This window comes from Oreochromis niloticus, linkage group LG15 (assembly GCF_001858045.2).
Source record: "Oreochromis niloticus isolate F11D_XX linkage group LG15, O_niloticus_UMD_NMBU, whole genome shotgun sequence".
Lineage (NCBI taxonomy): Eukaryota > Metazoa > Chordata > Actinopteri > Cichliformes > Cichlidae > Oreochromis > Oreochromis niloticus.
In genome coordinates this window covers 25723102-25866474 of record NC_031980.2, presented here as the reverse complement: position 1 = coordinate 25866474, position 143373 = coordinate 25723102, and the positions used below count along the sequence as shown (strand labels likewise).

Here is a 143373-nt window from a genome sequence, read left to right as displayed (position 1 = left end):
TCAATCACCCCAGAGATATTGGTTTGTGAATTTTGGAGAAAGAGTAACACATCATCTGCATAAAGGCTGATTTTATGTTCCACGTTCTTGCATTTTATGCCCTTAATTACTGAATTCTGTCTAATTGCTGCTGCTAGTGGTTCGATAAAAATTGCAAACAGTGAAGGGGAGAGTGGGCATCCCTGCCTGGTGCCCCTCAGGAGACAGAAGCTGGAGGATGTCTGGTCATTGGTTCTGACACAAGCTGTTGGGGAATTATATAATATTTTTAACCAGTTGATGAAAGAAGATCCAAAACCAAATTTGTGTAAAGTTGCAAATAGAAATTTCCAGTTAACTCTGTCAAACGCTTTTTCTGCATCTAAAGAAAATATAGTAGTTTCAAGGTTTTTACTGTATGAGTAGTCTATCAAATTAAGTAATCTACGTGTATTTGTTGATGAGTGCCTACCTTTTATGAAACTAGTTTGGTCAGGATGAATTAAGAGGGGGGTTATTTTCTCTAATCTTTTTGAGAGGGCTTTGCAGATTATTTTGAGGTCTACATTTATAAGGGATATTGGACGATAGCTTGAGGGATATACAGGGTCTTTGCCTGGTTTTAGCAGGAGATTAATGTTTGCAGAATTCATATTTGATGGAAGTCTGCCATTTTCTTTGATTTCCAACAACGTTCTGTAAAAAACTGGTGCTAGAATCGTCCAGAATTCTTTGTAGAATTCTGCAGGAAAGCCGTCTGGACCTGGAGCCTTATTATTGGGCATACTTATCAGGGCTTCCTGGAGTTCACCTGATGTCAGTGGCGAATCCAGTGCCATTGCTTGAGAGTCTAATAATTTTGGGAGAGTTATGTTGTCTAAAAACTGATCAATTTCCTTTTTAGATGGGTTTATTTGTGGTGAATACAACTTTTTATAGAAATCCCTGAAAATGTTGTTTATTTGTTTCGGGTCATATATTGTGTTCCCAGATGAATCTTGAACAGCACATATAGTTGTTTTTTCTTTCTTTATTTTTAGCTGGTTTGCTAGAAATTGTCCGGATTTATTACTATGTTCATAATTTTGTAAACGTAGTCTTTGTACTAAGAATTTTGTTTTTTTATCAATTATCTCATTTAATTCTAGTTTTGTTTTGCGTATTTTGTTCAGTGTTTCCTGATCTTGGTGGGACGCGTAGGCTTCTTCTAGTGATTTGATGGTTTTTTCTAATTCCTGAATATTTTTGTTTTCTTTTTTCTTTTTATGTGATGAGAAAGAAATTATTTTACCTCTCATCACAGCTTTCCCTGCTTCCCATAAAACAGAAGCCGATGTTCCGGGAGTGTCATTAAAGTCTAAATATGAAGTCCACTCTTTTTTAAAGTATTTAATAAAGTCTTCATCTTTAAGCAGTGATGTATTAAATCTCCAGTTTTTACTTGGCGTAGTATTATTCTTGTGCATTAGTGTTAAAGATACAGGAGCATGATCGCTGACAGCTATAGGGTGAATCTCAGTGTCTGAAATGTCACTCAGCAGTGAGCTGCTGACCAAAAAATAATCCAGACGAGAGTAGGAGTGATGAACATGTGAGAAAAAAGTATATTCCTTACTGTTGGGGTGAAGGGAGCGCCATGCATCGCAAAGACCAAAGTCACTCATATACTGTTTGATTATATTTGTGGACTGCCAATTACGCTGAGTTCCTGCTGTATTGAGCCTATCCATTTCTTCATTTAGTCCAAGGTTGAGGTCGCCTCCAAGAACAAGTGTGCCATCTAAGTGTTCAGAGAGTGCACTGAAAAAACTGTGAAAGAATGAGGGATCATCAACATTTGGACCATATACACTTACAATACATAGCTTTTTATCAAGTATAGATAGTTTAATGATTAAGAATCTGCCCTCTGGATCTATAACTGTATCGAGTACTGTGAAATTAATTTTTTTATGGATTAAAATTGCTACTCCCCTTTGTCTAGAATTATAACAAGCTGAGAACACATTAGGAAACTCAGGTATTTTAAGTTCATTCGAACCTCTAAGAGGTCTGTGGGTCTCTTGTAAAAGGACAACATCTGCCTGTAGTTTTTTGAGTTGGTTAAATATTTTTAACCTCTTTTCTCTGGAGCCAGCTCAATTTACATTCCATGTAACGAATCTTAGTGCACCCATAGATGTCTGTGTATAACTAGGGGTGTGCGCTGTGTGTGTCGCTTAGACAGGTGGAGAGAGTACATCACTTGTTCATAAATAAAGAGAAGGAGAGAGAGAAAAAATGTGTGATGAGATGCTCCTTGAATCTGACTATGTGTTTGCATATTTACTAATATGAGTATGCTTGGCTTAATTGTGTGTATCCTGTAGGTCTGTGTGCGCTGTCTGACTGATGTAAATGTGCTGCCGTTGAGCGCATGACTGTGCGTGATCGTGCTGTGCGTATGTATCGAAATAAAGGATGTTGTTTGTGGATGAGTGTGGAAGCAGGTGATCGAAGCAGTGAAAGGAAGAAAAAAGAAAGAAAGAAACCAAGGACAAGGGTGAGCAGCATAAAAACAAGAGGGGGAAAAGGAGAGAAGAAAAAACGAGAAGAAAAAAACCCCCCAAAAAACCTGGAAACATTCCAATCAAACCATTGACGGAGAGTGACGGTGTTACTTCTGCTATGATATCACACCTAAGATGCGATTTGATACTGGTAAGTTAAACAGATGTTAATGCAAGTTAGTGTGAGTGGATGGGGAAAGGGTGTAGCGGATTCTTATCTGGTGTGAAGTTAATACAGCCACGGAGTGATGTCGGGGTCGCGGTGGAGCTGTCCGTCCACGTACAGCCGGTCCACAGCGATGACAGCGCAGGAGCCCTTCTGGATGAAGCCGCGTCGGATTGGGAAGAGGACCCTGCGTCGTTCCAGGATCTCTTTGGGGAACTGGTCGTTCACGCTGAAGTCCGTTCCTTTTAATTCCCTGCCGTGGCTTTTCACATGTTCCTTTTGTTTGAAGTGGCCGAATTTGGCCACGATAGGACGTGGTCTGCCGGCCGCAGCCCGAATGGGGCCGAGGCGATGCACCCTATCGAAGACGATGTTCTTCACCGTGTCCTCCGGCAGCTTCAGGTGGGTTTTGATGAAGCTTTTTACCGTGGTCTCCACGTCCTCTCCAGCGGCTTCTGGAATACCAGAAAATACCAGATTATCACGCATGCTACGAGCTTGTAGATCAATAACTGTTTCTTTTATTTTTTTATTTTCTCTATTTAGCTGAGTAACATTGTCTGTGAGACATTTCACCGACTCTCTTAGCGTGGCATTTTCAGCAGCGAGCGTTTCCACCTGCTGCTGGCTGAACTCCCGGGATTCTCGCAAGCATTTAAATTCCCGGTGAAGAATCTCCACCAAGGACAGCCTTGCGTCGAAGCTGGACAATCGCTTGTCGATTGACTCCAGTATGTCGGCAATATCTTTGCCGGCTGGCGATGTTGTGCCGGGGGAATCTGCCGGGCGAAGTCTTTTCGACGATGGCGTCTCAGATTTGGCCGGGGAAGCTGCACTCTGGGCCTTCTTCATCACGAGACCCTGAAAGCACTGATCAATGTAATCTTGGAGAGCCTCTAAACTCTCCCCGTTGTTCTCCAGGGTGTTGGAGATTATTTAGACAAATATTGTTAGTTATAAGACAATTGATAAGTGTATTTGGTAATACTGAAGCTTAAAGGAATTTGTTCAAATCTAAACTACCATTTGCTTTAATTTTCCGCCAAAATCTCCGGCGTCTGACGTCAGTTACAACATGAGTCGCTTACCTTGTCCGTCACTTCCGTCACTTACCTCTCTGTGACGGAAGAGAGTGTTTTAACGATAGAAATGGTAATTATTTAGATTAGTTACTGTTATTCCCATCACTGATAATGACACAATTATTTCTACCACTAATCATTTCTACCAGTCGTAAATGGTAAATGGACTGATTCTTACATAGCGCTATAGCGCTCCCGGAGTACTCACAGCGCTGTATACAACGCTGTATACAAACTAGTGACAGTATTTAATAATCTATATCCACAAATGAAAATTGTAAATAAATGAAACTAGATGAGCACAAATGTGACTGAGAACTTAAACTACACCTTAATTTTTCCATATGTCCTGCTCACATCTCCAATGGTTGTACATGTTGTCATTAGCGTGTCTTCACTCCACATCAGCCACACCGCTTTGCTAGCTAAAACACCGGTGTCGGCACATAAGGACGCTGTCACAGCCTGTCAACGACGTTGATTAGCTGCATATATACGAATCACATCACTGGCAGGGGCAGCCAGTCACCGGTCACTTACTGACTCACACTGCAAAAAAGCACAGAATGAATTGTTATGTATTTATTTTAATTTCAATTCAGGTTGGATTTCTGTTTTTTTGGTTTTGTGCGCAGTGCAGATTTTCTGTGTGCAGAGACCGTGTCAGCAGTGCGCGATTGCGCATGCGCGCAGCTTAGAGGGAATATTGGTCCAGATAAACAGAATCAACTTTTCCCCCTGGATGGTCAAGCACGCATCAAGATCTGAGAACAGCATCTGAGAATAAATTAATTTACATATTAAAGACTCAGCAGAATTTGGTTGTAAATATTTTTGTACTGCCTCTGCTATGGTTGGGCAGTCAGCTAAACTCCTTCCCCACATCAAGACTCTGACGACATGATTCCCGGTTCACAGGTTTATTGACACAGGGAAAGGTGAAACTGTAACAAACAGTACAAGACATAATCACTGTACTTATTCACCATGTACATATATAACGAAGAAAATATATTAACCCACTTTTTTAATATGTCAACATGCAATGTTCATATGAATTACTTCCCTTTTTAACTCAAATACAAACATCAAATTATGATTTTAACAAGTCTTGCTACAATGAATGCCTCCATTTCGTTTGTCGTTCCCCTTTAACTAGCGCCATAAGCAATTGCTAGCGTAAACTGCATAAGATTGTATTATCATTAAACTTACAGAAAAATGCACTTACTTGAAAGAAAGTGGTCTATACATGCACATAAAATATAAAACAAGTTTGTACATACCCACAATGCTACCAAAGGCAAAGGATGTATGTGGATGCCACTGGATTTGTCTGGCTAAGGCCACCATGCTGCACATGCCTTCTCCTTAATTCACAGACTTACTTCCTGTTTACTGACGACATCATGTCCTACTACCGACTACAGGTTTTAAGGTGGCACCAGAGAGTTACAATTGCATATTTAAACATTTACCAAATCCAAGAAAACAGTCTAACTTAAAATAACTTTCGATATCAGAACACTCCCCACCTGGCGTGATTAACGCCACCACACTTTGTCAGTGACAGTTCAACACCTAGACAGAAGAAGTACTATTTCTGTAATGGGTCTCACAAACAATGTTTCAGCTCCTGGCTTGATGACCTTGACCTTGACCTGGCGAACTTTACCATCTTTGCTTTGGAAGGTCTGTGTTACCAGACCAAGTGGACACTTATTTCTTTGTACTTGGCTGTCCTTGAGGAGAACAACATCCCCTGGTTTAATGTTTGGGTTAGATGACTGCCACTTCCTACGTGATTGCAATGTTGGAAGGAACTGCTTGCGCCACCTGTCCCAGAAGGTGTTGGACAGGTGCTGGACTTGTCTCCACTGATGCTTGTAGAGGTCAGAGGGTCCAAACTCTCCTGGAGGAGCAGGAACACAGTTTACCTTCTGTGTTAGAAGAGCAGCTGGTGTAAGAATGAATGAGTTGTCGGGGTCAGTTGTTACAGGAACAAGAGGCCGGGCATTAATGATGCCTGCTATTTCTGCCATGAAAGTTACCAACACTTCATGGGTAAGCTTCCCCTTGAGCTGGAGGAACATGGAGTCAAGAATCCTCCTAGCCAGACCAATCATCCTTTCCCACGTTCCACCAAAGTGGGAGGCATGTGGAGGGTTGAATGTCCAAGAGCATCCTTGGGCTGACAGGTAAGACTTGACACCATTGTGGTCGATGTTAGAAGGTATCTTCAAGGCCTGACAAGCACCCACAAAATTAGTGCCTCTGTCTGATCGAATACTTTTGACCGGCCCTGGATGTGTCGAGGGATTCTATGACTTCAATATGTACGGCTCTTACGCTCATACATGTAAAAATCACGGCCCACCTTTTGCTGTGTGAGAGGCCTCCTCTAGTCCGGCGTGCAGAAACACTCCAAGGACCAAACATTTGTGAAGGGAGGGTCTGTTGAGAGACGATCTGCTGGAAGGCTGGCCATTTTTTGGCAGCTTACTGGAGCTCTGAGTCTTCTGCATGTCACACATCGGTAGATGATGCTGCTCACTTTTCTCTTGCCACCAACTATCCAAAACCCAGCTGCACGGACAGCCCCTTCCGTAAAGAGACGCCCTTGATGGTGAACTTGTTCGTGGTACTGTCTAATGAGCAGGGTTGCAATATGATGATTGCCTGGAATAATCACAGGAGTCTTCTCACTCTGAGCAAGACTCGAATAGTGAAGACGACCTCCGACTCTTAGTAGGCCATGTGCATCAATAAAGGGATCGAGACTTTTCAGAGGACTACTTCTGGGAACCTCTTTGTGTATTATGATACATTTGATCTCCTCGCCATAAACCTCTTCTTGGACTGTTCAAATGATGATGTCTGAGGCTTGGGTGGATTCCTCAACACTAAATCCTGTCTTGCAAAGATGCCAGCCCTTACAAGGTTTGTTCGTTGTGATCATGTTGTAACAACTGGCAATATGTTTCAGATGGGCGATTGCACGAGTCAGTGACCACCACGAAGAAAACTTGGTGAATCATTGGGACCCAAGTTGCTTGGATGCTGTGGCAGTGCTTAATGTGGACACAAGCGGTCGGATGTCTGGATCCGAACCTGGGTCCACAAGATCAAAGTCAGGGACGTCAGGGACGTCTTGCTCTGGTTTGGACATAAACCTGGGTCCACTAAGCCAGTTGGTTTCTTTTAAAGTGCCCGCAGCAACCGAACGTGTTGCATGGTCTGCAGGGTTCTGGTTTGTGGCCACGTAGCGCCACTGGCGTGGACTGGAGGATCTTCGAATGCGCAGGACCCGATTACTTGCGTACACATAAAAACGCCTGGTCTCATTGCAAATGTAGCCCAGAACCACCTTACTATCTGTGTAATAAGTCACAGCATTAAGCTGAAGATCAAGTTCTGCTGAGATCAGGTCTGACAACTCAACAGCCAGTACTGCTGCACAGAGCTCTAATCTCGGGATTGTGTGCTCTGGACGAGGAGCCAGCTTGGCCTTTCCCATGACGAACCCCACATGATGGTTTCCAGCAGTGTCTGTGACTCTAAGATATGCTACTGCAGCAATAGCTTTTGTTGAAGCGTCAGAGAAAACACACAATTCTCTGTTGACAGCTGTCGATGGTGAAGTTTCAGTGTAGGGTCTGGGTATCATCAGACTTGACAACTGTGTCAGCGAAGCTCGCCACGAGGTCCAAGCTTCCTCCTTGTCTCGAGGTAATGGCGCATCCTAGTCACCATTCTCAGCAGTGAGCTCTCGCAGAATGGCCTTGCCTTGTATTACAACTGGTGCTACAAACCCAAGAGGGTCGTAGAGACTGTTAATGATAGATACGACTCCTCGGCAAGTATAAGGTTTTGTCTCCTGGGAGACACTGAAGACAAAGCAATCTGTTTGAAGGTTCCAGTTGAGCCCGAGACTGCGCTGCATCGGTACTGTGTCTGCATCGAGGTCAAGATCTTTAAGGTCACTTGCATAGTCTCTTGAAGGAAAGGCTCTCATGACCTCCTTCTTGTTTGCTGCGATCTTATGCAGCCTCAGGTTAGACCTGGAGAGGACATCCTGTGTCTTCTTTAACAAGTTGATAGCTGCTTCGACTGTAGGCAGAGACTTCAATCCATCATCTACATAAGTAAGTAAGTAAGTAAGTAAGTAAAATTTATTTATATAGCACATTTCACAGATAAAAATCACAAAGTGCTTCACAATAAGATCAGACATACAAGTTAAAATTAATTAAAAGCCCGTTTGTATAAAAATGTCTTCAGCTGCTTTTTAAAGGAGTCAGTAGAGTCTAGACAGCGTAAAGACAACGGCAGGGAGTTCCACAGCCTAGGTGCCAGTGCCTGAAAAGCCCGATCCCCACGTGTTTTAAACCTAGTACGTGGGACCACCAGTAGCCTCTGACCTGAAGACCTAAGTGCTCGGGATGAAGCATGAGGTTTCAACAGGTCAGAGATATACTGGGGAGCTTCACCGTGCAGAGCTCTAAAAGTTACAACTAAAATTTTAAAATGAACCCTAAAATTTACTGGCAACCAATGAAGAGAAGCCAGAACTGGAGTAATGTGAGACCTCTTGTTTGTACCAGTTAAAAGTCTTGCCGCTGCATTCTGTACAGACTGAAGGCGATCCAGAGCTGATTTGTTGAGACACGTAAAAAGACCGTTACAATAATCCAAACGAGAAGAGATAAAAGCATGAATAATCATCTCAAGTTCTGCCTTTGACACCAGTAGTCTGAGTTTAGAAATGTTTCTTAAATGATAAAAACAGTTCCGGACAAGTTGTTTAGAGTGTTTCTCAAGAGACATTGAACTGTCAAATATAACACCTAAGTTTCTGAGACTCGACTGAAATGAAGGGTCTAAAAAACTGATATGCTGCTGAATTTCTGAGAGCATGTGATCAGGTGCAATAATCAAGGTTTCTGTTTTATCTGCATTTAACTGGAGGAAATTGTCATTTAACCATTGTTTGATTTCTGACAGACAATTATTTAAACAAGACAATTTATAAAACTCAGAAGCTTTGAAAGAACAGTATAACTGAATGTCATCAGCATAGAGATGATAAGAAATATTACTGTAACGTTTGATAATTTGGCCTAGAGGGAGTATATACAGCAAAAAGAGAATAGGACCTAAAACAGATCCTTGAGGTACCCCAGAAGGCAGAACTGACGTTTCAGACAACACATGATTGATACAGACAGTAAAGGATCTCTCAGACAGATACGACATAAACCATTTCAAAACAACACCAGTAATCCCGAACAAATCCTTCAGCCTATTTATCATGATGCTGTGATCAACAGTATCAAAAGCAGAGCTGAGATCCAACAGAACCAGAACGGTTCTGTTTAGCTGTTGATACATAAAAGTCTCGCATCACAAAATGCTTTACATCAGGGTCAACATGGAACTCACTGACCTGAATGGATTGATGCAGGCCGTAAATAGCCACTGCAGGCGAGGGGCTATTCCCGAACAGGTGGACTGTCATGCGGTAGTCCACGATATCTTTGGAGAGGTCGTTATCACGGAACCATAGAAACCTCAGGAAGTTTCTGTCCTCTTCTCTGACCAAGAAAGAGTAGAACATTTGTTCTATGTCTGCTGAGAATGCAACAGCTTCCTTTCTAAAGCGAATCAATACACCCAGCAGTGTGTTGTTCAGGTCAGGCCCTGTCAACAGCACATCGTTGAGTGACACACCATTGAATCGAGCACTGGGGTCAAAAACTATTCTGATCTTCTTTGGTTTCTTGGGATGGTACACACCGAATGTTGGTAAATACCAACGCTCTTCCTCCTCACCCAACGGAGGAACCAACTCTGCATGACCATTTTTGAACATCTGTTCCATCAAGCTAAGGAAGTGTTCCCTCATTTCAGGCTTCCTCTCAAAGTTGTGAATGAGAGACTTGAGACGCTTCAGTGCCTGAGGCCTGTTGTTAGGAAGCTGCAGACGTGGACTCTTGAAGGGTAAAGGGGCTACCCAGCTGTTATTTGTGTCTTTCTGTAGTCCATCGTTCATTATTTTCATGAATGAAGCGTCCTGAATCGAAGGAGCAACTTGGTTATCCTCTTTGGTCCTCTTGAACACATTGGATCCAAGATGGTCAACATCGCAGGTGGACTCTTGTTCAGAACATGTTGGAAGATGGTCTGCAACCTGGATGGCGCTGTACCTTTCTTTAACACAAAACACATTAGGGCATGGGTTAAAGATAGATGGCCTTCGCAGCTCTGTGGTATTTGTATAGAAGGAGCTGATTGCTGATGGCCTATGGACACTGCCGAGACACACATTGCCCACAACAACCCACCCCAGATCTAACTTCTGAGCATAGGGCTGGTTGTGTGAACCATTCGCCTGTTTGTGGACTTTATGTACTCTGATAACGTCCCGCCCTAAGAGAAGCATGATCTGGGCATTTGGGTCCAGATCTGGGATGAGGTGTGCCAGTGACTTTAAATGTGCATGATGAAGAGCGACATCAGGGGTTGGAATGTCATCCCTGTTTTTGGGAATTTCATTGCATTCTGTGAGACTGGATAATGGAATGTGGACAGTCCCATCAAGAGATTCCACCTCATAGCCACTTGCCCTCCTACCTGATGATTCTTTTACTCCTGCACATGTTCTCAGTATGTATGGCGCACTTGGGCTTTTGTCACCAAACACTTCAAAAAACTGTGAGCGAACTAACGACCTGTTACTTTGCTCATCCAAAATTGCATACCGCTTCACTGCTTTTTCTCTGTTCCCAGCTGGATATACCTTCACGAGGCATATTTTGGAACAGGATCGGTCCATCAGATCTCCCCCGACAACCTTTGTGCATTTGGCTGTGATGTCCGATTGAGGCAAAGTTTCAACTTCCTCCCCGCCATGGTCTGGAGCAGGGTCTTTCACTTCTATCCAAGGTGCAGGCCCTGGATGTAGAGCTGTGTTGTGCCTTTCACTTTTGCACTCAGAACACTGCACTTTGACCTTGCAATCCCTAGCAAGGTGCGATGATGCTGAACAGCATTTGAAACACAAATTGTGCTCCTTCAAGAACATCTTGCGCTTTTCAATCGGTTTTTCTCTGAATGTAATGGGTGTGGTTTCCCATGAATGGGGCATACTTTATCACAATCATCAAGCTTTGATGAGAACTTACTAGAATCAGAACTAGCTCTGGAGGATACGTCCGTTTTACAGACTGAGATTCCTCTATGCTTGTTTGGCTGCCACGCTAACTTTTCAGTCCTGGGGCTGATGTCTGTCTTGAGTGATGAAGTTGAAGCTTGTGTGGCAGCACGAGGTGGAAATAAAGTAAATACTCTTCACAGTTTTAAAAAGACAACGCCACCCTGGGAATTTCACCCAGAGAATACTGGAAGTAACACTGAATCACCAAAAAGGCACTTAGGTTTGCTATACTCAGTACAGAGACGAGGTTCAATGATAAACAAATTAACAATTTATTAATAATTATTTAAAACACCATATAAAAGCACAATCATAAATATTCATGTACAAATATGCTTAAAAAGGTATTCAGAGCTGAGGCTTACCAGTGGAGGGGCAGGGATGCCACACACAAACTAAAAAAAGAAAACACACCAAGACACAAGTGCAGCACACTATCACACACTCACACTAATAAACTAAACAAGGCAGGTGTGTACACGCAAAGGATCCCACCACCAAGGCACCCTAGTCTCCTCCACGTCGGCGCTCCGCGTCTGAATAAAAGAAACAAAGAAAATTTTAATATATCACAACAAACTGTGTAGCGCTGGGGGATAACCCAACTGCAGGACCACACTGGTGATCTACAGCTAGAAAAAGGGCCTCCCACCAGTGGCGTAACAAAAATCCAAATTACAAATCAAACAACAGGAAAACATACAATCTGGATAAAACTCTAAAATCTGGAGCAAACGGAATCGCCGTATTGCTCCAACTTGCCGTCTGCACGACTACAAGTTAACGGTCAATCAATATGCACGCCAGCTGACTCCCATAACCGGCATGCATATGGCCGCTGTCCACGCCGACATCCACTGTAAAAGCTGGCAGCAGCAGGAAAAGAAATCTCGCAACGGGAACAGACGGTAAAAGCACAGCAAAGCAAAGCAGCAGTACTTCAGTTCGCGTAGCTTGGCGTAAAACTAAGGCCCACACTTCCAAGTAAGCCGTGTCATAAAACGTGAGCAGAATGGCTCGGAGGAGGCTTCTACAGCTACGACCAGCCGCGATGGAGGCTTCAGAAGAGTAACCCGCAAATAATCTCGGCAACACCAAAGGGAAGTCAGGTGACCAAAAAGGAGATCACAGGTAAGCGATCCAGGGACACTCAAATGGCCACTATTTATACTAGCGCCCCCTAATGCGCCAGGCTGAAAGTGGGTTGGACCGAGGGATAACATTCATCCTGCCACACTTGGATCGTTGGCAATGCTAGCCTCCTGGGTAACAAACTCTACAAAAAAGGTAAAGGGCTGATACGGCACATGCTCTCGCCGTTTGTACGATGCGCCAGCTGAAGCCCACTTTTCTTGCAGATGAAAGGGGAGCTTCTGCACGATTGGGTTGACACCTCTTGCTGTGTCAAGGAATGAAAATCCAGGTTGGTCTCCTTCATCCTTAGCCGAAAGAAGTTCCATCAGAAGATCACTCAACTTTGTTAACTTAGCATAGTCTCGATTTCCTACCTTTGGAAATGTGTCAATGCGCTTGAAGAGAGAATCCTCTATTGCCTCTGTTGAGCCGTAGGTTCTACCGAGTCTTTCCCATATCATATCCATCCCAGCTCCTGGATGATTGACATGAATTGCTCTGATCTGCTCTGCGTGTTCTTTTGACTCCTTGCCAAGCCACTTTAAAAGAAGATCCATCTCTTCACTCGCAGTCAAATCTAAGCCACTGGTTGCAGATAGAAATGAGCGTTTCCAGGCTCTGTAATTCTGTGGCTTGTCATTAAATTGAAGTAAGCCTGTAGACGCAAGTTCACGGTGTGCAAGATATCTCACAAAATCATTTGGGTTGGGGCTGCTATAGTTGGCGTTAGGAGAAATGGGATAGGCTGAGGAAAATGCACCACTATAGTCATTTTGAGATCCGAGATTCCGGGTTGGAGTAGCAGAACTGTGTTCAAATCTTACTTGTCCTGGCTCGTGAACATCTTCTTCCTTACAGATCTGAACTCCATGTGAGCTGGGGAATGGCTCTGATTTTATTGGCCTAACGGTGTGTTCACACCGAACGCAATAGAGGCGGCCAGAGCGTCAGGTTTACATGTAAAGTCAATGGAAAGAGCGCGATGACACGCGATTGCGCGTCCAGCGAAAATTCGGAGGCAGATTTGTGTCGCGAAAACGCCTGAAACGCGCGTCAGTGTAGCGCGTGGGGCGCGTTTGACTCGCGAAAAAAACCATGCGCGTGAATTTTTGTGTTGCATTTTGTGCATACGCGTGTTTCGCCTCTACCGCTCGAGTTGGAAAATCTGAACTCCAGCGTCAAATCGCGCCGCGACAACCAATCAGGAGCCTGGTGACGTGGCTGTGACCTAGGTCAAAGGGGCAGATCCAGCCAAAGCCCTTCATTCTTTAATGGAGGGAAGGCTAATCAACGCCGTAGCAAACAACCCGGAGCTGTACGACACCAGCTGCTTTGTGTACCGAGACAGGAATATAAAGGACCGAGCTTGGAGGAAGAAATGTGAAGAGATCGGGCAACCTGGTAAGTTCATTAATTTCTCTTTTTACATTTTTCACTGACCCGGGGAAGCCGCACAAAAGCTAGCAAGCCACCGCTATTTTCCCACTGATGTACAAATACCGTTCTGCTTTTATGCATGTTGTCATATAGGAATATATTTTGTTTATTAATAAACGGCACACAGTGGTCCCGCTCATCCGTCACTGCCTTGCTTTTTCGCTGATTTCTTTTTTTTTTTTTTGCACAGTACAGCATTGCATTCTGCAGCCTGATTGACAAATCTCCTCCGTGCTGTCTCCTGCACTTGTCAAATTTATGTTTTGTTTTTATAACCATCACGTCCAATAGATAAAACAGCACAAAAACACCCATAACTATGACCCTCATTCGGAAATAGACACCTGCACCGCGAGGGGAAAAGGCGCACGAAAGTGGCAGGCAGATGAAGACAAAACACGGCATAATACTTTTACGTTTTGCAATCTACAAAGGTTTGCACTTTGAGAAACAACTTGTGAGAACTGTGACTAATGTTCATGTGTGGGGGGGAAAAAGTGTATAAAGTGCATGGCGAGGGGCTCGTTATTCTGACAACCCCTGCTGCAATAAATGAGGGACCACTGTATATACTTTCTCTATGATTATTGTATTCAACCTGTTAACATTTAATATTGTCTTGATAGAACCAACTGATTCTGCAGCAGAGCATCCCCTGTTGCTTCTCCTTGCTCCCCAGTCCCTGAGCTCCTGCTGCTGCACCCACAGGTATGCAATTGTAGCATCAGATGTACAGCAAGCACTGATAGCTTTTTACTCGGTGGGATTCCCTTGTGATCACCTTTACTAAATATCTACAACCAATCTGATTATATCCTGTTTTTTTTGTTTGTTTGTTTTTTCAATGTTGAAATGAAAATCTAGTAGCAGCCTTCTCATTTCTTTGTGTATTGTGCTGTTTTACAGGCCCAGAGAGGAGGACAGCTCCGAGGCAGATGAGGGACGGGTCCCAGGACGGTCCATCGGTGGTGGAGCTGGCCATCCTGGTGTCCCTGAAGAGGCCACGCCAGTCTCCAATGGCGCATTTCCTCCTCAGCCTTGTTCCTGCTCTGGAGAGCAGCTGGGTCCTTTTTATTCCTGTCTCTCTGTAAATACTTATAATTTATATATTTATGTTTAATGTTTTTCTGTTTGAGAATTTTAATATTATTTCAAATAAATTTTTATAATGACTAATGTCTCAGTTCTACTACACAGCAAATGTTGGCACACGACTTGACACATGTAGAATTTATTTCATATTATACTAATGACAGAATATACTAATACAGTGGGATGCAAAAGTTTGGGCAACCTTGTTAATAGCCATTATTTTCCTGTATAAATCGTTGGTTGTTACAATAAAAAATGTCAGTTAAATATATCATACAGGAGACACACACAGTGATATTTGTGTTAAATGTGATAAATCAAGCAGGTGCATAAATTTGGGCACCACAAAAAAAGAAATGGAATAAATATTTAGTGTATATCAATGTGTGTGTCTCCTATGTGATATATGGGGTGCCTTTGTCTGGACGTGCTTCCCATCCAGAGCTCCACAGCAGAGAGGGAAGTTCCAGCGCTCCTGGAATCCCTCTGTGATGGACCGCCAGTCTCCAGGTGAAGGCACAGCCATGAAGTCGCCCACTAGACAGTCCCAGATGGCCGTCGCTACCTGGGGGGTGATCTGGCACACCGTGGACACACCGACTCTGAAACTGAACGCGATGGTCCTGAAGGAGTCCCCGGTGGCAAGGAACCTGGACAAAATTGTTCAAAATTAGTATTATGTGTACTGCAGTTACAAAATACATTATTCAAATTCCAAAATACTTTTGTGATGTCAGATTTAAATTACAAAACATAAATCTTACATAAAACATTTTGTAATTATAAGGATAATTACATAACATATATTAGATATAATATAAAACAGTCAGTTGTGTTTTGTTTTAACTTTACCATATCATAATTTGATTGGTAGCAACTTTTACCACTACAGTGTGCCAATCACTCATAATTCCTAGACATGTCAATCAGGTAGGAATGAAGTAAGACATTAATAGAAATAAAGAGTTGTATGTTGACATGTAGCCCTTTCCTTGATTAAATCATTGTTAATATTTTTGAAAAATTAACCTGTAATAAGACATAGCTTATCAAGATAGAATATGCTAGATAGAACCATATAACTAAAGATGAACCAAACTGTTCACAATTTTATCTAGCTCTCAGTTTAAAGAAAGGGTGGTGACCCCTGTTATAGAGTCTGACAGCTGCGGGGATTATATACAAATATTCAACTATACCAGAATTAAACCAAGTCTAAAGAAAAAAGAAAAAAGGAGTGAGTATCACTACAAAGATTAACCCACGGTGGTCCTCATACCACAGTTTGATATCAGCAAACACCGAGAGCATACATTGATAGACACCACAGCCATGCTATCGTTGCTAACACTGATAACAGCATAAATTGAATTAAATCGGGACTTGATGAGAACTGTCGACTATCACTAGAAATATTATAAACAGTCGTCTCCATACCACAGTTTGCTATCAGGAAACACCGACGGCATTCACTGTTAGCATACCACAGCCATGTTAGCAGTGTATAAACGATAGTTTAGCATATATTAGCACAGGTATCAATAAAGGACTACCGTATTAAACACTTTTACTAACCTCAGGCAGATGGACAGGCGCTCTGCAGGTGGGATTGAGCGCCTGTAGTTGGTGTCTAGGCAGGCGATTCTGGGACCGACACGGGACAGCAGGTCCTCAAACTGGGCGAGTGAAAGACGGTGATATTGCTGAAATTGGCCGTCATCCAGGCGCTGCTCCTCGAGCAAGTGGTGAAACTCACCAAACTGCTCACGCCTCTGGAGGACCTGATGGACCCAGGTACGGCGAGGACGTCCTTAACGCCGCTGCTCTGCTCTCCACAGTAAATAGAGGAGGGAGACTCTCTCTTCAAACGCTAGCTCGACAGCTGCCATCTAGCAAAGATACCGTCTGGCACAACTTCCTCCCACATCCCTCCCACATTTCCGGTTCACGCGCGTCAAAATATGCAATTTTGACGCGCGATGGATTTTTCTTGGACACGCGTTGAGGTGCGAATGTGCACGCGTCAAATTAGGGGCGTTTGGGGCGTTTTCGCTCGCGTCTATCGCGTTCGGTGTGAACACACCGTTACACTTTCATGCCGCTGATGCTCTGTCTCTGATACTTTGCCTTGGTCCGCAACATACTGTTGTGTCTGTTGAGTAGTTTCTAGAGGATCGGAATCTAGTACAAGGTCACAACTACGTCTATTATTGTGCTATCTACTGTACAATATAAAGCGCCTTGAGGCGACTTTTGTTGTGATTTGGCGCTATATAAATAAAATTGAATTGAATTGAACTGAGTCTTTCACTATTGATATCAGCTGCAGCTTCTAGCACTTCTGCCTCCGCAATGGCTGCAGCAGTTTCTTTCTTATATTCTAGCATTTGCATTGAGGCTTCCAATTTAGCCTTTTCTAGTTTTAGGTTTGTTTCCTCCTCAGCATAAGAAAGACGAGCCTTTGCTGCTTCTGCATGTGCTCGTGCCTTGGCTGCAGCAGACCCAGTTGATGATGCACAGGAGTGCACAGAAGGAGTGTGCGAGTGCGTTTTTGACATGGTTGTTTCTTCTGACTTGGACTGAACAATTTCTTAGTGAATCTCTGCTTAGATGTGCTAATTGTCCATTAGTTGATTGTGATGATGGTCTCCCTACCATCTGTCGGCGTTTCCACGTTATCTTGCCCGCTAGGAAGTGTGGTTTCACTGTACTGCCTCTGCTATGGTTGGGCAGTCAGCTAAACTCCTTCCCCACATCAAGACTCTGACGACATGATTCCCGGTTCACAGGTTTATTGACACAGGGAAAGGTGAAACTGTAACAAACAGTACAAGACATAATCACTGTACTTATTCACCATGTACATATATAACGAAGAAAATATATTAACCCACTTTTTTAATATGTCAACATGCAATGTTCATATGAATTACTTCCCTTTTTAACTCAAATACAAACATCAAATTATGATTTTAACAAGTCTTGCTACAATGAATGCCTCCATTTCGTTTGTCGTTCCCTTTTAACTAGCGCCATAAGCGATTGCTAGCGTAAACTGCATAAGATTGTATTATCATTAAACTTACAGAAAAATGCACTTACTTGAAAGAAAGTGGTCTATACATGCACATAAAATATAAAACAAGTTTGTACATACCCACAATGCTACCAAAGGCAAAGGATGTATGTGGATGCCACTGGATTTGTCTGGCTAAGGCCACCATGCTGCACATGCCTTCTCCTTAATTCACAGACTTACTTCCTGTTTACTGACGACATCATGTCCTACTACCGACTACAGGTTTTAAGGTGGCACCAGAGAGTTACAATTGCATATTTAAACATTTACCAAATCCAAGAAAACAGTCTAACTTAAAATAACTTCCGATATCAGAACAATTTTGATTTACTAAACAGAAAATTGATGTCACTGCGAGGGGCTGATGGATTTCACAGACAGCAAAGCAACAGCAAAAAAAAAGTGAATAATTACAGAAATGTTCATTTGTTCTGAATTACATTTGGAAGAAGGTGCCATCCAGCAGCACAGCATATTTACAGTACACACCTGGTTGTGGTCATGGATTGGTTTACAGGTTTCCCCTTTCTGCTGAGTGTCTTACTCAGCAGATAATGAGTGACACTTGAGGAAAAGCTTTCCAAACTTCCTGTGGATGATTTCTGTGCTCGTATGAGTGAGGAAACAGCTGGAAGAACAGATTAAAGCCTACAGCTCTCTGTGAATCAGATTAACAGCTGGTGGATTACAGACTGATCACAGCGCAGCTTTCTCAGAGCTTACTGTCAGGACATCAAATCCTCTGATGTAATGCTTTGACTCAGAGAAAAGCTGTATTAAGGGTTTAAGGGTCCCAAGGCTAGGCCCCTCACGCCCCCCTACATATATAACCAGCGTATCCGGCTTACTTAAAAAAAACCCGAGATACCTGCAGCTGCTGTAGAGATGGCGAGGATGGCGTCGCTGAAACTGAGAGAACAGTAAAATATTAACGTTTGATTAAAAAGCAGAAAGCAGGAAACTGCAGGTTAAAAATAAAACAGTGGCCTTCAGTTTTAATGCATTACTGCAAGGTCGACCTTACAGTATGAAGCACCTTGAGGCGACTTTATAAATAATAACTTAAAGTTTTTGCTAGGAAAGAAGTATTAAACACTGAGTCAGTTATCCGTCACATTTCTTTAATGAACATTTTCCATGCTGAGGAAACTTCTTTGATAATTGCTCAAAATGAGAACGTACATGTAAGGAGAACCTTTTATTCCTTCCTGTCACGCACTGCCTATTCCATGGTGGGCGTTCCTGTTAAACAAGTTTCTAATACTCAGCTCAGTGTGTGCACAAACAGTTGATTACAGGTTTTTCGACTGTTGGATCAGGATGATTTAATGGAGAGTAGAACTCATTTCACCTATACCCAATGTCCACTCCACTGCTGAGCAAGCAGAGGCGCTGCCAATCAAAGGAAAACGGCCTTAAAAGAAGAGATTAAGTCGTTCATTCCTTCCTTCAGTCCACTTAATGGCAAAAAGCAGAGAAGTACAGCTAAACATCTGTTTTTTCCATTACAAAATCTTTTTTCTGTTTTTTTCTGTTCACACACTGGCAATAAAAAGTGTTTAACATATGAAACATTGCCTAATGCATGTTTACAGTGGGACATCTTTACACATTAAAAACACAACAACTGTGCTCTGACAAATGAAAGATGCCACATCGTTTGATGGAAATGAAGGATCCACCTACAGGTGAGTCCACTTTGCCCAAACATAACGTCCCAGAGGTGTTCTAATGGATTTTGGTCAGGCAAGCATGAGGCCCACTCAGTGGCATCACTCGAGTCATCCTCCAGAGCTGCCTGCATATTCTCAGCATCCCCAAACCAGTCATACTGAACGAGGACATTACGCCCTCATGTCGCCCTCATGAAGTCTGTTTGGTAAGGCGTTCAAAACAGCGTAGCTATTTTGGCGCTCATCCTCTTCCTCTGTGCACAGAAGAGCAGATGCTGGTCCTGCTGATGAGTCAAGGCCTTCTACGGCTCTGCGCAGCTCTCTTGGAGTCTCCTTCATGCTCCTGAGACTGTGCTGGGAGGCACACAAACCTGCCATTAGCATGTAATCATGTGCCATCCTGGAGGAGTTGGACTACCTGTGCAGCCTCTTAAAGGTCCAGGTATGGTCACATGATACTGACCCCAGCATATGCAACACTAGTGAAAAACAGAACAGGGAAAATGTGAGACCCCTCCACCAATCAGGAGTTCTCCGATTGTTGCCCGTCTAGTGCACCAGGTGAACCTGATGATCAACCCCTCTGCTGCTTACCTGTCCAGATCAATATCCCAGAATGCCTTGATGCTGTACTCTGACTAAAAGTGCAGCATCAACAGTGAGCTGCGTGTTTGATGTGCATATGTTAACAAGCCTTTGAGTCCACAGACACTTGCTCCTCACAAGTACTTAATGCTGAACATCTGAGGAGAAGAACGCTCAGTGATGTCACACAGTCAGGATGATACTCGGTTTGAATGTGAGGAAATTTATAAAACACTCCAAGCAGGTTGTTTTGGGAACACCTGTGACCTCCAGCAGCTCTTCACAGGAATCAAAGAAAGATCATCCTTGGCCTTAGAAACAAACTAATAATCCCCACGGGGAGCTGTGGGAACCGATAGTTCGATCAAAAATACATAGTTACTGACAAATGCTCATGTTGTTAAAGCAGCCTGATCCAGCATGGGAGTCAAAGGTCATATAAGAACTTAAGTGGTTGAAAGAACCAGCATTGAATCATGGGTAATCGTGTTTGTGAAGATCAGAGTCCAGCAGCCTTCATGCTGTTCAAACAGAAGCTTCTGTGTGCACAGGTCAGGAACACCAAGCTGCAGTGGTCTGGTTCTCTGTGAGGCTGAGATGGACTCTGGCTGGTTCCTGCTGCTGGAGCTTAGTGCTGTGGTTCTCCTTCAGGCCGAACTAACGGGAGGGCAGGACGACCTGAGAGTCCTCCTGCAGCAGCTGATGGTCAGAGTGGACAGACTGGAGCGTGACAGAGGTCAGAGTTCTCATGACTCCTACGAGCTTCAGAGTTCAACTTCTGTGTTTCAGCTCTCATCTACACATGTCTGCTTACCTGAATTTGTACTTCTAGAACAAATTTAAGGAACGTCCGTCTTCATCATGTGGTCACATACACTCAGTAATGACTCAGGGGTTAGGATTAGGTCTCTTCACCCACTGCTCACTGGGTTTCTGACACCTTCCTTCTAACACGTCTACACATAATCCATCCAGTGACCTCAGACCGTTCAACATGTGAATCAGCTCATTTGTTGATGTGCACGATAACGCTAAAATCTAAATTAAAACCTTTTTTGTGCATTTCCAATGGGAGGAAGTTGGTCTTCAGAGTCCAGCTGAGTCTGCAGGTCTTCTGTGTTCTCTCTCTGACGGCCTGACAGTGCTGAGAGGGTGGAGGTCACTCTCTGACACCTTTAGTTGTATGACATCTCACCGTGTCACCTTAAAAAAATCTGATCAGAACAAAAAAACATCTCAGTGTGAGTGAACTAAATCAGCCATTCGTACCATTTGCAGGGTAGCTACATCCCAGGCAATCATGATGTTTTGATCCATTTGGCACTTATAATCCACCTGAGTCTTCTCTCAGCTTCTCATCTAACAGGTCTGGAATGCTCAGCAAGGCACTAGCATTATTTTCAGTTCAGTTCAGTTTTATTTATACAGCGCCAAATCACAACAACAGTCGCCTCAAAGCACTTTATAATGTAAAGTGGACCCTACAATAATACATACAGAGAAAAACCCAACAATCATATGACCCCCTATGAGCAAGCGCTTTGGCGACAGTGGGAAGGAAAAAATTCCTTTTAACAGGAAGAAACCTCCAGCAGAACCAGGCTCAGGGAGGGGCTGCCATCTGTCATGACCAGTTGGGGTGAGAGACGGAAGACAGGATAAAAGACATGCTGTGATGATAACTGAAGTGCTTCTTTCTCAGCTCAGAATTATTTGGTTGTTTTTTCCCATTAGGTATTTTAGGCAGGAAGAATCAGGAAGTCTGATGTCTTCTCTGAACTAGTTTCCTGCCTTTTTTAGCACACCGTTTGTCCCTTTGGGTCATCTGCAGGTGTCTTCACTGCGCCTGTTGGGTTTATATTTTATTATTGTCATTTGTATTGAGAAACATATAATAATTTGTGTTTAGAAGTATATAGTTGATTGCATATTGAAAGAATGGCGAGAAACGGCGAGAACATGTTCGCCATCTACAACATGGTGGGCCACATCAGTTCAGACTCCAACAGCATGACGTTGATGCTGGAGGAGGGCGACAGAGTCTGGGTCATTCTCTGGAAAAACAAAAGCATCGGTGACCAGAGTCGGCTCAGCACCTTCAGTGGATTCCTTGTCTTCCCCATGTAGGTGGAGCCAAGAAGAACCTGGAACTCTGCATGTTCTCCCAAAGATTCAAGGGTTTTATCCTAATAATTAGAAACTGATTAAGGTTAAAACTGATTGGTCCACGTGTTCAGCATCTGTCCACCTTCAGTAACTGGCCTTTTTCTGATGTTCAGTTTTCTCTACCTGAGGTTCCTACACTGGATCTTCAGGTGTATACAGTCATGCTGCAGAATTCTGCATAATGCTGCATAATTCTGTGTTCACTAGTCCAAAGGTGTGAGCAGAAAAATGCTAGCAAATAAAACTGATGACTCTGCAAGTTTGTGTTTGTAGTAACTGTGTGGGCGTATGCTTCCCAGAATCCCTCTCAGCCCTGCTTTGGTCCAATGACGTCCGATGTTTGGTTCAGTATCTCTCAGTTTTCACGACCTGCTGGCTGTTTGAGTTGTTCAAACATGAACTTTCTCCAGTCCAGATATGAGGACACAGTCCATGTCCTCACGATGTCTGCCAGGTTTCTGGTTCTGTTGGGAGTCTGTGCTCTGGTTGGGGTCCAGGCTCAGGACGATCGGATTCTGAATTGTGATAGAACCACAGAAGATGACCTGCGAGTGCTGGTGCAGCAGCTGACAGACAGAGTGCAGAAACTGGAGAAAGAGAACAATGCCAGAGGTCAGTCTGCTGTAAAACTCCTCCATCGTCGGTGTTCTTATGTGAAAAGCCAGACTTCAAACTGGTTCTAACATTTATTGCAAAATTAACTCTTTTAGTACCCTGATGATTAAAACCCTCTGGGCTCTATCCTGGCCATTTGTGGCCACTTCACTTTTCTTTTTTCAACCATTTTCGTTCTGATAATGCAAATGGAATGAAACTTCCCAAAGGTGTGTATTTTTTTCAGATTTTTTAATTTTCAACATCAGCTCCTTAATAATGTCAATAATATTCACTATGCACCAAATTGTTCCTCTTGGCTCTATCGTGGCCATTTTTGGCCAATTGAAACCCATTATAACCACCTTTTTTGATTCCTTGTTATTGACAGTAATATATCATGCGATTTAGGTAAAATTGCTTTCATTCTAAACTCAACACATGAAAATTGTAGTTTTTAATGTTTTTTACCAAATTACATCATTTACCCATTTTTGGCCAAGCAAGCAATTTCATGTAATATTCCGAGTTTCTAGTAGCGGCCTTTGATGGCTTACCACACTCCAATGGACCAAAATAATGAAACAATTTTGACATAGGTTTGATCTTAAGGATCTAATAGTTTGTGTTTGTGCATGACATTGCAGCACAAACATGTATTTGCAAGATAGACTGGAATAAATAATGACGCATCAAACATTACATAGGCTGGAGTGAATTTCTGTGGATGCAGGCTATTGAGCTTCGAGGTTCCCAGTCAAACTTCGCTTTGAAGCACATGTTAAAAGCACTTTTACACTTGTATTTTTCATAAAAAGATACCATACCCAAAATATTAACTCTAGAAACAAAAACAAAAACAAAAACAAAAAAAACCCAATCACAGGACATTTTGCAGAGTTCAAAACTGCAACTGCAGCTGCAGCTGCAGCGCAAACAACAACAAACACTGTTTGCAAACGTGTCCTGGAGTTTATGCAGGTGCAGACAGTGCTACTGCTGTAAGTAAGCCTAACAGCTTCCAGATCATTTATTCTGGCAATATGGCAAGAAGGTCATCACTTCTTCAAGCACTGCCTATATGATCTGGTCAGAGAGCAAGGACAGCAAGCAGTCCTCTGCCCTTGAAGAAAAGACATCTGCCCAAGATGAAGAAACTTCCTCTCCAGAAGATGAGGGGACAATCTCCAAAGAGGCTGACTGCATCACCACTGATGATGAGTACTAGCCAGTGCCTGAATCCTCTTCTTTGGGGGAGGATTGGGGTTGGGGGGCATGGAGGTGGAGGCCGAGCAGCTGATGGAAAAGAACATAGGAGCATTTTCTGAGACCGAGGAGCCGGTGACTGAGTGGATCCCTCATGAAAGGAAAACCATGTGGGTCTCACTGCTGAGGAGAGACTGCTCTACAATCCAGTACCCACTGGTATCAAACCAGGGGTCACCCTGTATGCAGTTCCCTGCATTAGCAGCCTGAGATCTACTTTTGACTTTTTTATAACAAAGGAGATCTTTTAGCTGCTGTGCACCCTTATAGACCTGCACAGGAGGCAAAGGTGTGAGGATAGGAGGATTATAGATGAAGTGGAGATGTGAGCCTAAACCAGAATAAAGCAATACATAGCATGTTGGATGACAACACTGGAAGTTCTCAGGAAGTAAAAAAGGGAAAGGGGTTCAGACTCCAACTGACGGAGGAGCTTAGAGGACAACGTCTTATACGATGCCTTTGTCCCGCCGGAAACAACTTCACTGAAGTGGGGGAGTCCTCTACAACCTACAAATGAAGAGTGATCCTGATCCTGGGAGAGCTGGGGCACATGCTGGTGACCTCAACAACTGCAAGACACCCTTCTCCTTAATTCTCAGCCACTTCTGCCATTGATCTCAAGATACAGTAGTCTGAACCAGAGTGTGACCCACACCCCACCAACAAAATGAGAAGAAGGTGCAAAAGGCGCATCTCCAGGATTGGAACAGCAACCCCTTGCACCAGGTGTAGAAAGTGTGCCTACAAAAACCACTCTAATGTGGTTAGTACATCTTGCTGCTAATGAGGATGCACACAGAAGCACACACACTGGAATATAAATTTTGATCATTTTACTTGTCATTTCAGTGGTCATTAAATTGCCTTTCTGGCCACTAACACACCATTTGTGATTTTCTTTTTGGCCATTCATTCACCCCCCCCCCAAAGAAAAAGTAAAAATAAATCATTGTTAGTGTTACTGTTACTGACCTGCAATGATGATAAAAAGAAATATTAGGTTTCATCATTCATATGCTAAAAAAAGTGAACTTTATTACTATTTTCCCCCAAAAGCGTAGTAATAATACATAATCTGACTGGTATTCAAAGGGTATAATATCTGAATTTGAATTATATTTTGGTTTTCATGACTAGGACCGGTGCTAATCTAAAAAATCAAGTCAATGAAAGTAGAAAAATGTTTTAATATATATTAATTTTATAGCATTTTGTAAACGTAAACAGGGGGTGGCCTTTTTTTTTTTTTCTGTCACTGCACAAAAAAAAACAAAGATGCATAAAACTCATTGATACTTTTAATTATTGCTATGCATCTAACCTCCATCATGGTTAGAAAATAAATCAGATGGCTTGTTTTATTTGGAAAAAAATCGGGGTTTTATGATTTTTTCCATTTATGAGTTCCTAGGATTATGTGATCTAACTGGTATTTAAAGGGTTAAAATTCTGAATTTGAATTAAATTTTGATTTTCATGAACAGCACTGATGCTAATCTAAAAAATCAAGTCAAAAAAGTGGAAATTTTTCTTAATATATATGAATTTTATAGCATTTTGTAAACGTAAACAAGGGGTGGCCATTTTTGGCCACGAACAAGCTGAGAGGGAGTTTTTATGCTTTTGCGCTCCCTGCACAAAAATAACAATGCATTATAATCAGTGTTGATGTGAATCAATTACATGCCCCAGACTCTACTATTAATAATACAAGAAATTTCAGTAGCAAGGCAATTATATAAAATTGCGAGATTTGAGGTTGTCTTCCAGCTAGTGCAGTGGACAAACAAACTGGTGTTTAAAGGGTTAAAAATTTAAAAAGTAATAATTATTTTATATTTATGAAAAGAACTGAAGTTAGTTAAAAGCTTTATGCAGAAAAAATGGCAAAAAAACATAAAAATAATAAAAATTACAGACCTAATCTGTTGGTGGCCACTTTTGGCCACGAACAAGCTGAAAGGGTAGTGATTTTGAACAAGCCCAGAAAACGACACAAAATGGGCCTTTTGCTCATTTTTTGATTTTTGATTCTCAATATATCAGTCATTTTAAAGACTAGTTGCATGAAACTTGGCCAGGATGTTTTTTAGGATTATTTTTAAAATTCAGTAGTAAGAACTAAAAACTATATCATTTCTTTTTCTTTTGCAGGTTTGTGGCACCTACTCCACACATAGCTGGCCCATGTCTGCTATATCACATGATTGACATAAGTTGCTACAATGCTTTTGTCCTCTTCACTGCTGTGGAGCCAGACTGGAACAGAGCAAAGCACAACAGTCTGTTCATAGAGCAGGTTAGCAGAGCCCTCACCACCCAGACCATGGTGAAGAGAAGCCACCTGCCTAGAACACCGTTTGTAGCCAGCCAGGTCTTACAAGCCCAGGGCCAAGTGCAGGAGGAGGAGGAGCCTTCCAAAAAGCGGAATCAGTGCGCATCGTGCAAACATTGCAAAAGGATCCTATTCAACTGCTGCAAATGCAATGCCCCGTCTGCACAATCCATCTGAAAACGATTTATGAATCATGTTATAAAATGTAAATTACATCTTTGTTCAGTTTGTTGTTGAGTTTGTTCAGCTCAGTTCATTTTGTTTTTGCAATAAATTTTCATTGTTCCAAAAATAATAATGCATCCAAATCAATGCTGTTATCAGTTATTGACCTATTCAAGGCTGAATTCATGAGTCCTTTTTATTTGTAAAAACGTCTCTGAAAGGACACAAAACCCAAAGGATAAAACTGTCAGAGGGACCTGAAACATCTGAGGGGGCGAAGATCACGTCCGCGCCCCCTCCCAGTGAATACAAAACTGAAGACTGAGGTGAACAGAGAGAGCTAACCTGCATCAAACCTGACTTCCCACAGGTACAGCTCAGGTGGCGTTCTCGGCCTCGCTTGTAAACACCAGCTTGGAGTCGAGATTTCAGGGGCCGCATGACACCGACACCAGGCTCGTGTTTGAGAAGGTGACAACAAACATCGGCAATGGCTACAACGCCAACACAGGTGCGATACACCTGGTCAGCTTAGGGTAAAAGCAGCGATCGGATCATAGCAGGGAGTGTGTGGTTTGTTTCATTTGAAGTATCTCATGCCCACGCCATCAAGAAGTATTTTAAGGCATTTATCCCTTCTCTATGACTGCAGGCATCTTCTCTGCCCCCATCGATGGACTCTACTACATCCACTTCACCAGGATGACTGGAAACTCCAAGTCCATGCATACAGCACTGATGAAGAACAGTGAGAACATGTTTGCGGTCCAGGACACGGTGGGACCACACAGCAGCACCTCGAATGGCATGACACTGGTCCTGGAACAGGATGACCGCCTCTGGATCACCCTCTTGAAAAACAGCAGCATCTTTGACCAAGGTCGGCTCAGCACCTTCAATGGCTGTGCTGAGATCAGTGGTTGATTCCCCCACTCCCAAACATTTTGGATCAATCATGCATTGCTTGACCTTACAGAACCGGACTTGCATCGTTCATAATAACGCCAGACCACTGAGTAACCTTGAAAAAGCTGAACCTGCTGCATATATTGACAACTTTCTGCCAGGTGACATTCTGTTGAGTTTCTCTGTAAGATACAGAGAAAGCGTTTCGTGGCAAACACACTAAGCCTCAGTTACTTTGACACAAAGGCATCTGCTGTGATGCTTCCACCTCTGATGATGTCTCACAAGTATCAGCTATGTTTGTATACATAGATATAAAATTATGGATATGTACTGATAAATGATGACAATAATAATATTTCTGACTAAGTGCACATTGAATCGAATAAGTGAGGCCACCCGGCTGTAGTAAGAACTAAAAACTATTTAATAAAATTATTGGAATCACATCATTTCACATCGAGGTTTTGAGGAGCACGTGTGTGTTTTTCAATGTCTCTTTAAGCAGGTCAAGTTTTTCCTGTCTAATAATTTTATTAAATATTTTTTAATTCTTTCCAGCATCTGGCTTCAAAGTGCAGCAGCTGGTCTCCTAAGCTCAGAGACTGAAGGGCCAAATTAGAGGGAAACAGTGCTGAAAGACAAACCCTTCATTAGTTACAAATGCTGTCTCTGTTTATTTCCTGTCAATAGGTTTTAAATTATTTCTAATCAATTGCATTAATCGATCTGTGATTAGCCATCCATGCTGAGCTCTGACAGCTGTGGAAACAGCGTCGTTCCTGAAGTCACACGGTGGTATTCTGATAAATGCAGATTTATTTATCTCAGTCCTGCAAACAGGAAGCAGTAAACAGGATTTTCAGGTCATTAACTGAGGCATGGAAATGTGCGGCCTCTCCTACTTCCTGTCAAACAGCAAGTCTGTCTCCACATCAGATTCCAGGAATCTGATGGGATCTCTCTGCTTTGAATCCTCGACTTCGTGACGACAATCACAAACCTTCAGATTCTGTTTGCTGTCTTGACCCAAACAAAGATGGCTGCCACACAGAGGTTTCTCGGTTTTGATGGGGCAAATGATCAGATTTCACAAACAATTAGAAAATCATTTATGAAGCTGGTCTTTACACCCATCAAGGATGATATATAAAAAAATCCCAAACCAAAAAATTTCACTTTCATGAATGTAAAAAACCCCAACAAAATACAACGATTTGTACAAATATACACATTTTATTCACATTGTGTCTGTGTGTGAGTGTGTATGTGTGCATGTGTATGTGTGTGTGTGTGTGACAGTGTGAGCTCATGTTTTTCATTTACTCACTTTAAATATTTGATGTTTTTATTAATAAGTAAAAATAAAAATATGAGATTCTGTTTTTGTTTACATTTTAAAAGCATCCCAACTTTTCTGGAACTCATTTTAATTTTGTAGTTTTCATTATTGATAAATCATAAAATAATTTTTTTCCTGTTAATGTAAGAAAAAATTCTCGTGTTTGTTAAATACAAATCCATCTGGAACTCCAGATGGATTATTCAGGGAAGGAAACAGGGAGGATTAGGGAACAACTAAAAACTCAGAGGGATTAAAGGTTTAACCTGGGTTTAACTAGTGAAAAGATGAACAAAGCAAAAACTACAAAAAGACAGCACAGACAATAAATAAGTGTGGATTAAATGTTCTCATTAAAGCTCTCTGGTGACGAGTCTTTGTGTGGAGTGGAAACCTGAGCTCACCTGTGTGAGACGAGCTCGTCTTTCAGTTTTAAAATGTTTGATATTTGCTCAGCGTACGTCATCGTTCTCATTTATAGTAACACATTTATCCAACACAGCTTCAGCTTGAACCCTCTGTAGTCTGAACTTTGACCCCACTCACAAGAACAGCAAATAAGCAACATGAGCTCAATCAGCTCCTCAGGAGCACCTGTCTCAGGTGTGATCATGTGACAGAAAAGGAGCACCTGAGGTATACAGAAACTCGTTTATTGTAGAAATGCTCCTTTAATGAGAAGCTCAGAGAAACAAAAACTGAACAATAATCAATAAAAATAAGTCATAAATCATCAATAACTGGACCGATGGAAGACTTCTCTCAGCATCCACAGGAGCTTTTATTGTGAAAGGGTTCACTGGTATCCAGTAAAGTCCTCGGACCCGGACCCGGCGGAGTCCGCCTCCGGCCAGCTGGCGGAGGGCGCTGGCTCCCGGTGTCGGGCGGCGCGGTGGGTCGGCAGGTTGGACGGATCCTCCGCGGTGACGGCTGCCGGAGAGGTGGAGCCCTGCCCGGCCTCAGGAGGTCCGGTGGGTCCGGGGGCGAGGACCGGAGACACCTCCGCGCTCAGCGCGGTGACGGGTACGTGACCGTCAGCAGGCAGGTCAGCCATCGATCTGTTATCAGTGGCGTCACCGCCCGTATCGACGTCACACTCGGAGGGCTTTCCCCGGCTGTGCTCGGCCCCGGGGCTCCCGGTCCGGTCCCGGCTCTGACCGGGTCCGGGTCTCCAGATGAGGCTGTAGTACACCGCGAGCACCACGGCGGCCACGGACACGCTCAGCACGTACGCCGCCACTGTGGCCAGCCTCACCCACTTCCGGTTGGCGCTGGCCGCCAGCTGCGCCTTCTTCTCCCCAGTGTAGGTGACCGGTCTGCCGCGGACCGCAGGCCCGAACCTCCGGGTCCAGCTGCGGGGTTCCCGCATGATGGCAGCCGGAGGAGCAGGAGGAGGTGTGTGTGTGTGTGTGTGTGTGTGTGTGCTCGTGTGGGTGCGTGAGGCCAGGTAGAGTCTGCAGAGTGCACAGGTCCCTCCGTCATCCACAGCTGGACCCACAGCTGGATCCGCAGCTTAAATACGCTCTGTCAAGCTGAACCGGGTCAGCACGGACCGGAAACTATGGTTACACCTCCAAAATAAAAGCACGATGATTCAAAGCGAGTTTGAAAAGAAAGTTTGAGTTTTGCTCCTGATTGTTTGCTGTGACCAAAAACTAAAATAAATTTTAAAAAGGACAAGAAAATAAAAAATATTTTACTACAGAAAAAAATAATAAATGCACAGCAACAGAAAATCAAATTCCTCCAATCAGATACACCCACACTACACATGCTCAGTTTGAGCCTCTCAGCAGGTACCAGCTGCAGGAGCAAGCCCTCAGAAGGACAGATTGAACCAATCACAGCACGGCATCGTTTAGTCCTCATTTCCACAAACTGTCAGGCACAGATGAACTCACACTGCAAACTAAACACACAGGTTACATTCTTACAGAGACTGGAACATCTGGGACAAGGCTGGTGTCCATGAACAGCAGAGGTCAGTCCTCCTCCTGTAAGTGATAAATACTACCGTCTCACTGCACACACACACATTTCCATAACAACAGGTTCAGTGAGACAAAAACTAAAGATAATCCATAACTCCAAAAAATCTGAATTCTGTGCTGTGACAGATGTGTGAACATTTACAGATGTTTGCACATCTGTCACAGCTGGAAGCTTCATGTGTGAAAACACTGAATAAACTCTGAGAATAATTACGAAGTAAAATTCACACTTAAATTTAAAAAAAGAAATAAAAATAACAACCACTGGAATAAAATATATATATATTTAAATTGTTTTTCACACACATACAAACACACACACTTGTTTGCATATCCTGTGAGAACATCTAATTGACATAACCCTTTCCCTAAGCACGTACCCTAACCATCTAAGGCTACGTCCACACTACTGTGTTTTCGTTTGAAAACATATCGTTTTCTCTCCTATTTGGCCTCCCGTCCACACTGAGACAGCGTTTTCTGCAACGTCAGCATTTTCGGCCGTTATAGTGTGGACGCACAACTCTTTGAAAACGAGTGAAAACGCTTGGGTGGACGCGGACCATTTTCAGACGAAAACGCCGTTTTCAGACGAAAACGCCGTTTTCAAATCCATCCAGGCTAGTGTGGACGTAGCCTAAAATGAATGCCTAACTATAACCTAACTGTAACCCTGACACTAAAACCACATTTTGAGCCTCAAACATGCCTTCAAATTTGTGGGGACAGGCATTTGGTCCCCATAAGATATCTAAACATGGTACCAAAACACTCTCTCTCTCTCTCACACACACACACACACACACACACACACACACACACACACACACACAAGCTTTGAGATTGATTCACATTTCAAACATCATCAGTTAAAAGTTCAGTTTTATTGATGTCACGTGATTTGAAATCAGAAATCAGTTTTCAGGAATCAGATGGGACTTTATTGATGTTCACATTAATAACATCAACACTTCAGAAATGCAAAAAGAAATGCAGTAAAGCAAACAAACAAAGTTCAGCAGAGAAAGAATCAAAGCGAAGAGATCGCTAGATTTGACTGAAAACTGCTGAAACAGGAAAATCTGAGATTCTGAAAATCATTTCAAAACTGTGAATCAGAGAAGAATACGAACCTGAAACAGTCAATTAACCCAAAGTATCGGTTTAAAATCCTCAGCTGCAGGTATACCAAATTTAAAACAACAGTATGGAAGCAGAACTTCATTTATTTCAGTCTCTGTGATGCTAGATGTGTTTTACTGGAGTGAGCATAAACATACTAAACATCCTAAACATTAAGTGAATGAAAAGCTTCAGAGAACTCATGATCAGTAGAATAATCAATACATCAAATACTAATTACTGATCAGAGAGGTGATGGTATCAGCTTCAACTTCAGGAACATCTGTGGGAGGAAACAGATTCAAACATTAATGACATAAACATGACAAAAATACAGAAATAACAAATCTGTGCTGTTAAGGCCACAGATGAGGATTTATACACACTCATGAGTAAAACAGCATTAATGTCATGTGTTTTAATGCTGTGTATATATATTTAATAGATCAGTTGTTTTAAAATAATAAACACAATCCATAACACGTTAGTGTGAAGAACTTTTCATCAGCAGAAACTATTCAACTCAAACTGATGGAAAATTTGAAAATTGCTAAAGTGTTGTGGTTTATCTTTACAATAGCTGTGGTAATGAATTTAAAACTGATTAGGTTCTTAGGTCTGTAGTGTTATTAAACATTATTTATGATCTTATTATTTGTTCTTTCTGTTTGTAAATGTTTAATTAAAATGCATAAACGTTATTTGGACATTATTTATTAGGGTTCCATTAAACCTGATAGACCGTATTGTTTACAGAGCTCTGACTATGTCACTGACTCTTCTCACCTGCGATGTGCACTTCCTGTTCCTGTTCCTCACTCATCCAGGCCCTTTTTAGACGATCCATCCCTAGTCTTTGCCCTCAGCTTGTTCACCTGCGACTCGGCGATGTCTGCCCGCTCCTCCGCCTCCTCCAGCTCGTGCTGCAGCTTGCGTAGTTTTGCCATGTTGATGTTGGCCGCCTCCTCGGCCTCCTCGGCCGCTCTCTTGTAGGACTTGGCCTTCAGCTGCAGCTTGTCGACCAGGTCCTGGAGGCGGGCCATGTTCTTGCGGTCCTCCTCGGTCTGGTAGGTGAGCTCTTTGATGCGGCGCTCGTACTTGCGAACCCCTTTGATGGACTCGGCTCCCCTCTTCTGCTCTGCCTCCAGCTCATTCTCCAGCTCTTTGATGCGAGTCTCCAGTTTCTGGAGCTGCTTCTTGCCACCCTTCATGGCGATCTGCTCGGCCTCATCCAGACGGTGCTGCAGGTCTTTGATGGTCTGCTCCATGTTCTTCTTCATGCGCTCCAGATGGGCGCTGGTGTCCTGCTCCTTCTTCAGCTCCTCAGCCATCATGGCTGCATCTGTGATCGCCTTCTTTGCCTTCTCCTCAGCATTGCGGTTCTCCTGTATGGCTTCCTCCACCTCACACTGCAGGTGTAGGAGGTCTGCTTCGTGCTTCTTCTTCTGGTTGATCAGGCTGGTGTTTTGGGAGTGCAGGAGTTGCATTCGCTCCGTTGCCTCGGTCAGCTCCTGTTCGGCCAGTTTCCGACTTCTCTCAGTCTGCTCGAGTGCGGCTCTCACTTCCTCCAGTTCAGCCTGGATGAGGTTGTTTCGGCGTTCAAGCAGAGCAATGTTTTCTTTCAGGTCATCGTTGCCATGCTGCGTGTCATCTAGTTGCAGCTGAGTGTCCTTCAGGAACGCCTGGAGGGTCTTCACCTGTTTCTGGGCTTCAGCTGCCTGCCTGTTAGCTTGGCTCAGCTGAATCTCCATCTCATTGAGGTCACCTTCCATCTTCTTCTTTACTCTCATGGCTTCATTTCGGCTCCTGGTTTCGGACTCCAGAGAGGACTGTAGTGATTCCACCATACGCTGGTAGTTCCTCTTGGCCTGGTCCATTTCCTCGTCTTTCTCGGCCAGCTTGCGCTCCATGTCAGCCTTCACTTGGTTGAACTCCAGTTGAGCTCTGAGGATCTTGCTCTCTTCATGCTCCAGGGAACCTTCAGCTTCCTCCAGCGCCGACTGTAGCTCAACCTTTTCTTGTTCAAGTTCCTTTCTGATCTTCTCTAGTTCGTGGGCGCTGCGGCCACCTTCTCCCAGCTGGTCAGTGAGGTCTGAGATTTCTTCTTGGAGATTTTTATTCTCTCTCTTCATTGTCTCGAGTTGATCCAGACATTCTTCATAGGCATTCCTGAGTTTGAAGAGCTCAGTGCTCAGAGATCGAGCCTCTTTCTGAGATGCCTCTAACTCACACTGCGACTCCTCAAATTTTTGCTTCCACTCTGCCAAGACTTTGTCAAAGGTTCTTTGTTTTTTGTCCAGTGCTGCGGATGCCGCATTAGATCTCTCCAGGTCCAGCATGAGGTCTTCAATCTCATTTTGGAGCCGGTGTTTGGTTTTCTCAAGGGACGAACACTTTGCGTTCACAGCCTCAATGGCCTCCTCGGCCTCCTGCAGTCTCTGAACAAGCTTCTTTTTTGCTTCTTCCAGCTCCTCAGTTCTCTGGATGCCGTCCGTTTCATATTTGGTCCTCCATGCAGAGATTTCAGTGTTGGATTTAGACAGAGCTCTCTGCAGTTCAGCCTTGGCTTCCTGCTCTTCCTCAAATTGTTCTCGGAGCAGATCACAGTCATGACGAGCAGACTGAACAGCATGGGCAAGAGCGTTCTTTGCCTTTAGTTCCTCCTCCAGCTGTCTGCGCAGATCTTCCATCTGCTGGTTGTACGAGTTCTTCCCTCGAGTAAGCTGTGATATCAGACAATCCTTCTCCTCCAGCTGCCGGCCAAGCTCACCATTTTCAGTGAGGAGCTTGGCCCTCTGGGTTGTCAGCTCATTGATGGTCCTTTGAGCCTCCTCACATTTGCTCTTGTACTCATTCATGTTGTCTTCCATCGTTCGGCACATTTTCTCAAAGTTTGCCTTTGTCTTCACTACATTTTCCATGTTTGAGCACAAGTCATCGAGCTCTAGCTTCAGCTCACTCTTTTCCTTCTCCAGTTTTTGTTTGACACGCTGAAGGTTATCAATCTGTTCTCCCAGTTCAGCGACGGTGTCGGCATGTTTCTTCCTCAGGGTGGCAGCGGTGGCCTCATGTTGCAGGGTTGATTCCTCCAGCTCTCTACGCAGCTTCTGAAACTCAGCTTCTCTCTTTTTATTCAGCTCCACCTGAGCTGATGTGGCTCCTCCAGCTTCCTCTAGACGTTCACTGATGTCCTCAAGCTCGCGGGAAAGATCAGAACGCTGTTTCTCCACCTTGGCCCGGGCTGCTCGCTCAGCATCCAGCTCCTCCTCCACCTCCTCAATTCTTGCCTGGCTTTCTTTGAGCTTCTTCTGGAGCTGAACTGATGCAATCTGCTCATCTTCTAGTCTTGAAGTTATTTGGGTGACCTCAAAGTCTTTCTTCTTGATTTTTTCCTCCAGCTGCTGCTTGTCATTCTCCAAGTCCATCAAGTTCTCCTGGATCAGTTTCAGGTCTCCCTCGAGCTTCCTCTTTGAGCGCTCCAGGTCCATCCTGACTTTCTTCTCTTGCTCCAGCGATCCCTCCAGATCATCCACTTGTTGCTCCAGCTTAGCTTTAGCTTTGGTCAAAGTGTTAGCTTTGTCTTCTTCACTCTGCAGGTCATCCAGAGTTTGCTGGTGAGCCTCCTGCAGCGCCCTCTTCTCTTTGGTTAGCTTTGCGATGTTCTCATCCTGTGAAGCCATCTCCTCCATCAGGTTTTTCACCTTATTCTCTGTAGCATGTTTCTCTTTTTCCACCTTGGCTAACGTTAGCTCCAGGTCATCTATGTCCTTCTTCAGCTCTGAACATTCATCTTCAAGCTTGCGTTTCTTTGCTGTCAGATCAGCGTTCAGCTCCTCTTCATCCTCCAGTCTTTCTGTCATTTCTTTTAGCTTTGCCTCCAGTTGAATCTTACTCTTGATCAGCTGTTCACAGCGTTCCTCAGCATCAGTTAGGGTGTCCTGTTCAGACTGAATCTGAAGGGTCAGATCATTCTTCTCTTGGAGGAGAGTCACTATTTTCTCCTCCAGTTCTTTTCGTCTTGCCTCTGATTTCTCCAGAGTTTCCTTTAGCTTGTTGAATTCATCCTTCATGTTGGCCATCTCCTTCTCAGACTCTGCACTCTTCAGCAGGGGTTTGATCTTGAAGAAGAGTTTCATCCAGGGCCAGTTTTTCACCCCAAGGAAAGACCGAAGGTTCCACTGAATGACCATCAGGGCATCTCTACGTTCCACAAGCTTAATAAACTCCTTCCTCATGAGGAGCCCTCGGGCATTGGCCTGGATCCTGGTGATGATTCGAGAGAGTTGCTCATCTCGCATCTCCTCCAGTGTACCCAGCAGGCCGGCTTTAAAAAAGACTTTTGTGTGACCAAACTTATACTGAGTGTGGTCAATGTCCAGCGATCCTAACAGCTTTTCAGTACTTTTCTTGCAGTCTATGAACTGACCCTCTGGGATGGCGGATGCATTCAAGATCCTGTACCTCTGTTTGAAGTCTCCGTAGAGCACCCTGTTTGGAAAACCTTTCCTGCAAATCCGGATGCCTTCCAGGACCCCATTACAGCGTAGCTGGTGCATCACGAGGCAGTTGTCCATGACTCCTGGAGTTTTCCTTTCATTAGGAATCAGACAGCGGACAAAGTGTGGATGAGTGGTCTTCAGGTTTGTCATCAGCTTGTTCAGGTTTTCTCTGTGAAGCGCAGACACCGTCTGAAAGGAGGAGCCTTTCTTCTTGGCTCCTTTTCCACTTCCCTTGTCTCCTCCATCAGCTCCTGCATAGTTTGAAAACAGAAGACTGAGAAGCTTCAGAGAGGATTTCTGATAAAGACCAACCACTGTCTCATTTAGGGGGTCTTTGTTTTTGACCAGCCAGCCAGCGATGTTGTAGTCCACTGTCCCAGCATAGTGAACAAGGGCGAAATGGGCCTCTGCTTTCCCCTTTGCTGCCCGAGGCTTCTCAAACATCTTGTTCTTACCCAGATGGTTGTCATAGAGCTTGGCCTTGAAGGTCTGGTCGCTAGCTTTGGGAAACATGCATTCTTCCTCCAGAATGGACAGGATCCCCAGAGGTTTCTCAATCAAGTCTATGCAGGCCTGGAGGTCCATGCCAAAGTCAATGAACTCCCATTCGATTCCTTCTTTTTTGTACTCCTCTTGCTCCAAGATGAACATGTGGTGGTTGAAAAACTGTTGCAGTTTCTCATTGGTAAAGTTGATGCACAGCTGCTCAAAGGTGTTGAAATCAAAGATCTCAAACCCGGCGATGTCCAGCACTCCTATGAAGTACTGACGGTGCTGTTTGGTGTCCAGTGATTGGTTAATTCTCACCACCATCCAATTGAACATCTTCTCATACACTGACTTAGCCAGAGCACCAATGGCATAGTAAACTTGGTCCACACTCTGCCCTTTGGTGACATATTCATTTCCTACCTTAACTCGGGGGTGGCAAAGCCCTTTGATGAGATCAGCAGAGTTGAGCCCCATCAAGTAAGCTGATTTATCAGCAGCCTCAGTTCCATCAGGTTCAGCCTGCTCCTCGCGCTGCTTCTGTTTGAACTTCATGTTGCCATAGTGCATAATGGCACCAGTTAGCTTGTAGACACTCATTTTCTCCTCTGGAGTGAAGCCAAGCACATCAAAGGCACCATCGGTGGCCATCAGCTCCTCCGAGTCGTTGATGGAAGCAACTGTTACCTCTCCTTGGGAGATGTAGGAGTAGTCATATGGGTTGTTGGTGATCAACAGCATGTCCAACAACTCTGGCTTCTGATTGGACAGGATCTGGTAAAATATGTGGTAATTCCTTTCGGCCTTTAGCTGAAAGGTAACTCGTGACTTCTCTAGCAGATACGTCTCTATGTCAGCAGACGACAGCTTACCGCTCGTGCCGAAATGGATTCGGATAAATTTTCCAAAACGTGACGAGTTGTCGTTTCTCACCGTTTTGGCATTGCCAAAGGCCTCCAGTGCCGGGTTCGCCTGGATGATTTGATCCTCCAGAGTCCCCTTGCTGCTGTCTTTTTTGCTTGCACCACCAACTGCAGCGATGCTGGCAAAGTACTGAATGACTCTCTTGGTGTTCACAGTCTTTCCTGCTCCAGATTCTCCGGTGATGAGGACCGACTGGTTCTCCCGGTCTGTCAGCATGTACTGGTAGGCATTATCAGAAATGGAAAAGATGTGAGGAGGGGCCTCGCTCCTCTTCTTCCCCCTGTAGGCAGCCACCACTTCAGCATCATAGACAGGAAGCCACTTGTAGGGGTTGACGGTGACACAGAAGAGCCCGGAGTAGGTATAGATCATCCAGGCTGCGTAACGCTCTTTGAGGTTAAACAGCACGGCGGGCTCGTGGAGGAATGTAAACATTGCCATGTCTTCGATTTTATCAAACTTGGGTGGGTTCTGGGGGTGAGTGTCAGATTCCTTAACTGTCACCGTTGTTCCATCTTCCTTCTGGACCGTCACCATCCCTCCGTCCTTGCTCAGGATTTTTCCCTTGACATATTCTTCTTTAGTGTCAACTACAAAACATTCAGTCTTGATGTCAAAGGGTCTGGTCTGAGCCTCCAGACGCTCCTTCTCAGACTTCCTCAGGTAAGGAGCAGCCTTCCCAAACTCGGCCATCAGAGAGTCGCCCATGCTTTAGGGTGGAGAACGTTGACAGTCAGAGGAGAGAACAAACTAAGTGAGAGAGATTTCCTGCTGAAGCTGATGGAGAACTGCAGTCTCCTCACAGCAGGTGATATTTATAAAGACTCTCTGTGGACCAAATTAGGAGATCACAGCTGAACTAAATCTGTCTGATCATGTGAATGCACCATGAGGGCAGATTCAGGACCTTTGGCTGTTAGAGTCCATTTTAGGAAAAGTGAAGTTGTACCGCTTATCTGCTGCTGATAGTCCCGACACGTCTGCATTTAGACTGCATCCTCCCTGGAGCTCATCCTGCATATCCTCCACCCTTTAACATCCAACGTCACAATCACTTAACAAACATTTAATTATATCCTTAGCTATCCTGTAAACGTCTGTTAATATATTAACACAACATTGATATTGTGTTAATATATCATGTATAATAACATGATGATAGCAAATATTAAAACAGTAAGTTAGTGTGCATGTCTTGTTTTTGTGTGCTTCACTGCTGGTGCAGACTCTCTCCACATGTGTGCAGATTTTCCTGTTTTAATGTTAATTAATTAAAAAAAAAATACAGAACAAAAAATTATGGATTAGTTCACTTGATGATATTACTGCTGTCTTTTGTGATGTGATTTATATAAAATCCACTCTAATGTGCCAACAGAATGAAGCAGGAATTTTTAACTGTTTTCCTCCATCCATTAATTCTAGTTCAGGGTTTCGGGGAGCAGTAGCGGTTTTTGATACAGGCAACACGGGCGGTTGCCCGGGGCGGCATCGTGGTGGGGGGTGGCATCACGGGCATTGGCAAAAAAAAAAAGAAAAAAAAAAAAGGCTCGTACTCATGCTGCCCCGACATCAGCCAGCGCATATTGGGAATGGCATAGGCCGATCGGTTTTCTATCGCCCAGTTGTGGAGAGTAAGGGCAGCCTCCGTTTGCGAGGTGCGCCTGCTGCTTGCGGCACAAGGAGGAGAGGGCGGGGCGGCAGGGGATTCTCTGGCTGGCTGGAGCAGCATCTAATAACCAACTCGCAAAATAAAACAAAATAAAAACAAACCAACTACCAGACATTATAATATAGGCTTATAATTTGCACCGATGTTTTTTCGAAATTCTATACGCGAAAAGTGAGCACGAGAGTCCTCGGTGTGCCTGCTCACTGCTGAAGTCAAAGTAAACTTTATTATTATCTCCGCTAGCGAGACGAGACAACGAGGCTCCAGTTACAGCAGTGCAAGTAAACAAACAATATATGTAAGAAGAGTAAGAAAATACATATACACTTTAGGACCAGGGGTAAAGGGATCAAAAACAATTTAAAATTTATAATTTACAGTTTGATGAGTTAAAGTCTCACACACAACCCGTCAAAAGGGGAGGGAGGCTTCCAAATAGAGCATAATAATAATCATAATGTTATAAATCTAAGCCCATTATGGATTCATGATTTGAATCCTGGGTTGTGTGAAATCCCAGAAATACACCTTAGACAAAGTGAATCTATGAACTAAGGTGCAGGTCTATTAGGTTATGTTGTGGTGATCCTCGGGTTGGAGGATGGGTGTTCATACTGGAGTGCAAAATTATAACCAATGGAAGATGGACAAGAAAAGTTCAAAGCCATCAGGTCCTCAGTTTAGAAAAAAGAGAAAAGAAGAGGAGGAGATACAGGTAAGCAGATGTGTCATTGGATAATGGCAGGTCATCCTGAAACAATCAGAATCAGAATGCTTTATTAATCCCTAAGGAAATGATGTGGGTTACAGTTGCTCCAAGAAGAAATGGTAAAAATAGTAACAGTAACAGACTAAACTCCAAACAATACATTATGTTACAGATTTTACACATTTAAGAAATAGCACTAATATATACAGATCACTAATTTATAAATATCAAGGATTAACAGAGGGGATTATAAATAAATATTAAGAAGATTGATGAGAATATTCCAGAGTAGAAAAGAGTGTGTGTTCAGCACAATATTAATTAGTCAGTGTCAGTTCTTGATTTGTCCTGTTGTCATTATATGACGAATTATAATGGCTGTTTGGTAGTCGTTTGCATACTATGCATACACTCTCTCTTCATGTATGTGTGTGTTTCTCTGGTGAAATTCAGTATGGTTCCAACAAGTTTTATGTTAATGTACAATCCATAATATGTCGTGTGTGTGTGTGTGTGTGTGTGTGTGTGTGTGTGTGGGTGGGTGGTGGGGGCACCGGAGGGAGTGTTCGCCCAGGGCACCAAACAGGCTAGGACCGCCACTGTCGGGGAGGCTGGAGTCTATCCCAGCTGTCTTAGTGCAAGAGGTGGGGTACGCCCTGGACAGGTCGCCAGTCTGTTACAGGACAACCATTCACACTCACATTCACACCTGTGGGAAATTTAGAAACTGCGTGTGTTTGGACTGTGGGAGGACCTGAGAGAACTCACGCAAACCCAGAGAGAACATGCAAACATGCAAACTCTTTTGAAATTAATCATCTTAATTTCATCATCCGTGGAGGAGATACATGAGAAACATAAAATTACAGAAATGCACAAAATTAATAACTTAACATTTAAAGTCATTTAAAGTCTCAGGATGTCTCATCAGTTCAGTCTGATCAGATAAAAAATATCAAAAACCTTCACAACTTAAATCTTCAGTGAACTGAGCTCATATAGGTCCACTTAGCCCACATTTCCCATCATGCTTTGCAGGGATTATGATGGGACTGTTATGTGTCCATTCAGAGCAGCTTAAAGATCTGAACATCACCTCGATGCTGTTAGTGTGACACACCGAATAATTACAAAAGTCTTCGTGTTTCCTGAACAGCAGCAATCAGAGCTGAGAGTGAAACTGAGAAACGCAACTTCAGTGTGACTGAACATGAACTGAGCCCAAGTCCTTCAGCTGCTTTAACCTCTGGACTCGGGTCGCGTTAATCTGTGATATGCAAGCGAGCTGTGATGGGCTCGAGTGTCTGCGTCTCTTTATCTGTGGCAGTCGAGGCTCCTCGGCCTCCAAATAGAAACCCAAGACTCTGGAATCAGTTTTTATCTGCAGCACGAGGATGAACAGCCGGCTGGCAGCAGCACAAGGAATTGCTCTGAACCTCAGTGATCTTTAAAATGAACAGATTAATAATCCTTCTGAAACTTCTGAACCAGAGGAAATCCAACAGGAATCATATCCGACTTGTTTTTCCCAAAGTGAGGTCCTGAAACCTAGTTTGTTTCAGAGCTACAGAGGGTTGTAAAGGACAAAACTCACACTGGAGGAAGAGACAAGGGCTTTAAATGTTTTACAAAGGTTGTTTGAATGTATGTGTGTAGGTGAAACTGGAACACTGAGACTCTGAGCAGCGTTCATGATATTTAAATCCAGTTTCAGCTCAAAGAGGAAGAATAAAAATGAAAACAGTTTGAGACGCAGTCAGTATCGACTGAAAACCCAGTGCTGAAAAATGAAGCCAGTTAAAACCGCTTTCAGCCACTGAGCATATAAACTTTGGATGCTTTTAATCAAATCTGAACATTTCTAACTTTTATTTGTCTAAAAGTGATAAAACGTTAAACTCCAAAGACTCGGATTTTAAGTTTTAGGTACAGAACTTACCACATAGTCTGTGGCCTTTTAATTATGATTCAGCATCTCTGAGAACGTCATCAGTGCAGCAGGTTTGCACGTGAATATTCAGAACTGCATTTTAAGGCCCAAGGCTCAATCTGAGGAGCAGAAACCAGCACCTGCATTTAGAGACCAGGATCATCTTCTACCTGTGATTACCTGCGTATACAACACCTGCCCACAGCTGTCACACACCTGAAAGTGTGAAGATATTAAACTGGCCTCATGAAATATATTAAAGTTAGTGTCGACAAAAAGAAACAACCAGAATTTAAAAAGAAACAGTTGAAGTGAAGAAAGCAGCGTGATACACATACAGACACACACACACACACACGTGTGTGGATGATCTGATAGGCTGTTCTCTCAGAGCTGGTTGGGGTCCTGCAGGTCTCTGAGCTGAGACACACACCTGTAAATCAATGAGTGCAGACTTTTGTCTTTGGACAGGAGCTAATCATTGAGGAAGCTGAGTGGCATCTGACATCTCTTATGCCCTCATGAGGAGCATGTCAAAAGGTTCTAAAACCTGAGAGCAGGGCGCCAGGCTCGAGCTGCTGGGAAGTATTTCAGGACTCTGTGGCTGTTTGCCTGTTAAACTGAAATCTGTTTGGAAAAAGAGGAATTTTTAAGACTTGGCTGTTGTTAAAATAAAAATCTTGGACTTTATTTCGTTTTTAGTAATAAAAAAGCTGAATTAAACCACTCAAAGCAAAACAGTGATGAGCTGTTATTTAAAAAAAAACAACTTTGTGTTTTTTTGAATTAAAGCAACAATCTTTGTAATTTTCTCATTTTGATTCTTGTTATGATGTTTTAACGTAACTGGATTAACACGCATGTCATGTCCCCGTTTTAAATTTAGAAATCATCTAGATTTCCCACCTAAAGAGTTAACGTCAGTAACAGGTCAAGTTTGGACTTTGTGAGGGAGCAGCCAGACGTTTGGCTGTGATGGTGTTTTCTCTGTGTCAGGATCCATTTTTCCATTTATTAAAAATATTTATAGGACTCAACAAAGAGACAAACGGGAAAAGACAGAAAGGTTAAATAAAAAGATTTAATCTGCATCTTTTGTGCAAAGTCACATTGAAACTGTGCAAAGCTTCAAAATAAACCGATCGACGGGAGGAAGAGCTCATCATCATCAACCTCACGGGGTAAAACATTTTCCCGATGAAGAGCTTTAAATCCAGAGCTGACCCTCTGCTGATCTCTGCTGGGCAGCATTGATCAATTTATTGGTTGTTTATTGGCTCTGATACAGAGAGAAACTTCTTGTAGCCAGAGGATCATCTCTGGCTCTGCTGAAACGAAACGTTTTCACTCGTTTGTTTGAAGCTGTTCTGCACCCACAGCTCTGAGCTGATCATTATTATTGATCTGTGTTTTAAAGGTTTGACGTCAGCTGTAAAATTACTGAAATGCTGTATAAACTAGGATCTTTGAAAACATGTAGGAGCCTGAAATGTTCTAAAGTTTAAATTCTCCATTTTAAAAACACTCGCCCCAGAGCAGCACCAACAGCTGTTCAGCAAGTCTGGCCAAGCAGAGATGAGCTGATGCGCAACCGAGCCACAATAAGAGTCTCCCAGCTGAGTCTCAGATGTCTTCGGAGGAATCAGGGTTGGGTTCGGGCGAACCTCTTCAGATAGGTCTCGGGTGTTCAGCAGAGTGACATGCGTTTGCGGTGCTGCTCCACCAGAGGAACGAGGCAGCGCGTTGAGCCAGCCTGCAGCATGAACGGGTGCTCCAGCAGGTCGGTGGCGCTGCTCCTCTGCAGCGTGTCGCGGGTCAACATGCAGCCCAGGAAGTCCTTCAACACGGGAGACACCTGGACACAAACACAGTGACATCATCAGCGACTGTCAGGATGAATGATTACATCATCATCAAATGCTACAACTAATCTGGGCCCACGACCATCAGCTAGCTGGTTAGCATGTTAGCATTTTTGTAACTGATGTTCAGAAAAAATCTGATTTTGTGTTTTCAGATTTAACTTACATGAAAAGATAAAATTTAGAAGGACCCTTATATGTATGTTTGTTGGTCCTCAAAGCATGTTCAGGCCTCGGGTCCTCACTCCATATAAAAATAAAACTAAGTGTGTGTGTCTGACCCGCTGGACGTTCTTGACGCTTGGCGCTGTTTCGTCTCGCAGCTTCTTCATTGCAGTGATGGGTGTGTCACTGAAATACGGTGGCTCTCCATCAACCATCTCCACCACCATGATTCCCAGAGACCAGATGTCCACCTGAAAACAGGAAATGGTCAGACCTCAAAGGCATGCTTTCAATTTGTGCGTGTGAATGGGTGGATGACTGAATGTAGTGTAAAGCGCTTTGGAGTCCATAGGGACTAAGTAAAGCGCTATACAAATACAGGCCATTTTTTTACCATTTTAATTTGAAATAAGACCTGGAAACTTAACTATTTGATGGTTTTTTTTTTTAGTTTTCATGTGAAACTGTGATTGGTTAATGAGAACTGTGAGTATCAGTTGCTGTAAATATAAATGTGATATTTGTTTAACCTTGTTCAAACTGACGTTTGGACTTTTGTTTAACTCTAAGACTTATCCTAAGACTTATCCAGCTTTTTTCCACCGGTTTAATCGACTCATTAAATTATTTGGCAGGAACATCCCTCATGTGCTCGTCTTTACCTCGGTGCCATACGGCGTTTTGGCGATCACCTCAGGAGCCATCCAGTATGGGGTCCCGACCAGAGACTTTCTCTTTGGGACTTCTTTGCTGATCTGAGCGCAGAAACCAAAGTCGGACAGTTTGATCTGCAGCAGGACCCAAGAAGGAATTTCATAGATTTACTAACAGAAAACCTCTGAGAATCATTTTCCAGCTGTTTGTGTGACCGATACTCAGCAGTATTTCAGTCATATCTGACTGAGGCTTGATTAGTCACTGTTATCAGGATCTGAATACTTTATTAATCCCAGAGGAAATGATGTGGTCACAGTTTCTCCAAGACAGCAAGGACAAAACTAACAAGTTAAAGGTCATGAAATAATGCAAAATATTATATTACCAAATAGCTCTAATATACACAAAATTAAATATAGATAGAGTTCAAGTTGAGGTGTCCCTCATACTGGCGGTTATTTTCTCTGCAGAGGGTGTGCAGGTATTTAAGGTGTGCAGGTATTGGACTGTGTACGGTGCTTTAGATGGAGGAGTTGTACAGAGATATCCACAGGCAGGAATGATTACCTGTGTCATTCAGTGGTGCATTGTGGGTAAACTCAGTCTCTCACCGAGGATGCTACTGTGACTGGCTAGTGCATCATGGATTGGCTGGGAGGTGTTTTCCAGCACTGTCCTTTAAGTGGACATGAAACACCACATGTATAATGTACACCACTGAGCCCTGCTCTCATATACTGCCAAATGTAACTATCTGTGAAGCTGGATTTAAGGTATACATGTTTAACTTTAGAATGTGTTTAGCGCCATCTTCTGTCAGTACAGAATATGATGTCACTAGGTTGGTTGCAGCTAATAGACTCACATTAGTTTATGTTAGCTAACTAGTGACAGAACTGATAACTCAGAGGAAAATAAGGACGCTGAAACTGAAAATCAGTCAGCAGTTTTGTGCTGACGCCAGCTGATTGCACAGCGCGGTACACCTGTCCAGACGAGGAAACGAGACGAGTGTCGGACTCCAGATTGTCCATCTGGTAACTTAAACAGGTTCTCCTCCACCCTGTCCTTATTAATAAAGTGTTCTGCAACCTCTGACAACTAACAAGTGGATTTCCTATTTCATTGCAGCTAGCCAAACAACAAAGAACCACTGACTGCTGATAACACAGAGAGTGAAAATGGACAGTATATCACTGTTTTTAACATAAACTCATTGTTGAAGCCAGGGACTGCACAAAAATGACCCTTAGACTCTGAACATGTTCTAAAAAATTTTAACTTCCAGCTTGAATCCAGCTTCACAGTTACATCAATGACAGTTGACATCAGGGCTTCATGATTTAGACTGGCTTTTATAATGTAATGTTTCATGGCCATTTTAACTTGGATAACACATTTTACTGGCCTTGCAGATCAGTTTATTGAGTTTGTTGGCATTTGAGTTTTGACTAGCTAATAACCTAAATAAAGAAAAAAGATGCCTGATCCTGGTGACCAGCAGGAGTTGTTTTCTTTACTGTAAAGTAGTACTGGCAGTCATACAAACTCTAATGAAAATTATTAGAAACCTCTTATCAATCAGACAAAGACAGACATATATTGGTACATGTCTGTCTTTGAGATTATAAATAGTCTTTAATTATTTTAGTATTTTTTAGTATTTATAATTTATAATATTTTAGAAACTGTAATGTCAATGTCAAACTTTAAAAAGATAGAGATGGTCCTCATTAGGCATTTTTGGATTTAGGGTACTCATTATGTGATAAACACAAGTTTGTGTGAATTCTCTGTATCAGTTGATAATCCAGGTTTAATTTTTAAGAAGTAAAAGACTTCAGGGTTCTGTAAATGAACGATGTCAAAGATCTGTCACGAAGAAGAAGGGTGTTACCCTCCCATCCAGGGTGAGCAGGATGGAGTCGCTCTTGATGTCTCGGTGGATCACGCCCTGAGAGTGCAGGTAAGACAGCGCCTGCAGGACCCCCTCACAGACCGTCGCTATCTGCTCCTCGTTCAACCTGAAACACAAAGAAACATCATGGTAAATGGCCTGTATTTGTACAGCGCTTTACTTAGTCCCTATGGACCAAGGGGTGGATTCAGTCATCCACCCATTCACACACTGGTGATGGCAAGCTACATTGTAGTCACAGCTGCCCTGAGGCACACTGACAGAGGCAAGGCTGCCGGACACTGGCGCCACCGGGCCCTCTGACCACCACTAGTAGGCAACGGGTAAAGTGTCTTGCCCAAGGACACAACGACCGAGACTGTCGGAGCCGGGGCTCGAACCAGCATCCTTCCAATTACAAGACGAACTCCCAACTCTTGAGCCACGATCGCCCCATGAACACAGAGAACATCTCCCAGATGACACACCTGAGAGACTTCCAGCTCACCTGGTCTCACTGACGATGTGGGTTAGAGCGCCACCTTGCAGGTACTCCATGATGACCCACAGCTCATCCTCCACTAGAGCGCTACGGTACATCTCCACCACATTCTGGTGCCGGTAGTCCCTCATGATCACCACCTGAGACATATGAAATGAAGATCAGTCGAACTGCAAACAGGTAGATCTTCGCCCACCTCACCACACCTGTACCTCATTAAAGAGCAGCTCTCGCCGTTGCTGCTTCCTGAGGTCCATCATCTTCACAGCCACCTGTCGCCCACTGTACTTTTCCCGGGCGATGCAAACCACGCCTGTGGACCCCTCTCCAATCTTCACAAAGTTCTCCAAAGTCATCCTCGGGTCGCCAGGGTCCACCACCATCTGCAGTGCCTCCTTGAACTGCTCATGGGTCACCTTTGGAGGACCGCCGTCGGACCCCGCCTGCTGGTTGGAGGCAACTGCGTGACCTGGGGAGCCGGTTGGGGGAGGGCGGGGCTGGGAGGGGCTGTCCTCAGTTGTTAGGTTTGGAGATTTGATAGGAGCATTCAAGGCAGAGGATGGGCGAGGCAGCCTCTGAAATACAGCTCTACCTGTGATGATGGGACTGCTGGTGCTGTTAGGAGGGGGCAGGAGACGGGAGGAGGGTGAGGCCAGCTGATGGAGAAAAAAAAGAGACACTGAGTTAAAGCTTCAGGTGTTTCCCCTTTCTATGCTACTCTGTGCTAGCAGTTTTTTCCTGTTCAGGTCAGGCTAGGCTAGCTGTTTACATTTCTATAGTCTGTATTTATCCTAAGGTAATATATCTGCATTTTGTATCGAGCCATTTCCTATACTTGTTCTAATCAGATGTGTTGATGCTAGCCCGTGTAGCTTCACATGGTTTGGTCTGTCCTCAGCAGACTCATTCTAATGAATTTGTTAAAATAGTGGAAGTGATCCAAACACTGAGTCTCACCTGGAGGTCATAGGACGAATGCGGTCTTCTTGAATTTTCTCTGGATGAGAACAGCAGGTCAGGCAGGTGACCCACAGCTGGTCTTAGCCTCACCTGGTGCCTATCAGTCTCCACAGTGTAGGAAGCTGTCCTATTTCTTAGTTCCGCCCCCTCACTGCGGGCGTACAGTCCACTTGGTTCACCTGTCCTCTGAGGTTTGTCTAGTTTAAGGGGTGTGGTTTCAGACGAGGAATCCACCTGGCAGGTAGACTTGGCTCTCTGCAGGGCCCCGTTCAGTTTGGGGCTGCTGCTGTCACTGCGCACCTGTCGTATCCGGTCCTGCCAGTAGGTAGAGCTCCCACCACTTTTCACACTCCCGCCACGGCGACTTAGCTCCTCATACTGGTACGACTCGTCCTCGGCCAGTTCTCCCAGCCGGCCCATCGATCGGGCACGTTTCCGTGCCGACGGACTGCTCCGGCGCAGAGAATTGGAACTGCTGACGGACAGACGAGTCATCTCAGAGATCACATGACTGATGTAGTCTCCATGGCCGATGAAGCTGCCGCGAATGATGGTCTGCAGAAGAAACCAAAACAAATCAAAGTAACTCCAAAGGCTCAGAGCACCACCGCACCGCTGCACTACCCTCACAGACTTCCTCACAGGACCACATGTCCTCTCTTAGCAGCCAATCATCTGCTTTCCCTGATCCACAAAGACTCAGTGAAGCTCCTCCTGACCTTCTCCATCGACCCTCTCAGAGCAAACATCACATGTGCAGAGCTCTTCCTCAGCATGAATGCACACTGCTGCTTGTTCACCTATCGATTTAACCTTGGACACCTCGTTCCTGTGTCTTCATGGTATCATCAGCTTCATCCCTCTGTACTGCACATCACCATGTTCTCAGACCCGGTAGATTTGTTCTTCATTTTCATCATCCTCTCACCACCCACCGCCCTCTCCTAGACCTCCCCATACCTGCACAGGTGCGTCATTTGGACCAACCTCCTTTCCACTCTTCATCACTGCCTTCGCTTCCTCCTTACTAATTTTCTGCACTTCCTGAGGTCCTCACTAACTGTCCATCTGTCCTTCAGTCGTTAGCACATTTCTGCTCTTACTCACTCTGTCCTCCTTACGTACAGCTCACTATAAGCCCATTCTTTTTTCTCTTTGCTGTACATCTGCCTACTTCCTTCATCTCTCTGACTCTCCCCCTTTTACTTTGCTAATATCTTCTTTTGAATACCTTCTGTACTTCCTTATTCCACCACCTAGTCTCCTCGTCCTCTTTCCTCAGTCCAGATACACAAACACCTTCTTGGTACTCTCACATCATCCGAAACTCTCTTGGTGGCAGGACAGAGAACTCATCCTGAACTCTGAGCACTATACTACAGCTACTAGTACTGCTGCTGCTGCCACTACTACTACTACTACTACTACTACTATTACAAATAATAATGATTATAATAATAATAATGATAATAATAATATTAATAATACCATGACCCTTAAATCTGTAAGATACCTGAGGTGATCGCCAAGAGAAAAACAAATAAAAATTATTGTTTGGATACATAAAAAACGATGATTTCTACCAAAATCATCTGCTGAAGCATTTTTCAACTTTTCATATTATTATTATTATTATTATTAGTAGTAGTAGTAGTAGTAGTAGTATTACTAGTAGCAGCAGTAGTAGTATTTTTGGTTTGAAAATATGAAATGCCATTTAAAATCAATGTTTAATAATCAACTAAATAAACAGATGAGACGGTGATGTTGTGAGCCTGCCCTTTAAACCCTTTAAAATGGGATGGGTGAGTACACAGTTGCTCGCCTGTTTATGTATTCATGTTTACATGTATGCATCAGCATCATTTTAACAAGAAGTTTTATCCACCAGAGAACAAAAACAATGACTGACGATTTCATGTTTACATTAGTTTTATTAGTTTACCAGGTAAGCTTAGCGTAAACTGCGGGTGATACAGGTATATAATACATGAGTACTCGGTGATAAACTACAGCTACAATATTAAAGAAGAAAAAAAACTCCAAGTACTGCAGAGTTTTGAGTTGGTACTAATCAAATTAAACTAAAGATTAAACACCTTGTTTCAGACTGCTGCTGCAGACAGAAGGAATCAGGAAGTTTATTCTCAGATTTACAGTTTGTGTTTGTGGTGCAGCTGAAAGATTCAGATTCCTTTGTTTTAAATGCCATTCGCTGTCAGCCATATGGGATATGGTCTCCTGCTCATCCCACTGAGCTAAACCGATGCCCGAGGACAGTGGCGGTCCTAGCCTGTTTGGCGCCCTGGGCGAACACTCTCTCTACCAAACAGCCATCATAATTCGTCATACAATGAGAACAGGACAAATCAACAATTGACAATGACTAATTGATATTAAAATCTGTAACATAATGTATTGTTTGGAGTTTAGTCTGTTACTGTTACTATTTTTACCATTTCTTCTTGGAGCAACTGTAACCCACATTGTTTCCTTAGGGATTAATAAAGTATTCTGATTCTGATTGTTTCAGGATGACCTGCCATTATCCAATGACACATCTGCTTACCTGTATCTTTTGTTCGTTTCTCCTCCTCTTCTTTTCTCTTTTTTCTAAACTGAGCACCTGATGGCTTTGAACTTTTCTTGTCCATCTTCCATTGGTTTTAATTTTGCACTCCAGTATGAACACCCATCCCTCAACCAGAGGATCACCACAACATAACCTAACAGACCTACACCTTAGTTCACAGATTAACTTTGTCTAGGGTGCATTTCTGAGATTTCACACAACCCAGGATTCAAATCATGAATACATAATGGGCTTGGATTTACAACATTATGAATGAAATGTGCTCTATTTGGAAGAAGCAGGCTCCCCTCCCCTTTCGACGGGTTATGTGTGAGACTTTAAATCCTCAAACTGTAAATTATAAATTTTAAATTGTTATTGATCCCTTTACCCCGAGTCCTAAAGTGTATATTTATTTTCTTACTCTACTATATTTATTGTTCGTTTATTTGCACTGCTGTAACTGGAGCCTCGTCGTCTCGTCTCTCTATATGCTGGACTGTATGTAGCGGAGATGACAATAAAGTTTACTTTGACTTCAGCAGCGAGCAGGCGCACCGAGGGCTCTCGCGCTCACTTTTCGCGTATAGAATTTCGAAAAAACATCGGTGCAAATTATAAGTCTGTATCATGATGTCTGGTGTTTTCGTGTTTGTTGTTTTGTTTTTATTTTGTTTTATTTTGCGAGTTGGTTATTAGATGCTGCTCCAGCCAGCCAGAGAATCCCCCGCCGCCCCGCCCTCTCCTCCCTGTGCCGCAAGCAGCAGACGCACCTCGCAAACGGAGGGCGCCCTTACTCTCCGCAAATGGGCGATAGAAAACCGATCGGTGCCTATGCCATTCCCAATATGCGCTGGCTGCCGTCGGGGCAGCATGAGTACGAGCTTTTTTTTTTTTTTTTGCTGATGCCCGTGATGCCGCCCCCATCACGATGCCGCCCCGGGCAACCGCCCGTGTCGCCCGTATCTAAAACCGCTACTGGTCACTGTGAAGGACCCGAGACTCTGGGAAAGTTCCTGAAGGTACTTGGGATTGGTTCTGATCTGCGCAGAAAGCTGTGATTGTCGTTAATGTTGCTGCTCATCAATAAATCAGCTTCTTCATCAGCTTTCTGATGTTCAATGAGACGCACCGCTTGGACCAGCGCACGCAAATACGCGATCGATACAATCGACTGATCCGCCATCGTGCTGGCGTCGGTACCTGATCATCAGACACAGGTCCATTACATTTACAGCAGCCTTGAGAGATTATTGAAATGATCCATCCCACCTTTTTGGGTCCTAGTTCAACATTGGTGATCCTGGAGGGGTCTACCAGGGGGCGTGGCCTCTTCAGCGTGTCGATGACGCTCTGCCACTGCGGTGGCAGCCCCACGTAGCATCCTGAGGTGACGTCAAAAGACGTGTGGACGCGGTGCTGGAAGTCCTGTGGCGCCGAGATCTCCAGCCTGTGCTTCTTCTTCCTGCGCCGGAACATCAGTACCGAGGCGTAGATGCAGTGGCACCAGCCAGGTAGTGAGAGCTGAGGGAAACAACAACAACAATACTGGTAATCAGACGCCGACATGATGGACATCTTACAAACATTCACACTCAGGGAGACAGAGCACTGACAGCTCCTCTTCCTGCTCAGGTGAGTCACCTGAGCAGAGTCACATGACCTCACCCTCCCTCTCAGAAACCGACCAAACAGCCCAGGTGGCAATCTCACCTGGCTGCATGAGTAAAAGGGCGCTGACCTGAAACTGACTCTGAGTCACTCTGCAGCTTCGATTTGCTGAAACTTTATTCAGAACAACAAAAACTGACATTTTCTGAGGCGCTCACGGGCCACCAGCTCGGAGCTGTGATTATCAGCTCAGTCTGTATTTTTAAATCAGGCTTTGTTGTTTAGAATGAATCCAGTGCTCCTGTAACCGTTACTAAACACAGCATGCTTTTATTTTGGTGGGCAACTGTTCCAGGCTTAAATGTTCAGCACATGCTAGTAAGAAAAACCTGAACTAAAGGTTTACATTTACCATCCATCTGAACTTCACATTCAAAACAACTGCTTATAAGTCTGCTCCCATGACTCTGTATAGTTTGCATACGCTCATCATCCACGGCACTGGGTTCATACGATCGTTATTAGTGCATATGCATCGTCAACCATCATGGTATTTAGGCATGATCAACACAACCTGCTGGCATTCACACTGAGCATCAGAATGATGAAGAAAGGTGACCTAAGTCACTTTGAATATAGCGTAGTTGTTTCAGAATCCACCAACCTGCTGGGATTTTCCCACCAACCATCTCTGAGTTTACAGAGAAGGTCTGGAACAGAGAAAACAGGAGGTCACATAAACACTTGTTACAATCAAGGACTGCAGAACAGCATCTCTGAACCTTGAAGCAGATGGGCTACAGCAGCAGAAGACCACACCAGGTGCCTGTTGAGCTTGTAAATCTGAACCATGAAGAGTCAAAGCAGCTCTGAAGGAAAAAGGATCTCCAACCAGTTAATTAGAAAGCTATACCTAATAAAGTGGTTGGTTGATTGTAATTTATAATCTAAAAGTGAAAAAAAGCCACAGAGTTATGGCCTGGGAGGTTAGGGTCGTGCTTTTGTTTTACACGAAACTGTGGTGTCTGTGTCATCAGAGCGTTGGTGTTGATGTGACTCAGCTTTCAGGTTAATCCAACATTAATCTGGATTCTTGTGTCACAGCAATCTGATCTGTGGATTAGTTCCTGCATGCCAAGGTTATGATCATTAACTACAACCAAAACAAAACCAAAACATGTTTCCTGTGAAACAAAATAGATGTTTTGACATCGGTCGCTGGCCAGCTGCCAGCTCTATGCTCATTAGGCAGTCATGTATGTTTTGCCACATCACCTGGTGAGGCAGCAGAAACCATACCTGCACATTCAGACAGATGCAGTTTGATGTCCTTCTGTGCCTGAGACATAATCATCTTATAGAAAAGTCTCTGTGTGTTTGTCCACTAGAACCCTTTACAATCAAGTTACTGAATAAAAAAAAGATTTTATGGTTTTTAGTATTTAGTACTGGTTTTCAATCCCAAGCTCAAATTTACTGAACATAAAGATTTTAAGAGTATTTAAAGCAGTCACACAAACATCCTCCTGTAGCCCAGCTCTGACAAGAAGGAAAATAGAAATCCTGTTTGGTGACATCATTGTCATATCTTAAGAAGATGTGATCTAATGTGAGAGTTTCAGAGTTTAGGTTGAAATATAAATGAAGGACTACCCTTTTCAACAAAACAAAACAAAATATGAAAGTTTTCTGCACTGAACACCTAGCCAAAAGGACAATTTGTCAATACAGAAGTATCAGGAAGTACTGATGAAGTACTGGGGAAGCACTGATGAAGTACTGATGAAGTACTGGTGAAACTCAGATTCCCACATGACTCTGGTTCAGGTGTTTTTATTCCAAAACCTAATCTGATCTTCTGAGATGTTCATCCAGATGAATGCCCTCTACAACTTGATAACTAAAAAGACTAATGAACGAATTAACTTAATGGACAGAAATTCTGGTGCAGTAAATGAATGGAGGTGAAGGTGGAGACTTTGGTGACTTCAGGATGTCTGTTCTGCTACAGGCTATCGCCTCGAGCTCATTATGGGGCAGTTTACAGTTCAGTGTGAAGATGCTGGAATGAAAATTAGCATCTCCAACTCAGTGGCCACGGAAGGGTGGAGTCCCCTCTGCGGAATGGGTGATGGATGTATGGATTGATGGATAGATGGGTGGACGGATTGGCTGGTGGGTGGGTGGGTGGATGGGTGGGTGGTGGATGGATGGATGGATGGATGGATTGGTCAGTGGGTGGATGGATGGATGGATGGATGAATGGGTGGATTGGTCAGTGGATGGATAGATAGATAGATAGATAGATAGATAGATAGATAGATAGATAGATAGATAGATAGATAGATAGATAGATAGATAGATAGATAGATTGGTTGGTGGGTGGATGGATGGGTGGATGAATGGATGGATGATGATGATGGGTGGATGGATTAGTGGGTGGTGAATGGATGGATTGGTGGATGGTTGGATGGATGGATGGATTGGTGGGTGGGTGGGTGGGTGGGTGGATGGATTGATGGATGGGTGGATGGTGATGAATGGATGGGTGGATTGGTCGGTGGGTGGATGAATGGATGGATGGAGCATGAAAACTGTTAAGAACTAAAATAAAATTAAACAATAAGAATTTGAATGAAATGAGCTGTGGGAAGTGAAATTCAACAGTAACCTTGGTTACAGCAGAGCATGGGCACGTATTAAACCTCTCACAGTGATGACGCCCAGCTGAAAGTCAGAGCAGCAGCAGTTTTATTAACTTTGTTTATTTTTGGTAGTTATATGCACTTTAAATATATTCATTGTAGTTCTGTTCTCCTGGTTAGTGTGTGTTTATTGTAGATTTGGTTCTTAGACTGTTGTGGTTTTAAGTTTTTTAAATTTTACTGGTAATTATATTTATGTGTTATGGATGTAAACTCCCAACCGGGGACAAGGATTCATACTCAGTGTTTAACTGTGTTAAATTGCATCATCATTATTAAACAACAGCAATAATAATACACTCTGCTACTATAAAAATTATTTTATGTCACGTTTGTTTTCATTGATGCATTCTTTTACATTTGTGCTAATAAAGTTTGAATTGAAGAATAAGCAGGGTGTGTGTGCAGCCTTCGTCATACCTGGATGAACAACTGAAACGTGTCACCAGTTTCATCTTCATCACACATCACACCAGTGAGGACCGAGCACAGCGTCCACAAATGGTCTGAAAGCCAAAGCGCTCCACACACACACACACACACACACACACACACACACACACACACACACACACACACCTGTCTCACCTGTGTGTGAGTTGGTGTCTCTCCACCTCAGGTAAAACCGGGTCCGGTCTGCTGCTGATCAGATGACTCCACCTCAGCCTGAAGGGAACAAGAGAGATGATGAGGCACAGAGCCTGCTCCTCCTCCTCTTCATCAAATATCATCATCATCATCTATTCTCCTCCTCTGACTGACCGGATGAGATTGCTCCACATCCTCCTCCGCACCCTCTCAGCAAACAGGAGGAGGAGGAGCTGTTAATCAGCTTTCACCTTCCAGCTGTTTATGTTTCAGGCAAGGGGTGGAGCCAATGGTTGACCCAGTACATACACAGACAGGGCTTACCAACCTGTACAGGTGGCTTGTTTGAGTATTTAAAAGTAGAATGGGAGGAAGATCCTTCAGTCTTCAGGCCCCTCTTCTGTGGAACCAGCTTCCAGTTTGAATTCAGGAGACAGACACTATCTCTACTTTTAAGATTAGGCTTCAAACTTTCCTTTTTGCTAAGCATATAGTTAGGGCTAGATCAGGTGACCCTGAATACTCCCTTAGTTATGCTGCAATAGGTGTAGGCTGCGTGGGGATTCCCATGATGCAGTGGGTGTTTCTTCTTAACTCACCATGTGTTTATAGACCTCTCTGCACTGAATCATACTTGTTATTAATCTCTGGCTCACTTCCACAGCATGTCTTTGTCCTGTCCCCCGTCCGTCTCTGAGCCTGGTTCTGCCGGAGGTTTCTTCCTGTTAAAAGGGATTTTTTCTTTCCCACTGTCTGCAAAGTGCTTGCTCATAGGGGGTGAGCTCTCTGTATCTGTATTATTGGTCTTTACCTTACAATATAAAGTACCCTGAGATACTGTTGTTATGAATTTGTGATATATCAATAAAACTGAATAGTTTTCTGTTTTAAATTCTGTGACGCACCTTTAGAAAAAACTTTATTCATACTGTTATCTGTGGCTGTTGTTCACAGAGGGGCACATTTAAACTGGAGGCCATCACATCTATATTTGTAAAGCTTTCACCACCCGGGGGCAGCGTTTCACCTGTGTGTGTGTGTGTGTGTGTGTGTGTGTGTGTAGCTTGCAATTTAATTTAAACATTTCCATAGCAGCAGAGCACTCCTCCAATCAGATGTTGTCACTGTGTCAGGTTAGTGAACCGGCCTCCACCCAGCCTGGGCTCAGCATTACTGAAGCATCCACAGAAGAAGTTTGTCTTCCAACAAGTCTGGAGAACACTTCCTGAAGATGGCTGAGAGATACAGACACACTGTCTGCAGGTATAAAGAAGGGAGGGGTGACTCCAGAGCTGTGTGGTCTCCGCCACATCGTAAGCAAAATACAAATGGAGAATATAAACTCCCCATTATTCCACTGTGGAGCTCTGTCATGACCCACTTGGCTTGGACTGTCCATCTTCCCACAGCCTCCCAAGGGGCAGCACCACAGAAACTAAATACATTCTAATACATGTTCTCCTATAGGGGTTGCTCTTTCTGGAAGCTTTCATCCTGCGTTTGATGAAAGGGTTCAAAACAATCGATGTAATCCCATTTATAAAATGTAAATACCTCTCCGTGAATATTAACATTTTGATTTCTGCACCAGCCCGAACAGCTGCTGCTTCTCCATGTACGCGTTAGAAGAATCCTGGTGTCTTATGGGTAAAATCAGCTTCAGCTTTCAGCGGCATCTCTTCTTCCTTCATGAGTTTACCTCCAGTGAGAGTCAGCTGACTGTTTCCTGCTCACCTTTGGCCTCGTAAGCTGTCCAGAATGTTTGCGCAGTTACCGTTTTACTGTTTCTGGGAATCCCCGTGACCTTTGAACCCTGTGATATTCTCTGTGTGCACACCTCAACCTGAATTGGAGGAAAATGCTGTTTGCAGATGTGTGAACGAAGCCTTTGTTGATGCTGGTTTGATTCCAGCTGTTTTTAGCAGCTGTGTTTTCAGGGTGTGGCCGGCTCGCTGACATACCTGAGGAAACTGTCTTTACATGACCAGACAGTTCCACCACGGCGCCTCGTCTGACTGAAACTTCACTCATCCCCACGCACAGGCAGGCTTACCAGAGACAGCGCCCCCCAGTGGCTGCAGGAACAATGACAGATCACAGCAAGAAGTCAGGTGACCCATGTAGGCATGTTCGAGCACAACTTTAATGCTACCGACTTCTTTAAAAAGTATAATTTGTATATGTTAATGCTCACAACTCATTTATGAAATTAAAATAAATAAAAATAAAAACAAACTAAAGAAAAATTATTAAAATGTTAAATTAAAAGTTTTACACATTTAAGAAAATATTTCAAATAAACTAAAACAATGAAATAAAATTTCTTTAAAACTTAAAAAGTATAATTAAAACAAATCATAAAAAGTGAAATTAAACTACACCAAAAATACAATAAAAAAATAATGTTATGTATATAAAATTTAATATAAAGAAAAGAAAAAAATAAATAAACAAAAATAAAAGAAATATAAAATTAACAGAAAAACCTTAATGAAAATAAAATGTAGCATACTAATTTGTAAAAGCAGTGATAAAAATATTAAATATAAAACAAAGGCAAATAAAGAAGATTAAATCTAAACAGCACCATAAAAATGATGAACTCAAACAAAACGATATAAACCTTTACCATTTGGAATGAAAGAAAGTTAAACTGCACTGACTATTGTACTGTGCAGAAGTCGACATGCCCCTCATTTCCTCATATTTTGCTTTTTTGGCTTCCTTGACGTTTTAGTGCTAATGAGCAAGAATCCCGCCTTCTGAGTCTTTCAAAGTTTTTCTTTGGACTTTGGCTGCTTTTTCACTCGTGTTCAGTCCTTGTACCTGACCATTTTCACAGAGTCTGCAGCCATCTGTGGATACGGTAGAGGCTCTGTCATAGTTTCATCTGCAGGTCAGTCAGTGGTGTTGGAGATCTTTGATAAACTGATGAATTACAGAGTCTGATCCACCATGCAGGAAAATCTGGAAACATCTGACTGACAGCAGTTTCCTTTTTCAGCATGGGAGTGATCCAAACACACTGCAGTTCTTTAAACTCTACCAGAACTCTACCAGAGCCGGACCTCACCATAATTGAAGCAGTGTGAGATCATCCTGACATAGAACAAAAGGCAGAAACATCCAAAGAAGAAGCCTGAAGAACTCTTCCTGAAGATCCTCACCGAGCTGACACAGAGCTGCAGGATGAAGCCGCTCACAGTACAGATTCACTTTAAGGGTCATTAAAAACGTGAAACTCAGTTTCCACCTTATGAGCTGTATTTTTGCACTTGTTTCAATACTTTATAACCATCACTGCTCCCAACAAACACAGTAAGCTGTTTACATCCCTGCAGTGTTTCCAGTTTCTGTAACAGTCTGTTGTTGGTTTTGAACACTTTTTGGACATCTTTAAAAGATATATCCTACTCAGCTGTTTTTAATAACTGTCATTATTTTCTTGTATTTTATTTTAGATTCTTTACTTTTGCGTGGCCAGCATTGTAGCCTCACAGCGGCTTCCTCCCACAGTCCAAACACATGCAGTTAGTTGGTTTAGGTTAACTGGTGACTCTAGACTGCCCACAGGTGTGAGTGGTTGTTTGTCTCCAAGTGTAAAAGCCTGGATATTTCAAAGTCTGCAGTGAAAGCAGGAGGAAAACACTGAGACATCTCCACCGATTCACACCCACTCACCTCTGAAGCTCCTCAGCAACAACGAAGAGCAACCAAACACTATAGCTGTTAGCATGGTTGCCTCACGATATGAATTTCCAGGTTCGAACCCCTCTGGCTTCCTGCATACTGGGTTAACTGATGGTTCTTCATTGGCCGTGTGTGTGTTAGTGTGTTTTTTTAGTCAGAGTCGGAAGTGTACCATCAGAGACACATACAGCTGTTCACAGGTCAGTTACACTTCCACACCGAACCACCATTCATGAAGATCAGTTTACCCCACCAGACAGACACACACACACAAACACACAGAGTCAGGTGTGAGGCCAAACTTTAAACAGAATTTTTTCTTTGCTTCAACCAAACTCCATTCAAATATTGTCTGATTTAACATGTGTGTTCTGAGTCTTTAAAGCTGCATAAGGACTGAATAAGAACAAACCAGCAGACTGAGCCTCTGCAGAACAAAACAGACCCCGGAGTCGAGTGAAGGTTGTTCTTAGGTAAAAGTTTCAGAGTGGAACACTTTCCACCTGAACTGTCTCTGCAGAGTTCTTCTTTTTGCAGGTTTCTTTCCAAGGTTCTGTAAAGAACACTTTTATACGAACACAGAATCACCCGGAACTACAGGGGGTTATAGTACCATGAGGAACCTTTGCGAGGGTTCTCCTCCTGTTTTCTGTCTCATAAGAGTTCTACTGAGAACCCAAACCTGGATCATTTACAGAAACAAAATATTTATACATAATCAGACTGCTGATACCAACAAGTTATTCACAGTTAAGGTAAAGGTCCTCATGCAAGCTTAAGAAGCGGGTTCTGTAAAGAACTGTAGAACTTTTAAGCCACAGTGCTGGTATTTGACAGATGCCGTTATCTAGAACGAGATAACGCAGCCTGTAGAGAATCAGTTAATTTAACTCAAAACACACACATGCTCACCTGGCTGCGAAGTCCAGGTGAGTCGGTTCCTGCTGTTGTTCTCCTCCTTGGACTGACTCTCTCTCTCTGCTGCTCCTCTTCTTTCTCCTCCTACCGTGTCTTTCTCCCTCCCCCACCTCGCTCGTCCTTGTCTCAGCTGGTTTCAGGTGGAGGGGGAGGAGTTTGAGTCTTTCATATTCGAAGAAGCTTTATTGACACGAAACACAGCAGCAGCGGAGTGAAAACACATCAGTTGATGTGTGAATAAAAGCAGAGCGGACAGATGAACTCTGAGGTCATCCGACCGTCTCTGACTGCACAGGTGATCATGTGACTTCTTTTGGAAGAGAACCATCAAAAGTGGCTTTGAGACAGCAAAGAGTCCTTGAAAGCAGCAGAGGAGACAAAGGGGAGGCAAGGTCTGTGTCAGCATGCAGGCTGCAGCACGCCTCGCCGTGCCCTGAGGCGGGGGAGGACGTGACTCAAACCGCCACACTCTGTTCACTCTGAACTCTGCTTCTCACACTTAAACCGCTAAAGGAACCAGTTTGGGGTCCAGTAAAGCCAGTTCACTGTGCTTTTAACAAGATTTAATTCAGACTGTGTGCCAACTACACCGGGGTTCGCCTTCTTAGTTCAACTCAGTCACATGACACCAAAATCACCTGGTGTACCTGCTGGTTTGTTTTACAATAGTCTAATATTTCATTCTTTGTTAATCTAAGGTGAAGTGTGAGGGTCAAAAGTTAAAAACACCTGAGATTAATATATTCACAGTAGCATAACTTTTATTTTCCAAGGTTCAAAGAAATTCAAACTTCTGCAATCATCAAGTCACGAAACAGTAAAAGCTCTATTCACCGCATGCTCTTTGAAAATCTGTCTTTGAGATGAAAGTTTGTGGAAGAAGACTCCGATGTCTCCACTGGCCCGGTTTGCCACCGCAGTTAACCCGGATTAACCAAAGAATGTGCTCCAGAAGGACACAGCGGCCTCTGATGGTCAGGGTTGATTTTGATTTCCATTGTTTTTGATAATGGAGCACAAACATGAAGCAGACAGTGGGAAATGACATTAAAAAGCCTCTTTATTAAGATAGAAATAAAATAGAAGCAGGTAGATGGGCGGGCAGGAGGAGGAGTTTAAATTTCAGCAGTAAAGAGCGGACAGCTCCCCCTTCAGCTCCGACAGGACAGAGAGCGGCGAGCAGCTGCCAACATTCAGCATCAAACGGAAAAGCCTCCTCCACATTCGGATGTACATATAGCTGTAGGAAGCAGACAGCTGTACTTAAACTTCAGCTCAGGATTAAGATGAATCAAGCTTTAATCAACCTGTATGAGCACCTGGGCTCATCCCCTCTGAAACGCTCCACCATCCAGCCTTCAGCATCCTTCGCCAGCACCATCCTGCTGTTAGTAGGAAGTGGACACTTTCAGCCATGTCCACCATATCCACCTGGGAGGTAGAGACAGGTGAGATGGTAGCACAGCCCAGCAACGGAGGCGGGTTCTTTGCTGAGAGGACAGTTATGTGTACCAACTGTGGGGATGCAGTCGGCTCCAGGAGACCCAGACTGACATAGGCTTGAGCTGCAGGAATTTGCTGCACCGTCCTGATGTCCTGCTGGAGCTCCAGGTCCACCAAAGACGACCAGTCCACTGGGAACACCGAGTTGGACACAAAATAGCAAAATATTTAAAGTTAAAGTGTTTTTTTGTTTTTTTTAAGTTTATTTAATCTGGAATAATATTCCTGTCTGTTTTTATTCATATTTATGTTTAAAAACACATTGTTTTAGTGTGTTCAATAAATGTTTATCTTGTTTGGCCCACGACCTAAAGTGTGCCTTGAGTTTTGGCCCCCTGTGCAATTGAGTTTGACACCCCTGATCTAAAGGCTCGTTTGTGTCCCCACAGAGGTCCCCGGCCCCAGATTCAGGTATGTTTGTATGTGCAGGCTCACCTTGACGAGGACATAATTGTCATTGCACACCTAGGTATTCACGACTCATCCAACGTGTGAAACCTGCTGTGAGGACAATTAAAGTGTGGCCAGAGGGGCCAGACGCAGTGCTCCAGGACAGATTTAAAAACACAGACTGGAATATGTTCACCCACACAGACCTGGACCAGTACGCCTCATCTGTACTGGATTACATCTCCGAAACCACAGACAGTGTCACCACCCAGAAATGGATCATCATGTACCCCAACCAGAAGCCTCGGATGAACCGGGATGTTCGTCTCCTCCTGAAGGCCCGCAACACCGCCTTTAGGTCAGGAGATGCACACACCTACAGTACAGCCAGGGCTAATCTAAAGAAGGGCATCAAAAAAGCCAAACACCATTACAAAAAGAAGGTTGAAGAATACTTCTCCAACTCCAACCCCCGACGCATGTGGCAAGGACTCCAGACCATTACAGACTACAGGACCACCAAACCCTCCCCCACATCCTCTGATGTCTCCTTCCTCAACGAGCTCAACAACTTTTATGCTCGCTTTGAGCGAGGGAACCCCACAACCACAACCAAAACAGACATGACGCCAGACCACCAACCTCTGACTCTCTCCCCCACCGATGTAGGAGCGGTGCTGAGCAGGATCAATGTCCACAAGACTGCAGGTCCTGATGGCATCCCCGGGCGTGTTCTCAGAGCGTGTTCTGGGGAGATTGCAGGAGTCCTGACAGACATATTCAACCTGTCCTTGTCCCACGCTGTGGTACCGGCCTGCTTCGAATCCACCTTCATCGTCCCGATACCCAAAAACTCCAACCCATCTAGCCTCAATGACTACTGCCCAGTAGCACTCACCCCCATCATCACTAAGTGCTTAGAGCAGCTGGTCCTAGCACACTTCAAATCCTGTCTCCCCCCCACCCTAGACCCCCACCAATTCGCATACCGCCAGAACAGGAGCACAGAGGATGCAGTCTCCATCGCACTGCACTCTGTCCTCTCACACCTGGACAACAACAACACCTACGCCAGAATGCTGTTTATAGACTTCAGTTCAGCGTTCAATACAATCCACCCCTCACAACTCATCAGGAAACTGACAGACCTGGGCATCAGTTCCCTCATCTGCAAATGGTTACTGGACTTCCTGACCAACCGCCCCCAACATGTCCGGCTGGACAACCGCTGCTCATCTACAATCACAATGAACACCGGTGTACCACAAGGCTGTGTGATGAGCCCTTTCCTCTACTCCCTCTTCACCCACGACTGCAGACCTGCTGATGGTTCCAACACCATCATTAAGTTTGCAGATGACGGTGATTGGCCTCATCAGTGACAACGATGAGACCGCCTACAGGGAGGAGGTGGATCGTCTGGCTGAGTGGTGCGACACAAACAACCTGCTGCTTAACACCGAGAAGACTAAGGAGCTCATCATGGACTACAGGAGGAATGCTGACCCACATCCACCCATCCACATTAAGGGGACGGCTGTGGAGCGTGTGAGCAGCTTCAAGTTCCTGGGAGTCCACATCTCCGAGGATCTCATCTGGACAACCAACTGCTCCAAGCTGGTCAAGAAGGCTCACCAGCGCCTCTTCTTCTTGAGGACTCTGAGGAAGAACCACCTGTCCTCAGACATCCTGGTGAACTTCTATCGCTGCACCATCGAGAGCATCCTGACCAACTGTATAACAGTCTGGTACGGGAACTGCTCTGCCTCGGACCGGAAGGCATTGCAGAGGGTCGTGAAAACTGCCCAACGCATCGCCGGAGCACCACTTCCTGCCATAAAGGACATCTACAGGAAGCGGTGTCTGAAAAGGGCTGGGAAAATCATCAAAGACCCCAGTCACCCATCACATGGACTCTTCACCCTCCTGCCCTCTGGGAGGCGCTACTGGAGCCTCCGGACTAAGACCACCAGGTACCGGAACAGCTTCTTCCCCACAGCTGTCAGACTCCTGAACTCTGCCTCCTGACATCTGACCCACATTAAACTCATGGACTGAACATACACACACCCACAACCACCTACACACACACACAATGGACAACTGTACCCTCAAACACACAATAATAACATGGACTGAACCACCACTCACAACCACTAGCACTAGCACTTTATATAGCCTCTGTAGAAATTATCCACATATCTCACTTATCTTAACTGCACTACTGTATAGTTCTGTGTAAATAATCATTCTGTACATACGATAATTTTTAATCCTACAACTGTTCATAACTTGCATAGTTCACATTTCTGTATAACTGTATATCTCATATTTCTGTATAGTTTTTTATTTCATATTCTGTATAGTTTTTCATATTTATATCCTGTTCATAGCCTGTACATAGCTTGTACTCACTACAGCCTGTACAAACTTATAGTTATAGAATATTCATAACATACTTCATACCGTGTACATTATAACATACCATAATAGACCCATTTCTGTAATATACTTACATATCTATATTATTGCTAATATATCCATCCATCCATCCATTCGCTTCCGCTTGCTAATATATATTGTAATATATCTATATCATGGCTAAAGCACTTCTGGATGGATGCAAACTGCATTTCGTTGCCCTGTACCTATGCATGTGCAATGACAATAAAGTTGAATTCTATTCTGTTCTATTCTATTCTATTCTATTCTGCAGCGCCTTTAAAGACTGAGAAAGTGCTTCCATCCATAAGTCTGGAGTAGATGTAATACACGTCGCCTCTTGTTGGACAAAGTGAGGATGCACTACAAATAAAATCTAAGCTGAAGTCTAAATGAGCTACAGTTGGCAGGACTTTACATTTAAGGATGTCTGTACTATAAAAGATCCTGAGTTCTGAGTTCTGAAACCCTGCAAACTTCATAAACTACCTAAAGTTTTCACCAAATTTTTAAAGTGTGGGTAAGTATATGCAGATGACACGTGCTTATGTACAGTCACTGCTGAAAAGGCTCAGTTATTATTAAATATTATTAAAGCCTTCTCATTAGCCCCAGACATTTTTGTTCTTGGTTCAAAGGTGCCCGAGTCGCATTTTCTAAAGACTGGATTTACACTTAAGATGATAAAGGCCAGATGTGGTACCCAGCTGCAGATGACTATGCTCCTCCACAGCAGGGAGGGGGCGGGACTCCGAATGTAAGTCTACAGAGGAAATAACATCACAGCAGTCCAACATCGGCTCCCTCACCTGGAGTGAGCAACAATAATAAGCGTCATTAGCACTGCGTTTTAGCTGAGACAGAGTGCTAAGCTATCAGCCAACGCTAGCTAGCATGGTTAGCATAGTCTGTATGGGACACAGACACAGATACCTGCTGATTACTGTTCAGTAACATCCAAATAATATCTGTCTGGGTTGGTCTGTTAGTACAGTGAAGAATATAAATTTTTTGACGTTTTTTTTTCTGAGAACGAAGTGTAACAACATGGCTGACTATGACTACAACTTAACTGCCCTCCGCGAGGCTTGTGATGACAGTGATATCGAAGATATTGAGGTGGACGAGAGTTCTTCCAAAGCAAGTAAAATCGACCCGACTCATACACCTATTAAAAGCCCAAACCCAAAGAAAATGAAGGGAAAAGACAACAGAAAAGATGATGGGAATATCGGTGCCACCATTCTCCATGCAGTTCAGGTTCTGACTCGAAAAGTGGATGAACAAACTGAACTGTTAAAAACATTTGACAAGCGCATCGAGGCTAATACTACAGCCACAAGAGAAAACAAACAAGAAATTACTCTCCTTAAGGAGATTGAAAAGCTCCAAAAAGAAAACAGCGCGCTCAATAAAGCAATGGAGGAACATGCTTGATACAAAAAGAGATGGAATCTGAGACTGACTGGGCTACCAGAGAAAGATGGAGAAAACACAAGAGAAATTGTCATCGGGATACTTACAAGAGTTGTATCTCTATCAGTTGACCGACTGCGAGACAGTGGATACAGTCCACTGCCTGGGTAAACCCAACATCGCGGCAGCCTCTAACAACATGCTGAGGGCAATCATCATCCAATTTGGGATGAGAACCATTCGGGATGAAGTTAGAAAAAAATTTGAAGGAAGCACGAGTGTGTAATGAAATGCACATTCACTTCATAGAAGATTTCTCCAAAGAAGACAGGGAGGCTTGTTCTAAGCTGTGGCCAATGGTTCAGGAGGCCAGGAAGAAGGGGAAAAGAGCGTTTCTGAATGAAGGCTGTGCACTGATTGATAGCTGTCGGGTGGATCCTAATTGAACATCTTTTGTAACACTGGTCTATATCAGGTACCATGACCTAGTTTAACAGTTCTACGAATGTTCAGACATCTTAAGGGTTGTTTCAAAAATCTAATGTCGAATTTTGTTGGGAACACATTAGCTACTCATTCCTGCGCATCACTCTCTTCGTGCACTCTTATCTAGCGAATGTTATCTTTTTTTTTCTTTAAATATTAGGGGTTTAAAGAACAATGCTAAGCGTAAGGCAACTTTTCTTTTTTGCAAAGAGCAGAAAAGCAATATTATTTCTTTGCAAGAGACTCATTCAGTGGAGGTGGATAAAAATTTGTGGAAACAACAATGGGGAGATTATGTTTTTTTCAGTCATGGGACTTCACATTTAGCTGGAGTCATGATCCTGTTCAACTGGTTTTCCGGAAATGTAATTAACCATAGTAGTGACAATAATGGACACTGGCTAATGATGGTGATTGAGTTTAATGATGTTAAATATATTTTGATTTGTGTATATGGTTATAACAAAAGAACACAGAACAAACAACTTTTTTCTTCCTTGAATAGGATGTTGGAGGGATGGAAAGTGACCTATAATACTGTTAGTTAGAGGAGTGTTAGTTAGAGGAGACTTTAATTTGGTGCCCGACCTCTCTATGGATTGCCTTCCTTCAAGAAGGCATAGCCACTATTATGAGGAGATTATAGTTGAATTTATTACTAAAGGAAATTTGGTTCATTTTTGGAGAATGAGAAATTCCAATGCCAAACAATATACATGGTACAATTTGGCTAATAATGGTCAATGTTCAAGGCTAGATTTTTGGTTAATCTCTATTAACCTGATAAATGAGGTCCTTAAATGGGAGATATCGCATCACCCCTGACTGATCACTGTGCTATCAATCTTTTTTCAACCGGGTGGGGTTAAGCATATCCCTAACTATTTATGGAAGTTTAATAGTAGCCTTCTAGACAATGAGGAGTTTTGCAGTGAAACAAAAAACTTGTTAAACAAAATTAATCTATTGGTAATTTCACCTTTGAGTAAATGGGAGGCTCAAAGGTGAGCCTCCCATTTAAATTTAAAATCAAAGAAGTTGCCATATAAATAAGTAAATCTGTCTCTAAAGCTAAAAAAAAAGGAAACCACATGATATTATTAATGATATGAATAGATTATGTCAAAAAGCAGACCCTTCTTTAGAAGAATAAGTCAAATTAAATAATCTTCAAAATCAATTGGATAGTTTATATCTGGAAAGAGCAAAAGGAGTGTTTATACGCTCAAGAGCTCTTTGGCTCGAGGAAGGTGAAAAAAATACTTCCTACTTCTTTGGTCTAGAAAAACAAAGACAAAAAAAAAGAAAATAAACTACTTGTTAATAATTTTAGCATTGATAGCCAAGAATAAATAAATGAGGAAATTTCTCACATTGCTATAATAAATTGTATGAATCTAACTTTTCAATCAATGATTGTCAAACACTCTTTGAAAAAAATCAGGCCATGTAGTACAATAATTGACGAGTCTTTTAGGCAACACATGGAAGATAAACTCAGAATTGAAGAGCTAGATATAGCAATCGGGCGTATGTCAAAAGGAAAGTCACCAGGACTGGATGGATTAACAGTGGCATTTTATATTCATTTACGGAATTATATCAGAGTTCTGCTTTATAATGCCTTTTTGGAATGCATTTCATCTGGTCATCTGTCCTTTACCATGAAAAAGGGTGTTATCACACTAATAAGGACTAAGGACAAACTATTGCTGGATAATTGGAGACCAATTACATTATTATGCAATGACTACAAGTTGCTAGCTCATATTTACTCCAATAGATTGGATTTGGGGTTATCCAAAATAGTGGATGAGTGCCAGTCAGCCTTGGTAAAGGGTAGAAACATACATAAGCACACTAGACTGATTCTTGACCTGTTAGACTACAGAGAATTTATCACAACAGATGTGTGTCATGTGTTGTTTCTGGACTTCTTCAAGGCTTTTGACACGATCGAACATCCCTTTTTGTTAAAAGCGTTAAAATTTGGGGGCTTTGGAAGTAAATTCTGCAATATGGTTGAAATGCTTTACACTGACATCAGTAGCACGGTCTCCTTGAATCCAGGAATGACTCCTGGATTCTAGGTGCAATAAGGAATTCAGCAAGGATGCCCTATTTCCCCAAAGCTTTTTATGTTGGCAGCTCAACCGTTAACACTATTAATCAAAATTCTAACGACATACAAGGAATATAAATTTTTAATAAAGAGTTCAAAATAAGTCAATTCGCAGATGATACATCTATCTTTTTGAAAGATAAATCAATGGTATAAAAAACTCTAAGCATTATGTCAATCTTCTCTAAAGCCTGTGGTTTAGCTCTTAATATCAAAATATGTGAACTACTCCCGATTCATACAAGCTCTGACTCCTCAATTGCTTCAGTTAGAGTTGAATCTGAAGTCAAATATTTAGGGCTGACAATATCTAAAAATTTAATTAGAAGAGAAGACACTAACATTTCTAACCGTATCATGGATATGAAGAAATCACTTAGCCACTGGTTAAACAGAGACCTCACTATTTTTGACAGAAACATTGTCTAAAGCTGAAGGCATCTCCAAATTGATTTATCCTTGTCACTCTCTATATATCTCATCTAAAAACATTAATGATGCTAACACAGTTATTTTCCAATTTTTGTGGCGGAATAAAACCCACTACATTAAAAGATCTCAGCTTGTGAAGGAATACAATAAAGGAGGTATCAAAGCTCCAGAATTTGAATCTATGGTTGGCACCCTTAGAATTAAATCTTGCCTGTCACAGCCAGACTCTATGTGGTCTTCCAAGAGCCTTGTTTAATAAGATAGGAGGATTAGACTTTATTTTGAAATGTGATTTTGAGGTAAATAAAATCCCAATCAAGATATCTAACTTTCACAAATAGATTTTGCACTTTTGGAAAATTATATTTACCGACAACTTCTCTCCTCATAATTCAACCTTATGGAACAATAGGGTAATAACACTTAATCGAAAATCAATTTTCAAGAGCGACTGGTTTAATAAAAAGATTATATTTATAACAGATTTGTTGGATAATAATGGAGCCATTCTAAGTTACACAATCTTTTCAGAAAAATATTGTCTAAACTGTTCTCAAAGAGAATACAGTGGTCCCTCGCTATAACGTGGTTCACCTTTCACAGACTCGCTGTTTCGCGGATTTTTGTTTTGTGCCATTGTCAATCAATCTCGTGTTGTGTCTTCTGTACAGTACAGAATGTGTTCAGCTTGTCAAATTTACATAAATTTTCGATCGCTAGCAGTGTGATTCTGAAGTGTTGTACTGTATGTTTGTAAGTTTTCTTCCAAGCAAACACAACGATGTCGATGAAACGTTTTGCACTGTCAAAGGCTGTGGGTGCCTTTGGTTTCATTCTATAATACTGGACTTATTTTTCTACAAAGGTTTGAACTTTAAGAGTGTTTAAAGAGTGTGTATTAAGTGTGTAGTGAGGGGTTTTACAGCCTTAAAATATCTCTAATAATTGTAAAAAATAAATTCTTGGATTTCACCTATCATGGGTTATTTTTGGAACGTAACTCCCGTGATAAATGAAGGACCACTGTATAACAAATTTTGCAAACTGATCCCACTGCCTCTGTTTCATTTGATTAAAAGCTTCATGATGTACAATAATTTCTCATTAGTGCTTCCAAATTTATTGTTAGGACAATGTCATCTGTTTGATAAAAAATGTAATAATAAATTTATTAGTAGTTTTTTCAAAGACAAAATATTCCATAACTATGACAGAATGGTTACTTGGCATGATTCTAGTTTAGTTACTTCAAGTACATTAGATAAAGCATACTTGAAATTTATGAAGTGGCCTAGTCTACCTACAGTTAAAGAAACACACTTTAAAATCATAAACAAAATTTATCCTGTGGCAGAATTTGTAAAAAAAGAGATTTGGCTTTGTGGTGGATCAGTGTTCTTTTTGTACTGACGAAAATGAAACCCTAGAACAGGGGTCCCCAATCTCAGTCCACGAGGGCCGGTGTCCCTGCAGGTTTTAGATCTCACCCTGGGTCAACACACCTGAATCACATGATTAGTTCATTACCAGGCCTCTGGAGAACTTCAAGACATGTTGAGGAGGTAATTTATCCATTTAAATCAGCTGTGTTGGATCAAGGACACATCTAAAACCTGCAGGGACACCGGCCCTCGTGGACTGAGATTGGGGACCCCTGCCCTAGAACATTTTTTCTATGCCCTATCACACAATGTTTTTGGTGTGACATTAAAAATTGGATTTCTTTAAAAATCAATGATGTGCCACCATTTGAACTATATCATATAATTTTTTTTTATATGGATCATCTAGCTTTGGATGTCTCAGACATTATTTACATCATCATGTTATTGGGTAAATATATCCATTGTCCTAAATGGAGGAACTCTAAGACTTCTTTCCTTGGTTTTATTAATGAGTTTAAGTTTTTTTTTCTTTGCTTAAAATGACAAAGAGCAAATATGCCCCAAAAAAAATAACCAGGATATTTCTCGTCTCCTACTATTCTAAATTTGGACTCATTTTATTGTTTCACTGCTCCCTTTTACGTAAAATTTAAATGCCACCATATGTATCATTCTTTTCTCTATTATTCATAATATCCTAATGCTATATTTCTTGTACTTTTGTACTATTCTGACAGGGGATTTCTTTAAATCACCCTGCCGTTCTTCAGCTGAGACATCTGAGTTAGAAAACACAAACACTGCAGAAGTTTTTCACTCGCAAGTGGGCAGTCATGGAACGCAAGATCTGCGTCTCATCACTGTCTGCGTTCTTTATTTATACAGTTCTGTCTGTGTGTGTGTGTGTACAAAGATAACAATGTCACTCAGAGCAGCGGGTTTTTCCCTTTTCTACATCTGTATGTTCTTGTAAAAGAGCTGAGGTTTCACTTCTCTACATCTAAATGTTCTCTGAAAACAGGAAGCGGTTATTTGCTGAATAGGTTCATCACAAGTTACTAGGTCAAAAGTCAAGTAGACATGTGCTTAATGAAAGGATACATTTCATGTAGCTGATCACATATATACAATTTTCCCTTGACATTCCGCCCTGTTTATCAGAGAAATGAAATGTACAATAAGTAACTACTTGTCTTTCACATTCTCAGTTAATACATCATTAGTTACACTTCATCTTTATCTAACAAACAGGAAAAGAAGTCTTCATCGATTTCAGTACATCTGCGTATGCTGTGAATGATAAACTTATCATCTGTGAAATTACAGCTTTTAAACAAGGAATAACTCAAATAAAGAAAACAAAATAAAACCAGGAAAAGTCCAACGACAATCAACAGTCTCTATAGCATCTGAAGGCATGTTTAAAGAATGTACATTATCTGGTATTTAGGTGCAGCATGTGGTGTTGAATAAGACATACAATCCTCTTTTCTCAGCCAGGATCATGTTCAGTGCTACACGATGTTGCATTACAGCAATTTTGAGAGCGTCTATTTCTTGGTTTTGTCCCTCGTTGACCTTCCAGGATGTTTTGAGAAACAAGCTGAATCTATAGTCCAGTATCTCACTTCTGAGAGCACGTTTTCCCAACTCCTGCCCACAGGAAGAGTGAGTTGAGTACCTTTTGTCCAGTTGTCCAGAGTTTGAATTCTTCAGGTACGTCGGTTCCCCAGATTGAGTCATGGTCTGACTGTTGAAGTTGAGCGTTTCTTCCTGGATGAGGATGATGATGTTGTTGTTGTTGTTGTGCACTTTACAAAAGTCATTCTCAAGGTGTGATCGGAGATCACAATTAGTGCACTTGTTCCAGGGTGTTTCCCATATATGGTTGTGTTAATATGCTCGGCATGTGCGAGCAGACGTAACAGTCTTTCTCTGTGGTTCTGTTAAACACATATCTGTATCAGGCATTTTTCATCCAAGGATGGATGTGATCTTGTGTCACGTCCATTAGGTGGAAGTTGTCGTACATCCATCTTCTCTGTCTGCCACGTAGCTCAGCTGCTGTTGGCATCAGCTGGGATCCTGTAAGGGTGAGCTTTTGTAGTCAAGGTAACCAGGAGGGTTCCCCTTCACACCTACACCTGGCTGCCTAAAGTTGATCGGATAGAGATTGGAGTGCGGGCTTACCCGACGGGGGCCCAAGAACGCACTTACCACCCTCACCCCCGAAACAACCAAGCGTAGGCGCTTCCTCCTTGGTGTCGGGGCTTCCCCGGACCTCAACCTTTTTGCAGTGGCTCTGATGTATCCTTTTTTTTTTTTTTTTTTTCAAATGAACTTTATTTAGAACAATAACAATGACAATCTCAAAGAGACAAGTGACATATTGAATCATCCAGAACAGAATCGCACCTCCTTTTTCTTTTCTCCCAATCAGAGGAATACACATCATTGCCACCGTGCAGTTGGTATACCACAATGAAATCAATGAAATCGACAATGACTGAAAGTAAACATACATACATATATACATACATATGCAAACACACATTTATACACACATGTCTACATAATAATAATAATAATAATAAAAAAAATTAATAACCAATACAAAAATAAAATAAATAAATAACAATAAAAAAAGGGAAAAAAAGAAAACAAGGAACAAAAATAAAGGAGACAAGGGGGATCATAAAATCTCTAAAAGTGAGGTTCCATAAACAAGACACAAAACTTAAATAAGGGGCTAAGAAAAATCAAACTCTTCTAAAAATCTATGCAATTTGATTGCTTGGGGCTTATTTATTAGCTTAAGAGATTTACGGAACAGGGAGAGTTCGTTTTTAAGAGCAGACCATGAAGGGGGGAATTTAGCATATCGGCATTTATGAATGTAATACTTTGTTATAATAATGAGATTGTTAACTAAAAACTCACTATTTTTGTCCTTAAGGATTACTCCAATTTGAATATTTTGAAAAGACCAAAAATCAATATTTCCATACTGGGACAATATTAGGACATGGAGGGATTTCCATAAGTTCTGGATTGTCACACACGCATAAAACATGTGCTCTGTTGTTTCCGAAGTTGTTTTACAAATATAACAGTTGTCTAACACAAATTTAAATCTGTCTCTCATAAATTCATTGGAGGAGTAAATATTTTTTGTAGTTCTAAAATGGACTTCTTTAAATTTGGGGGGAATTTTAAATATTTGGTTCTGATCAACGAGATCTCAGATTTGTTATAATCTTTAAGGATGAGTGAATGTTTTGTCCTACCTGGATATAAGATGTTAACCAAATACCTCCTCAAAAACTGATTATTGCATTTTTCATTAACCAAGTCAAGACCATCTAATTTAATTTTATGTAAATTTGGAGTCGGTATATTTGAAAAATTATTCTTTATCGTATTGACAAGGACTATTGGGATATTCTGTGAAACCTTTTTGTATAGCTCGAACGAGTAACTCATGTCATATTTCTCATTAAACCTGTTTAATTCAAGTATATCTCCATTTTCATCCATTATATGTGTCACAGACCAAATTTGTTTTGTCATCCATTCTTCCACAAACATAGATTTCCCCCGATTCAATATCACCCTATTATTCCACAATGGAACGTTGTGGGGACTAAAGTTATGTTTAAACATTAATTTCCAATTTAACAAAACTTGTTGATGAAATTTGGAGAGTTTTATGGGCAGTTTAGAAATTTCAAAATCACATACTAAAAGGAATTGGATCCCCCCAACTTTGTTGAAAATAAGAGATGGTATCAAGAACCAGATGTCATTATCATTTTTTAAGAAGGATCGGAGCCAATTAATCTTTAAGATGCCATTCATTATTTCAAAATAGATTGCTTTTAAACCCCCTTCATAGTCTTTTATCAAGTTCCTGTTACTGATATAATGATGTTTATTTTTCCATATGAAATTAAAATTCACCTTATTGATGTCTTTTATAATTCTTGGTTGGATGGCTAGGGAATAAGATGGATAGATTATTGGATAGATTAAATTAGTCATTATTCCATCTGTTCCCGGTGAGCGATCAGATGCCATGCTCTTAATAGCAAAATCAAATTCTTCTATTGTTAGGTCTTCATCACAAATTTCTCTAAAATTATCATCAATTACTGGAATCCAATTACTGATTTTGTCAAAGGAGGTGACGTTTTGTTCTGAGTATGAAGACTTATAAAGGTTACTGTAAAAAGTAAATACTTCATTTGAAATGCGTTTAGGGTCAGTACATTCCTCTCCGTTGATTATTAGGTTACATATTGAATTATATTCTTGTCTACGTTTTTCTAGATTGCAAAAATAGGCAGTGTTCTTTTCACCCTCTTCTATCCACTTGGCTTTGGATCGCAAATAAGCGCCCTTGGCTCTATAAAGGTACATTTCATCCAATTTAGATTGTAAGCTGTTAATTTTTCCTTTTTCTTCCTCAGTCCAATTCAATTTGCCATAAAGATTCATAAGTTCTTCAACTACATTTGATTCCTCTTCTTTCCTTTGTCTGTTTAACTTTTTACCGAATGCGATTGAGGTTTTTCTGATTCTAAATTTAAGATATTCCCATTTGAGTATCGGTGTATTGATGGCTTCATCATTCTGGATATCTAAGATTAATTTTTTAATAGAATTACAATACTCCTCATTTCTCAGCATCTGAGAGTTAAATTTCCAATAATCCTTAAATGTGTTGTTTGGGGGTGCTTCAGCACCCCCAAAATGAATCAAAGCACCCCCAAAGATTTCTTACTTTTTTTTTTACAATATTTGCTGTTTGTGTGACACACTACTAAAAATATAAAAAGCATACAGTACTTGGTTGAGACGGAACATTTTAACAACAAAAGTATAGATAACCCCTCCCCCCTCCTAAAATGGTTTGTTCCAGCTCGCCCCCACTCTGGCTCTAGGGTCGTTGCTGCCAGAGCGATGGTAGCTGAGACGCAGCAGAGCGGAGGTGGAGTGCCTGGATTAAAACAGGACATATTAGCAGCATTTAACCTTCAGTTACTCTTTATGTAGTTAGATAGGAGTCATGTTTCTTTTTAGCTGAAAAACATTACACCCAGGTAACCTGCAGTGTTGAAAACGTGTTTTCCAATGATGTTTGCTACCCTACAATCCGTCCTACTCTGTAGTAAATTCAGCGACATTTGACCGTCCTGTTGCTCTCACTGAAATGTATACAGCCTATTTAAAATCTAAAACTTAAAATTGTCTGTAGCCTGTTGTTGTTACCACTGTCCTGTTTGAAATGGATACTAACTAGCTAACTGACTGAATGCCCATTAACCTTATAACTCCTGTTGTGTGGTGTGTGTGTGTGTGTGTGTTTGTGTACAGAGAGACAGCCAGGTTCATAATGGATATAAGGAAGTTTTTTCAAAAAAAGGAGCCACATTCAGGTAAAAGTGTAAGAACAAATGATCCATCAATAAATGATAATGTTGGATCAGTGTTTCAATATTTTATATCTTTTATTAGATGTTCTTGTGGTTTGGTTATTTGCCTTTTGGTTGAAAGTACACTGAGAGAGGACTTTTCGTTAGTGATCTTAATAATTATTTTTTTCATATTAATGTAATTTTTTCATCTAATTGAATACAATCTATTTGTGTATGATTGTCATTCCAAAGAGGGAGAGAGGAAAGAGGGGAACATGAGGAGAAAGTACAAGGTCAGGAAGAACCAGGTAAGAAAACAGACAGGGAACAGTGACAGGCAAAACAGAAACTATTAAACTGACGAAGAGAAAAAACCTGATTTTACTCACACAGTCTGGAAGTTGTGTTCTCCCTATATTAAAGCTGCTATACAGAATCTGCAAAACAAACTGGGTTGAAACATTTTTGACCCTCTTTAACAACATTCCAACATAACATTATCATTGATTGGCGAGATTAAAATTAATGATATATTTTTATGTGGTTCAGCCACAACTCTACTAAAACCTCAGCCAGTAATAGGTAGGCCAACTTTTGGACCGTCCAGTTCGACTGCCGCATACAGACTTATGCGGCAGAGAAACACTTATCAGTGTTTCTCAAACTTTTTACAGTGTTTACCACCTGAGAAAAATGTCAAGCTCTCCCAAGTACCACTATGAAAGCATGAAACTCATAAATCTTACAACACAAAATTAGTATTATTAAATTAGTTAAATTAGTATCTGCAGTAAAGATTTTTTCATACATTGTATACATTCTACCACAGGCAAAGTTGCCTCCATTTTTATAGTTTTTTATTAATATTTTGTAATAATTTATTCTGTTTTGGGAGTGTTTTTTTATGTATCTGTACAGGGAGTGCAGAATTATTAGGCAAATGAGTATTTTGTCCACATCGTCCTCTTCATGCATGTTGTCTTACTCCAAGCTGTATAGGCTCGAAAGCCTACTACCAATTAAGCATATTAGGTGATGTGCATCTCTGTAATGAGAAGGGGTGTGGTCTAATGACATCAACACCCTATATCAGGTGTGCATAATTATTAGGCAACTTCCTTTCCTTTGGCAAAATGGGTCAAAAGAAGGACTTGACAGGCTCAGAAAAGTCAAAAATAGTGAGATATCTTGCAGAGGGATGCAGCAGTCTTAAAATTGCAAAGCTTCTGAAGCGTGATCATCGAACAATCAAGCGTTTCATTCAAAATAGTCAACAGGGTCGCAAGAAGCGTGTGGAAAAACCAAGGCGCAAAATAGCTGCCCATGAACTGAGAAAAATCAAGCGTGCAGCTGCCAAGATGCCACTTGCCACCAGTTTGGCCATATTTCAGAGCTGCAACGTCACTGGAGTGCCCAAAAGCACAAGGTGTGCAATACTCAGAGACATGGCCAAGGTAAGAAAGGCTGAAAGACGACCACCACTGAACAAGACACACAAGCTGAAACGTCAAGACTGGGCCAAGAAATATCTCAAGACTGATTTTTCTAAGGTTTTATGGACTGATGAAATGAGAGTGAGTCTTGATGGGCCAGATGGATGGGCCCGTGGCTGGATTGGTAAAGGGCTGAGAGCTCCAGTCCCACTCAGACGCCAGCAAGGTGGAGGTGGAGTACTGGTTTGGGCTGGTATCATCAAAGATGAGCTTGTGGGGCCTTTTCGGGTTGAGGATGGAGTCAAGCTCAACTCCCAGTCCTACTGCCAGTTTCTGGAAGACACCTTCTTCAAGCAGTGGTACAGGAAGAAGTCTGCATCCTTCAAGAAAAACATGATTTTCATGCAGGACAATGCTCCATCACACGCGTCCAAGTACTCCACAGCGTGGCTGGCAAGAAAGGGTATAAAAGAAGAAAAACTAATGACATGGCCTCCTTGTTCACCTGATCTGAACCCCATTGAGAACCTGTGGTCCATCATCAAATGTGAGATTTACAAGGAGGGAAAACAGTACACCTCTCTGAACAGTGTCTGGGAGGCTGTGGTTGCTGCTGCACGCAATGTTGATGGTGAACAGATCAAAACACTGACAGAATCCATGGATGGCAGGCTTTTGAGTGTCCTTGCAAAGAAAGGTGGCTATATTGGTCGCTGATTTGTTTTTGTTTTGTTTTTGAATGTCAGAAATGTATATTTGTGAATGTGGAGATGTTATATTGGTTTCACTGGTAAAAGTAAATAATTGAAATGGGTATATATTTGTTTTTTGTTAAGTTGCCTAATAATTATGCACAGTAATAGTCACCTGCACACACAGATATCCCCCTAAAATAGCTAAAACTAAAAAAACTAAAAACTACTTCCAAAAACATTCAGCTTTGATATTAATGTGTTTTTTGGGTTCATTGAGAACATGGTTGTTGTTCAATAATAAAATTATTCCTCAAAAATACAACTTGCCTAATAATTCTGCACTCCCTGTATTATATTATACATACACATTAAAAGTGAATCTCTGTCCAAAACATGCACTCAGTTTACTTCTTACTCACTATGAGCATCATTTAAATAACCTTTATCAGATTTGATGGTTTTGTTACAGACTTCTCAAAAAAGTGTTTTGCTTTTCTTTCTCAAATGTGGGGATTAAATTGTGTTAAAATGTACAAAACGGTGATGTCATGTTTTGTGACGAGGACCCAGGCAGAGAGAGACTTGTTGAATTTAAGAATCTTATGATTTAATAAAGAAATTTGCAGACTTGCACAGAGATGGTAAAATTATGATGACTGATAGCGGAGATGAAGACAACAGACGATGAGGACAGGGAGGAACAGGGGTTTAAATGCACCAAGGAGACAGTCAGAGGGAACTCGGGACAACTGGAGACATTTAAGGATGCATGGACTCACAGAGACAGGGAAGAAGTCTCATTGTGACGTGTAAAGTTTATCTTGCCTGGCTGGGCAGCTCTCTGGGTGCTCAGCACCCCCAAAGCTCTGATCCTAGAATCGCCCCTGCGCTATGTTGTTGAATTTGTTTGCTAACTTCATCCATGCGGTCATCAACACATTTTCCAAGACTCTCAATAGCTTTCAGTATAGTGTCAGTGGATGTGTTAGAGTCGTTATCATTAGCCGTACCTTTTGCTTTTTTCTCCATATGTGGTTTCTCGGGAGTATTATCAGGGGTTGTTAACAGTCTGTCCCTCTTGTTGCTGCTGGAATTAGCCGTTTCCATCGGGGCTGAGTAGTCATGCTCGCTGTTTCTCTGAGTTGTGAAAGGGAGGTTTTTCACTGCTGGAGGTTTCGTGTTGTTGCTTTTCTTCATGTTCGGGCTGAAACCGGCTCTGATGTATCCAGGAGGGTCTCTCTGCAATTTTACAGGCTGTGGGTGTTGTCAATAACACTTGGTATGGGCCCTCCCAGCGGGGCAAACTCCAATTTTTCCTCTGGAGCACACGTAACAGGACCCAGTCGCCTGGTTTCAACCTGCAAGAGACTGAAGAAGAGCCATACGGCAGTTTATTGTTCAAAACAATATCCTTATTTTCTAGTAGTTTTGCCATCCATTCTGCCAGAGTTGTTTCTCTGACGGATTTGTCTAAAGGTTCACTTTTTGCAACTGAGATTGCATCTGCTTTTTTCACTGGATAAATCTCTGGCCATTTTGTGAATACATCTATAATCACTGGAGCGTATTTTGAGCCTTGACTTTCACTTAATTCAATAAAATCCATGTGAATGGTGTGAAATGGATGAGGTGGTGTGGAGAAATGTCCTCTTTTTGTCCTCAGATTGCCTTTTGAGTTTCAAAATTTAGAGTATAAAAGTGTGTATTAAGGACCTGGACTATCCCCCCTGAGGACACATGGGTCACCCCGTGTGTCACTAATGCTGCTGTTCTGCGCAGGGACTTAGGAAGTATTGGTTTACCTTCACAAGCCATCAGATCATTTTCTAGTTGTGCTCCACACTTTAACCATTTATTCTGTTCTGTAGTTGGTGCGGCTTTTGTTCATCTTTAAGTACATCAAGTGGTATTTGCATAGAGGATGCAGACATTAATGTGTCTACAGTTTGATGTGCGGCTAACTTAGCTGCTTGATCTGCAAAGTTATTGCCTTTAGTTATTTCTGATTTATCTGATGTGCAGCACATTTACATAATGCTAACTGTTTTGGCAATGTAATTACTTCTAATAGTGTTTTCAGAAGATATCCATGTTGTACTGGGTGTCCAGTAGATGTAATCATTCCTCTGTTCTGCCAAATTTTTGCAAAGTGGTGCACTGCTGAAAAAACATAGACTCTGTGTGTCTCTCTGTCTGCTTCCTTGACACAGTCAGCTCCTTTTATGGGCATGTAGTTCCTGTTACACACACGATTTCCTGTCACAGACACACCACAGGCACACATATTTCCTGTTTCTGCAGACTAATCGAACTCTTTGTCGAACTTTCCATACAGCAGTGTGGATGACCATCTTCGGGTGAGGCCAAGAGTGTGCTCGGGTTCAATTGACCACACTTCTCGATCCTAATGTGTGATTGTGACAATAAGATTCCAACATACGACAGTTGTCTTGCATGCGTGAGGTAGGACAAATTGGCTTGGAGTAAAATTGAAGTCACTGCGTGGGGTACTTTGATGATCAAAGTGTGGCCTAAAACAATGTCAGCTGACTTTTTTACTGCCTCTGCTGCAGCTGCACAGGCTTGCACACACGTAGGCATGCCTGACGCAACAGAGTCTAATTTGCAGGAGTAAAATGCAAGCGGATGTTGTTTTTCTCCAAATGCCTGTGTTAAAACTGCTTTCATGTAACCTGCACCTCCATCTACATATAAGTAGAAAGGCTATTTTCAAGTTACTGAATGCTTCTTCTGCTTTCTTTTCTTTGTAGATGCAACACTACATTTTGACTTCAGGCATTTAGGTCATTTCTATTTTTTCAAAGAACTCACACATCTTACATATTTCAAACTTTTAAGTTAGGAAAAAACTTTGCATTGCTTACAGCTCATAGCTCACAGCTCTAAAACTAGACATTAGTAAATCATATGCCTAATCATTATTTGTCATTGTGATCCACAAGTATGATCCACAACAAAGACTTCAACTGATCAAACACACACATCCACAAATGTGCAATAACACTAATGTGCAATAATCTTTTCTGGCATCGTTGTATTTTTACTCAGTTGTATATAGCATTTGTATTCTATTTTTATCTTATTGTATATTTTATTCTATTTTATTCTACTGTATATAGTATTTTATTTTATTCTATTCTGTACAGTTGTGTACTGTATTTATTCTTATTTTATTTTATTCTAATTTTTGCTTCATAACTTTTGTACTGTCTACTTCCTGCTGTGACAAAACAAATTTCCCACGTGTGGGACTAATAAAGGTTATCTTATCTTATCTTATCTTATCTTATCTTATCACAAATTTGTTTTCCAAACCAACAAAACAAACAAACAAAAGCAAAAAACAAATTGCCGATGGCATGAAGGCTTTACACACATGAGTCAGGACACAAAAAGAAAAAAGAAAAAGCTGCTGCCAGAAACAAAGCAGAAGTGTGAGGAAAAAACTGAGCTCACAGACAGCTGCATGTGTGAGCTTTAATATGCAGCTTCTGCTCTAAAGAACAAATAAAAATAAAGAATGTGTAACTTGCTCATCAGCTTGGTAGTGTCCACATATTTAATTCAGCTTCTCAAACCTGTAGCTTTAGCTGTTGTATACAGGGTTTGGCTTATTAGTTGTTAGTATAGGATTGCTCTATATCTCAACAATGTCTCATCTAGGATGACAGGTTTTCAAGCAGGTCAAGTGTCTCTATGCACCTGATTAGTTTAGGTATTTTCCTTATTTTCTTCATCTCATATATCATTATACTGAATTTGAGCAAACCTTAAGCTTGAATCAGACTACTTTTAACAATTATCCACCTCACATCATAACTGACTGAGGTGCCTCTTCTTATTAATAGTATGTCATTATTAATGTTATTATTGTTTTGTTTTTCCTTTTTTTATAACAGCAATAGTATATTACAATATTTATTAGTATATTACAATATACTACTATACTACTAATATACAATAGTTTATTATTTTATATTTTATTATGTATCATTATGTAAAATCTGCAGGAAACTGGCATTTGAGGCCTGGAGTTCCCCCACCCCTGGGTTACTCCAACATCAGAGGTAGTAACTCCAACAAGTAGCTCCTCCTCGCTCAGAGGTTTCAGTTTCTCTGGAAGACACAAACATTAATCAGCTGATCAACTCAAACCTGCAATCAGTGAACACCTCATGAGCATCGCATGGTCAGTGAACTCACCCTCCACTTCCACCTGCTCCCAATTGTAGTTTTCAGCTTGCAGCTCCTCGAAGCTCAGCTCCTCCCCTCCACCTCCTTGCTACAGCAGCTCTTTGGAGAATGTCACCTTCTCCACCATCATTCACCTGCAGCTGGAGGACACGAGCCAATCAATAATCAATAACCACTATGATGAATAACCTCTAATAACTTCTTTTTATTACTTAAGTTAAGTTACTGCGTTGTGTTGTGATGTGTCGTCTCGTGTCTTACGTAGTGCCGGCATGGGACAGTTTTCCAATTTCATTGTACTATTGGAAAACTGAACTGAAATAAAATCATCTGCAGGTCAGAGTCAGAGCGATGAAAATGAGTCCTGCCAGGCTTCATAAATACAAACAAAAACACTTTTCATTTATTAAAACAGTAAAACTGTAACACAGGCACCAACCAATCAAATGTCACGTGGGTCAGAGGTCAAAGTGATAAAAACAAAAAACAAACAAACAAAAAAGATAGACAGTCTACTGATTAATAAAATTATAATTGAAGTGTCAGAAATATGCATTTTATTTATTTATTTGAGATATTTGAAAGTGAAAATTTTATTATTTTTCTATTTTTAAATAAACATATTTAACATTTTAAACTGTAATTTCAATTAAATCATTAGTCGCGGGCAAAAAACTGTTAAACAGGTTCCTGCTCTTGTCTGGCTTTTATTATCATTACTACACTTAAAGTCAACATCAGTATTTGTAAGTGAAAAAAGGTGAAACTCACCTGATCTGCCAAACCTGCTCATAGAAACGTCAAATTCTGCTCGTTCAAAGTGGATCAAAACATTAGCATCATCATCTGCTATATATCATATATCATCTTCATCAGCACTTTGTACTAAGAAACCTTTCTCTATGTCAGTTTCAGAGTGAGCCGAATTAAAGTAAGAATCCTGCTGCTTGATCCAAACCTATAAAAGCTATCATGGACCACAGAGATCAAATCACAAATAATCAGTAAAATCACTTAAACCATCCGCCTTTTAACTTCCGGCTGCGCCTCTCATTGGCCTGCTTCAGATGTTGCTGCAGCGCTCCTGCTGGTTGGAGTGTGAAAAGCTGACTGATCGTACTGCACTGATTAATCAGTACTTGATTTAGAAACGATTTTACTGATTAGTGATAAATCCACACTCTGCTCCACAGTCCTCATCCATAAAGTGCTTTACAAACGCAAACATCACGGCTAACAGCTAATTAGGCTAACACCTAACCGTAACCCGTGTAGCTAGCCAAACCGCGAACAGCCACTTCCTGCTACAGAAGGTAAAGTGTACAGTATATTCTGGTTTAACACCTCACTGCTGCAGCACTACAGTGATCCTCGTACTCTGATGTTTAGTTTCCTCTGAGCTATTGGTTCTGTCACTAGTTAGCTAACATAAACTAATATGAGCCTGTTAGCCAACCACATGACATCACGCTCCGTACTAACAGAAGATGCGATAAACATGTTTTTAACCTTTGAACTCTGAGCTCTTGTTTCCTGTGTTGCCAACTCCTCAGTAAGGAAAATCGCTATTGGGTGTCCTAAAAGTTGCTAGAAGTTGCTAAATTACATCATCGCCTAATTTGCATAATTGGTCCTGCCTATGTAATTGTAACAGATGCTGTAGGACAGAGAAATAACATCATGGAAGAGACATAAAGTGATAAAAAAAACACCCTAAAAGCATTTAGAATATACAGAATATAGAACTATAAATTAAATGTTTCTTTTCTCTTCTCTTATTATTATTTTCAATAATTCCAACCCTCCTTTATCTGGACTTGGGATCGGCAAAAGTGACCCGAAATAGGCACTCTGGCGGAGTTACTTTTTTTGGTGTGTGTTGTGTCTTTTTAAGTGGTATTAAACCTTTATGGGCTCAAATTGTAGTCATAAATATTTTGTAGTTGTAAATTGAATTGTTAAATTTGTGATTGACATGACATTGACCAATCAGCTGAAAGGAAGAAAAATAGGGTCAAAATTCGTACTTGTAACTTGAAACTTGAGTGCAGAGTTTCACACGTATTTTTTGACTAAGTCCACACACAAATCTTTTTTACGCACACACAAATTCTTTTTACACATACAAATCTTTTTTACACACACAAATTCTTTTTACACATAAAAAACTTTTTTACACACACACAAATTCTTTTTACACACACAAATTCTTTTTACACATACAAATCCTGATTTACAAGTACAAAATATTTATGACCACAATTTCAGCCCATAAACCTTGTCATCCACAAGAAGTAACAGTAAAAGAAGAACATTTTTAACCGTTAACAATCAAAATGGACAAGCAAGCCTCACCAGACAGCTTCAGTCGAAATCAGATGTACAAGATGGAGTGATGGCTCGACAAGGACAGGCGTAGATTTGGCATGGACGGAAGGGACATGTCCCCACCAATAATTTGATCTCTTCGAATAAAGAAAATCAAAACCGATAGAAAGAAAAAAAATGATCTGTCAATGTCTCATTCACCTAGCGGTGAAGAAAGAGTCAAATTACGTTCTCTACTGTAGTCCTACCTTATGTGACAAATATGGCCAATGTGATTGGCTGTGCCTTTCAGGGAGCTCTGTTTAGTTTTAGCAGCGGTAAGCCTGCGCTGCAAGAACCTGCAAGGAGGAGAGGAGGATGGCAGCAAAAAGGAAGAACCTGGATATAAGAAAGTATTTTTCAAAGAAACCTGTAAGTCGCTTAAAGTCAAGTTCACTCATAAAATGTGTCTGCCATAATAACGTTACAGGCTATGCTAGGCCATACATGCCAACTCTTCCGATTTTTCCGTGAGAATCCCGAATTTCAGTGCCCCTCCCAAAAATCTCCCGTCCAATTTCACAGTCGCTCATTTCCGGTCTACCTGGCTTTCGGAGGACCCGGCCCACTTTGATCGTGAAGGCAAGGTCCTCAGGTGGACACAGCCTCTGAATTTGAACACCCCCAGCCTGTTTCCGGGTGGACAATGATAACGGTGACATTTAACTTATTTTATCCGATAAATAAACACTGTAAGATTCAAGTTTTTTTTATATATATGTATATATACACCACTCCCCCCATCAACAGCCCTTTTGAATGTCTTGCTAATTCTGAGGTCTCAATGTTGGCAAGTATGTGCTAGGCTTTGGCCCACATCAGTTTAAAATTGTATGTAACCATGAATAACGTGTTGCCATGTCCACCAGGAGAGACTGGACAGTATAGATGTAAAACAAATATGCCGGCAGTTTATCTCAGTTAACGAGAGGAGAAGGCATGTGTTTGGCTCCTTCACATAGTGGACATTGAGTTGTTGTGTGGGGCACCAGTAGTCCATGTCTGTTGCTGTAACAGTAGTTCATGTTTAGAATAAAAAATCCCAGCTCACTGATTTGATCGGGGCAATAGTGTGCCTAAACTGTTGCATAATTTTGCTGAGAGATCTTTTACTTTGTGGTAACCTTAGATGAGTAATTGTATGGACAAAAACCACCAGGTCATTCAGTGTTCCCTTAGGGCTAATGTATAAGACATGTTGGTGTACTATAACTGAAGTAATGTTGTTAAGTCCTTAAACTCATATTCTTTTATTGTCATGACTGTATTTGAAACTATTTTTATTTTTGTATGATACCTGATAATATATGGAATATGGCTGAAGTAAACTAAAGTCTAAAATACTTAGTCATTTGTTTAATAGTCATTTAACATTATATAATTCACATATAAAACTATGAATTGTAATTTTAAATGGTTTAAAAGTATGTAGAATAGCGGGGGGGTCAGCGGCTTCGCTCATGCGTGATTAATTTGCAGTTTGTAGCGTAGGGGTGACTATATCCTACTCTGACATCAGCTGGGGGCGACTGCTGTGTGACGACTACCTGACGTCTGTGACCGCGAGGTGCCCACGGCAGCACCCGCTGCTTGTTGAGAGTAAAAGCGATACGTGCGTTCACGTGAAAAAAGAAGTCTCCACTAACGCCAGAAAAAATCGCCAGATTTTTCGCTCGTCGCTTTTTAGAAAAAAAAGTCGCTAAGGGGGTCTGAAAACTCGCCAACTTAGCGACTTTGTCGCTAAGTTGGCAACACTGACGTCTGTGTGAGGATCTGTGACGCTGGGCTTTCACCTTTACATATCATTGAATGTGTGATGCTTTTATTTTGTCATTCAAATCTGTGACTCATCTCTCCACACGGACACACACACACACTCTTTCTCGCTCTCCTGTCGGATCCATAAATTCACCTGTTGTCGTTGACGTCAGCGGCGCGTCAGAATCACCTGTGTGGGGGCGGTGCGAGGTGTTTGTCTTCCTGTCAGAGAGCAGGTGAGACACACCTGAGGAGGTACATCGGAGCGAGCGTTTTTTCCTCCTCGCGCGTAGACTGACCGCAGACGGACATGTACATGCGCTCCTCTTCCTCCTCCCTCCTCCTTCTCCTCGTTTTCGCGCTCCTGCGGCCCAGGGAGGCGGTGGACCCGTACTGTCAGGACAAGTTCCGGCGCGGGAACGAGGACTTTGTGCTGTACGCGGAGGACGCGGTGAAGGAGGGCGCGGTCATGTTGGCCACCGCGAGCTTCGCCTCCGAGCTCGAGTGCGAGCGCGCGTGTTGCGGGCAAGTGCACTGCAACCTGGCGTTGCTGGAGCCGAGCGTCCCCGGAGAGGAGAACCGCACGTGCGTGCTGTTCAACTGCGTGCGTAGGAATCGGTTCGCGTGCAGGTTCGTGACCCAGAGCGGGTACCAGAGCTACGTCAGAGACGCCGTGTACCAGAAGTACCTGGCAGCCCCGCAGAAAGAAGGTGAGTACTTTCAGGTTTACTGGCTCTCTGTGACGTCACAAGTTCTGCTCAGTGAGCAGGATCAGAGGGACTCTCGGAGGCTGAGAGAGGTCTGAGCATGTGCAGGGAGATGAAGGTGCAGGCAGGAGGAGAAGAGGAGGGATGGAGGCGGGTGATTGGCTGTGGGCCCAAGTGTGTCAGCAGAGAGGTCGGTGGGCAGACTCAGAGCCCAATGGGGTCGCCGGGCAGAACACACACGCCTGCTCATCAGTTCAGGAGGTGCATTAGTGATGTCATCTCTCCGGGTCACACATCTGAACCGAGTTGCTCACGGCCCCGTGTAGCAAGCCATACCTGTCAGTGTGAAACAGAAGCTCTGAGGATAGTTTGAACGTACGAGTGGACACAGAAACACCCACACGTCATGTTTGGTCCTGATCAGCTCAGATCAGTTGTTTCTAATATTTAATCCATCACATTAGTTGACAGACCGAGAAGGACTATAGCTGTGTACCAAAACGTAGGCTGCATCTTCCTGAGGCCGCATTTGTAGACCAATTATGGGACAGTGATGCGACAAAGGCTAGTCCCAATTCGTAGAGTCCACCGAATCCGTCCAACAAATGCATCCTTCATTTCCCCAGATTTGAAGGATGGGTCAGGTGTATCCTTCGTGGCCCACGATATCCCAAAATTCATAGTGCGGCCCAGCCAATCCCAGTTTCCAACAATGGCAGCCGCTACTAAGTTTTAATATTACTCTTATTAATTTTTCTAGGTCACAAAATAAACTTTTAACATATTTTCAGGTGAGAAAGTAGCTGTGTAAACTTCAAATATCTGCTTGGTTTATCAAGACATTGCATATTTGCAAAAGAGCTCCGACGTTTTCGGAGACTTCAGTTACCCACCTGCTCAATAGCTAGCCAGGTCCTCGAAGGATGCAGCCTAGGTTTTGGGACACAGCTTCTGTGTCATGTTTTTGAAGAGCAGCTTCTGTGTCATGTTTTTGAAGAGCAGCTTCTGTGTCATGTTTTTGAAGAGCAGCTGTCGCCACAGAAACAGACCGCAGCACAGTTCCTCCGCTGTGTGAGGAGTGGGTTAAAGATGATCTGCAGCTTCGTTCTCTCAGACCGCTGTGATCAGCTGATTAAGTGTTACAGGATGTCACATGTTCCCTTCACGCTGACAGATAACCATGGCACAGACGCCTGTTATCTGTGGCTGAAGCCACTGGCACCACGCTGTGACCAGCTCGCCTCCATCATCACTGTGGGACTAACGCCTCGCCGGCTGTGAGCCCTGAGTACAGACGGGGAAGACGGGGCAGAGATGAGATGAAACCACCCATGACTGTGTGGGCGGGAACTAAGACGAGGAACTAAAGCTGAGCTCAGCAGCTGCCATGTCCTAATCTTCTCGTTCACACGTTGATCATTTCAGGCTGCGCTGCCTCTTTGACCCTGTCTCAGAATCCATCTGACTTCAGCTCCCCCTCACTCTGTCTCCAGGTAAGAAGCATCCGCCCGTGGCCAACGCAGGCCGTGATGTCACCATTCAGCCTGGAGAGACTGTGATGCTCAACGGCACTGAGAGCGTGGCACTGAGTGGCGCCAAAATTAAAGACTACCGCTGGAGTCTGGAGAGAGGAGACAGCAGTGTAAAGATAGAGGTACGGGTGCTGCAGCACGGGGGTGGGGGCTTCTGTGTTACAGGTAGACTTCACCTGAAGACAGACAGGTAGTTTACTGTATCCGCTACTTTGAACATAAAATTCAGCAGAGCAGCTTCCAGCCCACTAAATCTCATTCACAATCTGTCCAGTTTTCACTCTGCCTTGGTTTTTGGAAGTTAAAATAGGGGCTTGTGTCTGTGCAGGTGTGTCCAGGTGAATGTAATTGTTCTTCAGGGTCCCTCTGCAGCATTCAGCTGTGACTGAGTCCAGCTCATTTCACTTTTAAATGCTGTTGTTTTTGAATGGGCTTCTGCAGGAGACCAATTACCCTGACCAGGTGCAGCTCTCCAACCTGCAGACAGGCTCGTATGTCTTCAAGCTGACGGTCACCGACTCCAACGGCAAATCGGATGATGCCAACGTTACAGTCCTTGTTCTTAACCCACAACAGACCAGCTGTGAGTGCTCATGGGATATGTAATCCAACAATAAGCCTGAAGCATGTGCAGAGCCCTGTGCCAGAGTCAATAGAGAATTTGATCAATTTTAGGTTTTGAAGACATTTAGTTTGTTTTTATCTCAGTCTGACTTTATTGATTTCTGAAATCTTCACTTATCGTCACTTTATCGATCAGCTGATGGCTGAATCACTGTGTTGTTGATCAGTTAAACGGTGTGATAGAAGCAGAGTCAGCTAATTGGTGGAGGGAATGGTGGTTGTTTTCTCACTCCTCTTAAACTGGTCAGACTGGATTACCTGACTCACGCACGCGCAGAGGACGCCCCCACACTCACAGCAGAAACTTGACCTAATTCTATTTGACATCTTCCTTTCAGCTGATTTCAGGGTCACGTGACTCACTGAGTGTGTATTGATCGCAGCTCTGACCAGAGTCAGGCTTTAAAACTGTAAAATGGGAGTGTGCGAAAGAGTAAATGGCACAAGTGTTGTCACAGTGGCACACCCTGTTTGTGTTCAGCACTGCAGTCAGCTGTATTTCTGTAGGTAAAAGTCTGACAGGAAGTGATGTAACTGACACTGTCCTCGCCCTCAGCATACTGTCAGGCTCCGGTGAAGGTCGGGCCATGCCGCGCGAAATTTACTCGCTGGCATTACAACATCACAAAGGGCGTCTGTGAAACGTTTGTGTTCGGAGGCTGTATAGGAAACGAGAACAACTTCCTGTCTGGACAAGAGTGTCTGTCTGCCTGCAGAGGAGTCACAGGTACACACAGGTGCACACACGCACACGAACACAGACACACACCTTTATTGTAACACTGTTTCTGTATTTTTGTCCACAGCGTCGTCGCAGAGGAGTGTTACTCTGCCCTCTGCAGGTCAGTCCCACAGTGCACCTCTTCATCTCTGCTCCACAGTACAACCAGGATGCTCAGAGTGTGTGTGTGTGTGTGTGTGTGTGTGTGTGTTTTCAGAGGTGTGCGGCTCGCCGTGCAGTCCTGATCAGCTAACCTGTGACAATGGCTGCTGCCTGGACAGAAGTATGGAGTGTGACAACGTGAAGCAGTGCAGCGACGGATCAGACGAGAGCCAGTGCCACCAACGTAATGCAAGCACGCACACACACACACACACACACACACACACTGAATGTAGCTGACCTTCCTCCTCCTCCTCAGTGAATCAGACCTTGAGCCTTCTGCTGGACATCGATGTGAACAAGAAGAAAGGTTTGTTTTAATTACCTTTATTAAAGAAATACTCAAAGCTAACAGGCTACATGCTAATTAACCACCCCCCCCCTCAGCTCAGTGCACGGAGCCTCCCCGCACCGGTCCGTGCCGGGCCAAATTACCTGCCTGGTACTATGACCCCCTGGACCAGAAGTGTCACGAGTTCACCTACGGTGGCTGTGACAGGAACGAAAACAACTTTCTGGACGATCAGACATGCAGCAAGTACTGCAAAGGAATCGGCGGTACACACAAACTCACACACACAAACACTCAAGCTTCACAACAGAGCACTGGCTTTCCAGCAGATTAAAGATCAGCCAAACCTGAGCGTCACCCACACTGCAACGCTCTGACTTAAAGAAAGTGAGCGTCTCACTAAGCACGGGAGCGGCTTCTATTGGCCGGCTGAAGGTGGCGTTGCCTTGGTTACCAGCTAACACAAATGTAAAAATTTTAATTTTTTTATCTGTGGGAAATCAAACTTTAGGACCCTTCACTCATGAGATGAGCTCCACACACAGAAACTGCTCACATACGCTGCAGTCACATGACTCTGTGACAACGTCATTCAGACGTCTTCTCGCTAACCTGACGCAGTTTGTGCTGAAGCACAGAAACGAAACGCTCCAGCAGAACTTCATAAAACTCGCCGACTTTCAGATGAGGAAACGGGAAGACTCACTGCTGTTTTTTCTTCTCTCCCTGCAGAGAACGATGTGTTCGCCAGAGGTTTGTTTGAGCGCTTCGACAAGGACGTAGACGACGACTCAAGTGAGAGATTTAAACTCAGCTTTCAACTGTTGTGCAGTACAAACAGGACATGACCTCACTGTCCTCTCCACAGGTTCCATCACGCTCGCCGTGATCCTGTCGGTGGCCATCTTGTCTCTGCTGGCCATCCTGGCCTACTGCTTCCTGAGGGCCCGCAAGAGGCGCACACACAGGCCCGTCAACACAGGCCCCGCCCATGAGGCACTGTCCGAGGAGGAGACGTCCGTTTATAACAGCACCACCAAGCCCATGTGATGGCAGCCGTGCCGTTACCGTGGCGATCTGCTGCCTTGTTTTTTATTTAAGTGTCCTTTAAATGTTTTTATTTCTCAGCTGTTTTCATGATTGATTATTGGTTATTGATGGGGACGCTAGAGTTCTGTGGTGATGTCAGTTTCCTGTCCGCGGCGTCTTTACTGCTCTGTGTTTCAGTATTTATGAATTCAGCGTCTGGGTCTCAGGTTTTATTAGTTTTCATGTAAATAACAAGTTAGTCTCAGGTTTTTAACTTCTGCTCTTATAAAGTTTTAATAAAAGTTTGAAAGTAGTAATAAAGTTTGGACATAACAAAAAGTGATCCGAGCCTTTTATTTTGAAAACAATCTTCCTGCTTACTGTGAGGCGCTAAACAGGTCGCTTCACAGTGAATCTGTGGTGTGTTCACTGACCCCTCAGTCCCCGCCTGCTCTCCTTCCACCTTGTCCAGGTCATGCTGGGTTCAAGTCTTTTACGGAAGCTACATAATTGCAAACAGTTTCTCTAAATCACTGTTTTTATTTCTGTTGTTGGCTCACACCACACTTCTTTCATTTCTTTATGTATTCATGAGTGGTCTGTACTTTCCTGAGGTGTTTTCTCTTAACCTGGTAACTTTATGTTTAACCTCAAAGTCTGCATTTAGTTGTGTTGTCATCGTTATTTCCCAGCAAACACTTGAATCATTTATTTTGATGTCTTGTGGTTGAAAGGTACAGAGGACCACAAGAGCCACGCACATCGAAATAAAGAATTCTGTGCTTAAATAATGAATTGGAGAATAAATTCTGCATTTGGAAATTCATTTTTGAATTCCAATTTAATAAATTGATTTTTTTAAAATGCTTTTAAAAACTTCACTTCAAAAACCATTCTCAAATTCCAATTTGATAAAGTGATTTTCAAAATGCTTTTTAAAATGGCGATTCCACTCCTCATTTCAAAATCCATTTCCCTTTCCTGTTCGCTCAGGGATTAAAATTTGGATTAGCAACTTGATTACCAGTTGGATTAGCAACTTCATTTTAAAAATCCTGCTGCAATGCAAATTAGCCACACCGTGGGATGTAAGGAGCTCTTTGATTGGCTGTCTGCCTGGATATTTCTAGCTCATAGCTTTGCCCTGCTAAGAAGTGTGTGTGCTTGTACACAGGCCGTTTAGCCTTGGAATTTACACTCGGATCAGGGGCGGATCTAGAAGGGTGGCACGGGGTGGCAAGTGCCACCCTATAACGATCTCTTGCCACCCCAAGTGCCACCCCAGTTTTGCATATGACAGTATTATTAAACCAAGATAGCATTAACACTTTGAGCATAGTTACAGTTAACAGTGAATATAAATGCTAAAACTGAATATATTGCATTGTGTTACTCCCCTCCACTATTAACAAATGGTTCAGCCCATAGCACAGACTGGCTTTTTTCTTGTTTTCAGTAGCAAGCAATGCTTATGATTGTGCCAGAGCACATTTTGAACAACACCATGGGAATTTCAGATTTCACACAGGTGGTTGGTTGTTACACTCTGGAAATGGAATGAAGGTGAGTGTTATTAACCCTCTGTGGTCCACGGACACGCTGCACCTCCAACTCACATGACTGATTTAAGCTGACACAGCAACAAGCTGCAGCCACGTTGAGTCTCTGTTTCAGCCCGTATTGAAAGTTCGGACTTCAAAGTTTACACCGGTTTTTAAATTTTAATTACAGGCCAGTAAATCAACAGTTGTGATTAAAAAAATATATATATAAGCCATGCTTTTTTCTAAATACTGTCATCACATTTTTGTGTGTTTTTAAAACAAGCGTTTTCTAAGGACAGCTCAAAAACAGTAAAGAGAGAAAAAGGCCACGTCTTTCCTATTGGTGGAAAAATGTGCCATGTCGACCAATTTTTTTAAAAAGTCAACACGTGAGATTTGGTTGTTTAGGAAGAGGGGAAAGTTTTGGGAGTGACGGCTAATGCTAGCATCACTGCGCGTAGCCCTGTTATTTTAAGGTAATTTTAGCTTGTGAAAATTTTACGGCATAGCTGTACGAGCTAGCTACATGTTTTGTAAGCTGCTGTGCTCTTCACAAATAAAGCTGGAACCAGCTCAGACTATTAGAACCACCACTGAGGCCTGTTACGTTTAAACAGTGTTAGAGCAAAATGCTGACAGTAAACTCGTCAGTCCAAATGTTACCACTTTATTTGTGATTTTGTGATTTTTGATTCTTACACACCGAATGCAATAGAAGCGACCAAAAAGCGCCATACGCCCCTAGCTGATCGCTTGCACATTCGCACCTCGAACCGCGTCCAAAGCGAACTGGACGTGCTTTAAAATATTCAATTTTCACCTGCGTGAAGCGGAAATGTGGGAGGAAGTAGTGCCAGAGGGTATGTTTGCAAGATGGCAGCTGTCGATCTAGCGTTTGAAGAGAGAGTCTCCCTTCTCTATTTACTGTGGAGAGCAGAGCAGCGGCATAAAGGACGTCTTCACCGTACCTGGGTCCATCAGGTCCTCCACAAGCGTGAGCAGTTTGGTGAGTTTCACCACTTGCTCCAGGAGCTGCGTCTGGATGACGGCCGCTTTCAGCAGTACCACCGTCTGTCCCTCGCCCAGTTTGAGGAGCTGCTGTCCCGCGTCGACTGTTCCTGCCTTTTTTAAATTTTCTTAATAAATGGAGCTTGCCTTCAAAATAAACTAACCTCTCTTTATTCTCTTAAATAATTGGTCTTCACCAGTGTTGGGTAAGTTACTTTAAATTAGTAACTTAGTTACATTACTAGTTACTTCTATCAAAAGTAACTCAGTTACTTCAAGTTACTCGTTACTTTCAAAGTAACTAGTTACTAGGGAAAGTAACTTTGGTTTTACTCAGAATTCTCTTGTTAATGTGTTGCTTCTGTAACTGGATACCCAGCAGGTTTGCCTGTCTTCTAGTTTGCTTACTTGCCACAAGTGCACTGTGCCACCTACCAATAGAAAGGAAAAAATGTGCATATTTCCACGAGAGAAATCCCACACCTGGACCGTCGTTGACCGCTGCCATGATTCTAGCCTACGTCATGTGCGCTTTTTACATCCAACACGAAAACTGCAGTCGTGGTGCTTTCGATTGTACTCAGAAATTGAAAATTCTGCCTTCCGAATAGGAAGATGTAGGTAACACCAGACTGCAGATGAGCTGCATACTGGGCTGGACTGGGAGAAAAAATCAGCCTGGACATTTTGACTAGAGACCAGCCTGCCATTATAGGAAAAATCATAAAGCCTTTGAATGAAAACAAACGCTGTTGTGACAGTGATGTACACTGTTTTGATGGTATATATGTATCAATCTATCAATCGTTTGTTGTAAGATTCAGATAATTATTTTTTAAAAGCTAGACATTTTAAATGAGAATAAGAAAGAAAAGTATTTCTTTGTGCCCCCTTTCCCTGTTAATGCCCTACCTGGCCCCCTGGCAAAACTTTGCTAGACCCGCCCCTGCACAGTTACCAGCTGTCAGCTACATAAAAAAAGGATCCTGGTGTTATTTGTCTCTCAGAAACAGCTCATAACTTCCCTTCAACTCATTCATGCCACCTAAAAGGTAAACCTTTTTCTCCATCACCTGTTCAGCTCTGATGATTCAGTAAGGACATCTCCTGGTTTCATCTTCATATTTCCCTCTCACCACATATCCAAACTGATATCATGACCAGCAGCTTTTACAGCTGTGTCTCCAGCAAACATCAGCTGATACTAGAAAGTAATATTAAATAAATTCTAACAGCAGCTTATCAAGCTTAAATGTGCTGCTGTTGTTTAACGCGACCTCCGCTGGTTTCTTCTATCTGGCGCAAAGTGGGAGATAAACAAGCAAGAGAGACGGGACTTGCAACAGAAAAGCCGATCAGCTGATCATTGATCAGTTTCATGATTGAAGTAGAAACAGGAGAGGGAGGGGGAGAGAATGAGAGAAGAGGCAGCTGTGCAGCAAAGACACAGAATAACTCCAGCTTTGTGTCTTTTTCATTGTAGCTGACGTACGGGACAAATTGCGTTCCTTTTCACCTCAATACGAAACGCGTAATATTTTCTCTGAATACAAGACGATTCCGTTTTTTACGGGATGGTTGGCAACTCTAATAATTAACCTTATGAATAAAATAAAGTTGAACATCAGTAACATCATAACACCCACCCAGCTGTATAGAAACTCTGTCATGCTAGCTAGTACCCAGTACGAAAAAGTCAGCATAACGAAAATAAACTCCACCTAAACTTGGTTTATATCTGACCCAGATAGACTGCAGGTCATAACTTCTTACCTGAAGTTCAGTTCACCTGACACTCGGACCGGCGGCCGCCTCGGCTCTCTCCTCCTCCTGCCTCTCCTTTCCCTCATCCACCTGCTGGCCTCCACCACTTGCTAATGTTACTGAATCTGTGGAAGCTCCGCGATAGCCACCGCACAAAGTAACGAATATCCCAGTTAGTAACGACTAACGGGTTCCTGATTTTGGCATAATAACTAGTGTTAGGGTTCAATGTTGAGAGAAGAATCCATAAATAACCACAGATCCGGTCCAGTGTGCAATTAGACAGTATTTTAATAAACACATGTGTGAGTTCAACAACCCAATCAGTATTGAACTGTCTTTCTCATATTCAGACAACTGTTTTATGGGGTTAAGATAGTACAGCCCCCTTTCCTGTTACTAGGCAGATTTAAACAAAGCATACGTCACTCCAAAACCACAATGACTTTTAACATAGAACATCATCTTCGTGTCGACGGCTGATGCTTCCTGTCTCCATCCTCGCTGTCGCTCCATGAGCGCCTCCTTATCTCCCCGATCAGGTGGACTTCCTGTAACAGACTACCACGTACGCCTCGACTTTGCAGTTATAAACTCTTACCTAAATGAGTCTCTCTACTTTGTGTGTGCGTGCACGTGCGGGGGCGCGTGCATGCTGTGTACTGCGTACATGTCATGACCTCTCACTATTTGTCTGTCTGTACGTGTAGAGTTTGCATCTGCTTTCTGAACCTTAGTTGACCTCAACTTAAGCAACCAACCAGGCTCAGGCCATCCTGTGTGTAATGATCTTGACTTATATGTGAAATATATAAACAACTGTTTCAGTCTACCCCAACTACTTAAGGCTTAATCCGCAATAAATGCATAATAAACACCCTTGCACTTAACTTGCACTCACTCTGCTTTCGGTTTCACTTCTGCAAAAGTATGCTCTGCAGACGCGTTTCCTGTCTCATTTTGGCACAAAGTGTATTTTCCTGTCTCTGCCCTCTACACAGAGATCATAAAAGCATTAATAACATTTAAATTATAGATTCAACTCAACCATTTAAAATGGTTCTTCTTTGGACCTGTAATAAAGGCTAATATAATACCAATATATTTGAACATCTGAATGCATCTAGGAAAGCAACATCACTATTAACATGAAATGGTAATGATGATTATAAAAATAGCAGCAAATAATAGCAGTAAAATATTTCTATTCCTGACACTAGTTACCGTGCTCGTTACCACAATAATAACGTAGTTACTGTAACGCGTTACTTAATAACGCGTTAGTCCCAACACTGGTCTTCACTATGTTCCTATATAGTAGTATATTTTTTCATTAGTATAATATGAAATAAATTCTACGTGTCAAGTTGTGTGCCAATATAAATATTGGCTCACAACGTAGATCCACTGAACGCCGCCCATATGCATTCACTCAAGTTAGCATGGCAACTGTCTCGAAATTGAACCTACCCGAAATTGAACCTCATCCACCGTCATTCAGATCTGGCGTTTGGAACTATTTTGTTTTTCATGTGAAGTATGACCCTACTTAAGCGCATCGTGGACAAAAGTACAACAGTATGTCGGATGTGCCACGCAATGCTCAATTACATCGGTTGGAACACAACAAATATGACTGCACATTTACGCTGACATCACGCTAGTGCAAAGACAAGTGGAAGCAGACAAAAACAACAACAAGCACGCATGCTACAAACTTTACCCGAGTCATGTAGACAGCCGTTAGCACATCATTCTAAGAGGGCAAAAGAGATAGACAGGGTAATTGCTACTTTTTTTGCTGTCGACAAAATAGCTTTTATTTTGGAAAGAGCCATTTCTCTGTAATAAACTCTTTTCCACAGATGAGTGATTTCTCCATCAGATACATTTATTTTTTTATTATTTTGTTGTTTCAGCAACATTTAATTTAAAAACTGTACTTTTGAGTTAAAAGAAATATTTATAATTTTAATAACTTAAAAAAAGCATGAACATTTTTTTGTATCGAAAAAATATTGAACCGTGACACCAAAGTATTGAAACGAACCGAACCGTGAATTTTGTGTATCGTTGCACCCCTAATATATATATATATATATATATATATGTATATACATATATATATATATATGTATTGTTGTTGTTGTTGTTATTGTCGTTGTTTTTGGGGTTTTTTGGGGGGGGGTTTCTTCCGGCACCGCTCCGAGCTGGCAGCCAGTATCAGCAGCGCCAACCTGACCGAGTCCTTTTTCCTCTTTTTTTGTTGTTGTGTTTCTTGTTCTTGTTTTTTTATTGTGGACTGTACTACTCCACAATGGAGCTCAGAATTATATGGACAATCATGTTTTTTATCACATTTTTTACAGCATCTGTGTCCGGAGAGCGCGTGGAGGTCCACCGCCCATTGTTTACAGCAGGGATCAGCTGTTAGCCCTCGGGGCCTCTGCTGTTCTGCCTACCGCCGAGCAAGCCAACATCCCCCGCGAGGTGAGGAGGAAGAGACGCAGCACTCGGGCCAGGATCGGGGGTCGCAGTAAGGTTAGGAGGTACCGGCCAGCGATTCCATCTGTTATTATGGGCAACATGAGATCGCTCCCCAAAAAAGTGGATGAACTGGCGGCTCTAACCCGACATCAGAGGAGCTACAGGGAATGCAGCGTGATGTGCTTCACAGAGTCGTGGCTAACCGCGCTAACTCCGGACTCACACAAAAACATAGACCGTTTCCATCTGATCCGGGCAGACAGAACAACGGAGAGTGGTAAGAAGAGAGGAGGGGGTTTGGCTATGTTTGTGAACGATAGATGGTGTAACTCTGGGCATTTATCTATCAAAGAGACACTATGCTGTAAGGACATTGAGCTGCTAGCGGTTAGCATGAGACTGTACTATTTACTGCGAGAGTTTACACACGTCGTTATGATAGTTGTGTATGTCCCACCCTCTGTTAACGCTGCAGCAGCCTGTGAGGTCCTGCACACTATAACCAGCAGACTCCAAACACAACATCCTCAGGCCCTTTTCCTGATCTCTGGGGACTTTAATCACATCTCCCTGTCCTCCACTCTCCCCACCTTCACCCAGTATGTCACCTGCCACACCAGAGACAATAAAACATTGGACTTATTGTATGCTAACACCAAGGAGGCATACAGCTCATCACCTCTCCCTCCCCCGGGGGGGCTCAGATCACAACCTGGTTCATCTCCAGCCTGTGTATAAACCTTTAGTACACAGAGAACCAGTTGTGAAACGCACAGTTAGGAAATGGTTGGCAGAGACTGAAGAGGCCCTGAGGGACTGTTTCCATTCTACTGTGTGGGACAACCTCTGCAGCCCTTTGGAGGATGCGGCCCCAGTGGTTTACTCGCTGGCTCGATGTTGGATTAAGCCTCCTAAAGGCGGCGTGTGCTATGGCAACCTATGCCGCCCGAGACGTGCTTCCAACTGCGACTCGGCGTCTTCGACTCAGATGGTGCTATTAAATGTTAGGTCGCTGACGAATAAGACATTTATTGTGAGCGATTTTTTTTACTGCTACATGACTGGATTTACTATTCATGACGGAAACTTGGATTCGTCCCGGTGAGTCTTTCCCTTTCTCAGAGCTCTTTCCTCCGAATTGTGCCTTTTTTAGCTCACCGAGACCTTCGGGCAGGGGTGGAGGACTGGCAGTGGTCTTTAGGAATAAATTCCGAGTACGGCACCTGCCTTCCCCTATGTTCCCTAGCTTTGAAGCTCGGCTGCAGGAACTTGCTGGTCCCCCCTTGACTCTCTTTGTTGTGATTTACCGTCCCCCGAAATATAATAAGACTTTCATTAACGACTTTGGTGACTTTTTAGCATCTCTTAACAAATTTCCCACGTGTGGGACTAATAAAGGTTATCTTATCTTATCTTTACCTAAATTATGATCGTGTTCTTATCACTGGCAATTTTAACATTCACATTTGTTGTAAAGATGATGTGTTTGCCAAGGATTTTCTAGCCTTAGTTGACTCTTTTAATCTTATCCAGTGGGTTAATGCACCTACCCACCTTAAAGGACATACCCTTGATTTGATTTTTTCTTATGAACTGGACATTTGTATCAGGGACATCAGCAACATTAGAATCTCCGATCATTTCCCAGCCATCTTTGATGCTGAGTTATGCAAATTGGACCAGAACTTTGAGGGTCCTCAACGTCTTGTGCGCATAATCAATCCTGGGACTGTGGCTGAATTTTTGGCTGCTTTCTCTAAATCTGTTCTCCCTGACTTTGATCGTTCTACACCCTCTTCAGTTGATGATTTTGCTAACTCCTTTCTCTCTACCTGCTCCTCTTTACTGGACGAAACTTAAAAACTTATTTGTTTAGCCTTGCTTTCCCCGCCTCCTAGAGCCTGCATTTTTAGTGTACTGTAACTTATCTTTTTCGCTTTATTAATGTTTATAATGTTCTAACCTTCAGCCTTTCGGGTTGTGCCTACTATGCCTGGTGTATTATTGGTTAGTTATGTCACCTGCCTGTTAGTATATTTTATTTGTATTTTGTATTTTGTGTTTTGTATTTGTATTTATTATTGCTCTTAACTCGTTCTGTGAAGCACTTTGGCATACCTGTGGTTTTTTAAATGTGCTATATAAATAAAATTGTATTGTATTGTATTGTATCACACCCACCCCCGGCTTCTGTGAACTCCAACATACACCCCCCTCCCCCAAAATCCCCTCTCTCCATCTCAGCACTCAGCATCTCAGTGAGGAATGAGCTTCGCAAGATCAAGGTGCGGAAGGCTGCAGGTCCAGATGGCATCAGCTCCAGGTTCCTGAGGTGCTGTGCAGATGAACTGTGTGGCATCCTAGGATATCTGTTCAACCTGAGCCTGTCGCTGGGGAAAGTACCACAGCTGTGCAAGACCTCCTGTATGGTACCGGTACCAAAGACCTCCCATCCCAAGGACCTCAGCAGCTACCGGCCGGTAGCCCTGACATCACATCTGATGAAGACCCTCGAGAGGTTGGTTCTAAACCATCTGCGCCCCCTGGTGAGGTCTTCATTGGATCCGCTGCAGTTTGCTTACCAGCCTGGCATCGGGGTGGAGGACACCATCATCTACCTCCTGCACCGAGCTCTGACTCACCTGGAGAAGCCTGGAAGCACTGTGAGGATCATGTTCTTTGATTTCTCCAGTGCTTTCAACAACATCCAGCCACGACTTCTGAGGGACAAGCTGGAGCTATCGGGAGTGGACCACCACATGTCCCAGTGGATACTGGACTACCTCACAGAACGCCCACAGTATGTGAGGACACAGGGCTGTGTCTTTGATACGCTGGTCTGCAGTACGGGGGCCCCACAGGGAACTGTGCTGGCACCGTTCCTCTTCACCCTCTACACTGCAGACTTCTCCATCAACTCCCCACGCTGCCACCTACAGAAGTTCTCTGACGACTCTGCCATAGTCGGCCTCATCACAGGTGAGGATGACTCAGAGAACAGATAGTGGACTCTGGACTTTGTGGACTGGTGCCAGCAGTGCTCTTTACAGGAAGGGTCAGAGCAGACTCTACCTGCTGAGGCGGCTGAGGTCATTTGGAGTCCAGGGAGTGCTTTTAAAGACCTTCTATGACTCTGTGGTGGCATCTGTCATTTTTTACAGTGTTGTATGTTGGAGCAGTAGTTTATCGGCAGCTGAGAGGAAGAGGTTGGATAAACTCATTAGGAAGGCCAGCTCTGTTCTGGGATGCACCCTGGACCCAGTGCAGGTGGTGGGAGACAGAAGGACTCTGGCCAAAATAACATCTCTGATGGACAGAGTCTCCCACCCCATGCATGTAAATGTTGCTGAACTGCAGAGCTCCTTCAGTGACAGACTGCTGCATCCTCGATGCATGAAGGAGCGTTTCCACAGGTCCTTCCTCCCTGCAGCTGTCAGACTGTACAATCAGAACTGCTCCCAACAAACATAGATGTTTACATCAGCGCTGTAACTTGCAGTATTTTATCAACCGATTCACACTATAACCAGGGTTTGCCTCTTATCTGTATTTAATTTTATTTAATTTAATAACGGTACAATACTCTGTTTTTGGTAACCATTGTCCTTGATGTAAATATGTAAAAGTTGTGTATGTTTCTGTTCTGTGTGTTGTGTAGTGTTTGTTTGTATATGTGTCTTTCTTGCTGCTGTTACACCCAAATTTCCCCTTGTGGGACAATTAAAGGATTATTCTATTCTATTCTATTTTATTCATATATACATATATATATATATATATATATATATATATATATGTATATATAGATAGATAGATAGATAGATAGATAGATAGATAGATATTAGGGGTGCAACGATACACAAAATTCACGGTTCAGTTCGGTTTGATACTTTGGTGTCACGGTTCGATATTTTTTCAATACAAAAAAATGTTCATGCCTTTTTAATTTGTCATTTATTAAAATTATAAATATATATTTTAACTCAAAAGTACAGTTTTTAAATTTAATGTTGCTGAAACAAAATAATTAAAAAAATAAATATCTGATTGAGAAATCACTCATCTTTGGAAAAGAGAGTTTATTACAGAGAAATGGCTCTTTCCAAAATAAAAGCTATACTATACCCTTCTTCTGGGGTATATTCTCAGTGGCATATTAAACATATCAGGTCCCCATAAGGAGAATCATGTGCTGACGGCTGTCTAAATGACGCGGGTAAAGTTTGTAGCATGCGTGCTTGTTGTTTTTGTCTGCTTCCACTTGTCTTTGCACTAGGATGATGTCAGCGTAAATGTGCAGTCATATTCGTTGTGTTCCCACTAGTGCTGTCAGCGTTGATCTCGTTAAAATGACATTAACGCCATAACGCGGCAAATCTCCGTTAACGAGTTACCACGGCTCGCCCCGTGCGTGGGGCTGGACGGTGTCAACACGTTAACAAGCTAACTGCACTAACGCACTAGTTCCCACCAATTGAGCATTGCGTGGCACATCCGACATACTGTTTTAGTTTTGTCCATGACACGCTTACCATCAGGGTCATGCTTCACATGAAAACCAGGATAGTTCCAAACGCCAGATCTGAATGAGGGTGGGGGAGGCTCAATTGCCATGTTGCAACGAGCTTAGCTTCTGTCTTGCTAGCTTGTGCTGTGCTCAGTGGATCTGCACTCGACAGTGCAGCCTAGGCGGAGTAGTTGAACGCAGATCCACTGAGCGCTCAACACAGACAGCATCGTCAGAAGAAAAGTTGATAAAATAAATTAAAAGTTTTGTATTGTTCGATACATATGCGTACCGAACCGAAAGCACTGTATCGAACGGTTCAATATCGATACGAGTATTGTTGCACCCCTAATATATATATGTATATATATATATTTATATATAGATAGATAGATAGATAGATATGTCTAGATAGATAGATATTATGAGATGTACAATGATGTCATGTCCTGCTCTCTGGTGTTAAGTTTCAAATTCTTCCAGAGACTTCCAGAGTACTCTGATGACATTGAGAAGGACATCTCCAGTTTACATGGAAAACAATTATTTCATGTTCTTGAAAGTACTTATTTACATCACTTTTCAGAAAACGTACATATAGGTCTGATTCAAAACTGCATGTGTGTTTTCTTATTCCTGAGATGCTGTTAATAATATTAAAATTTAAGGCTATTATACAGTGGTATTACTTTAAACTGAATGTGGTAACCAGTAAAGGTGACTAAGGGATGTTGACAACACCACCTGGGGAGGGAGTTACACCCTAGGGGAGATTTCTATAGCCAATGTGGATGTTATACTAGCGACCAAAACCCACAGGCTCGTTATTAGCAAACAGAGATGAGGCAGATCAATTTTACAAATTAAATTTATTAAGAAAAACTACTAAAAGCATAGAACTGTAAAATCAGAGAAGTTCGTAAGGTAGCAGGGCTGAGAATGCAAGACTGTTAATTAAAACACTTTATTAACAAACAATGATTAAAACGACAAGGCTCGCTGCCACGGTGCTACCCTAGTAAAATAACAGCTCGATAAAATAACTAAACAAAATGGTGGAGACCGGCCAGTAGCGGTTTTTGATAGGGGCGACATGGGCGGTTGCCCAGGGCGGCATCGTGGTGGGGGTGGCATCACGGGCATCTCCAAAAAAAAGTTGCTCGTACTCATGCTGCCCCGACATCAGCCAGCGCATTTTGGAGATGGCATAGGCACCGGTCAGTTTTCTGCGGCCCATTTGCTGGGAGTAAGGGCAGCCTCCGTTTGCGAGGTGCGCCTGCTGCTTGCGGCACAGGGAGGAGAGGGCGGGGCGGTGGGGGATTCACTGGCTGGCTGGAGCAGCATCTAATAACAAACTCGCAAAATAAAACAAAATAAAAACGAACCAACAAACACGAAAACACCAGACATAATGATACAGACTTATAATTTGTACCATTTTTTTTTCTGAAATTCTATAAAATGAGCACGAGAGCCCTCGGTGCGCCTGCTTGCTGCTGAAGTCAAAGTAAACTTTATTGTCATCTCCGCTATATACAGTACAGTATATTAGAGAGACGAGACGACGAGGCTCCAGTTACAGCAGTGCAAGTAAACAAACAATAAATATAAGAAGAGTAAGAAAATAAATATACACTTTAGGACTAGGGGTAAAGGGATCAATAACAATTTAAAATTTATAATTTACAGTTTGATGATTTAAAGTCTCACACACAACCTGTCGACAGGGGAGGAGGCCCGGCTGCTTCCAAATAGAGCACATTTCATTCATAATGTTGTAAATCCAAGCCCATTATGTATTCATGATTTGAATCCTGGGTTGTGCGAAATCCCAGAAATAAACCCTAGACAAAGCATATCTGTGAACTAAGGTGTAGGTCTATTAGGTTATGTTGTTGTGATCCTTGGGTTGGGGGATGGGTGTTTATTCTGGAGTGCAAAATTAAAACCAATGGAAGATGGACAAGAAAAGTTCAAAGCCATCAGGTGCTCAGTTTAGAAAAAAAGAGAAAAGAAGAGGAGGAGAACTGAGCAAAAGGTACAGGTAAGCAGATGTGTCATTGGATAATGGCAGGTCATGTATCCTGAAACAATCAGAATCATATTAAGAATACTTTATTAATCCCTAAGGAAATTATGTGAGTAACATTTGGTCCAAAAAGAAATTCTAAAAATAGTAATGGTAATAGACTAAACTAAAAACAATACATTATGTTACAGATTTTACACATTTAGGAAATAGCACTAACATATACGGATCACTCAATTATAAATATCAAGAATTAACAGAGGTGATTATAAATAAATATCAAGAAAATTGACAAGAATATTCCAGTGTAGAAAAGAGCGTGTGTAAAAAGGGTGTAACTATTGCAGTGTTTACAGATTATTAAATGGGGGAGTTGTACAGGGAGATGGCCAAGGGCAGGAATGATTTCCCTTGTCGTTCAGTGTTGCATTTTGGTAATCTCAGTCTCTCACTGAACATGCTCCTGTGACTAGCCAGTACATCATGGAGTGGGTGGGAGATATTATCCATGATTGTCCTTATCTTAGACAACATCTGCCTCTCGGACACCACCCTAACGGAGTCTAGCTCCAGAGGGGGTGTTCGCCCAGGGCACCAAACAGGCTAGGACCGCCACTGAGACCGGCCACTTGAGGAGGCAATCTACAGAGAGGAGTGCCCAAGGGTGCCACCAATTACCCGTGTAGTTCCATTGCAAACCTCACTATCACTCACACTGCAATCTAAATGGTGCAAACTACCTATTCCCAGTGTGTACACTCTCATGCATCCGGGGGGGGGGGATTCCACCTCACGTGCCTAGCCCCACAGGAAGCGGCCGTATCTCCACTAAAGCAACAAAACATCTAAAACATTAAACAAGTCAGTAAAAGAGATAAACGAAACAAATACACCCTAAGTTCTTTATAAAAGCATGATTAAAATCAAACAATTCGGAGTAAAAGACCATAAAACCAGGAGGCAGTCAAGGCCAGTCAATAACGTTTGTAAAATGACAACAAGGCTACAACAAGACAGCAGCAGTGTGGCACAATCCACTCTCTAAAGAGCAATACTAAAATGAGCAGCTTTCCTGAAGAAATCAAACCGCTCTGCAGTCCTTAGCCGCCTAACGCTCTCGGCCACCTTGGATGGGAAAAGAATGACAAATGGCTCCGTGTGGTAGTTAAGCGCAACTGTTTCTTATAAGGTCTCTAATTATCAGCTAGGAAGGTGTGGATGTTAGTACTGCATTCGCGGACATTATGTAAAAGCCTACCCAAAATCTACTTCACTACATGAATGAAACAGTATTTTGATAAAAGTTAAGGTCTCCACTTGTTTCAGAAAAATCATTCTGTCATTTATTTGCTTTATCATGCTCTCCTCCGGCCATCTCTACACTGTGTGGGTGATTGGTGGCTCCCTGAGCACTAAGGGCTGTACACAGGGACAAGGTGCACCAGATTGTGATCAGATCTTCCCGTGGGGTGGGTAATGTATGCCACTTTTGCATTGGCATACAGTAAGTACAATGTGTTATTATCTATGGTGGGGCAGGTCACATACTGGGTGAAGGTGGGCAGTGTGGAGTCCAGTGAGACATGATTAAAGTCCCCTGATATTGGAAGAAGGGCTCTCGGAGACTGCGTTTGCAGTCTGCTGACCACAGAGTGGAGAGAGTCACAGGCTGCATCCACGCATGCTAACGGCTAACAGCTCAATGTATTCTTCGCAGAGTTGTTCTTTCACAGCGATGTGCCCAGGGATACCCCATCTGTCCTTTAACAAACACTGCCAGTCCCCCTCCTTTCCTCTCACCACTGTCTCTCGTCCTGTCCACCCGCAGCAGCTGGAAGCTGGGCAGCCTACTCACAGTGGGAGTACCGGGCAGTGCCGGGGTACTGCCACTGTGATTGGGTTAGCGTCATTAGCTTCTCAATCTTATTAGAGAGCCATCTCACATTTCAAATGGTTACAGAAGGGAGAGATGGTCTGTAACTTCTCCTTCTCGAGCAACGACACCCCCATCTCTTCCCCTTCACTGGGGATGTCAGGTCTGTCTGCCAGTAGTGCAGCTGCAGCTGCAGGGCACAGCGCTAACAGCTGATCCCTCACGTAAACAAAGGAGCCATGCGCCAGGTCTCCAAATACGGGTGAAAAAAGTGGAGACAAAAGAAGAGAAAAGTAAACAGAACTAGCATGAAACGGTAGTGCATGATGGCAGAATCTAATTGCTAAGGCGTAAGTTAAAGGTTAAGAGAAGTAAAGAGGAACATAAGAAAAAAGCTCAGAAATGAGCAGAGCTGTCGTAACAGACACAGTTAAGGTTACAGAAAAAGCATTCTGTTGTTTGTTTGCTTGATCATGCTTTAAACATATCAAAATGCATAGTGGGATTATAATAGACGTAAATACTGTGACAAGCATTGGTACCGAATAGGCAATCACTTAGCAGCAAGGTGAATCTGTAATGAATCTGTGGTCTGCACTTCCTCTTCTTTGATTGGGTGAAATGAGTTGAAAGTAATTGGATGAGGGCACCATGAGGAGTGCCCTGCATAATTTCAAGAAAACGACGTTTTAAATACCATCACAGCTGACACAGAATGCCGTAAAAAACGCCTTTTTTATCCGTCTTTCAACTGCGTTTTCTGCCGAGTGATGTAAAAAGCGGCATTCTGTCGGGACAAACACTGTTTTTTACGGCGTTTTGAATAATTAAATGGCGTTTTTTTACGCCATTTCTTAACCAAACGGGTTAGAAAAGTGCCGAATTTTGGCCCTGATGGCTTGCCACAGATTACCTTAAAATAAGGGGGCTATGTGCGGTGATGCTGGCATTAGCCATGTTAGGACGTTACCTTCAACAAGTGGTCAGACTGAGTAAAGGGGGGCACAGTCAGAGGTTCAGCTCCCCGTTTCGCTGCAGGGTCCCTTCATTCTTCACATATCTGTGTCGATCCGAGTGTAAATCCCAAGGCTCAACAGCCTTTGTACAAGCAAAGCTATGAGGCAGACAGCCTGTGTCTGTCAAACCAATCAGAGAGCTCCTTACATCCTACGGTGTGGCTAATTTGCATTGCAGCAGGATTTTTTAAAATGAAGTTGCTAATCCAACTGGTAATCCAAATGTTAATCCCTGAGCGAACAGGAAAGGGAAATGGATTTTGAAATAAGGAGTGGAATCGCAATTTTAAAAAGCATTTTGAAAATCAGTTTATTAAATTGGAATTCGAAAAAGGTTTTTGAAATGAAGTTTTTGAAAAGCATTTTAAAAGTCAGTTTATTAAATTGGAATTCAAAAATGAATTTACAAATGCAGAATTTATTCTCCAATTCATTATTTAAGCACAGAATTCTTTATTTTGATGCATGTGGCTCTTGTGGTCCTCCATAGAAATGTAGTTCCAAAATGGAAGACGTGATGAATCCAACAATCATATGACCCCCTATGAGCAAGTGCTTTGGTGACAGTGGGAAGGAAAAACTCCCTTTTAACAGGAGGAAACCTCCAGCAGAACCAGGATCAGGAAGGGGTGGCCATCTGCTGTGACTGGTTGGGGCTGGTGTTTCATTTCTCTCACTTTCTATTGTTATGCTGAAGACACCCTGCTCTACCTGTCTGCCAAACCCCACTGCCCTCTGTGTTTGCCTCCAGGGAATCAAACCTGTTCTCCTGCAACTTTGTCACACTGAACAGTCCACCTTATTAAAATTTAACAGTTTTGCCTCCCTGCTGATACCACCTCAGACCCTTTCTAGTCTGACCCATGAAGCCAGAACATTCTAATTATATGAAGATGGAGCATTTATTACAGCTGACTCTTAGGGTCACATTGAGAAAAAATAATATTGTTGATAATTTTGAGGATAAGGTTCAAATTTAAATATTAAATTCTAAAATCTATTTTGAGAAAAAAGTGTGTAGATAACCACCTGCTGTCCCTTCTAAGAATGCCTCGTGTAGATGAGTCAGTGAAACGAAGTGATCAGTCCCACAGTGATACGTCATCCGTCCTCGTTAATGCATGAGGCTGTAACCATCGATAACCTTGCATCTGTCCGTTACCAGACATTTAATTTTGCACAAATCCACTTCTACATTTTTATTTTTCTTCTGATCAGACAAAGCTTTCTGCACCATCTCTTCATCTTCCTCACACTGATCTCAACCCTGTGTTTATTAGTCCAAAGACAAATTGATGATGAGATGATGAGAGATGACAGACCTTGCCGACCGTACATACAATACACAAACATCACATTGGGGAGACAGGTCAGGCTAGGTAGCGAGGAAAAAAACATCGAAATGTGTAACACAAAAGGATAATACAGGAATGCACAGATATCAACACACCATAGCACAATAAACACAGACAAGCAACATGGGAAAGAGTTCCAGTGTGTACATCTGATCTGGGACCGCTGCAATCTTCGACTGTGCCTCCAACTGACCCGATGTCCACATCAGAGGGGAGGTAAGCGTTGGAGGTGGCGTTGGATCCGGGGTAGGGAGGGTGATGCGTCGGTGAGTGCTTATCAGTATCAGTATATGTATGTGTGTGCGTGTCCAGAGTTCAGCTGAGACAGTGTCCTTCGCCCTGCCAGGCTAAGTAAACAGTCTTCCAGCCAACCCAGGTGGCCTTGCATGGAATGGGAAGGAACAGACTAAACACAGTCGTTATCAGGGTGTTTTGTTCAGCTCCAGCCTTGCAGCTGGCGCCAAAGGGGTATCCGCATAAGTGATGTTATTTTTTTACTTTAGTGCGAACAGCTCATATGAATTTCAAAGCAGTTCTACAGTCCAACACTGGTCTCTCAATCTCCCGTTGGAGAGCCGCGAGCTTCGCCATACTTGCGTTCTGTGATGTTGTCACTTCTTGTGCTCAAGGAGCCAATGTCTGAGAACTCACGGCAGTGTGCCTCCCCGAGATGTCATCCAATTTTGCGCCCAGAGATGTTATTCCGGGCTAGTCCTTCCAAGATGTATCCAGTCTGCAGTCCGAGATCTTATTCTGAGTATTCACAGCAGCCGTAGCCTCTCCAAGATCTTATCCGTGCTGACTCAATGAGGCCATTTTGAGAAACTCACGCCTCTCCCATCATTCCAATCCCAGCGGGCAGCCTTGTGGGGGTTTGAACAGCCGGTTTCGCTTTCTTAATTCTTCGATAAGTCAGGGCCAAGCCAGCTCCGATCAGCCAGAACCCTGTTACCATGGTTCCGAATAGGTAGATATCTTCACCACTCAGGCTCACCCAAGCCCAAACTTCTCGTTGAGAAAGGGGTGTCAATTGCATTTAGGGACCAGTTGATCCAATCCATAATTCCTCTTTTAGGTTTTAGAGAACAGACTGTGAGAGAATGTTCCAGGGAAAATACAAAATACAAGGAAGAATTTCCTTCCTTGTTACTAAAACCGAAAGTACGACCTCACTAACACAGAGGGCACAGCGGCAGTTTGTCCTGAAACAACAGCTGTGATCACATTACCACTTTTATTTCTCAGAATGATCAATAAATCTTCTTAATGTGGCTCTAGTACTCCTCCATAGTTTATTAAAGCTTCTGACAGATTGAAACAAATATAGAGGAATTTGTTTATATAAACTTTAATTTCTATCATATTTCCTGCAATTTATCACCTAAAACGTGTTGCGCCAATTATTTAAAAACCCCACACCAATGATGTCGAAGTCTCAAAAATTTATTAAAACATATATGATACGCATGGCGTTGACGGCTTTGAGTCTGGGTCTGACCGCACACTTTCAGTCTGGGCCCCTTTCACAGCCAGTAGCACTGCCTTTTTCTTTCACTCCTTTGTTACATCGATGACTCGAACTGTGTTCTCTGTGGTCTTCCTCTCAGGCCCATACATACCTGCAGCTGACCCCAAACCCCGCCTCTCGCATCATCACTACAACTCCTTCCATTAGTCACATCAGCGCTGTCCTTTAGCAGCTTCGCTGAAACATCGGATTTAACCGGGAGCCAATGAACATCTCCCAGAGCCATCATGGGGTGGAAGAATGTGGAAACCAGCAGCTGCAGGAAGTCGAGTCTGGACTGATTACAGACAGGGTGACAGGCGTGGATGTGGGTCAGGGTCGAGATCCAGAGCTCGGCCTGTGGATTTCACTTTAATCAGACCAAATCTCCTGCCTCGTGTCAGACTGCACTCCAGAACGGAGGTGAAAACTTTTCTGCCTGCACTCTCAGACGTTACACTCGGCACTGCTGCAGCCAGAGTCACGAGCTGTTCTTCTGCCCTCGGACAGGTCGGGACTCGTTTCAGGCTCGCTGTTGTGTAACTGACGGTTTTGTGAGTCACAGATGACTGCAGACTCGCACAGCAGTCACTGACTCAAATCTCCACCTGAAGGAATGTGTCTGAGTTCACTGATGGGCAGATCTGAAGCCTGCTGCACTGTTACTAACATCAGAGGAAACGTTTGTGAGGGTCCGAGTCCACCGAGCAGGAAAACAGACACAAATACATCCAAATCAATCATGTTTCAAAGCTAATAATGAACAAGTCCACAGGCTTAGTTCCTCTGGTGTTGTGGAGCTCTGCTGCCCCCCAGTGGTCAGTGCAGTTGAGTGTGTCAGATCCGTGCACACATTTACAGTGTGTGTCTTTGCGCGTGTGTTTTTACTGTTTTCCTTTTTTCTGTCATTTTTTTTAAGATTAAACTATTTTGATGGGGGGGGGGGTTGTCATATTTATTTGTTTGTTTGTTTTTAGCTATTCTACTTTATGAATTATTTTCTTACTAATATGATTTCTGTTTGTGCTGCTGTGACAGGGATAACTGAATCTTACTGAGTCAAAGGAGTTTGCAAAGAAAAGCGTCTGGACTTCTTTGAGTTGCTTGAAGACGTTTCACCTCTCATCCGAGAAGCTTCTTCAGTTCTAAGGTCAAATGGCCGAGAGTCCCAGATTTAAACCCAGTGGGAGTATCCCCCCAAAGAGGGACAAAGGACCCCCTGGTGATCCTCTAATCACATGCGACAAGGTGTGAAAGCGGGTGTGGTACCTAATCAGCCAGGGTTTCGGGTGAGCTCATTGTGAAACCTGGCCCCACCCTATCATGTGATTTCCTGAGGTCAGATGGCCCAGGATGTGAGTGGGCGTTAAGGCGTCTGGGGAGGGAACTCAAAACTGGATTATAGATGGCAGACAGTTGGTGTCGTAAACCACCGCCTCTGTTCAAAGATGGTCGCTCACAGTGGACATAGATGGCCTCTTCCACTCCTCTTTCACACCTTGGCTCATGTGATGCAGGGGTCCCCAATCCCAGTCCATGAGGGCCGGTGTCCCTGCAGGTTTTAGATGTGTCCTTGATCCATCACAGATGATCTAAATGGATAAATTACCTCAACATGTCTTGAAGTTCTCCAGAGGCCTGGTAATGGACTAATGTGTGAATGTGAGAGTGAATGAATAGTGGCATTGTAAAGCGCTTTGGGTGCCTTGAAAAGCGCTATATGAAATCCAATCCATTATTATTATAATCATGTGATTCAGGTGTGTTGACCCAGGGTGAGACCTAAAACCTGCAGGGACACTGGCCCTCGAGGACTGGGATTGGGGACCCCTGTAGAGGATCACCAGGGGGTCCTTTGTCCCTCTTTGGGGGGATACTCCCACTGGGTTTAAATCTGGGACTCTCGGCCATTTGACCTTAGAACTGAAGAAGCTTCTCGGATGAGAGGTGAAACGTCTTCAAGCAACTCAAAGAAGTCCAGACGCTTTTCTTTGCAAACTCCTTTGACTACGATGACCTGGATGACTGAGAACCTTCACAGACATATTGCTGAATCTTACTGAAACACACAGATTTCAAATTAAAAGCTGAACGAGGTTGTGCTAATCTCTTCCGCGGCGTATTTTCAATCGATGACGCAGAAATGCAGATGTAGACGTTTTCAGCCTCCATTGCTGCTGCTTGAATGACACGCCGCGTTTATGCAAATCTATTTTGCCTCCTGTATTTACCTGCAGAGCTCTGATGTGTTTTATTGTGGCGATGTTGGATGTCTGATAACATTCTCCAGTAAAACAGGGACAGCACTGAGCTTATCACCTTCAGGCCATCCAAATGTAGAGGCACCTGTACTGACAGGTAGTGACCTAAGCCTTCAACTCTTTGTTCTACTGATTAACGCGCGCGCGCGCGCGCGTGTGTGTGTGTCTGTCTGTCTGTCTTTCACTTCTTTCACCTTCCACTTCTCAGGTGTATTTCACGCGTCAGCGCAGTTTCAGTCGCTTTTCTACTTTTCAAAGGAGCCCGTGCGCATGCGCAGTGGGAGTCGGCGCAGACCGTCAGGAAGCCGTGCTGCAGAGTTTATTTTTCCTGTAAAGTGCGACGGGCAGCTGGAGGGCTGTGGCAGCTGTAAATGAGGCTGAGGTGAGTCCACACTTTCACTTTTTTGGCTCTCAAACTCAGAAAAAGTTCAGGAGTCGTCCGGGAGCAGCTCCGAGTCCTGCCTGGGCTCCGGGTCACTCTCCAGGCTGTGCTCACGGAAGTGTCTGCCTCAGAGGAAGAGCCCAGGCTCAGCTCAGCTCCTCTTTATCACAGCAAAAGCACACGCAGCGTGTAGGTGGGATTCTCACTCATAAGTCCGTTAGGAAATCTTCACATTTAAAGATGAGCTGATCAGCGCAAATCTTATTACAGACACTCGGGGGGCGGGTATGATGAGGGCGGGGGCACCTCTCATCCACGGCACCGCGTCTCCTCCTGGACGTTTTAACTTTTACAGCTGTCGGTCGGAGCAGTCAGACCAGGGAGCAAGTCTGTACTACTCACAGATTATCGGTCCAGATTTTAGGCTGTGTGATGAAACACGTGGAGCCAAAAACAACGACCAGCCCAGATGTTTCAGAAAAAGTACACGATCAAGTTCAGACATGTTTGTGTCTGCCGAGAAAATCAGAAAACACCAAATTATAAGCTTTTAAACGGAGCTCCGCGCGGAGGAAACAGCCGCTTTGCCCGAGCTGTAATGAGCTCATATCACAGCTGATCCTCGCTGCTGCCTTTTTTTTCTTTATGTTTGTTTGTGTTTGTTTAATAAACACTGAACTTTTGTTCATCTAGAGGTTATGAACAGCAAAACTTTATTCAAATCAGGCTCACCTGGAAAACCATGTCAGGAAAGTTAACCAGTGCGCGTTCATGTGTTGCCATGGAAACCATCCAAGGTTCCTACCTGCGCTGGGCCGCAGTCTGCACATGCTTTGTGTCTTTGCCTGGGGGATTAAAACTCATAACTGAGACTTTTTCTCTCTTTTTAAACATTTTATTAATGAATTATTTCTGATGAATAATCCAGATTCATCAGATCAACCAACCAGATTAATCCAGTAACTGAAAGTAGCTGAAAGACTTCAGATTAAATAATTAAAAATGTCATTTATTTATTGTAGGAATTTTTAGAGTAAACATTTGAATTCATTGAATAAATAAATACATTTTTTTCACATAAGTCATATTGTTAACCTAAGAAATGACAAAGTCTTTAGTTAAATTATTTTTAACATGAATTTGTTGGTGCTTATGTTCATATTTGAGTTTGTGGTTTACAGACATGCTTATTTCCTCCAGATTTCAGATGTGAGTGTGATGGACAGTCAGATGAGCAGTAAAAATAATAACTGTAATAAGTCTGTGAACAGGAAGCTTCGAAAGCTTTAAACATAAAATCATCACACAGGAATCAGTGGATGCATCACAGGTGAACTCTGAATCGTGTCATTTCCTGTCATCTCTGCAGGTTTCTGTTGGTCTGGTTCTTCATTCCTTGCTCTGCTCGGTTTCTGTTTTGCCTTCATCGTCACTCTGCACACTCAGGTGAGTCTGATCACATGACCACACTCACCTGGTGATGCATTTACTGACTGCTGCCACTTATGTTAAACAGCTGAAGGTCTTCATCAGTCTCCTATGTGTGTTTGTTTGTGTGTGTGTGTGTGTGTGTGTGTGTGTGTGTGTGCGCGTGCGCGTGCATGCAGGTGATGCCTGAAGGATCTCTCTGTTCCTCCTCAGACCTCCCCATGGATGAAGGTAAGACGCTCCTGCTATTCCTCTTGGACCCTGGTTTTAGTTCTGACTTAAGTTATGTTTCCGTGTTTTTTTTATGAGCTCCCTGAACGCATCTGGACTTCCCATTCTGTAGGGGCACTCTCTGGAGCCGCTCCAGGCGACACAAACTTTATTTAACATGCAGAAGGGTGTCCCTGTGAGACTCCCCCAGGTGGACCTGAGGACTGCTTCGTGGTCCCGGTTCTGGTCCCAGTCCTGGTTCTGGTCCTGGTCGACCACAGATGAGTCTTTGTTAGCGAGTGTGGATGTGAGGCGTCTTTCTTCTGCGTGCTGGAGCGAGCCGGTGGCGCTGTCGGAGGACAAAGGGTGTCTGTCCTCAGAGTGACGTCAGGCCTGTTGTTTCCTGTTTGTGCGCACACGAAGCTGCAAGCGGACGCTGTGTCCTTCGAGGCGCGGTGCTCCGAGCTGCAGGAGAGCAAAAAGTGAAAAAGCAGAAGCGAGATTAAAATCAGCCACGTTCACAAAAACAAACATCCACCGACTCATGATAAAAAGAAAATAAACATCAATAATAAAAACAAATAATCTTTTAATAATTAATATAATGACTGTAAACAATAACGTAAAAACCTGAGAATGAAGAACACTGAATGTACAAAATTACAGTCTGTAAAGTAAAAGTATTAAAATGAATAAAGTGAAAAAACATAAATAAAAAACATAATAACATAAATAAAAAGAAAAAATAACTGAAATAATTATAAAAAAGAATTTAAAAAAATAATATTTTTAAATATTTATATTAATCTGATTTTCAATAATATAACAAATAAAATAATAACAAATAATAAAATCTGAGTGATGAAGTTTCTGAAACTAAACCTGAACAAAGAGAAATGAAAGAGACTGGGTGTGTGTGTGTGTGTGTGTACCTGTATAGACATCTTTGTATAAACAGTCCTTTATGAGGACCAAAACGGTTGTCCCCACGGGTTTGAAGACATTTTTGAGACTCAGAATGCAGTTTTAGTGCCAGGGATATGATTAGGTTTAGGCAGGAAAACATTATATCAATTAGATGTCCTCACTAAGATATCAAAATGAGAAGAGTGTTTGTGAGGGCAGGTGGCGGGGTGGGGCAGGTCAGTCACCAGCACGTGGCATCTGGCGCTCCACGTTACTCTGAGGCTAATTGGATTAGGCTCCACCCCCTGGCGTCAGGGCAGCAGGTGGATCAGTGAGACCTGGCAGTCCTGACGAGACTCGGTCTGGAGATGTCCTGTTTTGGGTTCTGCTTCTCGCTCCCTTTAAGGTAGGCTGGGATTCTAGAGTTTCAGCAGAAAGCTCAGGTGTTTCTGCAAGTGAAGGGTGAAGCGCTGAGGCTGCTGAGAGATGTTTTTCCTGCAGAGGTGACTCAGCTGTTTGTGTAGAGGGATCTGGTCTCTAACTTGGATAAGCTGTAGAAACAACTGTGTGAAGGTTACCTTTCTGTTTAACAGCCAATCAAATCACTCTGTCTAGGAGCAGCAGGTAGAAAAAATGTTGATTAAACCTGATTGTGTGATTCAAACCAGCTGAATGTGGCAGTCATGCCCCAGAGCATCATGGGAACTGAAGTCTCTAGATTCAGTCTGCCGAGTAGTTCTTATAGATTATTATTGATCCCAGCAGCAGGAGAGGTGTGTGTGTGTGTGTGTGTGTCAGACTCGAACATGATCTCAAGTCACGTGCCTCTTAATCACTATAGGAACCAGCTGATGTGTTGCATAAGACAGGTGGTGGGGTTATCGCGATGACATCATCATACTGCTTAGTTTAAACTGGTTTGAGGCGGTTCTGGTCCACACAGGACTGGTTCAGACTGGCTCCTGTGTGTGAAGAGTCCGGCTGTTCGTTTTCGCCGGATCTTACTGACGTGTTCTGAGGTGGAGAAACTACAATGTCCTAAAGGTGGACTACAAATTGACTTCAGCACATCGTTGCTACTCCGAGGTCAGAGTTCATGACAGCACTCTGAGAAACAGACTGAACGGGTACAACTGCTTGGAAGGACTTCACAGGAGAAAGCCTCTCCTCTGTGAAAGAACAGGGCAGCACAGCTGCACCTGAACAGAGCCCAGAGGAACAGACGAAACCAGAGTGCAGGTGTTGGTCCATCATGGACAGAATCAAACACCTCAGACTGACGGTGATGATCAGAGTGGACCATCAGCTTCTCTGTAAACACAGTGGAGTCAGCGCGAGGCCGTCTGTCCTACAGCTCCAACTCAGAGAGCTGTGCATGTACATGTTCATGTTCATGAAACGCTGGTATGAACATGTGCTACCTGCTGTCTGTCAGACCTCCGTGTGTGTGCAGCAGGTTTGTCTCAGTGGACGACTGACCTAAAAACTCATACATGAATAAACTGGAACATCAGAGAAGTTCTTCAATAACAGAAACCCTGAGCATGGTAGTCACTGATTGCCTCATTACAGTGTGAAACATCAACGTTTACCCAGATTATTAAAAACGGGAGAAGTGAGTGACGGCTGGCCACGAGGCTCACCAACATCAGCTAAGAAAAACACGTCAAATAAAGCTGTTTGTCAGCAGGTGTGAATCTGAGTATCAGATAACGTGAGGCCAGCAGTCCTGGGCGCACCTGAGCAGTATGGTCACTGTGCTGAATGTAGTTTCTTCTTCGCTGGTGTTTTAAAGTGATCTCACCTGTGCAGATTACAGTGGCTCAGGTCCACAGTGTTCAGCTGTGCTTCTCCTGTTGTTGTTTCCAGTGTGTAATCTGTGATGGATTAACTCACAGCTTTAATCCCCATTACTCAAGATTATCTCACACACACAGACACACACACACACGCCTCCAGCTGAGGCTCCGTCACTGAGGAAACATGCTCATTCAATAAGGAGATGATTAATCTGCAGGTGTAAATGTCACTGTAGTTGTTCATTGTGCAGCTGCTGATCGATCACAACGACAGATTATAGATTGTGTTTCCGTGCTCGTGGTCGGGGTTCAGGAGGGAGGTGAAAGGGCATTATGGGAAACGAGGGGTTATTTCTGTTAGAGTGAGGCACTTGAGGCGTGCAGGAACACTGATGCTCCACGCTAATCCTGCTCTCAGAGGCGGAAGATGTTTTGTTTACCTGCTGTTTGACTCAGCACTCTGACAGGAAGTGATGCATATCCTCAGACACCACTTCCTAAGTTACTGTGTGAAAGCAGCCAATCATGAGTCATCTCAGATGTCTGATTTTATTTTTTTTTATAAACCAGTAAAACAAAGTACTGAGTGTTACATTATGAAATATTTTCACGGGAAACATCAGAGGATCTCGGACTGAACGCTGTGGAACGCCACACGTTAGACAGATGTAGCCAATCGGCTCTTCAGCTTCCTGTACTGTGTTCGTCTGCAGATTAAAGAAACCCAATCAAAATAAAAATAAAATATCAGGAAACTAAGGTTTTCAGTTAATGTTGACTTGTGCAGCAGCAGCACCCCTGCTATCTGAACTTACACATTTTTCTTTCATCACAACAAATAATAAAAAGTTTTAGTACTTTTGGGCTGAAGCTGTGTGAGGTTTGAAGGATCTTTAGGAAGATCAAGATTGTTTCTGTCCCATCTGGTTCCTCTAACAGAGGATAAGCTGCACAGATCAGGACCTTCAATGTGATGAATGCTTCACTCACTGTTTCCTCTCACACATGCTTCATGTATGATACAAACCGTAACTCTGCCGTTCACGCCTCACAGCGTCATGCTTCATGCAGCAGGTGTTCCTGATATTTTGTCCACCCCTGCTGGTTACAAGTGGCGTGTGTCTGTGGCGTCATGGCGAGACGCTGTGGTTAAACGGCTCCGTTGTGTCTCAAGAACAGTCGGCCATTATCCCACAGCATAGCCCCGCCCCCCCAAGACATTTCGGGACACAAACAAACAGGCCCAAACAAAACGGAGGAGCAGGAGGTGGAGGAATAAAAACATTCAAACTGGAGCTGAGCCATCAACGTCAGTGAAAATGAGACGCATCTCAGCTCTGACCTCTGACCTCTCTGAGCTGGAGGAGCAACGAGGAGAAAACAATGTTCATTTATTCATAGCTACGCAGCGTGCTGGAGAGGACGAATGTGACTCAGATCATGTAAATGTTCATTCAAAGCGTTTCCATTTCCATAAGATGTTTTGAATTTTCACACCCTGAACGTCTCGAGGCTGTAGGGACGTTTGATTCATGGAAACGCTGTGAATCTGGACTCTAAGCAGCATTCGCTGATCAGGGTTACTTCAGGTCAGCTGGGAAAGAGAGGGGATGGGGGGGAGTTCCCCCAGATCATCTCTGCAGGAATGGTGAGACAATTTATTCTGTGACCTATGGAGCGTCACTGAGGTCAGGTGATCTGTAGTCCATATTCTGGATGTTGTATTTTCAACACGATCACACATCTGTTGTGATCCAGAGAAAGAGGAGAACAGATTTACGCAGAAGGTTCCAGCTCCTCTGCTGCAGACGCTAACCTGAGACCCTCAGCAGCAGCGTGGTGATGTCAGGCTCACACTGAAACAGGTGAGGTCATCATGCTTTCAAATAATAAAAGGCAGACATGATGAGAGACTCTGTGACGGGAAACTTCATTGTCAGACTGAAAAAGGTGTCTTTTGGTGCCTTGCAGACGTTTATTTTGAAAAATGAAACCTCGTGCAGGTCGCTGTGTTCTGCGTGTTGCCCATCCTCTCCAAGCCTCCTCCTGCCGTTCGTCTCCTGCGGACTTCAAAGTGTCCTGAAGGTCAACAGGAAGTGAGTGAAGCTAAAGGTCAACATCAGCAGGAAGCAGCTCTTCGTTAGAGGCAGAGGAGAGCGCCTTTTACTTAAGATAAGATAACTCTTTAATGTCATTGCACGTTCATACATAGTACAGTAGTACAATGAAATTGGAAAACCGTCCTACGTCGGCACTACATATAACACAACACGACACGATATGACACGTCACAACACAAGACAAACAACACAACACAGTATATTAACTTAGTAATAAAAAAATGAAGAATAAGTGTATGTGTATTACACTTAGTGTATTACTTCCTGTGTGAGTGTGCTGAGACCTGCTGTGAGGCGGTGAATGCTGACACCTGATGTTGCCTACTGGTGTGATGGTGCTCACCTCGCCGCCCAGCTTGCTGTCATGAGCCCCGCCTCTCTCTGTGTTTATGGGGGTCACTTGTTCCCCGAGTTTGTCCTGAAGGCCGCACAGCTGATTGTGTTCAGTCTGGAGGGAGGAGCAGCTGGATGGGATCGGGTACAGTTGGGTGGAGGAGGCTCTCCTGCTGAGTTGGAGTGAGAGGAGAGCGGAAGGTGAACTGAACTGAGAGGCTGGAGATCAGGAAGGAGCTAGCGTGATGTCACCGGTGGAAAGGACAACCACCCACAGAGCACTTTACTCTGGGACAAACCTGTGCTGCTTCACTGAAGGCCTAACCTCATCTAGATTCCTCCCTTCCTTGTCTCCTGCCAAGGAGGAAGTGCTGCCTTTAAGGCGGCGCTCCGTTTGTATTTGAAATGAAACCACACTCAGTGATGTGTTTCAGGCTCTGCCCCCGGTGAACATGTGACTCTTTAAAATGAAATAAAAGAGGACCTAAAATAAATGATGATGCTAATAAAGTTTTTTAGGAACAGCAATGGATGACATCAGTGATGAGTTCAGGTGCAGCTGGGTAATCTTCAGACTGCAGTTCAGGTCCCATTGAACAGAGCTGAAGAGAAAGTGTGCGAGGAGGCGCAGAGGGAGGCGCTCAATCGAGTCCAGTGATTAAAGTTGTCCAGAGGGGCAGGGCCAACCTGCGAGCGACGAGTAAATCAGATCCGACGGCGAGGATGCCGTGGTTCTGCTGTGTTGTTGTGTGTCTGTATTGCTGTGTTGCTGCCTGTGTGTCTGTGTTGCCGTAATGTTGTGTGTTTGTGATGCCGTGTTGCTGCCTGTGTGTCTATGTTGTTGTGTGTCTGTGTTGTTTGTGTCTGTGTTGTGTGTCAGTGTTGCTGTGTTGTATGTCTGTGTTATTGTGTCAGAGTTGCCGTGTTGTTGCCATGTTGTTGTGTGTCTGTGTTGTTGCCATGTTGCTGTCTGTGTTGCAGAGTTGTTGTGTGTGTCTGTGTTGCTGTGTTGTTGTGTGTCTGTTTTGCCATGTTGCTACCTGTGTGTCCGTGTTGTTGTGTCTGTGTTGTTGCATGTCATCATTAAATCGTGAGCTCTTGCGTTTGTTCGGATGTTTCTGATCAGATCTCGAGTATGTGTGCGGTTGCTCGGTAACGCCCTCCTGTGTATTTCCGGCTCATGTCAGGTCAGTTTGTAGTCCCGCCCTCTGCTAGCGTTTCTTTGTGATTTTTTTTAAAATATTTTTTTTATTCATTTGAAATCAAACAGAGAGGAGGAAGGACCTTCATCTTCCTCACTTTTTAAATCTTTCCCTCCCCTCAGTGACGACTCCTCGTGCTGTCTGCCCTTTCTCCTCCTCCTGTAACTCCTCCTCCTCCTCTTCCTCCTCATGTTTCTGTTCAGTGCTGCAGTCACAGTTTGCACATGTGGGGCATTCAGGGCACTTTAGAGCTGCAGGAAAACTCAACCTCTTCTCTTTCATCCTCTTTTTATTTTTGAGCCTTTTTTGAGGACATTTGTTGAGGCCAGCGTTCAGGGTCGATGGGGTATCAGAGGAGCATGTGGCGCAGTCTGGCTGGAGGAGGAGGAGGCGATGTAACTGTGGTCAGGTGTTTCTGCTCAGAGGAACAGGTGAAGATCTCCTTCAGGAGTGTGGAGGAGGATCGGCGGCTCAGACGAGTGTTTGTGCGCCGCTGGTTTGGTGAGTCGACATCAGGTGGTCCCTGAAAATCTCAGACTTTTTTCCTGATGCAGCAGTTTGGATGGAGTGAGATCTAAGAGACTGTTTCTGTTTTCTGATGTCAGAGGTCTGAATAATGCTCATTAGTGTTAAAGCTATGAGCGAATTGGATAATTTTTTTTTTTTTTTTTTTTTTTTTTTTAAACACGTTTTTCTTCGCAGGTGTTAAACGGAGCAGGTGAAGAGGTTTCAGATGTTTTCAGCTCATTTCTCTCCTGTTTGTTTGAATTTTTTTTCTGGCTTCAAACTCGGGTCAGGGTCCTAGAAAAGCTCCTCTTCCTGTTGGTCCAACGGCTGCAGAGGTCAAAGGTCAACCCTGTGTGTGTTTGAAGGTGTTTGAATATAAACTCTGAGCTGTGACTGGCCCACTGGGCCTCTTATCACATCCATAAACTCACTCCCTTCCTGCCTGGTGAGTGAACGCCTCCCTGGCTGCAGATTGGCAGGAAGCCAAAGAGCTAACGGACCACTCAGTGTATCTGTGTGTGTGTGTGTGTGTGAAGCTATTTTCATTCAAATACACACTCCTCCTCCTCCTCCTCCTCCTGTGTTCCCTCTCAGGGAGGATTTGTGTTTTGGCTTCCGAGATTCCTGTCATGTGGGAGAGTGAAGTGATCGCAGCGTGAAACCCTCCAGCTGAGCTGCTCCTCGGAGCCAGAGGAGGTCCGTCTGATCCTCCTGCTGAAAGTGCTGCAGGGTTAATTTACTTCACCCACAGCTTCACATTAAAAGCTTTTAATTGACTTTTATTCTGAAGTAAATACAGGAAACGGTGTTTGTGTCTGAGCTTGTTGAGTATTGGATAGCTGATTTTTTATTTTATTGTTTATTTAACCTTTATTTAACCAGGAAGATCCCATTGAGATTAAAAACCTCTTTTTCAAGGGAGACCTGGCCAAGATAGGCAGCAGTGGTTGTCTCACAGTTACAGAAATTACTCAATTAAACACAGGCAGCAACAACACACATGGAAAAATAAATGAAAAAAAAAAAATTAAAAAATAAAGTAAGTAAAATTCAATAAAGTTCAACAAAATTCAATAAAATTCAAATAAAAATTTTAAAAATCAGTTAAAATGACAATCAATCTAATTGAAACAGTTGCATGTTATGGACTTGGCCTCAAGAATTCTTAGTTTAGATTTAAAAGCACTTAATGAAATGAATTCAGTCATTTTCCAGTCGTTCTGCAGTTTTTTCCAAGCCAAGGGTGCTAAATGGACAAAAGCTCTTTTACCAAATTCAGTTCGGGCAAATGGAACAGAAAGCCACAAGTAACCATGCGGACGAAGAGCATACCGACCAGCATGCTTCACTGCAAGCAGGGAACATATATAAGAAGGTAGCAACCCAAGTATTGCCTTATATATAAAACTGTAAAAATGAGAGTTACTCCGACTTTCCAAAGTTTGAAATGATTCAGACCTGAGCTGCTGTTGTGTTCAAGTGCAGTTTGTAATCTGTGTGCAGCGAAGCAGAGGGGACGGGTTCAAAGCTGATTAGCCCCTGCCTTTGTGTGCCTGCTTTTCCACCTGTTGGGGAGCACGCTCTGTCTGTGTTCTGAAGTCAGGTTTGACAGTTCTGTGCATGTTTAACAGGAACATCAGAGACGGTGGCAGCAGGAACTTCCTGTCTGAGGAGCGCTCTGCTGTCCTACTGTTGGCGTCCATGTGTTGAATGTGTGTGTCTGTGTCTCAGGTGGACTGTCGGTGTCGCTGCTCTTCAGATATTTAGCCAAACCCTCAGAGGACTGGTTAGCCGGTACGTGCGCCAACCAAATCTCTCAGTATGCGATTTCCAGAAATCTGTCAATGAAGCTAAACCAATTAATCAAAGAGGAATCAGTGACGATTGCTGATCTGCTACATGCTGATTTCCTTGAATGAGTCTGTGGGAACCTGCTGTGATTGGCTGGTTGGACCATGTTTGAACACCTGATCTAAGAATCTGGTTACACACATGAAACACGTATGTGCAGCTTCCACTTTCTCACAGTGTCATACCTGTAAACATCTGCCAGCATCAGCAAGTAACTGCACAGCAGCCATGTTGTTAATGTCACGATGATGTCATGAAACTCATCCAAAAGGATAAAACAGCACAAACAAGACAGCTAGCAGTTACACCCACCTGTGTCGCCGAGGAACTGCAGGTCGATGGAAGAAATGGGCGTTTGAGGCGTTTCACTTTGAAACTCCCGGAGCTCGAACCACCTGATGAGTCAGTTCCTGAACATTTGATTCCCAGCCAAGCAGCCCACATGTACATGTTGAAATGTTGCTCATGTGTTCGGTTGCTTCACACAGAGTACAAACTGTTTCTTCACTGTAAAAACATCTGAACACATTTGGATTCCTGACATTCCTTAGGTGTGGTTAATAGGCTACAACCTGTCCAGATGTTTGCAGCTGTGGATGTGAGGCGTGAGTGTTTCCTCAAAGTTGATTCAGACTCCAGGACCAAATAACACACTGCTTCATCTTTGCAGACAGACATTCATCATGTTCTAACGTCTCCTTACACAAGCTTTTATTGTGAATGTCTGCCCTCACTCTGACAGTGGAAAAACCTCAGTGCTTTTATTGTGAAAGGTTATGATGTAGAAGTTTGCTATCAGTGACATCATCTCTCTGCCTCCCCTCCTCAGAGTCCCCCCGCCTGTCCACCGCCTCCATCAGCAGCGATGAGCGTGCTCCGTCGGCCACACCCTCCGACTCCTCTGACCTGCTGGCATGTTACCGGCGCCCTGTGAGCCTGATCTCCACTTTGTCCTCCGGGTCTGGATCCTCCAGAGACGACAACCTCGCCCTGCCTCCATCTATCACCAGCTCCTCCTCGGACCCCGACATCAACCTGAACCTGAGCCCTGAGGAGGGCGCCGCAGATCTCCAGGGGTCAAGCCCCCAACCCAACAGGAAGGGGCAGAGCTTCATTCACAACAAAAACAACAACAACAAAGACTGGAAGGCGAGTCATACCTCGAGCCGCCGGCAGCCGGCTTCACCATTTATCCGTGCCAGCATGGCGCCCAACCCTCAGTTGACCTACCTGGACCGCGTCGTCATGGAGATCATTGAGACAGAGAGGATGTACGTGAGAGATCTGCGCATGATCGTGGAGGTGAGTTACCTAACTGTGTGACCCTGTAGGTCTCATGATAACAGGCGTGGGCTCTGCGGGCTCAAATTTGTCGCAGATCAATTTGTAGTGGATGGTTGGTCGTTGTGGTTGCCTAGGTAACCACCCGTCCAACCATATCCTTCGTTCTCATTGGTAGTTTAACTCAGGACAGCCTCCTGAGTTCCTGGAATTCTGTCGCTGAATTCCTGGAACATCGATCGCTGCTCGGGTTTGCTTTGACCATCACGCTCACCAATGGTTTGACGCTTTAGCCTGAAGCTAGCTCTAAAGTAACTTCAGGCTCTAAGCTTTTCTCTGAAAGTCTACTCTGTGATCCCATGAAAACACCTAGATGTCCACAGAGGGTGGCGGTGGATGATTCCTGGATCGTTTCCATGGTGTAGAATATGAAGTAGAAACACTTCGATCCTCTGGGTCTCATTTTCAAACGATGATCAGTGATGATGGAGCTGGACAGGGTTTGGTTTTTAAGCTACTGACACATGAGCTTCTCGTCCTTTAGTTCTAATCTGAACTCACCAAAGTAAAACTGTCTGAACTTCAAATGTTTCATTTCTATTCTGGGAGCACGCAGGACAAAAATTGACCCATTTTTCTTAGTCTGAACATTTTCGGCTTGTGAAACATACACATTCCTGAACGCGTCTCCACGTACAGAGGACAGCTCGCGGTGTCAGTTGTTACCCCGGCCGTGACTCAGTGTCAGACTATAATTAACAGGCTAAGACGTCCTGCAGTGATGGGATTAGCTGCTTATGTAACAGTCAGGCTCACCAAGCTGCACGCACCTGTTTCAGTGTCTGAAGCACGACTCAATCAAACCAGGCTGTTTAAAAAACTTAGGAAAGCAAAAAACAAACCAGTGAAGGAGCCACAGATACGACAGAAATACTATAAGAGATATTTATTATGATTTGTTTATCAAGGTTTCAGAGAATAACAAAGACCTGCCCTTATAATAAAATAAGGGCAGGCTTTTGCCATCAGAATTATTGTCTAAAGGCGAAGAAATATGCCCAACGGATTTACTTTGCCAAATGGACCATCCCAGCCTTGCCGTAATGGTCTATTTGATTCACCTTTTATTGTTTATTTTATTTTATTTTATTCTCACTTGCTAAATACAGGACAGACTTGACTGGGGAAAAGAAAGGGGAGAAAGAAAGAGGGAAAGAAAAATAGCGGGGAAGAGGGACGGGGATAAAGGGCAAAAAACAAAAACCAACAAAATAAGCAGACAAAAAATACATATATCAATCACCTGGATCACCTGTTGCGAAAGAAAAAAGAGAAAACAAGCAGAAGAAAAAAAAAGAGCAACATAATAAACAACATCACGATGATCTATGGGAATATAACAGTAAATACTAAATATTAAACATTATTGTGCAGCACGTAAGATCGACAGCGCACAGTGTGCTTTGAGGTAGGAGCCAAAAAGGGTGTAGTTTGTGTGTGTGAGCACCCGTGTGTACACCTGTGAGCATGAACGCGCTTGTATTTAAAAGGTTCCTTCATATAACGATCTGCTAGAGGGTGTGGGGAGCCACAGCCCCGTCCTCCAGGGCACAAGTTTTAGGTTTCCTAAAAAAGTGAGATAGAATATTTAATATGAAATCAGTAAACACATCAGACATACGAGTTTTCTCCATTTTTAAAATATTTAAAAATCAAGTAAACTCTGACACATTAAACATAAACTGATACATAGATTTTAAAATCCAGTTTATAAAAATAAACATAAAGAAATACTTAACCACTTTTATTTAAAACAATAAATGTGTTTATGTACTTACCTCAATAATAAATAACAAACATATGGAATATAGTATATATTTTTAATCAAACAGAAATTATCTCTGATCAAGCCAGAAGTAATCAGATTACTGTGGTATAGCTCAGCATGAGTTCAGTCTGCCTCCTGCTGGAGAAATGGAGATATTACAGTTTAATTTAAAGGATGTTTTATTTGACGCTGAGCTTTTTAAAAAGTGACCCCTGACCTTTCTGTCACTTCCTCTTATCCTCTTCTTCCCTGCTTGTCTCTTCCTTCCTTCCTTCCTCTCTCCTAACCCTTCCCTCCTGTCCTGCAGGACTACCTGGCTCACATCATCGATCAGTCGGACCAGTCGGATCTGTCGATCCGTCCTGAGCTGGTCTGCGCTCTCTTTGGAAACATTGAGGACATCTACGAGTTCAACAGGTGAAGAAGAGAAAGTTTAAAGTGTCCGTTAACACTGCTGTAACGATTTTTTTGTCTAAAATGGTTAACGTTGATGTTGCGTCTCCCCCATGTCAGCGCTCGCTGTTTCCTGTTGAGGGGTGAGTTTGCTTTGCAGACCGGCGCTGTCCTGCTGCACAGCATGGAGTGCTCTGTTTGCTGTGGCTTTGAGTGCCTTCATGTTTAGAAACGATTCAGCAGGTTAAATATGGACAAACCGTTTCACCCGTTTTCACTCCTGAACGGTGCAGGCAGACACACTTGAGCACCGTAACACAAACCAGATGGTATATATAAAAATAACCATGACCGCCATGATGTCAGCCTTTGGTTATTGTTAGTCGAGTCATTAGAGTAGAAGGTAACAGAGACTTTCACTGCATGTCCTTCCTCTGCTCTCCTCCCTCCTTCTTGTCTGTCTTCATGGTTAAAGGTAAAAACTCCAAAACATCAGAAGAACATCATGAAATATTCAAATGAGCGTTAGGGTTCAGACTCTGAAGTGAGAACCAAGGAAACTGCTGAAACGAGAGAAAAGCTTCAGGTTTCCTTTGGTTTGCTCCTGGTGACATGCAAAGCGTTGTTATTGCTGGTGTCATCATGGTGACAGTGTTTCCTGTTCACAGCGAGCTGCTTCAGGATCTTGACCAGTGTGACAACGACCCTGTCGCCATTGCCAGGTGCTTCGTCATGAAGGTGAGACTGGATCTGATTGGATTTGGGTGAGGATGGTTCGTACAAGCAGTGGCTGATAAAACTCTTGGTTTGTTGTATTTCAGAGCGAGTACTTTGACATCTACACACAGTACTGCACCAACTACCCAAAGTAAGCCCTACAGCAGCCGTACTGCTTTCCCATGCGTCAGATTTCGAGCACGTTTTAAAAACCTCGTCTCATTCACATTCACCTGTCCACACTTGTCTGTCTCCTCTCTCCTGTTGCAGTTCGGTGGCGGCGCTGACAGAGTGCATGAGGAACAAATCTCTTGCCAAATTTTTCCGGGACCGCCAGTCCTCGCTTAAACGTTCGCTGCCTCTGGGTTCATACCTGCTCAAACCTGTTCAGAGGATCCTTAAATACCACCTGCTGCTACAGGTACCACACCAGCACATCTGACGACCAGTCACACCTGCACCCAAACCTGTAGAAATAGACCAGAGGACTGAGATGAAGCAAATATGTCTAAGGCCACGTTTACATCACATTTGATCAGAGCTTCACACGAGGATTCACATGGATTCCAGGAGGATCAGTCAGATTTAGTGTCTTCAGACATTTCTTGTTGTGAAAGCAGAAGTTATCTTCTTAGTTATATTTTTTTAGCCAACTAACTGAAAACTATATGAGCGACACATAAGTGAAGTTTGAGTTGATATCCATGGTGTTTGGAAAAAACGTCCAGATGTGGATGATTGGTTTGGGTTGGGAATTAGATTAGCATGTCATTAATGAGTCTGAGGTAGTTTTCTTTTTAATGACAGGGAGGAATGTTGGTTTGAGAAGGGAGTCAAGAAGGCCACATGAAAAGGGAAAGCCCATCTCTGAATTGAGGAGGGGGCCTAAGGGTACATCTGTCACCATCTTACAATGCTGTGATTGCAGCCATTCCCCAACTCTCTGTGAATGGTACTCATAGCCATTGATCAATAGGCTTTGATCAGTGTTGATTGATTAATGGTTGTTGATCCATGGTCATGACGATTTGCATATTAATGATCAAGGAACTGACCTCACAGCCCATCCTGCAGTCAGCTGAGAATGAAGAAGTCACTTGGATGAGTGACAATTTCTCCCCCTGAAAACATCCAGATGAACAGAATCAACCTTTTGGGAGTCTTCTTTTATTTTTTAGACTATATATACTTTCAAGCATGTATTGGGGAATATTTGTCAGACTTTTTGGTTATTTGGTTTGAAGCTACAACGTGATTGTGTCTCTTTCATTTTACATAAACAAATTGGTATCATCTGCATAAAACTGTATATTTTAACCCTTTCATGCATAGTGGTCACTACAGTGGACAGCTATTCAAAGGCTGTTTTCTTGTATTTGTGTCAGTGTTGATGGTATACTTGCACATAAACCACTACATTGGACACTGATGTGTCACTCCATACACATCAGTTGTCCACCTAAGTGTTTAAAAAAATGAAGTTCTTTTTTTCATGCCTAAAGATAACTAAAAATACTTAAGAAAAATATCCAGATTGAGGTTGTCATAATTCATGCATGAACGGGTTAAACTGAACATGACTTTATGCTGACTTGTTTGTGTTTGTGATGGTTTTCGGTTTTCTTTAGGAGATAGAGAAGCATTTTGACCCAGAGGAGGACGGTTATGAGGTGGTAGAGGAGGCCCTCTACACTATGACAGGAGTGGCATGGTACATTAATGACATGAAGAGGAAACATGAACACGCCGTCCGACTCCAGGTAACTAATGGCAAAAGAAATAAAGTTTATTCTATACACACTGTAATTATGGCTATAAAGCGCAAAGAAAAACACTTCTATATCTAAAAACAACTTTAAATGAATACATTCATATTTTTAGGCTGTGCAGATGAAGTTCTTATCAGAAGGCGTGTACCAGATAAGAACTATTTATTAGCTCTGACATCTTGTGACAGTTTAGAGAGAGTATGCTCCCAGTGGTGACATCTTCAAACAAGAAGCCCTGCACTGAATTGTTCTGATAAAGGAAATTAAATTTGGAAAGGTTGAACTTACTTTTTCTATAAAGTTGTTTCAGGGCTTCCTTCCTGAAAAACAAACCAAAACAACCAAAGGCAGGAGTGTATGAGTGTTTCTGTACTTGGTTTTTCAGGAGGTTCAGTCACTGCTGCTGAACTGGAAAGGTCCTGATCTCACCACATACGGAGAATTGGTTCTGGAGGGAAACTTCAAGGTCCATCGAGCCAAAAATGAAAGAACGCTCTTTCTCTTTGACCGGGTGCTGCTCATCACCAAACGTCGCGGCGAGCACTATGTCTACAAGACGCACATCTCTGTGAGTGGCAGCAGACAAACATCTAAGAGCTGCAGGGTTTCAGGTCTTTGGTTTAAATGCAAGTGTGATTCATATTTCTGTCTCCGGGTTTCAGTGCTCCACACTGACGCTCAACGAAAACGCCAAAGACTCCCTGAGCTTCAGCGTCATGCATTACAAAAACCCCAAACAGCCTCACACCGTCCAGGTGAGTCGACCTCCACCCGCCAGCCAACAGATTTAAGCCTGAGAGGATCGGAGTTCATTACCTGTTCTCGTCTTTTAATGTTTCAGGCTAAGACGGTGGAGGAGAAGAAGCTCTGGGCTCATCACATCAAACGCATCATTGTGGAAAACCACCAAGCCATCATCCCACAGAAGGTCAGAAACATCAGTATACTCACCCATATCGCTCCAGGTGACCAGTGCAGACACCAGTAATGGTTAGTTGTGTGTTTCAGGCAAAAGAAGCTATCCTGGAGATGGACTCCATCTGTGAGTAAACATCTCTTCTGCTGTAGAAGATTAATGAAAGCAAAGATTAATAAGGATGTGATGAAGTGCACCTCTGTGTTGTTGTTGCCGTTTCCCTGTAGATCCTTCCAAGTACCGTTACAGTCCTGAGCGCCTGAAGAAAGCCACGTCCTGTCACTCTGACGAGTTCCCACGAGACGCTCGTCAGGGCCGGCGACAGTCAGGTAATCAGATTACCTGGATTACTGATCAGGGTATCCTGTTGTTATTGATGTGTAACGACCGGTTTTGTTTCCTCTGCAGAGCCGATCAAACAAACCCTGAAGAGCAACAAAGGTAAAGACATTTCATTGAAATCGATTTTGATAAATCTTTGATCAGTACGTCCACTTTTGTGACTTTTGCTCTCACAGAAGTTTCTCTTGGAACGTTTTTGTTTAGGTTGTATTCTGCCCAGGTTCTAGATTTCCTTCTCAGACATGCATTTGGACCTCTAGGTTATCTCTTATAAGATTTTCCAGTTGCTTATTTCAGTCAAACTTCAATAAAATGTCTGGACTCTAACAGATTGACCTGCTGTGGACCTAATAAGGGTTAGCGTGATAGAAAACACTGTGAGGTTTCTGAGGCCTATGGCTCTCTGGGCTGATTAAAGCTGCAGATGTTCGCAGGTAAAGGTGTTGTGTCTAACAAATCTTTTTGCTCTTGTTCTTCTGCTGAATCTCCTGCTGGACTCTCAGCGCTCCTGGAGGTAAGACCCCAAACTCATTGAACACGCGCGTGCTTGCTGTTACTCAGACTGTTTCCTGTTCTGTTTATGACTCTGTGAACTTTCTGATGGGTTCTTATGAGCGATGTTTTGGTGAGGGTTACTGAGGCTCGGTCCTGCTGTCAGAGCCACACTTTAGATTTAGGAAGCAGAAACATCATAGTGTGTGACGTCCTGCAGTGCTCAGATGACAGGCGCTCTCTGCGGGCCGCCGTCAGCAGCAGCATGCTGGGGGACTCTGTCACGGAGGAGGAGGCAGAGCTCGGCAGCAGGAAGGACTCGCTGGAGCGACTGCTGTGCAGCGTGGAAGAGGAAGAGGTGGGTCAGTTGGATGATGCTCTGCTGGAGGACGAGCAGGTAGACGACTTTGCCAGCTCCGTGCTCGCTGCCATCTCCTGCTGGCACGTCACTGTCCAGGCCTTCCTTTCCGCCGCAGGGACGGTGAGGCTTTCCGGTGCCAGCCCGGTCTTCATCGCCCACAGCACCTGTAACGCGCTACAAGGATGCTGCTGTGGAGCTCCAAGTAACTGCTGCATGGGCGTCTAACACCAGCCGAGCTGCATGCTTGGGTTCAACACGCTTAACTACCGCAGGGTGACCACATGGGGCAGCGTTTAAAGGAACTGACAATGTTTGGATGAAGTTCATTGTTTTTTGTTTTCCTTGAGTCAGATTGTTTCAGATGGATCGCTTTCTCTGCAAAAGGTTTAGCTTAGATTAGTACAAAGACTGGAAGCAACAGCAAACTGCTTGCCAAGCTCTGTTAAAAGCTCACATCTATCAAATCAGAAAGATGTTGAGGTTTTATGAGCACTCATTACCTCAGTCATCATCTCTAAAGTCCTAAGCTCTGTGTGTCTTATCAATCTGTTTATTTATAAGCACATTTAAAAACAACACAGTTGACCAAAGTGCTGTACAAACTAAAAAGTGAAACAAACGCACACAAAGAGAACAAAACAAAAACTCAGTCACAGTTAAAAGTTAGGGAGTAAAAATGTGTTTTCAGACAGGATTTAAAAATGTTGAGTGTTGGCGAGATCCTCATTTGAAGAGGCAGACTGGTCCAAAGTTTAGGCACAGCAATCGTAAAGGCCCGGTCACCTCTGTCTCTTAGTCTGCTTCTAGGAACAATCAGCAGCAACTTATCACCTGACCTAAGAGTTCTACTAGTTCTAATCCATTATAAGAGACTTAAAAACAAGCAGTATGCTCCTGTTCTGATGGCTAGTTGGTTAGCTAACATGTGGAGCTCCACAGGGTTCCATCCTGGGTCCTCTGCTATTTGAATAAATACATCCTCTGGTGTTTAAAAAGAGAAAACATTTGAAGATGATGTTTCCTACAATTGAAAAAAGCTGACCAAACTGAGCATCTAAACCAGAAAGAGCTTTATGCCGTTATTATTCTTGTTATGGCAGAACTGGTGCAGAACTTTATTTTATGATTACTAAAAGCAGAAATGTGCATAAATATCCAGGGTAACCTACTACTGTAGCTAATTCACACACAAACAGGTGTAACTTCTGTAAGTCTATAAGAGTCTGTGTGAGGAGGTGAGCGACCAGGTCCTGTTTTTAGGTCGGTTGTTGATATGAATGCAGCTCACAGTGTCTGTACAGCCCAAAGTCGCTGAGCCAGCTGCCCAAATATTATGTCCCATGTTTGCTTTTCAAAGGTGGAAATAAAGAACAGGTCCATGCCACATACCTCATGCAAAGTGCTTCAGCCTGCAGCTGTCCACCGTAATCTTTTCACTGAAGGCCATACTGTGGTCATTGTCTCGAACATTATTTGGTTTGTTGATCATGACATCAGTTTGATGTCTGAACAACATCAGTACCAGGTCAGGACACCAGGGCTGGATTGTAACAATCCCGGGTGTGCACATTGTTACACAGCAGCATGAAAAACAAGCTTCTTTTACTACAAAAGCATTTTCTGTTATGTTTTCCAACAACACGAGTGCTCTACATTTTCATATTGAGAAATAATCTCAGTGACTGCTGTGCCTCCTGCAGTGTCTCCTTCGGTGCCTCCTTCAGTGCCTCCTTCAGTTGGGGACATTAACTTCAGAAGTTGTTTATTGTAAACTGAAATGTGAGCAGGTTAATGAGGCATGCTGACAGTTTTCCTTGGATCGAGTGTTTTTGCTAAGCGAAGGTTGTCTGTGTGCACTGAAACACCTGACTCTGGAAACCAAACCAACAAGGACTTCCCAAAAACTCTTCCTATCGTATTAAAGAATTTGAATGGCTCTTTGACTGTTTTTGGCTTTTTATCTTTGCAAAGTTTAAAACTTCGAACATTCGTCCTGCAGCTTTACATCCATCTTTGTCTTTATTGCTGTGAACATGAATACGATGGGTGACCCCGCGTTTCTAGGTGTGGTTGGATGAACTGGACGTTTGCTGCTGCCTCTCACAGTTCTGTTGCATTGATTTGCATTGGTGGCTGCTCTGTATCATGTAATAAATAAAGGTTCAGTTCACACAATAATAACAGACACTCTTTAAAACTGAGTAAGCAGCTTTTCCATGAATGACACTAATGACTTCTTGGTTTGATTTTTTTTTTTAATCATATTGTAAAAACATTTCTTTTCCTCCAGCTTTTCTTGACTTCCTGTTCTGTTTGTTTTTTGCTGAAGGACGCAGAGGGAGGTGGCGTCTCTTCAGACAACTCTAACAAAGAAAATGGACAACTCCCTGAAGAAGAAGAGCCAGGTGGCACAGAGCCGACACCTAAGCAGGTAAGTAACACTCAGTCGCTGACTTGCAGGTGTGAGGCCATCTCCAGATCGCCCGATCTCTGGGCTGTCAGTGCTGGTTGGTTTTGAGGGGTGGGGGGTGTTTGCAGGTGGTTGTAATCTTTTGCATCATGGCTGTATTTCCCACCTCTAATTACTGCTTCTGTATTTTTGTCCTGCCCAGCCAGCTGTAGAGAAGCTACCACAGGAGAAGATGTCTGAACCAATCTCAGAACCAGAACATTTCACTGATCCGACTCCTTCCAACATCTCCAATTCCTGTCAAAAGTCAGACGACCTGAAACATGAAGTAGATCCAGAACCCACAGAGGAGCCATCCTCAGCTACACCTGATTTGGATTTGAAGACCTTGAGCAGTGGAGAGTCCTCTGAGGATGAGGACAACGAGAAGGAGATAGCAGAGAAGGAAGGCGAAGCCACCAGCATCCTCCCGTCCTCCGTCCTGGACAAAGCTAGCGCCATCGCCCAGCACTTTACCAACAGCATCAAGCGAGGCAGCGTGGCCCAGGACGACGCCCGCTCGCTCGGTTGTCCTTCACCTCGGTTACCCAGCAGGAGTGGCAGCAGCCTCAGCCTGAGTGCCGAAGCAGACGACCGACCTCCGCGGCTCTGCAGCTTTGTTGCTGATCCTGCAGAGACCTTCGGTGGGACAGATTTGACTATGCTGTCTCCTCGAGATGACAGTATCTTTGATAGCGACCGAAGCATTAGGCGAAGACGGGACTCCACGCTGTCCAAGCAGGACCAGCTGCTCATTGGGAAAATCAAGAGTTACTATGAAAATGCTGAAAACCAAGACGCCACTTTCAGTCTTCGGCGCAGAGAGAGCCTCACATACATCCCATCTGGGTTGGTCAGGAGCTCCGTCAGCCGGTTCAACAGCACCTCGACCTCCTCCACCTCCACTGTGGACCCTACTTCTGCAGAGTCACACTCTGCTTTACCCCAAAATACCCAGGATCTTATGGGCTGTAGTGGCTCTTTGGACTCTTTGAAGTCTGAACAAAGAAGCACTGATCCAGAAGATTCAGAAGGCAGCCAGAGGTCCAGGTCTCAAAGTGTGCAGGATAATCTCTCTGATGATGAAGAGTTCAAACCTTCATCTAAAATGATTAAGATCTGGCAGGCGATGGAGCGACACATCACAAAATCCCAGAGTGAAGATGAAGGGCAGGATCGAACCAAAGAAGCTCCAGTAACCTCCAGAATCTCCGGCCTTTCTTTCCCAACCAAAAACTCTTCCCAAGAAAGCAGAGCTTCTGATCTCAGCACCATCAAAGAAGAGTCGACAAGCCCTATGCCCCTCAAGCCCAAAGCCTCGGAGGTGAACCGGACAGGAAGCGTGAGGGACACGCTAAAGATGTTTGGGGAAGAGGCCGCCGTTCTCAGGGCTCCAGTGCCTCGGGTCACCCAGCTGAAGGTGGAGGCAGAAAAGGAGCGCCCCAGTAGCGCTTCAGACCAGGTGGTTGAAGTGGACAAGATGGCGAGCAAAGTCCTCCACCTGGCTCGTCAGTACAGTCAGCGAATCAAAACCTCCAGTCCGGTGGTCCGACAGCGAAGTCAGGGTCTCCTCTTTGGAAAGAAGAGCTTAGCCAGTGTGGTGGAGGAGAGGGAAGGTTCGGGTACATCACTTTACACACTGCGTAACATTTCAAACCAACAATCCTCAAGGAAATCTATCTATTGATTGTCTATGTGACCATAGGACCACTAAACCTTCAACCAACGCAATTCAGAAACTGTATTTAATTCTCTTTTGAGAGAGAATTAAATACAGTCATCAGTGACCTTTTGTGGTACAGTTAGGGTTATCGATCGTCGACCTATCCATTTTATATGAAATTTTAATTTAGAAAATCAGATAGTACACCTGTAAGGTGATAACACACAGAAGAGACTGGATTTAAAAGTTATCTTTTTTTTTATACCATGTACGGGGAAAGTGTGATGTTAATCCTGACCATACTCTGAGTCCTGCGCGGGCTCGGCCACCTGCTGGATGTTAAGAGATTAATTGTTGTAAATGTTTGTTCTGCATGTTTGTAAAACTGGGTATATATTCAGTCCTGCTCAGCCTGAGCCTGCCCTGCCTTCAGCAAACTCTGCTTCTTCAAATAAACCATTTCCTGTTGAGCAACCGATCAGTCCAACCTGTCCACACACGCTTAGTCTGCGCCCACTGCATGAAAAGAAAAACAAAAAAACAATGGTACCACATGTAGTTATGACACTGTACTGCCACCTTCAGGTAAAGACGGTAAAATGTGCTGCTTAGGGGCAGATTATAATCTGGACGGCCTAAAGTGATGAGCTCATCTTTCCTGAAGCTGAAGTAAAATATCACACCTGCATATGGTACCATTGTTTGATTTATGCCAACTGTAGAAGCCAAACATATGTTTATGGATTATTACGGCTTTTGTTCATCATTTACTTCGGTTATCGGAACATTGTAATCAAATCAAACAAATTTAAAATTGATTTAAGATTAAAAATCTGGAAATATACCTTAAATATGTTTTTTTTTTTTTCTTTTTTCTGGCAGGTATACCCAGCCTGACTCTGCCGCTGGTTTCTCATAAGCAGGCGACTTCTTTGCCGCTGAGTCCTGTAGACCACGTGAGGTCTTTAACCCTCGGCTTCACCTCCAGCTCCAGGGGCGTCTCCCCAGGCCGGCCTCACTCTCGCAGCCCCCTCAGTCCACCTCCTCCCCTCGAAGGCTTCAACTGGCCCGACGTCCAGGAACTCCGGTCCAAGTACTCCGCCAACAGCTGCTCCCAGAAGAGTGCAGTCAGTCGGAGTCAATCCATCCCGGAGCAGTTCGACAGCAGTCTGAGGAGGCACTCCAGCTGCCCCTCGGGCCGCTTCCTCACTGACGAAGCTTCCAGCAGGGTTCCTTCACAAAGGCCTCACAGAAACTGGGACGCCAGCTGGGAGGAACGCAGCAAACGGCTCCTCAGAGCCAATTCCCTGGATCCTCGGCTGAGTGAATCTCAGATGAGTGATCTGCAAAAGCTCCAGGACCAGGTGGCAAATGACAGTTACTACATTGCAGCTGAGGCCCCCCTAACAAACGACCCCGAACACAAGATCATTGTCATGGAGAAGTTTCCAGAGCCAGAAGAAACAGCCAGAGACAAAAAAGACGAAAGTTACGTCCAGATCCGTTCACCCACCAGCAGAGAGAAGATCTCCATCATGGCCGTCATCGACCGGTGCCGGGCCTACCAGGAGTCTGACGAATACCAACAGAGGGAGGAACTGAAGGCCAAAACCGAACAGAACAAGTCCACAGCAGTGTCTGCTGATCAAGATGTTTCCCAGAAAATGAGATCAACCTCAGGGCCGAAGGTGGAAGGTCAGCAGAGCATCGTGAAGAACCTGAGGGAAAGGTTTCAGAGCCTGAGCTGAAGAGAGAGTTGTCCGAGCTCTCCTCTACATGTCACGACTCTCAGTTTATAACCAAAAGATGTAACAATGACAGGTTGCTCAAGTTTTAATGATGTCATAATTATTTAATTTATGTGAGCATGAAAGGAAAAGCTGTTTTAGCATGTGGTAATGGCACAAATGTTCAGGGGGTGAAATATTAAAACAAAGAAATTATCATATATGTATATAAAGTCTGCAGTTAGAATTCTTTCTGCTATCTTAGAAATGTAAATATCTTATTGAAAATCTTGATGGGAGCACCTTTCTGTGCAGGATGCCGTGTTCTGCACAGGGTTATTACATCTTCTGTCCAGGTGGAATCAGGAATACACTAAGGGATCGCTTAAAGCTCCAGACTGCACCCACTTTAACTCTTTAAAGCTCCTCTGTGAGAGGACTAACCACTAAACTCACGTCGTTCACTCCCGGTGTAAAAAGCGACCAGGTTGAGCGTGTGCTGTGTACAGAGTATTTCACCTCTTCACCTGACCTCCCTGAAGCCCCAACTCCTGTGACTCAGAGGTCAGACTATTGCAGTGGTTTGGGATTACTGCAGCACTCGGTCACTGATTTTAAATTTCAGAATATGGATTTTTGTTTTTTAAAAATATGGAGGTCTACATTGTCAGCACCAGACTCACCTCTTTGTTGTCAGAGGTGTTGTTGCAGAAATAATGGCCTTCATATTTCACTTGTTTGATGGTGATTTTATCAGAGAGCAAACATTCCTTGGTGATAATGAATCTTTGAACAGTCATCTCTGAATCATCAGAGCTTGGTCGGGGTATTTGGGCCACCCGGAGCAGCGGGGCGTTGGTAACGCCACCGTTCGGTGAGGTCAGATTATTCTTTGTGTTAATGTCTGCTTGATATGAAGGCAGCTTTAATCCCTCCTGGGGAGCAGCAGCAATACACTGTCTTTGGATAGTACCTTGTACAACACAACCACAAAGACCAAACCGTCCTTCAAAGGAGCGGTACATTATATCGAACTCTCTGTGACTGGCTGCGTTTAGACTGTCTGTAGGGGGATGTGTTGGCTCCAAAAGAAGAGGAAAAGCCCCTCAGAGTTTGTGTGATCTGCACTTTGTGAGTTGGTAACTTGTAGAGCAAGGAGCTGACCAAGCTGATCGTGTCTGAGGGCTGGTGTGAGAGGCCTCGTCATGATCAGGACTTCCTCTCCCGGATCCGTCTGCTGTCGGTTCAGACTGTTGAGACTAGAAGACAGTTCAGTGAAGGCAACATGAACGCACCTGATACCTGCACACAGTGTCAGTTATTGATCATCAGCTTCTCATCACACTGATTGATTGTGGTCACCACGTTAAAGTCAGACTGTTCCTTCCAGTGATTAAAACTTTAAAGACATAACCATGAGTAAATGTTCACGACAGCCAGAGCAGTGCAAGGAGCTTCAAACCTGCCTCATTAGAAAAAAAATTAATAAACACAGGTGATGGATTTATTAATTGTCCAGTAATTACTAAACTGTAAATAAGTGAAGTACAAATGATTTTTTTTTGTTTGTTTGGCCAAGTTCTCTTTTTCCTGTTAACAATCATAAATATTCAACTGTAAAAGTCATTAGTAGTTTATTTAATACTTAATATTTAAAGGAATTTCAGTTTTTGTGCCTTGTTGTTGTATTTCATCATATTTTATATAAGTCAATATTTTCCTAATAAGTCATGTGTTGGACTCTGCTGTTAGCACTTTGCTCAGAGGCACATGGCAGATTTGAACATGTGACTTCCCACCTGCACATCCTGCTCCTCAGTCAGTCCACTGTTAACAGTCATGTGACAATGTCATGTACTCCCTATTTATTTGATCAGATTTAAATAGAAACACAGCAACTGTCTTTCTATAACTCTGTGTGTGTGTCTACAAATGTGTTTGTATGACATCTGTTCTGCATTAAAACCACATATAGAAGAAAAAGCATGTGCATTCTTTACATGTACACAGTATTATGTGTTGGTGTTGTGCACACAGTTCTCTTCCTGCAACATCCCTGTAGGTCACAAACACCTCTGCTGATTGGTTGATGGATGCAGGCTCGATTTCATACTGAAGAAGCTCCGAGTCATGCAGCCAGCTAACGTTAGCGCTCAGACCGCTCTCCTCACATTACTCACCCAGAATTATCGTGCTGATAAACACCGTGCACGCCATAATTTGATATTAAATTTGTGTTGGTTTTTTTTACATATGACAGAATGACGCAAAATAATTGATGATGGTTGTCATCAATACTGTAAAAGAAGCCTGTACAGACATTTATTACACACCCAGTGTGTAAGGTTTACACGCCAGCTGCCCTAAATTAACAGCATTAGTAACGTTCATGTTTTTGTACTGATTAATCCAGCAGTATGCACAAGCTCTGTAAATGCTCAAATACATTCAGTGATATTCCCTTTTTTTCTCTTTTTTTTTGCCTGTCCTGTTCAGCACTGATAATCATAGTTATTGTCTGAAGGTCAAACAAAATGCCCAACAGATTTACTTTCCCAAATGGACCTTTGGCTATACTGGTCCATGTAATTGTCATAGTTTATTCGATCTTTATTTTGATTGTTTTATTTTCAGTTATTACAATCAAGGAAAGAGAGTTAACAGAAGAAGAAGGAAGGAAAAACAGGAGAAGAGAGAAAAGTGAAAATCTGTTTAAAAAAAACACAAAATGGAGCAGGAGAGCATGAGAACCCAAGGAGGACCACAGCAGCGGCAGTTGCGGCATCCACCTAGAAAAGAGCTAAGGAGAGCCTCAGAGGAGGGTCACCCAGCAGCCATGATGCAGCAGCCACAGGGAGCCACAGCGACGAGCCCACAGGCGCTACCCCCCAGCAGGGTCCAACGACCCTCTGCCATATGGCAACTGGTGTCAGTGCCTCAGGACCGAAGGTGACAGGTGGTTACCAGAAACTACTGAGCTGATGCAATCAGAACTATTTTATGCAATAAATTATTCTCTGTTCCCAAACACATCCAACATAATAGCTACTAGATGCTCACTACACAACAAATATAGCCAAGTTTCTTACCGAAGCACAACCGTCGTCCCAGATTAACTAGTGACGGTCAAACAGATGTGTCAGGACCAATGACAGTATAAAATATGGATGACCTAATAGCTCGCCAAAAATGAAACCAACACGTCTCTATCGCCCCGTGGTGTCTGGCTGCAGTATAGGTCATAAACCCCGCCTCCTCCATGTCAGCAGATGGGAGTGAGGTCAGACTAAAATAAAAAAAATTCTCCTCAGATAATTTTTCTCAAAGATGCTTTTTTTCATTATCAGTAGCTTTCATCAAGCCGATTTGCGTTCATTTGCGTTCATAAGTTTGATTCTAATTACAATCATAATGCTATTAAACGCCACGGAGTCACGGAGAAACTTGCGTATGTCTGTTTGGGAATGGCAGATAGAGCGGGTTGCTGAGAGGAGGTCCAGCGTTTACGTTACAAAACCATGACCAACTGTTTTAATCTGACAGCCTGAGGTGTATGGCGTTCCGCAGATGTCAGCACACAGAGCAGAGATCTGAGCAAGAGCAAATGCCAACAACTGAGCGAGAAGGGCTGTTATTGTGTGTATATGGATAATAGCAAACACTGAAATACATTTCTTGCACGCAGCAATGAATTTTGTTCACTCAAATTAAGCTTTTCTTTGCTCAAAATAATTTTCTCCTCAAAATGCAACATTTGTACTTGCAAAAATTATTTATGTGTGCTCAGAATAGAGGCACAAAAATAATGCCATAGAGGTGTTCTTCAGTAAACTGGACTACCCAACAGAAGGCTCCGAAGCCCCACCGCACTTTCTCTTTAAGTGTTTATAATCTAATCCATAACTACCGTCCTTAGCTAGGTCCTGAGAACTAGCTAGCTAAGATGGGCACTTGGCTGTCAGGGAAACTTGTTTTGTTAAGTATGTTTAGCTAATCCGTACAGGTGAATAAATTTACCCTGACTAAAGAAATCAAGCGAAAAGCACTGGGCTGCTCAGTCACTAACTACCGTTACTGTACTTTTATTATGAGTATTATACTGCAAGAGCAACAGGCTGGACTCTTCAGCTCCTGTGCAGAGCGGATTATTAAATATGTGCAAACAGCAGCGCGTTTCCTGTCCCTCCCACATCTGTAAAGACAGTAACACCAAATTTACAAAAAAGAAGCTTGCACTTCAGTAACCCCTCATTAATCATTAACTATGGATCTAAATTGCAAACCCCAATATTTATGTATTTAAACCAACTATGGCTGTTTGGTAGCTCAAGTTAAAATTTATGTTTAATTTTTCCACTGATGAATTTTTTAGCACTGACTCTGTGTATTTATTTATTTATGTATTTTTTTTACTGAATTTGTTTCAAATATTCAGGTTAAAAAAGCAGTCTGGATGATTCTTAATGAGGTATTGTTCACAAAGATACATGTGAAGCACTCTGTACAGCTTACATCCTTTAAGAGATATAATTTAAAGCATTAATATTTGTCCAATACTCAGGCAGTAGCTCAAACACTGGTGATAATACCTCCATATGTTGGTGACCACGATGCAGCAGCAGACTGAACCAGGACTGGAAACCTGCTCCATTATTTCATCTTTGCAAATCTCCATTTACAAAGCACCAACAACTCAAAGGTAAACATTATATTGGCAAATCTGTTACTATATAAGGGTTTGTCCTTTTTTTAAATAAACAGCTCATATGCAGCTGTCATCAGAACTGTAGAACTGAAACAATGTAAGAATAGAACTTCAGATCCTAAGCTTGTGAGGACAGAGAAGGATCAGTTTTATTTCAGATTTGAGAGATAAATTTTATATTTCAGTTTGATTCCCCCACATTTTATCACTCTGATGTGACGTCAGCGCTGTCACCTCACAGCTAAAGAGTACGCTTTATTTTATGTGTACTCAAATGTAGTCTAGCGCCACCTGTGCCCAAGAGCCATACCCTACCTACAGCCACATGAACCTGTCACACACACCTGGCGCTATCACCACGTTTGAATTCTAGTTTCATGGACATTACATTTGTGACTTTCAGTGTTTTCAGTTTTCGTCTTGCACATAAACCTTTAAACTAAATGAAATGTTTTAATTTAAGCCTACATCTGTAATAAATGCTAAATTATATGAAAAATAAAAACTAGATAACTGATCAGCACAGCTAGAAACAGTTGGTAGTTATATATAATCTGTATGAGCTTGGTTAATTTAACAGTCATTTGTGAGGAGACGTGATTAGTCAGCAACAGAGAAGTGAGCGACTCAGGTGTGCCAGTTGGCAATCTAACTGACATATAAATGACTTATGCACCTATTTTAAATAGAAATAATAAGCTAAGGTTAATATTCCCAGAGTACTTTATGACAGGCATACAAGGACAGTTAAAAGAGCTAATGGCAAAATGTTTGTTTGGTCATTTAATGCATTCACAATAAAGTGGAAGCTTATTTACTTGCTGGGACTCACCTGTGCAAATAACGCCGGCCGTTCTGGGAACACATGTAAAATCCACAGCACACAACCCTTACCAGTACTATTTATATCACAGGTGCACCGCATGTTCAAAAATAGCAAAAATCTAAAAAAAAAAAGTAACCTCAGCATACCTTCTTAGAAACCATAAAAAACTCATTGTATAATTTTTGGGGGCTTTCCAATTTAGGTTGTTCATGAATAAAAAGATAAACTTGGCTAATCCCTAATCCCTAAACCTAACCAAGGAAGAAAAAGTGGCAGATTAGCCTGGGTAAAAGACCGAAAGTTGAGGCACACAAAAATGTGTGCTGCTGGTAAAGTTTCTGGGCTGCCTTTCCTCATAACAGCCATCCCTCAAGAGTCTCCCCATTTAAAGCAATGCATTAACAGGGACTGTAACATCTAGTCTTTTTTTACTGAATATACAGTAGTATAAGTCG

At 43.0% G+C, this 143373-nt stretch overlaps 6 protein-coding genes and 3 long non-coding RNA genes across 20 annotated transcripts; 2 read left to right on the top strand and 7 right to left on the bottom strand.

Annotated features, from left to right (window-relative positions):
- Positions 1–9108: 9108 nt before the first annotated feature.
- On the bottom strand, positions 9109–18538 carry LOC112842469 (uncharacterized). The gene is made up of 3 exons (XM_025899110.1): positions 17813–18538; positions 17311–17470; positions 9109–11528 (listed from the first exon to the last, which is right to left on the bottom strand). Exon 3 carries the CDS (start codon positions 10921–10923, stop codon positions 9109–9111), a length of 1815 nt encoding a protein of 604 aa, XP_025754895.1. The 5' UTR covers positions 10924–11528; positions 17311–17470; positions 17813–18538.
- Positions 18539–18676: 138 nt separating this feature from the next.
- LOC112842463 (uncharacterized) lies at positions 18677–21447 on the bottom strand. The gene is made up of 3 exons (XR_003214234.1): positions 21262–21447; positions 20002–21195; positions 18677–19886 (listed from the first exon to the last, which is right to left on the bottom strand). It is a non-coding gene; the product is annotated as an uncharacterized LOC112842463 (long non-coding RNA).
- An 8118-nt stretch (positions 21448–29565) lies between these two features.
- On the bottom strand, positions 29566–30138 carry LOC106098346 (putative transmembrane protein INAFM2). Its single transcript, XM_013272211.1, has one exon. The coding sequence runs from the start codon at positions 30136–30138 to the stop codon at positions 29566–29568; it is 573 nt and encodes a 190-aa protein (XP_013127665.1).
- A 1487-nt stretch (positions 30139–31625) lies between these two features.
- LOC100700283 (myosin-6) lies at positions 31626–38825 on the bottom strand. Its single transcript, XM_074527739.1, has 2 exons — positions 32669–38825; positions 31626–32165 (listed from the first exon to the last, which is right to left on the bottom strand). Exon 1 carries the CDS (start codon positions 38500–38502, stop codon positions 32698–32700), a length of 5805 nt encoding a protein of 1934 aa, XP_074383840.1. The 5' UTR covers positions 38503–38825; the 3' UTR covers positions 31626–32165; positions 32669–32697.
- Positions 38826–43168: 4343 nt separating this feature from the next.
- Positions 43169–60555, bottom strand: pak6b (p21 protein (Cdc42/Rac)-activated kinase 6b). Of its 4 annotated transcripts, XM_005452504.4 has the most exons (11): positions 60227–60555; positions 57586–57699; positions 55625–55702; positions 51993–52244; positions 48146–48703; positions 47401–47844; positions 47195–47328; positions 46687–46813; positions 44795–44920; positions 44249–44383; positions 43169–43960 (listed from the first exon to the last, which is right to left on the bottom strand). In XM_005452504.4, exons 4-11 carry the CDS (start codon positions 52197–52199, stop codon positions 43793–43795), a joined length of 1899 nt encoding a protein of 632 aa, XP_005452561.1. In that variant the 5' UTR covers positions 52200–52244; positions 55625–55702; positions 57586–57699; positions 60227–60555; the 3' UTR covers positions 43169–43792. The 4 variants fall into 4 exon arrangements, with proteins under 4 accessions (XP_005452561.1, XP_019201112.1, XP_013127719.2 ...); XM_019345567.2 differs by lacking the exon at positions 57586–57699; XM_013272265.3 differs by lacking the exons at positions 55625–55702; positions 57586–57699; positions 60227–60555 and adding an exon at positions 55457–55567 and having other exon boundaries at positions 44795–44887.
- A 10658-nt stretch (positions 60556–71213) lies between these two features.
- LOC109194777 (uncharacterized) lies at positions 71214–80878 on the bottom strand. The gene is made up of 3 exons (XR_002056511.2): positions 78964–80878; positions 76215–76262; positions 71214–72720 (listed from the first exon to the last, which is right to left on the bottom strand). It is a non-coding gene; the product is annotated as an uncharacterized LOC109194777 (long non-coding RNA).
- Positions 80879–81852: 974 nt separating this feature from the next.
- LOC102079694 (uncharacterized) lies at positions 81853–86583 on the bottom strand. The gene is made up of 6 exons (XR_001224562.3): positions 86448–86583; positions 84745–84834; positions 84524–84633; positions 82395–82483; positions 82178–82308; positions 81853–82090 (listed from the first exon to the last, which is right to left on the bottom strand). It is a non-coding gene; the product is annotated as an uncharacterized LOC102079694 (long non-coding RNA).
- LOC100695926 (kunitz-type protease inhibitor 1) lies at positions 86466–91703 on the top strand. Its single transcript, XM_005452503.4, has 10 exons — positions 86466–87003; positions 88494–88654; positions 88974–89115; positions 89713–89883; positions 89963–89998; positions 90095–90223; positions 90299–90349; positions 90427–90597; positions 91064–91126; positions 91200–91703. Exons 1-10 carry the CDS (start codon positions 86604–86606, stop codon positions 91379–91381), a joined length of 1506 nt encoding a protein of 501 aa, XP_005452560.1. The 5' UTR covers positions 86466–86603; the 3' UTR covers positions 91382–91703.
- A 21266-nt stretch (positions 91704–112969) lies between these two features.
- On the top strand, positions 112970–139370 carry plekhg3 (pleckstrin homology and RhoGEF domain containing G3). Of its 9 annotated transcripts, XM_019345556.2 has the most exons (21): positions 112970–113093; positions 114463–114539; positions 114701–114752; positions 123330–123392; positions 124279–124751; positions 126866–126975; positions 127620–127689; positions 127773–127819; positions 127939–128089; positions 129297–129428; positions 129823–130005; positions 130100–130192; positions 130279–130365; positions 130446–130479; positions 130581–130682; positions 130762–130794; positions 131199–131209; positions 131408–131668; positions 133878–133979; positions 134161–135619; positions 136543–139370. In XM_019345556.2, exons 3-21 carry the CDS (start codon positions 114704–114706, stop codon positions 137406–137408), a joined length of 4326 nt encoding a protein of 1441 aa, XP_019201101.1. In that variant the 5' UTR covers positions 112970–113093; positions 114463–114539; positions 114701–114703; the 3' UTR covers positions 137409–139370. The 9 variants fall into 9 exon arrangements, with proteins under 9 accessions (XP_019201101.1, XP_019201103.1, XP_019201102.1 ...); XM_019345558.2 differs by lacking the exon at positions 123330–123392; XM_019345557.2 differs by lacking the exon at positions 114463–114539 and having other exon boundaries at positions 112979–113093.
- The last annotated feature ends 4003 nt before the right edge of the window (positions 139371–143373 follow it).

Excerpts from the sequence above, each read along its gene's own strand:
- LOC112842469 (XM_025899110.1), bottom strand. The coding sequence starts at position 10,923 with ATGCCCCATTCATGGGAAACCACACCCATTACATTCAGAGAAAAACCG.
- LOC106098346 (XM_013272211.1), bottom strand. The coding sequence starts at position 30,138 with ATGCGGGAACCCCGCAGCTGGACCCGGAGGTTCGGGCCTGCGGTCCGC.
- LOC100700283 (XM_074527739.1), bottom strand. The coding sequence starts at position 38,502 with ATGGGCGACTCTCTGATGGCCGAGTTTGGGAAGGCTGCTCCTTACCTG.
- pak6b (XM_013272264.3), bottom strand. The coding sequence starts at position 55,504 with ATGTGTGATGAAGATGAAACTGGTGACACGTTTCAGTTGTTCATCCAG. Across the intron at positions 48,704-51,992 it reads TTGAACTAGGACCCAAAAAG|ACCATCATTCGCGGCAGCTT; the intron begins GTGGGATGGATC and ends TTTCTTCTGCAG. Across the intron at positions 44,384-44,794 it reads AAACGCCGTATGGCACCGAG|GTGGACATCTGGTCTCTGGG; the intron begins GTAAAGACGAGC and ends TCCTGTTTTCAG.
- LOC100695926 (XM_005452503.4), top strand. The coding sequence starts at position 86,604 with ATGTACATGCGCTCCTCTTCCTCCTCCCTCCTCCTTCTCCTCGTTTTC. Across the intron at positions 87,004-88,493 it reads GGCAGCCCCGCAGAAAGAAG|GTAAGAAGCATCCGCCCGTG; the intron begins GTGAGTACTTTC and ends CTCTGTCTCCAG. Across the intron at positions 88,655-88,973 it reads ACAGCAGTGTAAAGATAGAG|GAGACCAATTACCCTGACCA; the intron begins GTACGGGTGCTG and ends GGGCTTCTGCAG.
- plekhg3 (XM_019345553.2), top strand. The coding sequence starts at position 121,433 with ATGGGGTATCAGAGGAGCATGTGGCGCAGTCTGGCTGGAGGAGGAGGA. Across the intron at positions 129,429-129,822 it reads AACACGCCGTCCGACTCCAG|GAGGTTCAGTCACTGCTGCT; the intron begins GTAACTAATGGC and ends TTGGTTTTTCAG. Across the intron at positions 130,683-130,761 it reads TCAGGGCCGGCGACAGTCAG|AGCCGATCAAACAAACCCTG; the intron begins GTAATCAGATTA and ends TTTCCTCTGCAG.